The following is a 144,179-nucleotide window of genomic DNA, read 5'->3' as shown; positions in this document are numbered from 1 at the left end:
TGTCAAGAGCTCTGTGCTAGCATCCACCAAACACCCTTGGGATTACTGAAACCACAACCTGGTCATTGCAGTAGATTTAGTTTTCTGGCCTTCCGCCCTCTAGTGGTAAAACTATAATCATGACTGTTGTATATCCGTTTCCACTTATGTGCCATCAGTGCAGGACAATCTTGAACGAGCCAGGCTGATCTGGAAGGAAGCTTGTGCAGCCATGCAGAGAACATCGGAGGAAAATAACAGGCTGGCACACAGACGCCGCATCCCGGCCCCGCAATACGCTCCTGGGCAGTGCATTTGGCTCTCATTCTCAAAACATACCCATCATGACTGACACCTGTAAACGCTCTCCCTGGTGTCTAGGTTCTTTTCCCGTAGAAAAGATGGGCAATCCTTCAGCAGTGAAGCTCAAGTTGCCACCCACCCATACAGATACATCTTATCCTTACCACTTTCTACAGAGGGACCATCGAGAACCTGCTGACCAGCTGCATCTCCGTCTGGTGTGGGAGCTGCAAGGCCTCGGACTGGATGTTACTGCAGAGAGTGGTGAGGACAGCGGAGAAGATCATTGGGACCCCGGCCCCCCATTAAGGACATAGCAAACACCCGCTGCGTATCAAAAGCCCGTCGGATCTACTCTGACCCCATACACCCCCAGCATGGACTGTTTTCTCACCTGGTGTCAGGGGAGAAGGCTCTGCAGCATCCGCTGTAGAACAACCAGGTTTAGAGACAGCTACTTCCCCCTGGCCATCAGACTGCTCAATGCCAAATAAGCCCCTCTACCTGCCCACATGCACAACCAAAACTTTAAATTCATTCATTCATTCATTTTCTACTGCTTATCCTCACGAGGGTCGCGGGGGGGCTGGAGCCTATCCCAGCTGTCTTTGGGCGAGAGGCGGGGTACACCCTGGACTGGTCACCAGCCAATCACAGGGCACATATAGACAAACAACCATTCACACTCACATTCATACCTATGGACAATTTGGAGTCGCTAATTAACCTAGCATGTTTTTGGAATGTGGGAGGAAACCAGAGTACCCGGAGAAAACCCACGCATGCACGGGGAGAACATGCAACTTTAAATTCTTGTTATTTATTCTAAATTATTTACATTATTTGTACAAATTACTGTTTACGGTGTACATTGTTCATATTTGATGTAATCTATTTATTCTCCACATTAATTTATAATTTATAATTTATAATTTATAATTTATAATTTATAATTTATAATTTATAATTTATAATTTATAATTTATAATTTATAATTTATAATTTATAATTTATAATTTCATTCATTCATTTTCTACCGCTTTTTCCTCACGAGGGTCGTGGGGGGTGCTGGAGCCTATCCCAGCTGTCTTCGGGCGAGAGGCGGGGTACACCCTGGACTGATCGCCAGCCAATCACAGGGCACATATAGACAAACAACCATTCACACTCACATTCATACCTATGGACAATTTGGAGTGGCCAATTAACCTAGCATGTTTTTGGAATGTGGAAATGAATGAGGAAACCGGAGTACCCGGAGAAAACCCATGCGTGCACAGGGAGAACATGCAAACTCCACACAGAGATGCCCGAGGGTGGAATTGAACCCTGGTCTCCTAGCTGTGAGGTCTGCGCACTAACCACTAGACCGCCGTGCTGCCCATTATTAGTGTTATTAGTGCCAATTTATAATTTATAATTTATAATTTATAATTTATAATTTATAATTTATAATTTATAATTTATTATTTATTATTTATTATTTATTATTTATTATTTATTATTTATTATTTATTATTTATTATTTATTATTTATTATTTATTATTTATTATTTATTATTTATTATTTATTATTTATTATTTATTATTTATTATTTATTATATGGGAGCCAGGGAACGACATTTCGTTGGCAATTTCACTGCTGTGTTATTGTGCAATGACAATAAAGAAAGTCTATGTCCTCTAGTCTATGTCTATGTATTTCAGAGTGGGTACCAGTGGGTTCCCTGCTCTTTCATTTTCCACCCTGACCCTGTTTGTGACTTCCATCACTCCTATCCAGGCAAGTCTGGTGGGTCACCTTGTTGTACAACACCTTTGATGGCTTTGACGTGGAATCAGCATTGCATCCCTTAAAGGCACATAGAGAGGAGGCATCACCAGATGAAGAACCGCCTTGTGGTAACAACAGCTCTCATCGATGGTCAAATAAAAAAAAAAGTTGTGTATTTACCACTCCTTTTGACCACTTGTTTTTTTCATGCATTTTTACATCTTCTTCCCTGCCTCTGCCCTGCTGCTGCATTTGCTGCCAAGTCATCCTTGCCTGCCCCCCGAGGATTGCCTCCCTTCGCCTATTCATGAACTCAGAGCATCAATAAATTCTCATCTTTCACTCACACTAAGGTGTCTGCATTTTGGGGTTAAACCCACAACCCTGAACTTTTTCTTGACATAAACTCGATAAAGACATTTTACTTTGAAAACCGAACATACCTCAATGAAGCAAAGCCGCCATTGCATAATATGGAAATAATTTCTCGGTGACATTCAGGATAGGACATGCATTAAAACAAATGTGCTAGCTCAATGCTAACTAATACAGGAAATCCCATATACATGCTAGCAATTAGCATTAGCTGTTAACATGGTGATTTCATGCACTGCTGAACATGTATGCTCCCTGAATGCAGAATGCTGTTGCTAGCAGGTGTTCAAATAAGTAAATGTGGGGAGTGGGATGTGTGTGTGTGTGTGGGGGGGGGGGGGGGGGGGGGCATGAAAATAGAGACGCACTCTTCTACATGTATCCTCACATGCATCTGTGTGCAATTTCCAGGTGTGTTTTGTACCGCTATCAATTATTTAGACACATCCTGGTCCTCATTATGCATGGAAATGTTCCCAACCCACTCAGTGAAGCCCCCATCTGTGTGACATGTGTATGTTTATTCCCACACTGCGCGTTATATAGCACCATGTAATCAATACAGCAATTTGTGTGGGTCCACATTCAGGATCATCCCTCAGCTCTACCTCAAAACAAGCAACTAATGCCCCTCAAGAAAATTATGCCACATGCAAGGATTTCAATTCATACATATTGTAAGTGGTTTTACTTAGTGTCATATTAGTATAATCCAATGGTTCTCCATTATTTTCTGTCATGCCCCACCAAGGGACAGAAATGTTTTCACGCCCCCACAATTTGAAAAACTATTTATTAATCTGTACCTTACAGACTGAACTTGAAGCTGAAACTGAAACCTAAAAAATCACATATTGAATTGGTAACTGCTATGGCGTGGAGAAGGGATAGGATTTAATAAGTTTTGCTTCTTCCTGCTCCTTTTCAGACATGTGTAGTAATGAGGTGTTGTGTGTGTGCATGTATGTGTGTATGTATGTATATATATATATATATATGTAGATATGTGTGTATGTATATGTATGTATATATGTGTGTATGTATGTGTATATGTATATATATATATATACGTATATATAGCGCTAGTTAATGTAAGAAGCTATTACTGATAGTGATACTGAAAAAAATTTATGAATTAATAAATGATCAGTGTTTGTGATTGATATTATCCTACTAATAGTTTTTTTAATGTATTTTTAAGATATCATTATACAGGCTCAGGCAAAATGATCTGACACATTTGTAGGTTAAATAAAAGGTAAATAAAGTAAAGAAACAAAAAAGTGTTTTTATTTTTATTTTCGAAAAGGACATATAATGCAATTTTTTTCTCATATAATTTTATCGTTTATCAAAACAAACAAATCTGTAACTGCAACACAACAATCTTGTTTTGGGTTACCAACTTCAGAGCTACTGGATCTGCATTGAAACGAAAATCAACCGGCTGACCTCGCACCACCAGAACTGATTTAATTTTTAAAACATAATGAAACAGAATGGCATGATATGTACTTTTCGAAAATTTTGTTCCTTTACTTTATTTGCCTTTTATTTAACCTACAAATGTGTATATTCTTGGCCTAAATTAAGCATTTTCAAGTATAAACATGTCTAAAGGAACTACAACGTCAACATACTAATACAGTACAGTATCAGGCATTAAGATATTGATGACCTGTAGTATTTACACTGGCCACTCGGTGTCTCTATTAACACAATCACTAGTCTTGATTGGTTATTAACAGGCTATTTCAGGTTTGAATTATGTTACAACAGGCACAATAATACCATAATTATCATAATCACTTTAACACTACTATTGTGGCCCTAATCCAGATAAACTCAAATCTGAATCTCCTGTCCACACGTCCGAAGGACATGTCTTTCAACACATCACAGGCACAAGTCTTACTTTTATATCTCACATGGTGTCACGGTACCGGCTTGTGAGTTTTATGGTTCGACCCCAGGATGTAGAGATGAGGACCCAGATGCAGGTAAAAATATATTTATTTTGGCTATGCAGCAGAATGACGCGCTAGCAAGTCCAACTCAACACAAGACAATGAACCGACAACGAATGGATCGCACACTTGAACTAAATAGGCAACACAAAATAAGAAACAGGTGCGGGAGATAATTGAAAGGAACGGAAAACAGAACAGAGCAACAGAGGAAGTGAATACAAAATAAGGGCACGAACGAGGAACAGAGGATGTCATGAGGGGGTGAAGCCCGATCATGACACATGGTTTATTTTCTCTACTATTTGGGTACTATGAATGGAAAGGTGACTGTAGGGGTATTAGTTAATGTCTCGAGGGCTCTAATGAAAAAAAAAACGTATGTAGAAGGCCGTGAAAACGTTTTCTATGATCTAAGTAGTTGATAATTAGATTTATAAATAGGCAATCCTACTGTGTAGAAATTGGTATCTCTAAAGTCATTGGTTATGATGCAATTTATTAATTTTACACCACAATAGAGCTAATCTGGACTGTAATATGATTGTATTTGCAGACTTATTTGACAGAAAATCAGACTTGCAGAAGCAGAAGAAGCTATTGTTTCCCCTTAGTACCACTTATTGTTTATACTAAATAAGATTGAACTTGGAAAAACCCACAGCCCACTGTCTGCCTTTCGCTGGCGTCCTTTTGTCACTGTCTGTTTGATACTGTCGTGGTTTCTCCTTGTTAAGATTCCAAGCAGGTGCTGGGAAGTGTCAGGGAATGAGGAGTCACTAAATGAACAGCCAGATTGTTAATTTCACTCCTCTGGGAAGAGACTGTGCAGGGTTGAAGTCAAATTCTTTTGGGGAAATGAATGAAATACTGTCACTTGTATTCATCTCTTCGCCACATCAGTCCTTCTTCCTCTTTCTCTTTCTTTTTCTTTCCTTCTTTAAAGTGCTTCTGCATCTCTCTGCTTGTCTCCTGGAAGTTCTGTGTTCTACGAGGGAAATTAAGCTAGATATAAAAACAGTCACAATGTGAATGAATAATATATTGCTTATTCATAAATTCAGGAGTTATTCGAGAAGCCAAAAGTGGCCGACAGGATAAAAATAACCAACAGTACTAAAATCATCTCAAGTTATACATAAAAGTACAAGTGCTATTTTAAGATGCAGTAACCAGGTATCGATCCTGTTCACCAGTCATCCTAAATGGGCAGCCCGTGGTCTACATCTGGCCAGGAAGCTACTTATTTGATGCATGGCCATTGGCGTGTTATTACAAAATGAATTTCATTGGCACATTTGTTAATATTAAATCGCTATACACTATAGTGTATTTTCCTACTATAGTAAGTGATGTGCCACTTTGTGTTGCTTTTTAATATTTAGGCTATTTTTTTACATAATGTTACATATTTTGGAAAGCAGGAAGTGTTTTCTTCTCCATATCACAGCACAGTTGCTTTGTGTTGCTGTGTTTCAGGGGTAACCAAACGTTTCCGCCATGGGCTGCAAATAGAAAAAAGCTGTTGGAGACATTTTTGTATGCTTGGCCACTTGACCTAGCTGCTCTCACCACCAAAAATGCCTAACCTTAATACAACAGAAAAAACACCCATGATTTCCATGTCTAATCCACATAATGCAGCAGAAACAGTACTGTCTTCAGCACCACGGACAGTGACATATGGTCGTTTGGGTATTGTAAAGACACATCTTTTCATCCATCCATCCATTTTCTATTCCACTTATCCTCATTAGGGTGGTGGGGGTAGGCTGGAGCCTATCCCAGCTGACTTCAGGGGGTGAGAGGCGGGGTACACCCTGGACTGGTCGCCAGCCAATCACAGGGCACATATAGACAAACAACCATTCACACTCACATTCATACCTATGGACAATTTAGAGTGGCATGTATGTTTTTGGAATGTGGGAGGAAACCGGAGTACCCGGAGAAAACGCACGGAGATAACATGCAAACTCCGCACAGAGATGCTCAAGCGGAGATTCCAAATGAGGTCTTCCTGATCTAGTGGCCTGTCAGCTTCCATGATTTCCAAATAAAAAAGAGTTAATTTGTATCAAAGCTACACCTTAAATGGTGTAGGATTTAAACAAGTGATAAGATGTGTTTTAAAAACTGGTTGATGTGTAATTTTGTGCGACATGAGACTCATATAGCACCTGAGTGATCGTGTGGCACACTATGTGGCACTATTAACGGCCATTTTCCATGCAGACAATGGAACAAAACCCAACCCCTATGATATAGGACATTAAACACAACAAGGCTGAATTTATGAATGGACTCAAACCACAATATAAACACACTATATCATAGAATAGGATAAGTGAGAACACATACACGCTGAAATATATGAGGAAAAACAGGAACAAAAGACACTTGGAATAAATTAGCTTGATGAGGACAATGAACAATATGATGATGCACACTGTGGGGTTTCCTTCCAAGATGATCACAGCCATGGATGCTGTGGATGGGAGATGAAGCGAGCAGGATGATCACGGAGGCGGTGACAGCTGTTACGTACAGTGGTGTGAAAAACTGATTTCATCAAACAAATTTAAATATTCAAGTTTAACTGTATCAGTTAAACTTCTCAATTATTTTCCGTCTGTGGAAATTATTTTCTGACCCCTCCCCAGGGGACAGAATCCCCCCCATCACCTCATTGTGCCCCCCGCCCAGCCATCTGAGAAGCACTGGTATATGCAGATACATTAACAGTGCCAAAGGCATTCGCTACTTCGATAATATTGATTTTTAATATTCTTGGTTAAATTCCACCCAAGGTGGATATGGGTCACAAGTATTGTGTGAGTAGGCACACATTGAGGATTTCTTTTCCATAACAGCTGGACACAGCCAAGGGCAGATGTCTGGTGAGTTTGTGACCCACATGCCTCTGACGACTGCCTGATAATTGGACTGGAGAATCTGCCACAGTCCAACTAATTATTCCAGTTCATGAAGCATGTCCAACCCCAATACGGGATATGAGCCTAGCAGGGGGCAGAGCTAAATGATCTCCAGGGGAATCATTTGATGGCCAAATATACTGTACATGAATTCAATAGGAGTGTCTGATGAATTTATTAATCTGTTAACCATACTCAAGACACCAAGCCACGTATACATGGACCCAAATATTCCAATTGTATTTGGTTTATTTGCGCAGACGGAAAGAATTTAACCTTTTTTATACACCTCATTCCGCAAGAAAAGTGCCAATCCGAATAACATATAGTCCGATTCACAGGGATGGAATATTCCTTTCCCCAATCCGATTGAGGTATCTTGTACCGATCTTCTTTGTCATGTTTTTCTTCTTCTGTTGTTTATTTGCGGTTGGCAAGCAGTTTTCATGTGCTTTACCGCCATCTGTGGAACAGAATCTAACCATTTCTGTACTTTATTCATAAGTCCAGTTTTTTTTATTAAAAAGGAAAATATATATCCATCTAAAACATGTCCCGAGTTTAATTATAAAATATTAGCAAGATTGAATTTTTTCTTTTCCTGTTTAAATTTATCCCGGGTGCGTTCTTTCATGACGTAACACGCAGCTCAAGACGTTCTTCAGTTTAAAAAATGGAGGCGAACAATCGGCACTTGACTGCTGCGGAAAGTTTGTTTTTGATCTGAACTAAATTTTAAGGCTGGATGGACGAAAAACTCGCAATACGGAGTTATTCCAACAAGTGAAAGGAAAAACTTGGGGAAGCCAGTATCACACGATGTTGATATTTACGTTTTACTGCGCATGCCCCATTGACTATTCTGGTTGATTATAGCTGCACATGTGGACAAGAGATTGGTATATTCCTTTCTATGTATACCATTGTTTTCAGAAAGGTAATCCGGAAAGATTCCATTCGGAAAGAGGAAAAACTCCTCATGTAAACGGGGATACAGTCTATGGCACTGCAGATGCAATTACTGCTTATAAATATAAGGCTGTAGACATGTTATTGGCTGAAAAAGTGTGTGTGTGTGTGTGTAAAATATTTTGGGGATTTTTCTTGCACCTTTATCACTAATGATGCAGCTCCATCCAGATGGCTCCATTACACATGACTTAGAAGGTTTGCGCTTGCTTTCTGAAGCGTTAGCTGAACATTCCGGAACAAATGCTCCATTATCTCATGGTTTGGGAGATTGGGAAATGGAAACGTCCTTTTGTCTGTTTTGACCTCTCTTGTGATTTTAGTCTGCCTCTTGATTCCTTTTGGATGCTGAATCATTCCATGTGCCCGTGATCTCACTCAATGCCTTATTGACATCAAGGTCTCTAGGAAAGTACAGTCAGTACTAGCTCCATACATTCATTCATTCATTCATTCATTCATTTTCTACCGCTTTTCCTCATGAGTGTCGCGGGGGTGCTGGAGCCTATCCCAGCTGTCTTTGGGCGAGAGGCAGGGTACACCCTGGACTGGTCGCCAGCCAATCACAGGGCACATATAGACAAACAACCATTCACACTCACATTCATACCTATGGACAATTTGGAGTCGCCAATTAACCTAGCATGTTTTTGGAATGTGGGAGGAAACCGGAATACCCGGAGAAAACCCACGCATGCACGGGGGAGAACAAACTCCACACAGAGAGGGTGGAATTGAACTCTGGTCTCCTAGCTGTGAGGTCTGCACGCTAACCACTCGACCGCCGTGCCGCCGAACAAAGTACAATGTAATACAATTAATACGGTAAAACCAAAAACAGACTGCGAGGAAAAACAATGACAAAGCTAAAATTACCCAGAAAGTTATTTTTTAAAGACCAGGAAACAAATTGAGGAAGACACCGGAAAAAGAATGAAACAAAAATCTAAACATAAACAAGGACGACAAAAAAAGTACACGTACAAAACTAGGAACAAAAACTGGTAGCACATAAAACGCTACAACTACCACATACTGTATGTATATACAGTACATACATACATTATACATACAGTATATTATACAGTAAAATTATACATACCAGTTGCCAGTGTTACCGGTGTATTGTTCACGCCCCCCCCCCCCCCAACCCCCCACCCCCACATCGCCAACCCACTACCCTTAAGCTAAGTCGCCCAACTCAGGCTCTGGGCTGCTAGGCCAATTATCGGGTGTTAAGTCCTCCCTCCCGTTGGATTAGTGAGCCTGTCAATCACCTTTGGCACTAATCCAGATCAAACTCGCATGGGACTCCAACAGACAGCGACATAGGTTGTTTAAGTCAGTTTGGTAAGCCATTTGACCACACCACTTTAGCTGTCATTTCTGCTCCATTAGACAGCAAATGTTTAAACAGCGAACCGCTTGTTGCCTGTCGTACTTCTCTATCACCTCAGCTCCTTGAGGTACACAACATTGGTCTTTCCTTCAGTACTGAATTGGTCTTTACCAGGTGTTTTTTTCTTAAAGCTGCAATCATTGATTATTCCACTAGGACAGGGCAGGGGTAGGCAAACACTTCAACCTCCTTGTTGCTCCTTTCAGTCATGACAAAAGAAAAACAATATTATTTTACTTTGGTTTATTTTATATCTTGGAGTTTGTACTGAAACTTTTTTTTTTTTACAAATATCGATAAGTAGTTCAGGGTTTTATAGTACTGTATAGCATAGTTTTGCACATATAGTGTGTAAGCATTTACTTTGATGTTATTTTTACTTGTTATTTTTGCCTGCAATGTGAGTGAGGTAGGCGTTTGATTTCATGAACTCCTGTTGGTTCATGTTGACTGAGTAATGGTGCAAACGTCAAGCCATTCATTCATTTTCTACCGCTTTTCTTCATGAGGGTCGCGGGGGGTGCTGGAGCCTATCCCAGCTGTCTTTGGGCGAGAGGCGGGACTGGTCGCCAGCCAATCACAGGGCACATATAGACAAACAACCATTCACACTCACATTCATACCTATGGACAATTTGGAGTCGCCAATTAACCTAGCATGTTTTTGGAATGTGGGAGGAAACCGGAGTACCCGGAGAAAACCCACGCATGCACGGGGAGAACATGCAAACTCCACACAGAGATGGCCGAGGGTGGATTTGAACCCTGGTCTCCTAGCTGTGAGGTCTGCACGATAACCACTAGACCGCCGTGCTGCCCAACGTCAAGCCAATTCCATTCAAATAGAGTACTTCCGTGACTAAAATAATGTTATGTACCGTAGTGCCTAGATGCAACAGCACATTTTTATGGGTGTTTCAATTTCTCTATTGCTAATATCCATACGTGACTCAGGAACAGAACCACCTGATTAGAAAGTGTCTCAAAGATTAAGAAGTTTTAATTGCGTAATTAGAAAGTGTGATTAAAATGTGTGTATGTGTGTTTATTAAGCCGGCTGGTAATTGGGCTGTGTTCAGTAAATCGGTTAACCATGCCCACATTTTATTGTCCATTTGTTGCAATTGTATGGAAATGTTTTTTTTTTTCACAGTTGTCAGCAATCACAGAGCAGAAACACCGGCAAACAAAGATGAGTGGTTCTCCCTGATTGCCACACAAAAAGCAAGTGCAAAACCAAAAACTGTATTCATTATAATGTCACTGTTTGTTCTTGTGTTCTACACTGAACTGCGAAGTGAAGTTACAAATAAATACACATATTCCCAACTCACAAATACAGCACATTGTTATCATGTTGTCCAGAGTTGGATGCAAATGTTGATGAATATTTGTATCTATCAAGTTTTGTGTATAGTATCACAATAATGAGAGTAAAGCCTACAAATGTGGGAGGCCTCTGCAGGGATTAGGGTACGCTATACCATAATAAGCAGCAAATGAGCAAAGAACTGCACTGTAGAATGCTTTTACTTTTTCTGACTGACTTCAGCAAAAGATCCACTCTGCTTATAAAACTATGGCATTGACTCATGAAAGTTTATGAATTTATGTAATTCATGAACCATGCAGGATGCAAATAAAAAGCTCATTTTTGATAGTTTGATACACTTGACGTGACCTTGAACTTTGTCCTATCTTTTCCCTCATACACTGTAAAAACTATGATACCAATAGATGGTGGAAAAACATGATTTGTGCTTATTTGATTGCAAGATTGCAAAGCAATTATTGCAATTATTGGCCTTCTGTTCCAAATGTCAAGGTATGGTCCACCTTATTTTGAACATATCAAGTCCGCTACTGACACAGATGAGTGAATAAGATGAACGCAGTAGAGATGAGAACAACTATTAATACTGAACTTCAGGTAAGGAACTTGACTAAACATGAAATAACCAACATCCTATTCAAACTCTTACTGTTGTACATGCATTTTCCTTAAGTATGCTGGAGCCTATCCCAGCTGTATTCGGGTGACAGGCTGGGTATTATTATAAAAATCCTTCAATAATGATATTAAATAAGCAAGAGAGAATCTTTCAACAAAAATATACCTCTAATAAACACTAAAGCAAACTAAATTGTATTTGGGGAAAATGTTCATTACAATCGTTATAATTGAACGTTATAATTGGGATATCTAGTTTGTGAGGTGATTCGTTTTTTTACTCACGTTTTGTTTTTTTTACGGCGAATGTCATTGGTCAAGATGTGTGTGGCATCTCTGTGTCTACACTGAACAGTGGAAGGGCGGGGTTAAGCACACACAGCACCAGTGTTGCTTAATCTGGCAACATGACAAGAACACTTGGTGACAAAATTTCTCAAATTAAGTAATTTTTACTGCCGTCATTTTCTGGTACTTGGGTATACTTACAAGTGAAAGCACATATTGTCCTGCAGTTTCTGTTCTTGCTCCAAAGCAGTCACAACAGGTCAATGTGCAATTAGCTCCTGCAGCACACAGAGAACATAGTGGAGCTCTACAATCTGAAATGTAAAGGTTTCTTAATCTTTATTAAATTACTACTCATTACAGTCAAGCCTCACTGGGAATCGATCACTTATCTGTCAGTGTCAGAACATGTGATGGAAGAATGTTGTGTGATGAGTTAAATAAGTAGTCCTAACTAAGTTGATTCATTCATTCATTTTCTACCGCTTATCCTCACAAGGGTTGCGTGAGTGCTGGAGCCTATCCCAGCTGTCTTCGGGCGAGAGGCGGGGTACACCCTGGACTGGTCGCCAGCCAATCACAGGGCACATATAGACAAACAACCATTCACACTCACATTCATACCTATGGACAATTTGGAGTCGCCAATTAACCTAGCATGTTTTTGGAATGTGGGAGGAAACCGGAGTACCCGGAGAAAACCCACGTATGCACAGGAAGAACATGCAAACTCCACACAGAGATGGACGAGGGTGGGATTGAACTGTCCACCGTGCAGCCCAAGTTGATTCATATCGAATGAAAAGATTATTCATATTAAGAGCCAACATGTGAGCTATCAATTTTGCTTATATGCTTGTATATTTATTAAACTTGTAGTCTGTGTATTTGAATGGTACTATTGAAGTTCCTGCTTATCCTGCACATACACACACACAGAGACAATAACTATAATATCAATAAAATGATATTGACATGTTGACGGTTTATGTGGAAATGTTTTGTTCCAGTCTGTACTGGAGGTTTTACGACATCACAGTCAAGTGCTTCATACCCAACATCCTGCAGTCCTCCGAGAAGAAGCTGTTATGGGTGGTTGCATCTTGCACCTCAAAGACACGGATGACAGGATGATGAAGGATTTTATCCTCGATGTGTTTGCTCGGTCTCGGCTCAGAGCACATTAAACCTTTTGGCTTTAAAGTTTCAACATTGTATAGGTTCGAGAAATGCTGCTGAGTAATGACTCAAAATTGGGTTGCAGACAAAAAAAAAACATACAAAAATAATAGTGCGCCTCAACGTCTTGTCTGTGCTATTTGCTTGCTACATCACCATGAAAGTGCATGCTATGTTTCTGGCGTTATGGCGGCAAGTTTGAGTGGGAGTGGAAGGACATTGATTGGCTCATCGATTGGTGGGGTGCTGTGAGCAGGAGATAAACACATTGTTCCTAAAATCATCATTAGGCACACTGTTTTTTTTGTTATATATATATATATATATATATATGTGTGTGTGTGTGTATACGTATATATGAATTATAATAGTTACAAATATAAGAAAAATGTAAGATTCTTTGTGGAGTTTGCATGTTCTTTCCTTCTTCTCTTCTCCGAGGACTCCGGTTTCCTCCCACATTCCAAAAACATGCTAGGTTAATTGTCCATAGGTATGAATGTGAGTGTGAATGGTTGTTTGTCTATATGTGCCCTGTGATTGGCTGGCCACCAGTCCAGGGTGTACCCTACTTCTCACCTGAAGACAGCTGGGATAGGCTCCAGCACCCCCCGCGACCCTCGTGAGGAAAAAGCGGTAGAAAATGAATGAATGAATGAGATATTTGAGAAATGTTAGTTAAGAGTTTCTGCACCATGGGTGCAGTTCTTTGTAGGTCCCCATCATTGAGGTTCCCATCATTCTATATTATAGTATTTATGTCACATAATTACATTACATTATAGGCACCTTTTCTGAGAAAAGAGTGAACATTTAGGAGAAGGGAGATACATTACGACAAGGATACAGCAAACTGGAACGTGTGGAAATTGCAGTTGTTTTAAAGCAGGCCAATAACAAAGCCGCCTTCTCTTGAGCAACTGTTTATAATTCAGCAGCTGTTTCCTGTCTGGAGATTAAAAGTTTTGTTCCGCCTGTGTGAACACAGCAGATGGAGAGAGAGCTGTGTCCCATGATTTCGCATGTCTGCCAGCAACTGTAATATGTCCACAAAACAAATGGAATATTTGGAATATTAGAACATAAGAAATATAGTCTTTTTTTTTTTTACACCGAATGCCACAACTGTGGGACTACGGCTGGGCGTTAGCGAGCAAGCTAGCTAGTTAGCCTCAAATTCATTTCTTCTGGACTTAAAGTCGAAAAGTTTCAAAGTGATTGAAGAAGGAGGACAAAGTAAGAATCCACAAACTTACCACTTTCACACAGAATGGGTGGGTGGAGAACCTTTTTTTCCACTCTGCATCCATGGCTGGCTACATCGAGCGCAAGCTAGGCTAACATAATAAGGATGGATGTACTTGGTACTGCATATTACTTGCATTTCTATGTTTTTTCACATGTTTTGACTAATAAGAGACCATGGTCTACCACAATACTTATATCATTAATTAATTTCTGGGAAAAAACACAATATAATGAGGAAGCGCTAATCAAACTGCCACATTGTAAGGAATGTCTCTACATAGTAAGTAAGTAAGTAAAATGTATTTATATAGCATCTTTCACAGACAGGAGGTCACAAAGTGTTTCACAATCAAAATAAAAAATTAATAAAAACAGTATAACAGTAAAAACAGTGCATACACAGTTAAGAGAGCCCAAAAATAAAACAACAGTGTATATATCAGCCCAATCAGAAAGCCTTACCAAATAAAAAACACTTAAGTTGGGTTTTAAAAACATCAGCAGAGTCTAATGAACACAGAGCGAGAGGAAGATCATTCCAAAGCCTAGGAGCAACAACCTGGAAAGATCGGTCCCCTCTGGTCCGGAAACGGGTACGTGGAATTTTGTGTAGGTTCTGGTCCAGAGACCTGAGTGATCGAGTGGGGGTGTAGGGCAGGATGAGGTCACTAATATAACAAGGAGCCTGACCATGCAGTGCTTTAAAAGTGAGGACCAAAATTTTTAAATCTTTCCAATAGGACACCGTAAGAGTTTTTAAAATAGGCGATATATGCGTCCTCCTATATGTGCGAGTGAAAACCCGAGACATATGTGTTCTTACCTAGGCAAAAAAGAAAAGACTATTGGAATAGTCTAATTGTGAAGACACAAAGGCATGAATAATTAGCTCCAAATCATCGTACTTCACCATATTCCTGACTTTGGAGATATTTCATAGTTGAAAAAAACAATTTCTCATCAGTTGTTTGCAATGCTGCTCTAGTGACATGTCCTTGTCAAAGATGAACACCCACATTTCTGAACGATGTCTTGGATGACTCGCCCAAGTCACCCAAGTACTGCTTAATTCTTGGGCTTGAGTCATCAGGAGCAAGAATCAGAGTCTCTGTTTTATTTATATTTAGCTGCAGGGAGTTAGCACTCAAGCAGTTCTTGATGTCCACTAAGCAGCTTTTTAGGGAGTCGAACTTGTAAAACTTGGAGAGCAGTAAAGCTGGATGTCATCGGCATATAAATGATCAGTGAAGAAACATCACGGAACCTTTGAATGATCGTTCCCAAAAGGAAGCAAGTACAGCATAATGAGGGCAGGTCACAGAACAAAACCCTGGGGGACTCCGCACAGCAGTTTTCTTGGTTCACTGTGACGCTAAAACTACGGCCAGATAGATATGAAGCAAACCAATGAAGGACTGACTCCGACCTACTTGGTGTTCCAGCCTTCCCAACAGAATATGATGGTCAACTGATAGCATAGATGCTACGGTTACAATTACGATAAGGTAGGACTCAATAACAAGCAGGTTTTTGCAAAAGGGGTAACAGTCTCCGCTCAGAGCGCCAAACCCCCTCCAAAAAAGCAGCTTCCTCTCTTTTTATTAAGTCGGTTTCAGTTTCACATTCCAGCAAACCATATAAGGAGTTGTCGTATTAGTGTGTGTGTGTGTGTGTGCGTCAGTGAGTTAATGTCTAGAGAAATGTTCAAGGCCATATGTGTGAGGAGCAGATTGTCTTGTCTGCTAGTATTTTTCCACTTGTCTTTATATGCACAAGTGTTTGCTCAATAGATTATACAATAGCTAGAGAATAAATGTGTTTTCATGTGCAAACATATACATTTTTCCATCAGATTAAAGCATAAATAAATATTTCTATTCTCCACAAGTGAATAAAAAAGCAGCACAAATGATGCTGTCTATACCGTGCTTGTATCGGGTGTTACTATCAGTGTCATTCAGTGCAGTGACAACAAAGTCAATCACGGGGGTTGCACTTTTTTCTGAAAAGCTGTGAGAAATACTTTAAAGCGCACAAAGGATGGCAAAAGTAAAAGACGAGGGAGGAAGATGTGCACCATCAGCTGAATGAAAAATGAATCAGACTGTCTCAAGTCAAAGGTCCCTGCTCTACGCCAGAGATGGCGATGTGATTTTACAACATATCAGTCGCACTGACACATTCACACACCCTCTCGCCGAAGCTCATTTGTTATTGCTGCCTCTCCAGGGTCAGCGCTAGTATTTGATTGGCTGCTGCACTATAATTTAGACAAAGTGGAATGTTGCTATGCCAACACCAGTCAAGGCCAGACACACAGACTAGAAAAGAGATTGATGCATGATAAATATTGATTTGTGTGTGTGTGTGTGTGTTTGAGAAAAACTGGAGATTTTTTGGGGGGTCTCATTACTTTTCTGATTAACTGCTGGTTTGAAATAATTACAATATTTTTCACACATTGTTATAACTATTAGAATAAGAACTATTAGAAGTAGTTGCATAACTCTCTCCCTTTTCTCTTTAATATGACCCACTTGATTAAACGGTTTTCAACAATATTTTTATGTTTTTTTATAATTAATAAATGGTGGTTGAATTGGGCAGATTGTATGTATTCTTGGCCCAAATTAAGCATTTTCACTCATGAAAAATGTCTACATGAACAAAAATATAATATTTTATATATTTAATATAAATATAAGGCATTTACGAGATGCTAGCTACTAGGGATGAGCCGAATGCTCGTTATAATCGAGTACCATTCCAGATAATGCCGGATACAAGTATTAAACACATGATCTGTACCCGTGTTTAGAGACCATGCTCATTATCTATTCGCTCTTCATGCTCTGTGATTGGCCAGACTTAAGCAGGTTTTCTATGCTGTAACTACAAAAATATTCCGTTTATAAACAAGGAATTCTATTTTGTGGAAATTCACTTAATCATTTAGCCAGAAATAAACGACAGACGACTGTAATGTATTGATACTCACCAATGATAAATGGTAACGTAAAACGATCAATGAACAGACGTTACGGTGTGGAAGTTTGACGCTTGACAAAAAACATGATCAGTAATGGCATACATCTTGTCTTATATATATGGCTTACACACTCTACATTTTAAATGATTTTACTTGTATTATTATGTATTTCCAAATTTGTGATGAATTAGGGTGAATAAGATGTGCTTTCTAAGGATGTGCTTAGTTTTGGAGGATATTTTTAAGATTAATTCACCTAATTACTTAACACAACATTCCAGAAATTGGAGGGTCATAAATGCTGTATCATAAATATGTGGGGATCCACTGTATTTTTTTAATTTTTGTTGAACTTTTCCCACATTCCTGTTTGGTCTCACCCACAGACTGGAGAGCCCTGCACTACAGTACAATACAGTTGCATGCTTTCATGTATACGCACATCATGCAGATTGAATTTTACTGAGTGCATAATTAACATCACAGTGGTGGGGGCGTTGGCAGAATGCAAGAGTGTGCAAAAAATCAAGCAGGAAGGATAAAAGAGGGAAATGGTCTGTGGCCGCCACTTGCAGATCTGTTCTCTTAAAGGGGTTGTCTTGCTAATTGCCTCTGATTGCCACCTGTTTTGTGTTCCATTTGCGCCACAGCAGGTGGTATTGATTCACAATCAGTGTTGCTTCCTAAATGAACAAGCTGATAGCCCAGACGTGTGATTGACTTGGAATTACATCAGAACCATGATGTGTTATATTTCATGTTTTGTACAGTATATATTGATGTGTGTGCTACTGGAATTAGTGAGGACAATAGATGAGTCCACAGACTGACTCGTCTTCACTGAAACCTCAATAAATCATTCATTCATTCATTTTCAACCGCTTATCCTCATAAGGGTCGCGGGGGTGCTGCTATCCCAGCTGTCTTCGGGCGAGAGGCGGGGTACACCCTGGACTGGTCACCAGCCAATCACAGGGCACATATAGACAAACAACCATTCACACTCACATTCATACCTATGGACAATTTGGAGTCGGAAACCGGAGTACCCGGAGAAAACCCACGCATGCACGAGGAGAACATGCAAACTCCACACAGAGATGGCCGAGGGTGGAATTGAACCCTGGTCTCCTAGCTGTGAGGTCTGCGCGCTAACCACTAGCTCGCTGTGCCGCCTCAATAAATCAATGTAATGCTATTTATTTAGTATGCACAGTAACATCAAATTAAAACCTCGATACATGTACTAGGTGAGATAAGATAAGGTAGTTTGACATGTGTGAGTTTATTAGTAAATATATTATATAATATATTATCATATATTATATATTAAATATATATATTATTGGTTAGTCGCTCTTAAAGCCTTTTCTTCTCTTTGACCTTTTTTTGCAGTTCTTGGGACCGCATTGTTATCAGAAAAGTAGTCAATGATTACACCATTCAAAAGGGTTTGAAAACTGCATTAAAAAATAAGAGCAATATATTTTAAATACAGAACTGGACTCTTATCATCAATGAAGGAGATGGAGGAAAGAACCCAGAATGAAAATGCACGCTTTAAATGGCAGGTGCCACGTCTCCTTAGAAAGTAAACTCAAGCTTGTGTGCCGGGAAAATGAAAGCTAAGAATGTTTGAATGTGAAGGTTGAAATGGTGCCAGTCTGGACATTGTGTGCCTACTAGTCATACGTGCCGGGAAACTCTGATTGTGCTAGGTGAGTGTGTAAACTAAAGATATTGATTTGGTGAATATATGATTTGGCTACAACTAGGGATGCTCCGATGGATTGGCCACCGTTCAGTATTGGCTTCAGTGAAAAATCACATGATCGATAAATGCCTTTCAATGGAATTCAAGTACTGTTATTGCCTGCAGTGATACCTTTATGCAGTGTACTCTTTTCCTTTAACTAACGTCTTGGTTAGTGTTGTTCTCCCACTTTCCTTCACAGTGTGCAAGTGTGCAAAAACCACAACAATCATGTCTGACGTGAGGAAGTAAACTATCTTAGGGGTTAGCATCTTAAGAAGCTTTAATGCGGCATTTGAAAAACAAACACGTGACAGAGTATGGTGAGTTTTCCAGGTTCACAGTGTGATCATCAAATGGCAGCTAATGCAACCATGTGGACAACACTCGCCCGTGTGTGCACGATAATAACATAATAATAATAACTATAACCAGAAAAGTAGTTTAATTGAAGTGTTTTAATATTATTTTACAAATTATAAATATTTACGGGCGACACGGTGGTCTAGTGGTTAGTGCGCAGACCTCACAGCTAGGAGACCAGGGTTCAATTCCACCCTCGGCTGTCTCAGTGTGGAGTTTGCATTCCAAAAACATGCTAGGTTAATTGGCGACTCCAAATTGTCCATAGGTATGAATGTGAGTGTGAATGGTTGTTTGTCTATATGTGTCCTGTGATTGGCTGGCGACCAGTCCAGGGTGTACCCCGCCTCTCCCTGGAAGACAGCTGGGATAGGCTCCTGCACCCCCGCAACCCTTGTGAGGAAAAGCAGTAGAAAATGAATTAATGAATGAATGATTTATTGAGGGGCTGCACGGTTAGCACGCAGACCTCACAGCGAAGAGACCAGGGTTCAATTCCACCCTCAGCCGTCTTTGTGTGGAGTTTGCATGTTCTAACCCGTGCATGTGTGGGTTTTCGGCGGGTACTCCGGTTTCCTCCCACGTTCCAAAAACATGCTAGGTTAATTGGCGACTCCAAATTGTCCATAGGTATGAATGTGAGTGTGAATGGTTGTTTGTCTATATGTGTCCTGTGATTGGCTGGCGACCAGTCCAGGATGTACCCCGCCTCACGCCCGAAGACAGCTGGGATAGGCTCCTGCACCCCCCGCGACCCTTGTGAGGAAAAGCGGTAGAAAATGAATGAATGAATAAATATTTACCTCCAAAACTGATATGCATTCATATTAAATGTGATGCTATTTATAGAACTATTTTTTTTTGTTTTTGTTTTTGTATTTATATAATGGTTGCTTTTGAAAAATTTCCATCCCACTTGTTTGGGTACGCATGCAATCAATCAACAGTCATTGAATTTGAATTTTGACAAAGTTCACTTCCTGTCACTTCATGCTGAACATCACGGGAACTGTTTGGCTTTCAGGTTGTGTGAATGTTTCCTACCTTAAAGCCCCCGAGGAACGATTTTGCCCTTTGCTCTTTTTTTTTCTTCTGTTTTGGTCTTGTCTCCCTCTATCACTCATGAGGAGTGTTCACCAGGTTGAAAACAAGTTTCATCTGTTCTGCCATTCACAACTCTCTCCATCATATACTCGCTACTATTTAAAAAACATGTATTCATGCATCTTTTTACTCCTTACTCCCTCTGTCTGTCGATCAAAATGTGGGTCTGCCCTCCACTTGCCTGCGTATGTGGCCTCTTACTTATTGAAGCCTTCTATACTCACCATTCATCCCTCCTTGGAGTGGGATTGGAGAGCTGCAGGGTCACAAGGGAATGAGGTGAGACTGCCTGCAACACTGGAATGGGGTGAAGGGGTGAACACCCATTGCTCACAGATGATCATGAAATCATTTCCCCTCCCCTCGTTTACAGATTAACACATTTTTACACATCGCATGGACCCTCATTGATAGTAGAAGTAGCTTTGCTTTTTGTTTCTTTTACTCAATAGGGAGTAAATGCAATTTGTTGTATATATTGATGATTATGCAATATGTCCCCACTTACTGGGGGCTGATGGATTGCGCGTCTGTTGCTATGGTAATTGCTTGTTTTCAATAAACACATGACCATTGGGGCAAAAATGAACAGTTCAGAGCCAGCATACAGTATGTCATCAATAAATTCATAAAATAAATGAATAATGTGACATTATTCATTCTTATATATTATTATATCATTCTTAAAACTCACTGAACAATCAGTATTTGTACTGGTACTTACCCAGTAGCAGAGGCAGCTGAATTTTCACATCTACAATATCCATCAAAGTCTCACCTTTTCTTTGATACTGTCCACCAGGGGCGTTAAATTCGTGCCATGGAGGGCCGACCCACTGCAGGTTTTCTCTCCAAACATTCAATCATTCATTCATTTTCTGGATTTTCTGGGTGCTGGAGCCTATCCCAACTGTCTTTGGGCGAGAGACGGGGTACACCCTGGACTGGTCGCCAGCCAATCACCGGGCACATATAGACAAACAACCATTCACACTCACATTCATACCTATGGACAATTTGGAGTCGCCAATTAACCTAGCATGTTTTTGGAATGTGGGAGGAAACCGGAGTACCTGGAGAAAACCCACACATGCACGAGGAGAACATGCAAACTCCACACAGAGATAGCCAAGGGTGGGATTGAACTCGGGTCTCCTAGCTGTGAGGTCTGTGCGCTAACCACTTCATCACCGTGCAGCCTTCTCTCCAAACAGTTTCTCCAAATGATGAGCTCCTTCCCTCAAATTGAAGGTGTTGATTAATAAAATCACCTCCTTTAGTGACTGGCGGGAATTTTTTTTTGCAGTGGCTCACCCTTCACGGCACGAGTTCGACACACGTAATGTACATGTACTTTGGATATGCCTTGTTGGGGTAAAACAACATAATAAGGGTTAATTTGTAGTGATGTTGATAAGGGTTGATTTCACACCATTGTACTTCTACTATCTAAGACAGGGGTGGGCAAACTTTTTGACTCGCGGGCCGCATTGATATGACAAAATTTACGGGGGGGGGGGGGGGGGGGGCAGACTATTTTTCAGGAGCACTTTGTAAACAACAGACCATGTCAAAAAACGAAATTGATAAAACCATCAAAAGGTTGGCTCAGGCCATGATGCCAGGTTGTATGTTGAGTTTAAATGAAATACTTTGGAAAGATTGGGCGGGCCGTATTCAAACACTTGGCGGGCCGGATGTGGCCCCCGGGCCGTAGTTTGCCCACCCCTGATCTAGGATGTTGAGGGTCCTATTCAATGTAGGATTTTTACAGTATATACGTGTAGAATCCCATGGAATGTCACATGAGCCAGAGTTTAAAAAAACAAAAAACAAAAAAAACAATTACTGTTGAAGTTTAAAATCTCCTCGTAGTAAGAGAGAGATTGCCTGTTCTCTGGACCGAAAACTCAGGATGGTTTCACTTGACAGAGGCCTGATAGGTAGAAACGTTATCTCTTTTCATTTTTTAAAAGGCAAAGGCACAAGCTTTGGATTAAAACTTGTGATCTTTGAGCCCCGGGGTGGCACAGCAAAAAGGTACTCACTTAGGTGCTCATGGTTTACTTGGTAAATCGTTTTTAACAATACAGTGTATTCTGTTATTTACAAATGCCTACTAAAAATGAACGTTGTGCTCTGTGAATAAATGCCGTCAACTTCAATCCCTTGGGATGAATCACTAAATCTATTTTTTTGTCAGGCAAAATCTCCATCTTGAGTGTTTTACTGGAGAAAATACTACTATTACTATTCTGGTTATTCCGGAAGAGTTGCAATTAAGCACTTAGAGGTTGCAGGCTAAAATTCTCAGACAGCCGTACAATGGTCTCAATACAGTTGAGACTTTTCATTTTGTGTTGGGACTGCTACTCCTGGTCAACCAATCAGTGTGTACTCCTGCTTTTACTGGTTTTGTACTAATTGTTCATTCGTTCATCTTCGGGCGAGAGGCGGGGTACACCAGCCAATCACAGGGCACATATAGACAAACAACCATTCACACTCACATTCATACCTATGGACAATTTGGAGTCGCCAATTAACCTAGCATGTTTTTGGAATGTGGGAGAAAACCCACGCATTCACAGGGAGAACATGCAAACTCCACACAGAGATGGCCGAGGGTGGAATTGAACCCTGGTCTCCTAGCTGTGAGGTCTGCACACTAACCACACAACCGCCGTGCTGCCTGGTTTTGTAATCGGTCATTCTTTATGTAGTCTCTTCATCATGTTTCTAATGTCCTTCTGAATTCTCAAGCTTTTCTCCATGATTTGTTTGGCAAGTAGCCACCAAATCTTGTGGTATTTACTTTAAACCAGGGGTGCCCATTACGACTGGTCGATTGCAAAGGCAAAAAAAGTTGGCGTCTTATTGTATAGACTGGCAGATGAGGCAAACGCAGTTGCAAATGTTTTTTTTTTTTGATTGGCTGGAGAGTCAGTTCACCGTTCCTTTTGCAGAGCGGGACTATCTGCGTGATTGCCTGTCTTATCCTATCGTCGCACCTCGCTTTGTGGGTGGGTGGGGTTAGCTGACTGAAAGACCGAGACCGAGAGATTGACCGACACTCGTTGGCTATTCGTTGATGACCACTAGTTGTTGCTCTGTTGAGTTGGAACGTGACTTGACGTTGAACGTGAACATGAGTTAAACGGACTGACTCGAAACAGCTGACCGAGTCTATGAACATAGGGCGATCACGGGCTAACGACCAACTGTCCGAAATGAACAAAAGGAATGGATCATTTTACTGAATGAAGCGGAATGATCCGGTTCACTGAAATGAACGGTTTTTCCCACCACTATTTTGCAGTACTTAGCGCAGTACTTAGCGCAGTTGCATATATCAAAGAAATGTATCTTGCATTTTTAGTAGGCGGTAGATCATTTTGACTCGGTCATGTCCTCAGTAGCGCTCAGGCTGAAAAAGTGTACCCCTGCTTTAGACCATAGGATAGGCTCTAGGTTAGACTTGAGTTCAGGACCAGTAGTATAGAAAATGAATGAACAAACTGGGTAAGCTAAGGAGCTCCTTCTTCATGACCAACAATCCTTCGAAAGTTGTAGAATCAAGCTGTCCTTTCCTTCACTAACACATCCAAAACTGCTACCCTTAGTTCCATTCTCGACATAAAAACGAAGCGACTGGAATCCTATCCGATGTAAGACAACAAAGCATATTTAAATCAGCCCTGCCTACCAGGAGACTGCTGTTCAAATGTACACTGAAGGTGCTTTGGGGAATGAGGGCGGAGAACTGGATGAAAGACTGAAACAGGGGTTGTACAAACACGTTTCTTTTCATCCAACCATTACTGCCATCAAATGTCATAGCAGTTCACGCATATATTGTCTAAAATGCTGGAAAAGCTTCAGTCAGGCACCCTGTGCACAGTATCTGTTAGATACAGTAGAACCTTGGTTAGTGTACACCTCAGCATATTGAAAATGTATGTTTGATTAGCATACATTTCTAGTGTAGTGTACAATATGGTGCACATGTCAGGTTTGGAACTTATTTTTATTACAAAACATCCATGTTAGCCCCCCCCCCGCCAATTCCTTAATAACTTTTCCACTTCCAAAGTGCTCAAAGCGCTTTGACACTGTTAGAATATTTACCTACTGATGATGCAGCATCAGGAGCAACTGAGGGTTCAGTCTCAACATTAGAGCACTGTAGACATGAAATAACACCCCTCTAGTCACCTTTACACTCTTATTATTCTTTGTCCACAACACATTGCGAAGACCATAGGATCACCGCAGGAAAAATAAGAGATGTCACATCATTGCTAGCAAATGAGAGGGGAACTTTTTTTACACGCTATCATGACTTCATGCAGCGTGAAGGTAATGTAACATTACATCATCTCTCATCAATGTAACATTACTGACACCTAGGGGCCAGAATACTACATATAATAGCATTCAATACTTTTTGACTAAAAAAAGCCATAGTCAACCATTAAACAGTTTCTCATTGGGAGTGACCAGGATGGATAGGATCAGGAACGAGTACATCATAGGGAAATTACATGTTAGAGACCTTGGAGATAAAGTCAGAGAGGCCAGACTGAGATGGTTGGGACATGTCCAGAGGAGAGATAGTGAATATATTGGTAGAAGGATGCTGCGTTTAGAGCTGCCAGGTAGGAAGCGTAGAGGAAGACCAAAGAGGAGGTTTATGGATGTAGTGAAGGAGGACATGAGGGTAGTTGGTGTGAGAGAGACAGGGTTGGATGGAGGAGATTGATTTGCTGTGGCGACCCCTGAAGGGAAAGAAGAAGAAGAAGTCAAGCACAAAACAATGATCATTTACTAATTATTTAAAATAAAAAAAATAATAATTAATGAAAAGCACAGATAGAGTGGTTGTTGTTCGAACCCTAGTTCCTTGATCACTACTTGCAACACTGTTGCCTTCACACCCCACACTATCTTTTGCGGATGTATTATCATTTGAGATTATCGCCACTGCTGCCTTCTCATGTTTATCTACCACCACACTGTCAGGCTGGTTGGCCATCAGTTTGTCAGTCTGGAAGTCCCACAAGAGCTTTGGCGGTGTCTGACACCGAGATTCAATGTTCTGGTGCACGGGCTGCACGGTAGAAAGTGGTTAGCACACAGGCCACACAGCTAGGAGACCTGAGTTTGATTCCACCCTCAGCCATCTCTGTGTGGAGTTTGTTGTTTGCATGTTCTCCCCGTGCATGTGTGGGTTTTCTCCTCCCACATTCCAATTTAATTGGCATTGACATTTATTTGGTGACTCCAAATTGTCCATAGATATGAATGTGAGTGTGAATGGTTGTTTGTCTATATGTGCCCTGTGATTGGCTGGCGACCAGTCCAGGGTGTACCCCGCCTCTCACCAGAAGACAGCTGGGATAGGCTGCAGCACCCCCGCGATCCTTGTGAGGATAAGCGGTAGAAAATGAATGAATGAATGTTCCGCTGCACTATTCCTGCTACCTGGTTGTGCTGTTCCATGCATTTTCTTCCTGCCAGCATCTTACGCCTTTCAGTAATGTGCTGCACTGTCTCTGAGGCTTCTTCTTTGCACAGCCTGCACCTGGTGCAGGCTGGAGGGACGTTACATACTCTTTAATAGTCAATGTTTTATCGTTCATAATTCATATTGTATATCACACATCTTTTATTCATGTACATTGCGAGTGTCTTATTCAGTAAAAAAAACAAAATAAACATATTATTTGATATGCTCTGATGCTTAAAGTGCTCCCAAAAAAGGGACACAAGCACATATAGCAGATTGTATGACACATTTACAGATAAAATAAAACAAATCATTGCAGGTGGACTGTTAGAATTAGAAGCGTTAAACAATCAACAAATATATATGTCATGTCATGTCTCCCTACTGTGTGTGATTGTGTGTGTGTGTGTGTCTAGTATGGAGGGTGGGAGGGAGGGGTTTTCTTAGAAATTGTTTTTCCTTTTAATTGTGGTAATTTTTTTTTCTGTAAAGCACTTTTTGTTGCATGTCTTTGCAGGAAAAGTACTATACAAATAAAGTTGATTTGATTTGATATAGTCAGGTGTCTTTGCCAATTTTGTTAACTCAATGAAGCCTGTGAATCAAAACATTTGCCTCCCCCGGTATGTATGTATATACACACACAGTAATCTTGAATGAATTGCATTTTACACTGTACCAAAAAACCAGTTACCCAATGAGGATTTGTGTAGTTGGTTGCAGCTCCAGACCTCATCACTACTTTTATTGTCGATACAAGAATTGGCTGACATCCTGAAACATTTCATTCAAACTTTACTAGATCATATAACTAACTCTCCTGGGTCTGCATTCATCTGACCTCATGTTTTCTCATCCTGCTCATTCAAGCCTGTCACCCACATGGATATCATATATTTCAACATTTCCCCACTTTCTTTTTCTTTTGTGTGTTTTTTTTTTTTTTTACTCTCGTGGGCACATCTGCCACTTCACTCTCGCTTCCACGGAATGTTTGCCCTGAGTTGGTCCAATGGCTTCCTTCAGACCTTCCTGCAAGGTTCTAATCCCCCAGTCATGAATCTTGCATGGTCTTCGTCCTTGGCAAAGCTTGCACACAATAACATCTGGTGAGTCCTTATAAGCTGGAAATGCAAGTTTGACAGAATCAGCTGTCAAATCTTTAAATTATTAATGTTAAAGACTGAGGAACGGGGATAAAATAAAACCTGGAAGTTTTGAGCTATGAGGTGCTTCTGCAAAGCCTCTTAGCACTGAGCATTTACAGCTAAAGGAAGGCAGAGGAAGGTCAGTGTGTGTGTGTGTGTGTGTGTGTTGCTGTATAGCTGAGTGCATGCGATTCTAACACATATTAAAAGAAAGGGAACATTGTCAAAGCAATTTGTTTTCTGTGTCATCTCATCCAACTCTCTGGTGACTGGAGGTTGCTGTTTAAACATTATCTTGATGTCTGTTGGCACCATCAACTGATGAAATATGAAACCAGGGAGAGAAGAAGGGTGATAGGTGTTGATATTGAAGGGTAATTGTGGATCTAATCCCAGAGGAAACAGTATTTCAATGCAGGCTGCACCACTGCACTTGTTTTCTTTCATTTTGACTCTTGACGACTCTTGAAGTTGGTACAATGATGGACTGTTGTGAAATAGTGGCTTTCTATTCTTTCTGGGATTTCTAGTAATGGATGTTAATAGTTTATGGTGTTAAATATTCATTCATTCATTTCTACCGCCTATTCTCACCAGGATGCTGGAGCCTATCCCAGCTGTCTTACAACAAGCAGCGGGGTACACCCTGGACTGGTCGCCAGCCAATCACAGGGCACATATAGACAAACAACCATTCACACTCACATTCATACCTATGGACAATTTGGAGTTGCCAATTAACCTAGCATGTTTTTGGAATGTGGGAGGAAACCGGAGTACCCGGAGAAAACCCACGCATGCACGGGGAGAACATGCAAACTCCACACAGAGATGGCCGAGGGTGGAATTGATGCCTTTTGTGTTGTTTATGTTGTTGTATGTATAAAATGTTGTATGTATAAAATTAAATGTAGGAACTAATATTTACCTGAAACCAATGTTCTACTGCTGATTATTAAAGAACACAAAAAGGCAGAAATAAGCTTTTTTTCAGGTTCAGTCTATACAGTAGAAATAAACAAACAGATATTGTCAGTTTCTCAATAGCAGTTCAAATGGGGGACGCAAAAACATTTCTGTCCCCCAGTGGGGGCATGACAGAAATGAATTGAGAACGACTGTTCTACGGGGAGCTAATTGCTGATCCAGAGGAAGGTAAGTGAGGTGGCTTGACTGCTTGATTCAGAGTATCAGCGTGAGAGCTGGAGAGTGAGCAGGATGGGGAGGAGCAGAGAGCAGCATATTTACATAGTTCCGTCTCTCCATTTTTCACACTTCACATGACTGCCAAGTGCCCCTTACTCCCCAGGAAACTACCGTAGTTTGTTTTTCTTTCCCATTGCCCTCCCGTTTAGAAAGTATCCCGTGCATTGTTTGTATTTGAACATTTCATTCATTCATTCATTTTCTACCGCTTTTCCTCATTAGGGTCGCGGGGGTTGCTGGAGCCTATCCCAGCTGTCTTCGGGCGTGAGGCAGGGTACACCCTGGACTGGTTGCCAGCCAATCACAGGGCACATATAGACAAACAACCATTCACACTCACATTCATACCTATGGACAATTTGGAGTCGCCAATTAACCTAGCATGTTTTTGGAATGTGGGAGGAAACCGGAGTACCCGGAGAAAACCCACGCATGCACAGGGAGAACATGCAAACTCCACACAGAGATGGCCGAGGGTGGAATTGAACCCTGGTCTCCTAGCTGTGAGGTCTGCGCACTAACCACTAGACCACCATGCCGCCCTATTTGAACATTTATTAAAAATAAAAAAAGTACTGCTGGTGACAATGGCGACATGAGGCTAGTGATTGGTTTAGTTAAGCATGAGTCGCATGTGAGATCCCTTTGCCAACAGGTATAATGTGAAGTCCCTGTTTACATGCATGATTTTTAATTAGACTAATGCCCAAATGCTGTGTGCCTCCGAAATGCATGAAGGCGACTGTGGTCATTACAGTTTGTGTAGCTATGTGGGTTGAGAAAGAGAACGCTTCCTCATTTATTGTGGTTTCAGACCCTGATGTCAGACCCAACCGTGATAAATGATTAATAGTTTTGAACAATACATAGTTTGGAACAATTCAAAAACTTGTGTATAACAGGGGTCTCCACTCAGCTCGGGACCGTTGAAGGTCAACAAACACCACCAAAAGCTGTCACAAGACTGTGACAGCTTTGCTATGTTGGGCCCAAAAAAAAAATCAATCCATCCATTTTCTTCTGTTCATTCAATTGCAGGGACAACAGTCTCAGTAGTGAGGCCCAGACTTCCTGGTTTTCCCGCCAACTCTTCCAGCACCAAATGGCCTGGGACACTAAAACGTTCCCAGGCCAGCTGTGAGAGAATATGCCCTCCAGTGTGTCCTAGGATTGCCACAGGGCCTCCTCCAGGTTCTATTATTGAGCCGCAAAGCATACTGGGAGCCATCATCACTACTGATGCTGAGAGTGCTTCTAGCTTCCCAGCAATTGTTTTGTAAAACGTTGTTATTAATTCAAGAAACAATACAAGCAGTTGATGTTTACTAAATACAAGGATGAAGAGTCTTGAACCAGTCATGATGTGCTATACATATCACTATATTGACACTTACTATGGTACCCATTATTATGGTACCCAAAAAAACTTAAACTATATTAGGAAAGCAGGAAGTGAACAAATGTAACAGTTACTGATTGTAAAAGTACTAGATAAAGGGGTAGGATTTAATAAGCTTTGCTTCTTACTACTCCTTTTGGACATGTGGAACTGTGAACTGATTATGGGATGCATTCAATTGTAATCTGATGCATGTTCAAATGAAATAAAACCATTACCATAAAACCATATTTGGACTTAATAAATGTTACTATTCCCCATAGTAGAGGTTGCCATTTGAGTGTTTACTTACCTGTTGTATGTTGTGCCAGCACGTTGTACTTGTTACAATGACAATAAAGGACTATTCTATTCAATCTATTCTATGTTGTGCAACACATGTACATAAACCCATTCCCACTTACTGGGAGTTCTGTGTTATTGCTTTTTCTATTTAAAAAAAAAATGCTTTTTTAAGCAAACTGCAGTGTGCACGGGCTGCATGCACTCAATCTCAACGTCAATTAGGGGGCCACAACTACGACACTTTGAACCATTTAAATTGAACCTTTTTTTATTTTACACAACATAACAACACAGTACATGTTGTCTTTTTCTGTACATAAGCTTTCCAGGAGCATGTGACCAACCCAGTAGTATATCAATGCCAGTGAAAAGCTTTTTTTTTTGTTTATTTTTTTTATATTCTTCCCTTTTAAAAATATCAATTTCATAAGAGGTCCATAAAGTCTTTCTGTTCATTTGTCTATTTTTCAAGAAACGCCATTATCCCTCATGTAGGTAAGAAAGGCTATGTGTGAAAACGTTGTCTTCCTCTTGTCTGTCTGCTCTTTGCTAAGCCGTCATCAGTGGAACATGGTGGTGGAGACCTACTTCCAGTGAGAGAGTCTCTTTGTGCAAAAGAAGGCACCTGCTGCGATCTGTTGCCATTGTGTGGTCACACACTTCCTGTCTGGGTGTGACTGTAAAATGGTGTACAGTGTAGTTCTTGGATTTAATTTTTTCTTTTTTTTTTCCTAAACAAAAATTCCCTTTTTTTGTGTTATTTGCAGATACAGTGAGTACGTTTTGGAAAACGATGCAGCGAGCCCATTATCTTGCTTTCTTTTGTGCTATAAAGTGTAACCAACAAGACAAGTTGAGGACGCAACAAGACAAGGCAAGATATCCACTTGCTCAATGATTGACTTTGAAAACAGATAGGAAACTGTCAAAGTGGAAACAAAAGCTCTCTCGGAAATAATGTGAAACATGACATAAAAAAAAAAAATAGATGCTTGAAAAACAAGACGTCTGCTCGCTCTGTCAGCCAGGAAACACACTCTCATCCTTGTTCACGCATACAAACAAAAACAGCACACACAAATATGCAATAGAAACAGCACACACGTCATTTCAAGTCACAGACAACCAAACATATCCAAAATAATCCCAAATAAAAACAATAGATCAAAGTGTATTTTGTTGTATGGTTTCAGTTTAAACCGTGCTTTCCAAAATCCAGTCCGAATCGCAGCATCCTCTACTGGAGTCTCCATCCCCTTCTTTGGAGAGGAGCATCCCACTCATTGATTGACTCCTTTGGTCCCGCACTATACGTCCTAATTTGGGTGCTCCTGCACTCCCTCGATGGGATGACAGCGTCTTTGATCCTCCTTCGCTGAGAGAGTACCTCCTCCTTGCCCTGCTCCTCCCTTCATCCTCCACAGGCAGAGTTTGGTACTTGGAGGAGGAGGCGTGGGTGCGCGGAGCCCGGCGCAGAATGGGGGTTTCTTGATAGCGAACGGAGGAGAGTGAGCTTGGGGTAACAACAGGAGGGGGCGGAGCTTGGCTGAGGGAGGTGGAGTTGTTGCGGTTGGTATTGAGGGTGTCGAGAGGGGTGCAAGAAGAGGGAAGTGTGGACGAAGTAGTGGAAGAAGAAGAAGGACAGCGAGGGGACGATATGGGGAGATTCTCCGGGGCGGCTGACGTGTTTGAAGCAGTTGAACCAGGTTTACTCGGAGCAGGCTTCCGCTTAGGCCTGCTTAGCGAGCTGGTGGCGTTGGATGAGGAGACACTGGAGCAAGCTCTCTCCTCGCCCAACTTCTCCTGCTCCTCAGCAGCAACCGGTGTCCATTGCTGGCTGAGAATAGACATAGCTGTGGAGCAGTCTGGCAGAGAAGAGTTGGATGAAAGTGTTGTCACATCTTTTCCTTCTACTCCTCTGCTCCTCTTCTTTGAGCTTCCTGAAAAGTCTTCTAATCCAATTGAGCCGTGCTTGGAGGTGCTGGGAGTCACACTGCATCTCTGTGACTGCTGCCTGTTGGTCTGAGAGTGAACGTTGGTCATCGACATTGACATGCCTTTAACGCCCTCGCCTGGGTTGCACACCTTGTGGGGAAAACACACAGAAATACAGTGTATTTTTGTCAATATACACTTACATTACATTATATTATATAATATTAATTAATTCATTCATTCATTTTCTACCGCTTTTTCCTCACGAGGGTCGTGGGTGCTGCTGGAGCCTATCCCAGCTGTCTTTGGGCGAGAGGCGGGGTACACCCTGGACTGGTCGCCAGTCATTCATTCATTCATTTTCTACCGCTTTTCCTCACGAGGGTCGCGGGGGGTGCTGGAGCCTATCCCAGCTGTATTTGGGCGAGAGGCGGGTTACACCCTGGACTGGTCGCCAGCCAATTATATAATATTATATTATTAATTAATTCATTCATTCATTTTCTGCCGCTTTTCCTCACGAGGGTCGCGGGGGTGCTGGAGCCTATCCCAGCTGTCTTTGAGCGAGAGGCGGGGTACACCCTGGACTGGTCGCCAGCCATTCATTCATTCATTCATTCATTTTCAACCGCTTTTCCTCACGAGGGTCGCGGGGGGTGCTGGAGCCTATCCCAGCTGTCTTTGGGCGAGAGGCGGGGTACACCCTGGACTGGTCGTCAGCCAATTGTATAATATTATATTATATTATATTACATTATATTATATTATATTATATTATATTATATTATATTATATTATATTATATTATATTATATTATATTATATTATATTATATTATATTATATTATATTATATTATATTATATTATATTATATTAGATTAGATTAGATTAGATTAGATCAAGTGCCTTACCAGCCATGAACCTCACCGGTTATCACTGGACAGAACATACTGTATGTAGTATGCAGCATTTGTTGAAGATTACTTTTAATCAATATTTTACGTCAAAATGTTATGCCAGTTATGTCAATCAATGTCTATATTTCATTCATTCATTCATTTTCTACCGCTTATCCTCACAAGGGGGTGCTGGAGCCTATCCCAGCTGGTGGGGTACACCCTGGACTGGTTGCCAGCCAATCACAGAGCACATATAGACAAACTATGGACAATTTGGATTCGCCAATTGACCTAGCATGTTTTTGGAGGAAACCGGAGTCACCAGAGAAAACCCACGCATGCACGGGAGAACATGCAAACTCCACACACAGATGGCCGAGGGTGGAATTGAACTCGGGTCTCCTAGCTGTGAGGCCTGCGTGCTAACCACTTTGTCAATATTTCATTTTCAGATTTTCACATTCTGTGCATACAGATGTGGACACACGGACACACCCACCTTATACCGTATCATCAAGATGATGATGAAAACGAGCACGGAAGCCACTATAATCCCACCGATGATGATGATCATCGTTCCACCGAGGAACTGGGACTGCATGAAATGACACCTCATATACTCTGACTCAGTGGTGAACTGCACGCAGCCGACCACGCGGGTTGCTGTCAGGGAGGTGATGATGTCGTCGTAGATTGCAAGCACACACAGGTTGTACTGGCTTCCTGCTGCGAGGTTGTTGACGAGGAAGCTCTGGCTTGACGGAGGGATCATTCTGTGACAGCAGAGAAAGGAACGGAATGAACAGTCAGTTAACACAAGATCAGAACAGATTGGTGACAAGTTCAACTTGAACTCGAACACGTGAGAGGCTGACAGTTATTAGTAAGCCAGGCTAACCATATTATTGCTGTGTACGGCGGTTGTCTAGCAACAATGCCAAACGAAAAGCACAATTGAGGCAAGACAGTGTTGCAGTCCCAATCTGTAGTACATATAAGACTAGCTCTAAGAGACCTGGTAAAACAAACTGGCAATGTACGATTGAAGAGCGTCATGAAGAGCTTCTCCGAACTCCATTATGAAATCATAAACATAAGGAGTACTGTGCAAGGATACCAATGAACTAGGGGATGATATCAAATTACTACAAGATGATAATGCTGCATTGTGTGTGCTTGTGTGAGGTTGCAAACCCCATAGAGGAAAACACCCTGGACTGGTCGCCAGCCAATCACAGGGCACATATAGACAAACAACCATTCACACTCACATTCATACCTATGGACAATTTGGAGTCGCCAATTAACCTAGCATGTTTTTGGAATGTGGGAGGAAACTGGAGTACCCGGAGAAACGGTGGAGTTGAAGTCGAGTCTCCTAGCTGTGTGACCTATGCGCTAACCACTGTGCAGCCACACTTTATGGTATTTAGGTAATGGTAATGGTAATGGCTTTATTTCATTTGAACATGCATCAGATTACAATTGAATGCATCACATAATCAGTTCACAGTTCCACATGTCCAAAAGGAGTAGGAAGAAGCAAAGCTTATTAAATCCTACCCCTCCATCTGGTACTTTTACAATCAGTAACTGTTACATTTGTTCACTTCCTGCTTTCCATAATACAGTTTTTTTTTTTAAATAATGCACCTCATACCGAAGTACGAGGTGATATGACCATACAATGACATAATGGTTACCATAGTAACTGTCAATATAGTGATATATATAGCACATCATGACGACGGCATTATGTATTATCCTTACTGACCTTTTTTGCAGTACATTTAGCGAGTGAAGGTTTTATACTTATTACCCCATATTTCCACACAATAAGTAAGATATGGTAGAACCAGAGAGCAATAAAGAGTGTGGAGTGATTTCTGATTGAGAACAAATTTTGCTTTGTTCAATACTGAAATATTATACTCAGTCAATACCTCATGTTGTATATTTGTAATATGAGGTTTCCAGCTCATATATTTATATAATTTATTTTGTATAGTATATTTTTTTAATGTGGGATTTCCAGCCCATTTTGTCGTCTATTATTACATGTACTAGAAATGTATTTTCGTTCACCATGTCTATGCGCATCTGTTTGTATTTGTGCATGAATGTCAATTCTGCTATTACTAAATAGCATGATTTTAGTTTTATTTAGGTTCAGAGTTAATCTGTTTTTTTTTTAATCAAACTATGCTTCATTGATAATGTTTTTTGTCAAGCATAGAGATTTCACATTTTCATCAGCAGTCCTTGAACGCATCATTGTTGCTGTGAGACCCAAAATGAAACAAATTAAAACAAACTTCTCCATGTAGGTTATTGTTATATAGCAGAAGAAAACAAGAAAGAAAGCTTTCAGTTCCTTAATCATTTCAGTTTATGGATCGTATGAAGTACTGTACTTTGCCAAAAATGTAATTATTCTTCATTGGATACTTGTTAATGTCCGAATTTGCCAATTTGCTCTTCAGTTTCTTTAAAAAGGCCTGTCAGCTTCCCTGGATTTCCTCATTAAAATGCTAATGAAATTCCTCATTAAAAGCAGAGAAGGCTAATTCGCAGCTCTTGGCCCTGTGTGCACTGACAGAGTGAAAAAGTGCTTTGGCCAGGTTAAGTATCCGGGTTAGAGTTAAGTGAAGGTGAGAAGACATGTTAAGGTTTAGTGGGTAGTATTAAGACACACGGAATGTACCCGGAGTGCCCTCGGTGAAATAATACCACAGAGCTGTTAAGAGCGTGTGTGTGTGTGTGTGTGTGTCTCTCTGTGACCATCTTCGTGATCCCATGAATACTAAAAGGACCTTCTGAACACTAAGCTGACCATGACTGTTCTCCTCTGTGCTGTTCTTGATGTTTTCATCTATCTCCCAAGATTAATAGCAGCAGTGAATGTCCTCTGCTCTTACAAGCCCACATGCACGCAGATAGCATTGGAATCAGCATCCAGATGTATTAATCCACATCGTATTGCTGCGGTCGTGAGCTTTCATTTGTGTCTATAAATGTGTGGTTGCATGTTTTCTTATACTGACTTAAACACTTCTATACACACAAACTATATTCATAAATTAACAATCGGTGGCATATGAAAACGTGTGTGCACGTAAGTGATTGGAAACCAGATTCTTCTTGGATTACACACTTTGATCGATCGCTACTGAATTTTCATTCAAGTGTACACTTTCATCCAATTATTTTCTGAGTCCCATCCCAAATTGAAATACAGTGGAATTATTTGTGTCATTAATGTGTTCCAGAAGGTCCGACCAAAGCATATAACAATTTTTGATTAATTTTACAATTAATTGAATAAGCAAATAATGCAAATCCAATTAATCAGTTACACACATCCAAAAATGTTACACATAGAACTTGTTATTATAATTTAGTAATTCGGCTTCCGTGCAGAAAACAATTCCAAATGAATATAAATAACAAATGAAAATGAAATCAACATTCAACGTCACTTTTACCTTATTTGAAGACCTAATTGTTGACAAAGATGGCGATGAAGCAGCCATATCCACACAACATCATGTTTAGGTATGAATTATTCTATGAGTTTTTCACCTTTTTTTAAATCAAAATGCTCACACCTGTAACTTCTCTTGGCTCCACTGTGGGTTATTTTGCTTCCGTAATCATTAAATTAGCAAAGCGCTACAGATTAAAATCTTAAATCGCTGATGACATCATACATGGGGATGATGTTGACTTCCGGTTATGATTTCCACTTTTTTCAGTACGCTAATAGACTTCAAACTGCTGATAATGTTGATTTATTTATCTGTACCAGTTTCTAGCACCAGCTTTCTATCAAATAGTCAGAACCCGGATGTGTTAAAGTTGAAATTCAAGTTATTATATGCTTATATTTTTAAAGCACAGAGAGAAAAGTCTTGTTTTGATTGAGGTCTGTGCTCTGTGTATCATTATACAGTAGTAACATGGCTCTATTTCATGCAAATCAAACCTTTTTTTAAATCATATAACAGATCATTCATTGACTAAACTGCTAGAGGGGTGAATTTGTCCACACTGACCCAGTCATTGTGACTAATTTCTTTGTGTCTGAGCTGAATGTTGCAGCCAGCATTTGACGCTCCACAGTGGGCAGATGATTGCCTAGGCCGAGGCTATTACACTAATCTATCTACTCCGGTCTGCCAAGACCTCAAGCACGGGGCGTACGTATGTGTGTCATGTTAGTGTGTATAGTAGTTTCATTCCACTTTCGTTACATGCGGTGTACGAGCAAAGGTTCACGCTGCTATATGACTATGCATTTGTCTATGCATGAATTATATCTCTCGTAAATGCGTATGTGCAAATGTGTGGGAGCTCCGTTAACAGAATTTTGTCGTCGCATGGCAACAACCCTATTCAACTGGATGCCTGATTTTTAATTTTTGCCAACATTCATCACTGGTGAATAAACGTACGCTTTTCTATATGCATGGCTATTGTGTGTGTGTGTTTGTGTGCCTATTTATCAACTTTAGCGTTCCTTACTGCGGCCTGGATGAAGCCAGGAGGGCAGTGTAATCACCATTAGCCACTTTCGGTCTTTTGTCTCAAGATAAACGCCTTTATCCACAGAACGCAAACTGTGATGCTAGACTGCTCTCTTTTAGATTTCATATGACTAAATATTGGACACAGCCTGCAGCATATAGCCATGCATGACTCTTGATGCATTCATGACAATGATTCAACACACAAAAGAAGGGCCTTCGGGTCGTGACGAAGCAATGAGGGCCAGAGTCCCCTAATTTACTCAGCTCTGGTTTTCACTCAGCAGAGCCCAACCAGATCATATGTGACATATTGGGTGATATTTCTGGATATTTCTATGTAAAATACACTGCTTTGGGATAGCTCATTAGTAGTTTTATGCAGCTAGAAACTGATGTGGTTTGTTGCATTTCACAAAGATACAAAACTGAGTTTTGTGAGTGAAAATATTTTTGAAATGTAAATGTCCTTAATGTTCTCTGGACACTCAATTTATACTGTCTTAAGTTAAGTGGAACAAATGTGAAAGTAACTATAATTACTTATTTATTTAAATTAAATAATTTTAATAATAATTAAATAATTAAATTTAGTCTCTCAATGGAATGTAATTATTGAACAATTTATTTCCCATGTATTATTCTAAAACTATAATTAAAAAAATATATAGAATAAAAATATATAATTAAATTCATGTTTTTGTCAAATAGTATAACACATATATAAGAAAAATACATATATACATATTTTTCAGGGCATTGGAAACCCAATAGAGGACAACCCAAATGTAGGTTACAGACAAATTCCAAATCTGTTGTTTTTTTTTATGGTGTTGCCTGAAGTTAAACATACTGTGTCTATGCTGGAATACCCGCAACCTAGCAAGAGCATTAAAGGACAATTTATCTCATCTACAAATGTTAACATCTAATATAATATCCAATGCCTGGCCAAAAAAAAAGACGCCACCTGAATTTAAATAAGCAAATAGGTAAGGGTCTGTCATCTTATAAATCCTGTGATTATTTCTCTACAGTATGGACATAATGGTAGTTCAACAACTACAACGTTGTTGTTGATCTCTAAGCTAAAGTGTATTATGCAGCAGATGGCACAATGCCACGCTAATAGGTTTAAGTCTCACAGGGAGAGGGAAAACACCTCGGAGCCCTGCTTCTTATCCATGTTTCGCCATGCATGATGCCCTAAATGCCAGAGTTCATGCTTAACAAGCACATGCAGCTTGTCGTCAGAGGTGGATCACGGATCTTGAGCCTCAGCCATGTGGGCTTTTTTTAAAACACCAAGGTATATCAAATATTTGCTTACATTTATTTAAAAGCATCAGTAATTTGGGTTGAGGATCAGTCTGCGTCTTCTCAGACAAACCTGTCAGATCCTCAGGCTTTTGTAGGTGAAATTCTTTGGGTCTGCCACTTGCCTTTTTTGTGCCATAACACTCAAGAGCTTTTAAGAAATGTCTAGTGCATCCAACCTCGGGGGCAATGGTGCCTTGCAAAAGGTGACCAGAAGTCCTGTTTTCATGTCGTGCTCTGGCTGTTCTGGTTTTCATTGTTTTTTCTTGGGCCATTCAATTGGGTGACATTAGGGCACTCTGCTGCATGCAACACAATCCCCGAGAGGCTGCCGTGTGGGTGGCTTTTTGAATTACTGTTGCCAAAAGGCTGCTAAAAGCCAAAGAAAAAGAAAGAGTTAATCCACAATGGTAGATCAAAACTTTGACATTTTGAAAGATTTTATGATTAAGGGAGAAAAATAAAATCCAAACCTACATGGCCCGATGTGAAAAAGTGATTGACATTACATGTTAACTAGTTGAGTCACCCTGAGCAGCAACAACTGCAATCAAGCGTTTGCAATCAACTTGCAATGAGTCGCTTACAGCGCTGTGGAGTAATTTTGGCCCACTCATCTTTGCAGAATTATTGTAATTCAACCACATTGGGGACGGGGGGTTACCTTTTTAAGGTAATGCCACAGCATCTCAATATGATTCAGGCGAGGATTCAACCATTCAGAGGTGGACTTGAACCTGGTGTGTTTTGGGTCATTGTCCTGCTGCAGAACCCAAGTTCATTTCAGCTTGAGGTCACAAAAAGATTTTTTTGGTAAACAGCAAGTCTTCCAGGCCCTGAAGCAGCAAGACGGCCACAGGCCATTACACTATCACCACCATATTTTACTGCTGATATAACGTTCCTTTTCTGAAATGCAGCACTACTCCAGCAGGTGAAAAGGGACACACACGTTCTTTTTGCCCAGTTTCTTACTTACGGCAGAGTCATGAACAATGACCTTAACTGAGGCAAGTGAGTCCTCTAGTTGTTTGTGGGATCTTTTGTGACCTCTTGGATGGATTGCCACTCCTGGGAAGGTTCACAATTGTTCCATGTTTTTGCCATTTGTGTATAAAAAGGAGATATTGCAATGCACTTCAGCCCTGCTCTGGCTGCATCAGCAATGGTGAGCTTCTCCAGTGAGTGACTGATGTCAATCACTACTCCGGAATGTGAGCTGGGATTAGGCCGTCGTATCACAGGCATTTTGTATTCTCTTTCAAAATTTTTGTTCTTCTAATTATAATTCTTGTAACTCTTCTTCTACCTGGTCGATCCTGCCAGTAGCATATGCTAGCTCAAAGATTAAGCCGTGTAAGTCCTAGTACACACGGACCTAATAAGAAATCAGTAAAGTGACACACTTTTTCGAACACTTATATATATTTAAGATTTTTTTTATTGTACTTTTCTTAACAGAAATGTTTAAATTATGTCTTGTCTTGTGATTTCTTGTTGTTGTTTATCTTTTTTATCTATACAGAAGAGGCTTAATTTATATGTACTGAAATGATACGGGATCTTTGAGTAAACTTTGAGTATCATTGGAGTATCACGTTGCTGGGCAGAGTGTCCTGTTTTTTTGGTAAATATGGTCAACCGAGTGTTCAACAATCATGCCACGTTGAAAGAAAGAAAGCTTGTTCTTCAGGAGATTAATTGGTCTGACAGGTTTTAGTGCAGATTTTGACTATTTTAATGCTACAGTTTTAATCCTTTGATCAGCCCGTTTGAGTTAAAATGCAGTATTCACTAAATTACCAATTATTATTCTGTTTCTTCTTTGTGCATTGTGAGGACCTACTTACAATCTGGTTTCAATTTGTAACTGAATACAAATTACTGAATATTTCGACTTTTCCCCAACCTTAAAATTGGTAAGAGCTGATATAGACGGATATCAACTGAGAGAAACTGTAGCAACTGATGAAGAAAATGAGGTTGGAAGAGACTCTTTCTCTGCCCTTTAAGACTGAGAGACTGACCTTTTGCTGTCTATACTATAAAAATCCAAAAGCTCCACTAAAGACGGACACACTCAACATCCACTTCTTGTGGTTGCTATGTTGATATGCTGACATAGCCTACCTGTACATGGTAAATGATGGCGGTACAAGTCCACCCTAGCACTTTGTCGCAGGTTCTGAATATTTTATCATCTTATGCTTGTAGACAGCCTACATTTTTTATTCTGTTTTCTGTTTTTTTCATTCTCGAGGGTGGCAACCTTACTGAAAAAAACAATTATTGTGTGACCAAAGTCTGATAACCAGATCATGTTTGTTGGTTTTAAGGGGATTTTTATGTTGAAGTTGTGTTGGTTGGATACACAGAATGGAGACTTTTGGAGAATGGAGACTAGCCATAATGTCTGAGTGGCTGTATTAAAGCTTTTACAGTTTTTAGGGCATACTGTCATCAAGCTACTGTGAGAAATATGCTGTGTCTCATTTACTATGTTCAGGAATCTATAAACCTGCCTATTGGGTTAATGGACTCTCTAGAGGTCTTGTCTTGGAGTCTACTGTTTGCAGGAGGATGATGTATTGGAAATAGTTGCTTTAGAGAGCGGGGGTCCGATATGCAACAGTAGTCACAAATATTTACCATTAGACAAGGTAACTTGCCCATTCATTTCACAGTCCAGTAATTCGACATATCTTGATTGACCTTGTCAGTGAGTGTGAAGCCGAACTGCTCAGATTAGTTTGCCCTTTCATGGGAATACGATGTTCCCCCCTCTACCTCTGCACTCGATCATTTCATTACCTTAAGGATTTTGTTTAACTGGCACAGTTTTCCAAGTTTCCAGATTTCAAGCTGATCTTACAGTTGTGTTTGAGTCATTTAAATGTAGAGTGATTGATATGATCTAACTAATCCATTTACAGTTTGAGGGTGACAGCATCTTAATTATTTTACTGACTATGACACTGAAAGTGACTGCAATGTCAATTCAGAGTAACTCCAGTACAGTGGAAAGACGCCTAAACGCATACTGGCTTTACCTTGCTGATTCAGTTCCTGGCTAACAAAGCCAGTAGAACCCAACAAAGTGAATAGAACAAGATCTGTACCAGATAAAGTAACAATCAAACCTGCACTATTCTTGGTAATGGTGAGTATTGCATATTTACAATTCTCCTCTGGTGGCTGTAATTCGCAGGACAGGAGAAGCGATTGCATCGGTTTTATGACACGTTTTTATAAAGTGCACAAATATACTCGTAAGTGCGCAAGCATGGTGTTGTTCTAAGTGAAGTATTTCTACAATGCCTCATATTAACTCACTAGCAAGATTTCATTGTGTATAGACTGGTCATATATTTCATCTCATTTCATATTATCTGCAAACTATATTTGTATATAACTCTGGGTAAAATTGTTGATTTGTTAATACTTGGTTGTTTATGTTGTTTATTTTTTATATTGTGTATTTTGTACTGCTTAACTGATTCTGTACTCTTGCTGCTGTGCAATGCAAATTTCCCCACTGAGGGACGAATAAAGGCATATCTTATCTTCTCTTCTCTTCTCTTTTTTGTGGTTTATTTTGAGACTTTACCAAAACCCTTGTTTTTTCCCTGAAAAAATGGTATGGCCAATAGAGCTAAAAATGAAAATACATAAATAATGCGGAAATAAAATACTGTATTTTCCAGACTATAAGTTGCACTTTTTTTCCTAGGTTGGCTGTTCCTGCGACTTATACTCCAGAGCGACTTATAAATGAAAAAAATATATATAATTTGACAGACAGCCATAGACTCAGGTCACACTTGACTTATGCACCAATAAGGAGTCCTACTCCTTAACAATTCAGTATTTAAACAGTAGACGTTAGCATCCAAAGATAACTGAGAACTACAGAACACAAAATCATATTCTTCAGACTACAAGCTGCAAGGAGCAGAAAGAAAGTTTGGAGTAAGTGAGAAACTTGTTAGGGACTGGCATAAAGTGGAGGCTACTCTTACCACCATAAAGAAAACAAAACAGTTAGTATACTTAAAACTGTTTTTTATGTTACATAAACACTGGACACCTTTTCTGTTCATGTTTATTTTTTGTGTAGCTGAATAACCATTGTGTTAGCATATCTTACAACCTAGTCAGCCTGTTCTCTATTCTTTTATTGTTAGAACTTGCCTTCCAAGATGACGTAATGTCTGTTTTGGTCAAATAGTTTGTGAAATAAATTACCCGCAAAATATACTTATACTCCAATGCAATGTATGTATGTTTTTCTCTACTTAACTATGCATTTTTTTATAGTCCAGAAAATATGGTATACTTGACTTCTTATCCTTAGATTTGATAATATGTGTAGCCTTATTATACGTTTTTCCTCCAGTATCAGGGTCCTTAATCCTTGAATCTGAGCCATGTCTGAAGCAACTATTGAGGAGATTACTGCCCTGTGCTATCCATGCATTGCTGTTTGAGTGTTCTATTGCTGCACTGCTTGAGCATTTCTGCAAACAGATCTCGAGCCTATTGTCTTTCAATACCAAAACATCTGCAGTATTATATTTTGGGATATCAGTGATCATCAGCCAGCTGTCTTTCTTGTCAATTATCACAATTTTAAAATAAAAAATTCTGTTGATTTTGGTTTATTTCCATAGTACTAGTGTCACATGTCTAAAGTGAAATGCCGCTGAAGTTGTATGGTTAAAAAAATGACTACAATTTGTAGAAAAAATATGCCGCAAATATTTCAGCAAAATGTAGAATTTAATTTTAACTTTGCCGAAATGATCAGTTTTGTGGTTGACTATAGTCCATTATTAGATTATTACATGACCTTAACACTGCATGTAGTCAGTCATGGCATGTCTCACATGATCAAGTGAAAACAAGTTCTCCTCCCAATCTGTGTAGAAGTGGTAAACGTTTGGCTTCTTCCTTTATTGTTCTCCCCCAGTTTGTTTGAAACCCTTTCTTGGCTTAGAGTAAACAGATTGGAGGCTAACTAGTAAGCTCGCTAGAATGCTATGCTTAAAGCTGTGGGTGTCGCTTGTGTCCCTGCAGTGATTACGCAATGTGTTCTGTTTTTGCAATTTATAGTGGCTAACTTGTTACACTTGATTTATTTATGTGAACTGTTTACACTTGAGGTTAGCGCGCAGGCTTCACAGGTAGGAGACCTGAGTTCATTTCCACCCTTGGGCATCTTTGTGTGGAGTTTGCATGTTCTCCCTGTGCATGCGTGGGTTTGCTCCCACATTCCAAAAACATGCTAGGTTAATTTTCAATGGGGCCGAACGGTGTGTGAGTGGTTAGCACGCAGGCCACACATCTAGGACACACACTTTGGCTACTCTGTGTGCATGTTCTCCCCGTGTGTGCGGGTTTTTTCTCCGGTTTCCTCCCACATTCCAAAAACATGCTAGGTTAATTGGCGACTCCAAATTGTCCATAGGTATGAATGTGAGTGTGAATGGTTGTTTGTCTATATGTGCCCTGTGATTGGCTGGCGACCAGTCCAGGGTGTACCCCACCTCACGCCTGAAGACAACCCAGCGACCCTTGTGAGGATAAGCGGTATAAAATGAATGAATGAATGTTGACACTTGAATTAAAAATGTTAAAAATAGCTTAACAGTAAATAAAGGTTTAATGATGAAACAATTGGAAAAAAAATCTATCTCTAATATAATTTCGTATTGGACCTAGAGGTTCAGATGCATAAAAATTATGTCCAACAGCAATGAGACAGGTTTTGTCTTTGTTTTCATTTCATTCAAATCATCAGTTCTTCACAAACTGGCAACCAAGAACTGCGGATCGAGCCAAAGTGCTTAAACTGACAAGTATTATTGTTACAATTTATTGTTTGGCACATCAAATCAGACTCCCTTGCTAAATCCTAATTAAACAGTGCTTTTGCAAGAAAAAAAATCAACCCCCTCTATACTTACGTAGAATCTAAAATCATTCCCAACCACAGACGCTTCAGTTCCCTCTGCAAGAGACCTGTTTTCCAGTCAGGGCTCCTCAGTATTGCTGTCAGTGTTTTGTCTGTCTGTCTCCAATCACCCTCACAGTCTGCGACTCAACCTGCTCCTCTACAGCTCAACATGACTTCTATTATGCATGACCTGTCAGATTTAACCTCCCCAGCAACATGCTGAAATTTGGTCTGCCATTTTATCATGAGCATGACGGCCGACATTTCCTCCTCACCCTCCCCGTTCCCAGCGCACCTCGCCAGCCAGGGCGAGTTGGTTATGTTGCTTTGGTCTGCGATGAGGCACACTTTTTTTTATTACATGCATGAATGTATTGTCAAATGACTGTGCATGCCAATTTTTTACTTGATGGATTATTTTATATTTCTATTAATTTTTATGAAAGTCCCCCTGGAGGCAGAAAGACCCTTGGAAGTTTCTTTAATGTAGAACAAGACATAAAGCAGAATGATTTCTTTAAAACGAAAGCATATGAATGTGTTGTATCTGTGTTGTGTGTGTGCACGTGAAAACTTTTCTGCCGAATCATGCAGCCCTATATTAGTGTGCACTGTGCTGTGTTTATCATGGCAAGACTCACAACTTTGATCTTTATCTGATCATCATTGCGGTTCTATTCGTCAAATACGTGGTTTTACCATCTGTAGCAAGGTTTATCCAGTATCCCTTTGCATCCAACATCCCTCAAGAATCCCATACCATACCCGCTAATCTCAGAAAGAAAACCTTCAGGCGATGTAAGCCTTGTCTCAGGCATGCTATTCAATGGCTCTGTTTATGATAATGCAGTCTGCCAACAGATAATATACTCCTGACGGTGCTCGCCTCACTCTATGCAATCATTCATATTGCTTATCTTATGGTATTTTTCCTCTTCTTTCTAAGGTTTTTCTTGCTTCTTTTCAGAAGCATTTGCATTCTGCAGCTTAGCTTTACATGCCATTCTCTATATCGATGCTAAAATCATCTCTGGCAAAAACGATGTAATTGCTCTCATGTTCTGTGCATTGAATAATGGCATTGAAATGTGCTCGACTCTGAAAAACCTGTCTGTGAGGTTTTGGTGATGAGAATGCACTGTGTGCCTGTCGGACAATTTTACCAGTGCGCTTGGTGCGCTTGGTGCGCTTGGTGTGCTTGGTGCGCTTGGCCTGCACTAAGAATATGTAGACCAGGTCGGAACTGGCGACTGTTTTCTCGTGAAATTGTCACTGCGCCAAGCTGAAATTGTGGTGCGCCGCCACACCCATCTCGGCACAGCCTATTCTAGCAAATTACCAAATTGGCTGCGCACCGTGGTGCGCTGGACCAAATTGCCACTGCATGGTGTGAACACACCTTGCGCTGCGCCACAAAATTAAGAGCCCTACATCGCAGTATTAAAAAGCAACCATGATGAAGGTGCCTTCACATAACTAGACTGGAAAGAAGATCTGCCACCGGAAAAGAAATATAATATATAAGCAGGCGGACTGTATGAGTAAACACCCTGACTCTCCCCACTGGACAAAGTGTAGAATGAGGTTTTCCTGTTTCGATCAATACAATCAAGAATTCAAACGGTTCCATTACAGGTAACATATTGCTGGCCCAGCACAGTCAGCATAATGGGGAGGGCATGCTAATATAAGCTAACCTAGAAATTTCTCTATTCCTCACAGTGTGAATAGCACATAGAAATAGCACACACCCGCAGGCATTGTGTTGGGTACGAAGTAAAAGTACAAAAATGTCAATGTGCAATGTTGCACTAAAAACAAAAAATTGGATCTCTTCTGACAATTAGTCTCTTTTATATTGTTGCTTCATCTCTGTCTATGCAAGCCCTTCTATCTCTTCCTTTGTTTCACTGCATTTTGACCCTTCTTTTTACTTTCTTTTTACCTTACACCCCCATTCCCATTCTTTTTCCACCCTGATGTGTGTGCAATGAAAAGGCAGAATCAATGGTGGTTACCTTTTTTGTGCCAAGCGAGGTGTTGAAAGGAAATCAATCTGCTTACAGAAGAAAAGAGCAAAGAGCAAACTAAAGAGGAGAAACGCAAATGACTTCAGTGTTTCATGTTCGGCAAAAGCAAAAGGGTCGTGGAGGAGAAAAGAGGGTGTAGAAGATTGATGGATTTTGACTGACATTGAGGCTAACATGTATCTTATGTATATATAAGATGCATATTAGGCATGTGAAGAACATGTGAAGGGCTGCACGGTGGTTAGTGATAAGCATGTTGGCGACACAGTTTGGAGATCTGGGTTCAAATCTGAACATTTCTGTGCGGAGTTTGCATGTTGGATGTGGATAGGAAGAATGGATAAGAATATGGATGGATGAATGTGAATGGTTGTCTAAAGATGACCTGCGGTTGACTCGCAGCCCGTCCCCGCCTCCAACCCAAAGTTAGCTGGAATAGACTCCAGCTCATCCAGATTTCAGTAGCTTTCTGCAAAAATGACTTAGTCCTCCCCTTTATTGCTAAGGGAGAGCCTATCCACCCTATGGAAGAAACTCATTTTCGTCTGCTTCTACCTGCTATCTTATTCTTTAAGTGAATGTAAGAACTTAGCTCAACCAGTAAATTAAAAGCATTGTCTTTCGGCTCAACTCCCAGTTCACCACAACGGACCGATACAGAGTCTCCATCACTGTATACGCCGCATCAATACATCTGTTGATCTCACACTCCAGCCTTCTCTTGCTCATGAACAAGACAGTATCTAATCCCCGACCCGGAGATGGCACTTCACCCTCGGGCAAGAATCATGGACTGAAACTTGGAGGTGCTGACTCTATTTAAATATATTATACTAATTATAATCCCTCAAGGGCTAATTTAATTAACACTGTGTTGTACAGTACAGTACTGTACTACACACTGAACAGAACCAGACAACACACACAGGCAAGCAGGTAGTGACCCTGAGCTGAGTTAAGGGCTTCTGTGCCTTGTTGAAGGACACCTTGGGAGTAGACTAGCACCTCACCAACAACTAGTTGTAATTTCTTTTTCTCTCAAACATTGTCGAAGCCCACATCCTTACAGACTGAGCTACTGCCACTGTATATTCACATTTAAAATGAAAAATATAATTGCCAATGACACTGATATATAACCCTAAACACACAACATAATCCGACGTTTTTTCCATTTCATGGTGATCATGTGCACAGATGAAGTATCTATAGGGATTAGTGTTGATATGAAAGCCAGATAATACTGGTAGATCTCCCAACAACTGTTGTTTCTGTGGAATTCCCTCCTCCTATTTCACTAGCGTAATCATTTGTAGAGAACAGGCAAAGAACAAACATTCTATTCGAGCTCAGTTTAATGTCTATAATCCTCAGAAAATGTCAAGAAGCTTCCCGGTAAAAGGCTCTTTCGATGGGTTAAGTTTAGATCGCTATCTGGCTGGGTTTGTCTTTGTTTATTATTTGTCAAATCCTCTCTCCGGTTATGAACTGTCAAGTCAAATGCGGTTCATATCATGGTTGACAATGGAACTGTCGTAAAAATTGTTGTAAACACGCCTGTCCAGTTTTTGATACATGTAATGGCTGGTACCACATGCCATATTTTTATTATGCAGTTATTAAAATGCGTATCTTTGCAGCATATTTACTTGTCTGCAACGCCAGTTTAGCGGTTTACATTTTCAATATTAACTGCTATGTATCATCGTGATGCCCTTGTAACCCCCATGTAGCGCAGCTATCGGTTCCTGTATTGCCTTATTCCAAATCATATCTGATATCATGTGTTCTCTTTCACCCATGGTCATTAAATTTGCATGCACTCCAATGTAATGTAATCTATACAGCTCTGGCATGTAATTCTCAACCTTCCCATATCATTGGCTTGTATTCCATTTCTGTTGTGTAATCTGCCTCTCTTTATTGTCTTGCATTCAATTCTGAAGTAGAATCTCTGTCAGACTTACCGGTACACCAATGAGTCATCTTGGCTCCCGTTGTACTGTATCTGGAACATCCGAATGCCTGGAATATTCCTCTGGAAATTGAATTTGATCAACGCTGTCGACGACGTCGCCTCAGCGGTTACCACCCTCTTTTCAACTGCACCCTTCACATCGCCAGTTACATTGCTTCCGTTGCTTCCGCTACGGGTGGATGTGGAAATGTCAGATGATCCCGGGTCAGACTCCTGCATGTTGTTGGTGTTGTTGGAGATGTGGGGGAGTTTTATAATAACCAAGTCTACAGTTTGGTGGGCTTCGCCAGCAGGGTTGGAGGAGATGCAGGTGAAGGAGCCTGTGTCTTTCACAGTACTAATAAGGATGTCCAAACTTCCATTGGCATAGACCAGTGTCCTGGATGAGTTGGAAACCAGTTTGCCATCAGGAGATATCCAGTGGATGGCTGGTTCTGGGTCACCTCGTGCCTTACACCTTTTGAAGAGTGAAAGTGTAGTCAGTCACACATTTACAATAAAAAAAAACAACAAATCTGCTCAAGGTTATGCGGATTAAATACACTTTCCACATTTACAAAGACAGACTATATTCAGTAGTTAATAGGACAATGACTACCTTTAAATACTACATAAATACTATATATGATATACTTTTATTGTGGTTTATATACTTTTAATTCAGGTATTTAGTATTTTATTGCTGTATTGTATGCCCTTCATGTGTTCTAAGTGTGAGTGACTTAAGATTTCATTTTAGGTATAAGGTCCAAATTAGGTTAGCACATTGGCCACACAGTCAAGAGGTCTGCAAGATCATTGTTTGTATCTGCGTTTGGGCATCTTTGTGGAATTTGCATATTCTTCCTATGTGTGGGTGAGTACTCTGTCTTCCTCCCACAATTCAAAAATATACATTTTAGGTCAATTGGAGACTCTAAATTATCCATAGGTATTAATGTGAGCATCTCTATATTTATTTATGTGCACTGCCATTGGCTGGTGACGGGTTCAGGGTTTACCTCGCCCGTCACTGGGATAGGCTCAAATATACTCCCGCGACCTGAGTGATGATAAGCGGCAAAAAAATAAATAAAGAATGAATCCAACTGACACCAAAACTTGACTCACATTGTTAAGTGAAATATTCAGGAACACCTGAATATTTTAACCTGTCGGGTGTTTACTGAAACAGATGATGCAAATATGACAATTCGGACTAATGTGACTCTTCTTGATATTATACATTCGGAGGTGAGGTCAAGCGATAATTAAGGGTCAAAAAGGAATAAAACCCTGTTAATCTCCTTCTCCTTATGGTTTCATTATATTTTCGCATTACAACAAAACATAACATCTATCACGATTGGAAGTGTGTGACCAATATATATGCAAATTGAGTAATCATCATCTCTTGTCATCTTGATTTAGAGTTGTAGGATAATGAGCAAAATGCTTTTTTTGATTTTGCGTTTACTCTTTAATGCACATACCTAAGTGAAACTCTCTGTCCTTCAAGGACCCTCATCTCATGGGAGTATCTGGTTATAAGTGGGGGTTCACACAGGAACTCCTCCTCCGGAACGGACCAGAAATATCGTCCAGAGAGGTGCTGGGGTGAAGCGCACGTCTCTAAGTCATCTTCTCGATTGAGCCTTCGCAGCCAAAGTAGCTCACAGTTACAATGTAGAGGGTTTCCACCAAATGACAGGGCAAAGGTTGAGGAGGACATGATGCCAGACGTGGCCAGAACCTGTAATGCAGTTTCAAAAATATTTGCAGTTGTATATGCAGGCAGACTTCTATCTGTGTGCTGATATTAATGCAGAAGAGCTTCAACATATACTGTACCTGTGCTCGCTGAAAAAGAGGGTCCGGTGGGAGCTTTTGGAGTTTATTTGATGTGACATCAAGGCGGTTGAGTTTCTGGAGCAAAGAAAATGTCCCCTCTGGAATAAAGTCCAACATGTTGTGGTCCAAACTCATAGTATGGAGGCTTATCATTTTCTGTTGGATTGGAAGGAGACGTACACAATCACTGAATTGTTCTCAAATTATATATACACTACATATGTGTATGTATGAGTGTTTATTACAAAATGCATTAATAAGTCAATATTTCTTGACTTTAAAGGGGACCTATTATGCTTTTTCCACTTTCCTGACCTATAAATGTACTTGGAATGTTGTATTATGTTAAATGATGCAGAGGTTTGCGCATTTGGAAGTGAGCCCTGAACGAAGGTTGGGATGGCTCTGAAAGCAAGTTATGCAAGCTGGAGGCCTGCCACCCCTCCAAGCTCACCGATGCCTGGAGTTGCTAATAACCATTTCCACCACAATGGGTGGATCATTAAAAAAAAAAAAAGTGTAATGACCACATTTCGACTCCCGATGTTGGGTAAAGATTGTCTGCATGCAGTAAGTGCTGACCGACGTTACCACTCTTTTCGTTCCTATGTGGTAAGTCAGGGGTCTCCAGCCAGTAGTTCATGAGCTACTAGTAGTTACGAACCACTTTTCAAGTCGCTCTCAAAAGAGTTTATTCATTTATTATTAACCCCTATACAGATAAATGTGGAAGTTGGGTTTGGCAGTAGTCCAGAAATTGGGAGTGAGACTAATCGCAGCAGAGAAGGTGTGCACGGATGGATGGAATAAATTAAAACACACCATTTTGGAAATCCAAAGAACTACAGCTGGAATAGGTGCAGATTCTGGAAGATCTAGAAAGTTTTCTGTGCGGGTTATTGTGTGTAGCTGCTCTGTAGGAGTCCACAATTCAATACAAAGTGCCAAAAATGAGCAAAATGGGTCCCCTTTAATTGACACATTTAACATTAGGAGATTTTAAGGATGAGTACTTTATTGTATTTTTTAAATTGACACAAAGCTATTATGTTTTGCTGCTTTAAAGAACACAGTCAAATATTACATGATTAGGGAGAACAGAATTTTTTTTGTCTGTTTTTATTCATTAATTCATTCATTTTCTACCGCTTATCTTCACGAGGGTCGTGGGGGTGCTGGAGCCTATCCCAGCTGTCTTCGGACAAGAGGCTGGGTACACCTTGGACTGGTCGCCAGCCAATCACAGGGCACATATAGACAAACAACCATTCACACTCACATTCATACCTATGGACAATTTGGAGTCGCCAATTAACCTAGCATGTTTTTGGAATGTGAGAGAGAACCCACGTATACACGGGGAGAACATGCAAACTCCACACAGAGATGGCCAAGGGTAGGATTGAACTCGGGTCTCCTAGCTGTGAGGTCTGCATGCTAACCACTCGATTGCTGTGCAGCCTATCTGTTTTTAATACTAAATAATAATAGCTGTTAATGCTTTCAGAACACTTCCAAATATGCTCTTATTTCATGTTTTCAACCAAAGAAAAATTGGCAACTGTATTTAAAAGAAGGTTCCAACCTGAATGGCCTCCCATGGAATGGAGTCTAGGTTATTATAACTGAGATCTAATTCTTCAAGTGCCAGCAGGTCATTGAAAGCTCCCTGGTGGATAAGCACCAGCTGGTTGTTGTTCAGAATCAGGTGGTGAAGCTTAGACATCCCACTGAAGGTGTCATTACCGATCCTCGTCAGGCGATTACTGTAATATATTCATAGAGATGCAGCGTTTAGCGACTTTAAAGCCTGCAGCTTTCAAGTAACCACATGAGAATTTGTTTAATTCGACAACCAGTCAATGCTAATCTTTACCTGTTGAGATGCAGGGCTCTGAGGTTCTCAAGATCGGCGAAGGCATGAGGTGTGATGTAAGAGATAGTATTTCTGGATAACGTTAAGTCCACCAGCCGTGTCATATTTGCAAAGTCTTTCCTCTTCACACTGTGAAGAGACATGTTATTATAATTGAGACCACACTTTGTATCCTTATGAGACAGAATCATTAGGGCAACTAATATGTACATTGCATGAAATCAATACTCTATTTTCTGCACTTCAAGATCTTGGAATGATTTCTTTTTCAGGCTCTCTGTAGGTTTTATTTAACTTGTCAAATGGAAGACTTTTTAAAGACCATTATGAATACAATTTTGATTCATTTCACATCCATGTAGGCAAAACTGTACAAAAGATATGGAAATGGTTTCATTTCATTTGAACATGCATAAGATTACAGTCAGTTTACAGTTCCACATGTCCAAAAGGAGTAGGAAGAAGCAAAGCTTATTAAATCCTACTCCTCCATCTGGTACTTTTACAATCAGTAACTGTTACATTTGTTCACTTCCTGCTTTCCATAAATACAGTTTAAGTTTTTTTTTAATATTTATGTATTTATTTTTAATAATGCACCTCGTACCGAAGTACGATGTGATATGACCATACAATGACATAATGTGTGCCATAGTAAGTGTCAATATAGTGATATATATAGCACATCATGACTGGTTCAAGACTCTTCATCCTTGTATTTAGCAGGTCCTTACTCAATCCATTCCATAGTTTGATTCCACTTACTGAAAAGCTATGGCTTTTTAACGTAGTCCTAGCATATAAGTGTTTCAAATGTAGTTCTTCCCTGAGATCATATCTCTCCTCTCTTGTAGAGAAGTATTGAATGACATTTTTAGGTAATTGGTTATTTTTAGCCTTATGCATTATTTTTGCTGTTTGGAAATTAACTATATGAGCAAGTTGAAGTATTTGTGATTTTAGAAATAAGGAGTAAGTATGTTCTCTGCAGGCGGCATTATGAATTATCCTTACTGACCTTTTTTGCAGTACATTTAGCGAGTGGAGATTGCTTTTATAATTATTACCCCATATTTCCATACAATAAGTAAGATATGGTAGAACCAGAGAGCAATAAAGCGTGTGGAGTGATTTCTGATTGAGAACAAGTTTTGCTTTGTTCAATACTGAAATATTTCTGGCCATCTTATGTTGTATATTTGTAATATGAGGTTTCCAGCTCATATTTTCATCTATTGTGATCCCCAGAAATGTATTTTCGTTCACTATGAAGGACAATCAGAAGCCTGGAATGACTACTGCTTCCTGGTTAGGTACAAGCAGGGATTTTATTTATCCCTAGAAGAGGCCACGCTTGTTCCTAAAAAAAAAACAGCGATCCAATGCACATTAATACACAAACATATCCTCGAGCAAGAGTGATATCCGAGTGAGTGGATAGAAAGACAGAAAGCGTCATGAGCAGTTCAGTCCGATGCCTCGAAACGTCATTGTGTTCATGAAGCATACAAACCAATTTGCATATTTGGATTTGTCCCCTCATTGTAGATGACTAATTCAGTTTCATAAATGTATTACACAACAGGATGTTTCCGCACTGTCAAATCTAGGTCTGAACTGTTGTTCAGGAATTAAATCTGGTTTATTTTCTATTTATTTCTGTCTAGTGTGAGTCTTAGTTTTATACTTTCCACTGTCTGTGTCCTGTCGTCTTGTCAGCTTTTACACTGCTGTTTTTTTTTATTGTCTATAGTTCCTACTGTGTGGGCTCTTTATTTACATATTTATTTGTTATTTTACAGAAACGTAATCGTTCCCTCACTTTACAGAGGTTTTTAATTAATTATCTCTCTTCCGTGGTTGACTATAGCCTATTATTAGTTTTAAAATGTTGAAAGACAAGTTATACAGTGAAGAAAATAAGTATTTGAACACCCTGCTATTTTGCTATTTCTCCCACTTAGAAATCATGGAGGGGTCTGAAATTTTCATCGTAGGTGCATGTCCACTGTGAGAGAGATAAACTAAAAAGAAAAATCCAGAAATCACAATGCATGATTTTTTAACAATTTATTTGTGTGATACAGCTGCAAATAAGTATTTGAACACCTGTGTATCATCTAGAATTCTGACCCTGAAAGACCTGTTAGTCTGCCCATTAGAAGTCCACCTGCACTCCATGTATCATCCTGAATCAGATGCACCTGTTTGAGGTCGTTAGCTGCATAAAGACACCTGTCCACCCCATACAATCAGTAAGACTTTAACTTGTAACATGGCGAAGACCAAAGAGCTGTCCAAAGACACCAGAGACAAAATTGTACACCTCCACAAGGCTGGAAAGGGCTACGGAGCAATTACCAAGCAGCTTGGTGAAAAAAGGTCCACTGTTGGAGCTATCATTAGAAAATGGAAGAAGCTAAACATGACGGTCAATCTCAATCGGAGTGGAGCCCCATGCAAGATATCACCTCGTGGGGTCTCAATGATTCTAAGAAAGGTGAGGAATCAGCCCAGAACTACACGACAGGACTTGGTCAATGACCTGAAAAGAGCTGGGACCACCGTTTCCAAGGTTACTGTAGGTAATACACTAAGACGTCATGATGTGAAATCATGCATGGCACGAAAGGTTCCCCTGCTTAAACCAGCACATGTCAAGGCCCGTCTTAAGTTTGCATATGACCATTTGGATGATACAGAGGAGTCATGGGAGAAAGTTTTATGGTCAGATGAGACCAAAATAGAACTTTTTGGTCATAATTCCAATAAGCGTGTTTGGAGGAAGAAGAATGAAGAGTACAATCCGAAGAACACCATCCCTACTGTGAAGCATGGGGGTGGTAGCATCATGCTTTGGGGGTGTTTTTCTGCACATGGGACAGGACGAGTGCACTGCATTAAAGAGAGGATGACTGGGGCCGTGTATTGTGAGATTTTGGGGAACAACCTCCTTCCCTCTGTCAGAGCATTGAAGATGGGTCGTGGCTGGGTCTTCCAACACGACAACGACCCGAAGCACACAGCCAGGAAAACCAAGGAGTGGCTCCGTAAGAAGCATATCAAGGTTCTAGCATGGCCCAGCCAGTCTCCAGACCTGAACCCAATCGAAAATCTTTGGAGGGAGCTCAAACTCCGTGTTTCTCAGCGACAGCCCAGAAACCTGACTGATCTAGAGAAGATCTGTGTGGAGGAGTGGGCCAAGATCCCTCCTGCAGTGTGTGCAAACCTGGTGAAAAACTACAGGAAACGTTTGACCTCTGTAATAGCAAACAAAGGCTACTGTACCAAATATTAACATTCATTTTCTCAGGTGTTCAAATACTTATTTGCAGCTGTATCACACAAATAAATTGTTAAAAAATCATGCATTGTGATTTCTGGATTTTTCTTTTTAGTTTATCTCTCTCACAGTGGACATGCACCTACGATGAAAATTTCAGACCCCTCCATGATTTCTAAGTGGGAGAAATAGCAAAATAGCAGGGTGTTCAAATACTTATTTTCTTCACTGTATGTAGTGTTATGGTCACCAGGCATTAGTAATATTTCATTGAGGAGTCATGATGTCCAATATGATAGAGTATAAAAAGGTTATCCTCCTATATACACGTTCTTAAGTTTAGAATAATTAAAGTGGAGAAGCTAACTAGTTGCTATGCTTGCGGCTGCCGTCTCTTATGTCCCTGTATTGATGCCTTAGCCTGCAAAATTATTTACGAAACAAAAGGGTTTTTCCTTTAAAATGTTTTGATAATCCACATGGTGGTGATGCAATTTCTATTGTCAGATTTTGCCAGCAATGTGAGGTCTGAATGCTCTTGCTCATGTATTGATTATCGTCATGCGGTTACCTGGTGACAAAGTTGTCAGCTAGTCTCAGTTCCACAGTATGCCTATCGATGTTTGGTGGAACAAAAAGTAGACCTTTCCTGGCACAGAGTGTCGCCAGGTTGGGTGACAGGATCTGACACACGCAGCGCTTGGGGCAGATCTGTGCCCGTACTGCCATGGCAACTGCCATCATCACACACAGCAACAACCTCTCCATGGTCACCACCCCACCTGAACTGGACACCTGAAAAATAAAAAGCGACAAACTGAGATACTTTGAGACATTTATGACACAACTTATTACTTTCTTACGGCAGATATTTGTAATGTAATAAGTGGAAAACTTATTGGTAAACTTCATTTACCAATTAAACATAAGGAAATGTTGATATTTTTGCAGAGCGTTGCTGTGTTCACAGCACGTTCACATCCACAGACATAATCATCTGCAATCATCAGTCAGCAACAGTGCTCGTACATAATCAGTAAAGTGTAACAGACACAGGATGGTGAGAGAGAAATACTCATTAATGGCAACCTTGGCTGAAGGACGTGGCTGAACCAGGATTAAAGAGATCACAGTGCAAAGGCTCATTCATGCACACATGTTGGTTGCTCTTCAGTTAGGTTCAAATCTGTTGACTACGATACCATCATTTGTATGGGGGCGTTTGTTCAGTGTTATATTCTTTTCTTTAGGTTTGATATTTCACTAATAAACTTTCTGAAGATCTGTTTAATTTATATCGGATGACTAAGATTAACTAAGTAGACATGTCAAGGAATATTAACAAGTGTCATTAGAACAAAACAAACAAAAAATGCTACCTCAATTTCCGTAAGCCCTACTGACTCCTTCCGTTTTATTCATTCATTTTCAACTGCATATCCTCACAAGGGTCGCAGGCGGTGCTGGAGCCTATCCCAGCTGTCTTCAGGCGAGAGGCGGGGTACACCCTGGACTGGTCGCCAGCCAATCACAGGGCACATATAGACAAACAACCATTCACACTCACATTCACACCTATGGATAATTTGGAGTCGCCAATTGACCTAGCATGTTTTTGGAATGTGGGAGGAAACTGGAGTACCCGGATGCACGGGGAGAACATGCAAACTCCACATGGCTGAGGGTGGGATTGAACTCAGGTCTCCTAGCTGTGAGGTCTGCACGCTAACCACTCGACCGCCGTGCAGCCCCTTTCCGTTTTATATATAATAATAATAATAATAATAATAATAATAATTAATCCTACGTCACGGAAATCCACTCATCGTGGTCGTGTTTGGGACCAATTAACAACGCTAAACGATATTGACAGAATTTATGAGGTCATGTGGTCTGCGATTGCAACAAATGAAAAAGGAGTAAATACGTAGAGTGCACACAGAGAATGAGAGTAGGCCCGAATAACCCTTATGACACAGAAGCAGATACAAGCTCATTAATTAAACCTTTAAAGAGAGTGAATGACTTCGTGAAAAACAAGAAAAACTGAATTATCAGAGCCTGCAAAACTTACATCAGACAGCAAGTTCATTCCAATGAGTGTCAAGGTGTGAAGAGAGGAGAAAGAGAAGGAGAAAGTAGACTGTGCAGTTGATGATGCCAGTATGGCTGTATTTTGCTTACTAGTGATGCACAAACTACTATATCCAACAAAGGGGAACGAAAGACTCCAGACAAAAGCTCAGTTTCACTCTGTCACACACATCACACAAAATACACATTACTGACTCGAGCAAGTAGTGACATGCAGTGTTGCTTGGATCAAACAGAATTGTGAATTAACCAAAGAAATTATGCGTATGGAAGAAAAATGATAGGATGCTTGTAGTAGTGTGTAAAATTATGATTCTGTTTCACAACTGTGCAGGCTGCCTTATCCAGTTCTTTGAAACCCTTCCAGAGTGACATCTCTGTTCTCTGAGGGGCTCCCATCAAGCCATTTTCATTGCTGGCTTGTCTACTGATGGTTGCCTCGGCAGCACAAATGGATTCTCCACACGCTCCATATACTGAAACTGGTCTTAGTCTGCATTTGAATCTCATTGGAATTACTGGCAAAGAGTCCTGGCATCTAATTGTGTTTGGAAGTATTCATAAAATCAGAAATTTCAGAAAATCTCTTATTAAAACTATGACTGAAGATTTGTGTAGACTTTACAAGTTCACCTGCAGCTTTTCCACACTTCATGTATATCCGGTTTATCTACTGGCAACAATTGAGGTCTTGCAGGTTTTTGCGTATGATGTAATTCATCGTGGGGGTGCACCGATACAAAATAAATGCCACACCTTAAAAATCAGGGTTTCTTTTAAAACCGGTAAGTCACAATAAATACATAGTTTACACAATTCATAAGAAAAAAATGTCTTAGTCCACTATTAGCTCTATTTAATTGTATCTTCCAGAAGAGTGCAGGGTAAAGCAGATAAAAGTTAGTACGAAAGAAAATAGACAAGTGTTTATTTCCAGAAAATGGAGGGATGTTACAAAAAAGACACAATGAATAATGAATGATGATCTCCGGATTAATTAATGAAGTCCGGATTAATCCATCACTGAGACAACTAGTATATAAATATACAGGAGGATGTTTTGCAAGCTCGCCGTGGTATAGTGGTTAGCGTTCTTGACTTTGTAGCGGACGCCTCGGATTCGAATCTCCACTAGTATAATCGATATTCGCATATTCAGGGCATCCGGAATATAAAGGGCTCAAGCCAAAAATCAGTATGCAGCTCAAAAAACGACTCCATAATCAGAAAAAAGACGAAAGAAACAAACAGGAGGCTGTTTTGCCAAAGAAAAGTAAAGTGAAAAAGCAAAGCAAAATGACAACATCATAGGTGGCTGCATGCCCGGTACTAGCTCAATCGCTGCGTCCGGGACCACCGAGGACCACTACAATATAATTAGACTCTATATCACATATCTTACATTTCAGATCCTGTGGAAGTTCACTGATATATTGGAATACCATTTAATGATAAATTACATCATCTTTCATATGTACTGTACTAAGCGAAACAAAAGTGCCATTGTTAAATCCTTAAGCTGACTGAAGTCTGTTACCGGTGTTGGGTGCTTGTGCTGAAGTGGATCTAGAAATGTCAAAGTAGGGAAAACACTTCATATATCAAAGTGTTCTCTAACAGTCTCAGAGTGCAATGTTTGTTTGGGAGAGTAGTATTACGTATGACTATACACTTATTCATGTAGTCCAACCACTCATACCATTAACTTCATGTTATCTTAACCCAGCTCTGCTTTTATTATGCCTGCACCACAACTACATAATGTGCAGTTACTCCATACATGTGTTTCATTCATGAAATACTGTTGGAGGAATCAGTACATGGCACAGAAGTCAGCACTAACCACATGTGTACTGCACTGCTCTGATGTACATTATATAGGAATTACAATAATTCCTTGTCTATCGTGACTATTTATGACGGAATAATCAAAACTAGTTGTCTGCACATGGATCATAAACGCTTGTGAATTTCGGCTCCTTGTTGAAGGGTCACAGGGTGTAAGAGGGTTCCTAGGGCACAGGGCCTCGGACAAGTCATTCAGGGGCTTGTAGGGTCAGGATGGTGCAGAGGTGATGGTGTGCTCTGGCTTCATTCTGAGGTCTCGCCTGGAGGCGAGACATGTTGAGCAGTGAATTGTGAATATGTAATGTATTTCAATGTAACATTGTATGCATGTTTGAAATAAATCCAACTATCCATCCCTCCATACCATTCACAGTCGCACTCATGCCAATGTGCAATTAACCTGACAATTAACCTGACATGCATATTTTTGGAATGTGGGAGGAAACCGGAGTACCCGGAGAAAATCAACACACGCACGGAGAACATGGAAACTCTACACAGAGATGCCGAAGATTCAAACCCAGATCTTCCAGATCTCCTGATTTTGTGGCCAACATGGTCCTAGGCAATATTAGAGCCCTCTAGACATGAAATAAGACCCCTATAGTCACCTTTACACTCATATTACCCAATATATTACACATGATAAAAGAAAATAAGCCATTTGAAGGGGACTTATTATGCTTTTTCCACTTTTCTGACCTACAGATGTTGTTAGAATGTTTTATTATCTTATGCCAAAGTTTAAGATTCTGGTGTTTCCACATTTGGAAGTGAGCCCTGAAATAAGCTTGGGATTTCTAACACTGTGATGTCACAGTGAGATGGACTTAGCTGTTAGCTGTACAAGCTGAGTGGGACCAATCACAGCAGAGTGGGCATGCCCAGAGGTGGGCCACGGGGGGGAAAAATTAAAACTGACCATTTTCAAAATCCAAGGAAGTCCAGATTCTGGAAGATGTAGAAAGCTTTCTTTGTGGGTTATTGTGTGGAGCTGCTCTATAGGAGGCCACAAGTCAATACAAAGGGCCAGAAATCAGCATAAAACTTGTGACATCAGGTGTTCTTAGTTGTGTTTTGTGCCTACTGTGAGACCAATTCAACCTGCAATAAAAGTCTGTTGTTCCAGCGATCAAGTCTGATGATTGACGGGATGGTATGATTATCACAGCAGTGACTGAGATTATTAATTATTATTAATTTTTAATGGAAAAATTGATGGTTTGCTCTTCTGCGTGTCAAGCATTGACCGTGGTTTTTTGTATCAGTGTGTAATGTATTACAACATCCTTAGGTCACTTAACCGACCCGCTTCCTTCCTGTGCTTTTATTTCCACTCATTGGTTTGTTTTCCTGTGTCCGCTACAATACACCTTATGGTTAAGCTAATGGCTTTACCCATTGAAACAACAGGGGTCAGCAGCTGCTTAAATGCATCACAATTACTCTTAATTTAATTACTGAGCTTGCATGAGCATATTAAACACATACAACTATATGCTCTTTTTAAAATCAGTTAGGTTATATAAAACATAAATGATACAAAAGTATTGTCCTTGTACCCTTCAGGGAAACTATTTAGTGCACAGTTAACATATCTAAATCCATTTTTCTCACATTGTCTATAGTGAGTCACTTGGCTTCATATATTTTCAATATGTCGAGACTCTTATAATATTTCCGTTCTGAATAGATTGTATTTGAGGGATGGAATGAAATCAATGAACAATATAAATGACCTAGATTTATGATGGTTTCTCCGAGTGCATAAGCTTGACACACATGAGATGATCCTCATCAGGATCAATTGGAGAGCGGTGATATGAGAGAATAAGAGAAGATAGATGTGGGTATACTTAAGCTCCAAAAGACAAATGCCAGTTCAAATGACGCGCACCCGTACGCATAGATACAAAGATACTTAATGCCAAAATGTATGGACCACTCACATATTGATTTCAGAACCACTTTTAACACAATTAAATATATGCATTTTGTCTAAATGGGAAATAAATCGAACCAATAAAACATAATACAGAAAGCAAGAGAAATGCTGGTAATGGAGTATATTGGTGGTGATGTTGTAAACGTGATACTTTAAGTAGTGGAGCTGTATAATGGCCTGCTATGTGGTTTACATGGCGTATCTTGTGGATGATAAATCACAGTTTTTGTCAAAGTTTGGCAGGTCCTGACAACCACGAGAGGTCACTCTAGGCTTGTGACTATATGCTGCTCTTGCCTTTCAGTCATGTATCAAGAGATCGGGAGCTTGATGAACTTGCTTACTGGTAACTATATTAATTTGTCAGCTTTGTCAGCTTCCCAGACATGTTCTTTGTGCTGTTGCGTCACTGAATTGCTGTTAATGTCTTACATTAACAAACCGAACACCTATTTAACCTGTTGTTCTGTGTGCTAGCAGATAGTTGAATAACTTGCCTTTGCAGAATGAATGTCTGTCCTTGTTCTTCAATTTTGTGAAATGAATTTCTAAATTAATTAGAGGTTTAATGATTTGTTTTAATAACAAAACAATATGTATTACGATTAGTGGTTGCCGATACGATTCATTTTGATCGATTTTTAACTAAAAATTCCGCCAATGTGACTGTGAAATAAATACCTGGATACTGGACAGTGCAAATGAAGTTTCCTAGATTCACCTTGTTTTTTTGTGAGGGAATCCAGCATAAATAAAAAAGGGAGGGCAGAGCACGTGTATGCTTCCAGACGTGCCCCTCTGTGACATCACAAAGGGGCAGAGTTACCACGCCTTTTGAAACCAAGCATTTTGAGCCATTCCAAACTTCTTTCAGGGCTCACTTTCAAATGTGAAAACATCATTATCTGAAACTTCGTTTAACACGAGAATACATTTACAGGTCAGACAATTGAAAAAAAAAACATAATAGGTTCTGTTTAAGAATACATTAACAATGAGTATAGAAAATTTGTAAAAAATACAAATCAGCTTGAACAGAAGGTGGTATAGCTTGCCATGATTAATTATTTACTTTAAATTATACGATCTACAACTGCACTTTGCAACCAAAGATGAGGGACATTATACAAATTCCTCAGCAATTTCATACCGGAAAATATTCCCTTTAGTTCCCATTGCTTTAACATTGAGTCATGACAAAAGTGATCGACCCACAGGCTTTGACAAGTACAACTGTACTACAAAATATATGAAGAAAATCAAGTGTCACAATGTTGCAGCAGCACGTTGTATTGGTTTCCACGGCACACTACACATCGCATGTACACTACTGTTAATTCAGACATTCCTGGTGCCGCAATGATTGGTGTGTTTTCTTTAAGTCAACACCAAAGTAGATGTTTTTTTATTAAAAACAAATATAACAACATTTTTACTTGAGTTTGACTTGATCTTAATACGTACAATTCAAACATAAGAAAACATATTGAACACAATACAAGGCTGCTGTCTGCTATAATAGCAGACCTGAATGCACATCACAACAGCATTCTTAATGTACAGCTGGGAAGGAAGTAGGTATTGTTTAATGGCATAAGTCTAGCCTAAGGCAGCACAGACAGCCTTTTGTGTAAACTGTTTTCTGGCTGCTGGGCATCTGTGTTTCAAATGGTTGCACTCAACAGAAACAAAGAAACCGAGACATGCAGTTCGATTGAGATGCGCCTATCTCCTGGTAAATGCTGCTTTAGGCACACTATAAGCTCAAACAGCTACACACAAGCAGTATACAACTGCAGGCCATTGTATATGCCCAATAGTCAATCAGTAAAGACGGCCATGGAGAACAGTTATATGCACAATTAGGCAAAATGCCATTGTATGGATTTTTGGAGTGAACTGATTGTTTTTAGCATCATGCTGAAAACTGTGCTTATTAGGGGTGTCTTAAAGGGGACCTATTATCCATTTTGTTCTTTGATGACCTATAAATGTTGTTCTCATGTTAAATAATGCCAACGTTTCAGATAATGAGGTTTGCACAGTGAGTCATTTGGAAGTTTGGGATGACTCTAAACACTCGGTTTCAGACATTTTTTTTCCAACACAGGCTCTTTGTGACATCACAGTGAGTGCGTACAAGCTGTAGGCCCCGTCCCCCACCAAGTCGGGGGTCTCCAGCCAGTAGCTCATGAGCTATGTTTAGCTCCTAGACACTTTTCAAGTATCTCTACAAAGGGTTTATTCGTGTATCCCTTTATTATCAACTCCTATACTGCCAAAATTAGAAAGTGGGGTTCAGCAGTAGATTGTCCTCGGGAACACTTGGGAGTGTGACCAATCACAAGGTAGTGGCCGTGCCTGGAGGCAGTCCGTGGGTGGAATGAATTGAAACAGACAATTTGGAAATCCAAGTAAATACAGCTGGAATAGGTGCAGATTCTGGAAGATCTAGACAGCTTTCTGTGCGGGTTATGGTGTGTAGCTGCTCTATAGGAGTTCACAACTCAATACAAAGGGTCGAAAATAGGTCAATAGGTCTCCTTTAAAATAATCGGCAACTTCGGAGGAGTGTCATTTGACTATCATCCCATAAATCCCATCAGCCCTAGTGTTTATGTTGTTCAGGGCTACAAAGTCTACTTGAACATGGGTTATGCTGATTTTAATATGAAATATCAATGCAATGGTTTGAAATTCTAAGGTCTAGAACAGCTAATTACCTGCATACTGAGCAACACAAACAGGAGCCTCATGGCTGAAGACAACCCTTGCAAGTAAAGACTTATTTTATGCACACAAATGTACAAACATACAGGGATTACAGGAAGTGTTTTTCCATTTCCATTAAAATGTGGTTCCTCCTTGACACAAATATGCAACAGTTGTCATTGCATTGCAAAAATCAAAGCCTCACATTTGTTTTTATTCTGTTTTGGTTTCTCTAAAGACCTAAAATAAAGAACTCAATTGCACATAACAGTAGCCTTAGTACCCATGAAGCATAATATACTGCCATCATGGTTAATGTATACTTAGTTTTGCTGTGTTAGTGTTTTTTTTTGTGATTGTTGGGGAATTCACACAAATGCATGCATAATTTATAAAACAAACACCACCAAAGGCTCCATTATTGTTTGCTGTCTGCTCTGTCATCCACAAGCGGCAGACATTGTCAGTGTGTTTTACGGTTGAAATGTGTTTGCCGATTGTTCAACCGCTGTTCATGTTCCAACATACTGCACAGAGTTTATAATCACTTTCGTTGATTTCATTGATGAACCATTTAATGTGATCTATTGCTGTGATTTTTGTTGGTATATAAGATATGATGAGAGATTATCATTACGCATCCACATCTTTGTCAGCAAAGTGAGGACATTTGGACAAAGTTGTGAGACAGCACATAATTTGCGGGGATTGGAAGTTGCGTGAATTGACTAGTTAAATAATTAAAGCACAATGTTACTTTTCCCAAGTCCCATGTCTTTAAATCTCGATAGCTATGAACCCAGCCTTTCAAATAAATGGCATTCAAGCCAGTCTTTAATACAGTATGTATAAACTGTATATCATTTTATAGCATTTTCTCAGCAATCAAATACAAGTGCAGGTAAAAAGTGGCGGCGGAGATCCAGGCATGCAAGGCACCTCCGCAAGCCTGAAGAGTGTGCAAAAAAGATTCAAGGATGATTCCTAGAACAAAATGCAATGGAATTGGTGCAGTGATTTCAAACACTTTGAGTACACCACACTGTAAAAACCATAAGTTAACGGGTGATGAGCAGCTAGCTGCAGCAAGGGAGGAATGACACATGATCACCCGGCCGAGCGTTCCATACACGTGTACCAAACCGTGCCACCTATATCAAACCATTCAATACAGATACAGATAGATATAGTGCTCGTGGTAGGCTGTATGCATGTTAATGTACTCAAACTTTAGAGTGACATGCAAAATATTTATTTTGGGGTAAAAAGAGGGCCTTAAACATTAAATGGGAGAGAAAATGTAATTCACACAGTCTAAACAGGGTCGCATGTATTAATTCTAAAACATTTACGACAAAAAGAGTGACAGCAATGGACTGAATCACGTTGGTAGGAAACACTACACTTTTTGAACAACTAAACAATCTGTTACACAGCTTGTGTCAAGTATATAGATCACTACACTAGATCAGTGAAGCATTGTCAGGCATTTCATGAATGCACTGATGGATAAGTAAACAGTTTATGAAGTGTCCGAGGGATTGGCGTCTGTGCTCATATTTCTACTCCCTCATCAGGATCCTGGCAGCACTATTTTCAGTGTTTTAGAATTTTTGAAGGCTCATGCCAGGGATGCAAATGAGACATGTGTTACGATATGTCAGCCCAGAAGAGGCAAAAGCATCTACCAGTTTTTCAGGAAGGCAGTGGAAGAGGAGTGGTGAGGTGGAATGCACAAATGCACGAATGCAGCTGTAAGTAAAGAGGATGAGGAGTAAGGATTAAGTGGTCAGCAGTCACCAGGATGCCATTGATGACTGTGTATTGTGGAAGGGTTCTTTTTAAGATGTGGTCTAATTGTAGATGTTTTTAAAGCCAATGGGGTTTAAGCAGAGAATAATTAATGCTCCACATGATGACGGACTTTATGGCCATTAACAATTTAAACTGGAAGTTGAAACAACCGCAAATACAGTACTCCTCTTTTTCTTCTTTGCAGTCTATAGTTAGTAGTGTGGAAGTGGAACCTCAGTTAGCGTGGTTTTGCCTCCAGTACATTCATAATACAATATGGCGCACCTCATGTTTTTAATTTACCTGTCTGACTGTTGTCAAAGACACAATGCGGCGATGAGATCAACACCTCCCTCTTCAACAAAACCTTCCTCTTGTGCCATGAGTTATTGCTTGAATTCAGTTGTGTTTCTCACCTTGCTGGCTCTTGCAACTTTGTTTGGCTCCACCAACAGGAAGTCGTTGATCATGTCTTTGGCAACAGTCACATCAAGAATCACATCCTTACATTGAATGTTCATTTATCCCTTTCATGCATTTCTTTGTATTTAAATGCATTTCAAATTGTTTTCTGCATGTAAAACTATAATTGTAAAACTGAAATGGATGTATATTATTTCTTATGGGAATACATATATATATATGGTTAGCTGCTGTTTCGGTTAGAGTCTGACTTTGTGGAACAAATTAATGCTGCCAACCTGTACTTGAAGAAAGACTGATGGCAAATGCTTTCAATGATTTGGCAGGTGTAACATCTGACAGGTAGTGACAATGCCTCAGGCATAAGTACAGTGTTTTCTACATGCACTTGACATCAGTAATTAATTTGCTTTCTGTAATGAGGCCACGGCAAGGTTGCCCTTGAAGTGTTCCCACTATGCAACAGGGATTTTCATAGCTGAATGGTGGAATGGGGAGGAGGAGAAAGACACAGAAAGGTGGGAGGATGACAAACTGTTTCCATCATTGTCCTGGAGGCATGAGGAGGCTCGATGCTTACATAAGAATATACACACAAACCCGAGAACACACATGCACATACATGCACACAAACACACATAGCTTTATCTATCAGCAGAATAGTAAATTGTATTAAACAGGTGATGTTATGGAATCTTGTAATGCCACATTTTTTTATGTGTTGTTTGGGTATATTCTGTTTGAAAAAGCTGTAGGGAGTGTGGAAGTATTCATCCCTGCCTCTCTTGTCTATCCACAATCTCATTTTCTGCTGTAATGCGCTAATGCCTCTGACAGCAGACAAAGTAAGAGTGTGTGAGCAGGAAATATATTGTCATCTTTCTTCTTCTACGCAATTACAAAAAAAAAAAAAGATGGCAAGAGGAATATTTGAGCATATTTCCTCATCTCAGTGCTTGCCACTCAGTTTCTCTAGCATTGCAACATCTATGTTGGCACAGCAACATGACAAGAGACTAAAAATAATAGGATTTTTCTGGCATTGTAGCAGCTATTTTGCAATGGCGCTGCAGAATGAGTGGTTGTTTCAATATCAGAGTAGACACTGAAGCAATTATGTTGTGTTTTTCACATTGGCACGGAGCATTTCATCTATTCCATCCCATAGATGTCATAATTTCTTCTCCTCTTCTCAAAAGTCACACACAATGAACGCACCACAGAGTGGGAGTAATAAATACTAAATGCAGATTTCAGAAAAGATATGGCATTAGGTCTTCCAAAGACATGGTAAAAAAAAAATAGTGCAGTCAACAAGTACAACCTTCCAAGATACCGAGTGCTCTATTTTAAGCTGAGATGTGACACTTTGTGACATGTTTTCACCTAATGTCATATGTGTCACTAGAAGAAAACATTGTGTATATGGACTGCCATCTTGAACAGCTGAACACATTTCAACTCAACATTTGTCATCTCTCATTATGTGAATTGCAGTGAGTGTCCTACTGCTGCCTTGCAATCACATGACCTGCAGCCGGTCCGCATCACCGCCGGGTTTGATTTCAGGGGGCAAACATTCAATAGGATTCAATGTGGTTCAGTTACCACAGAAAAATGGTATTATGAAGGTTTAACACCAAATATACAGGCCGGATATCTTCAAAAGTATGTAAACGTGATGGAGTAGATCTATACACTATTAAAAAGAAAGACTTTTCTGAGGATTTAAACGATTGTCCAACATCACCAAAGCTGCTATTTTGAACAATCTTGCTGCTCCCACACTTCCTTCGATACTTACAAGGAGTTATAGAACTATAATGAAGACATAACTTCTTTACATCTGGTTGGGTCCACAAATTAGCCGTTAAGGCTATGAAAGGCAATGACTTCTTTTTTTATTTATTTTTTTATTGACTTTTCCTGACCAATGATCTTGACCACAATTCTAACAAACGAGAATGTGAATATGATCTAATTAATGGAAAATAAGAGCAAAAACAATACAGCTATATAAATAAAGACAACCATTACCATTTATAACAGCACAAAGGCAGTGTTATTTTAACAATTGCATTATTAATGAGCCTGTTTATTTACTGTATCTGACATCGTCTTAACAGGATGATGTCTTTTAGGCCTGCCTGTCTGACTTAACGTCTTTGAGTATTTATAGCACAAGAACACACTTGGAACAACAGAGGACTTAACATATAGATTAAATTGTTGAGTAGTTCTAGAGACCCTTTGACATGGCTTCTTTTGTAGTCCCTACTGTTGTTATTAACGTATAATAAATAGCTTTCATACAATCACCCTATGAGCTCAGGCTGTACTTACATACAAAAACAACAGTTTGAAACAGAAGATGGCAAATGCTGGTCCAGAGCCAGCCCACTGAGATGTTGACTGCCCCAAAAAAAGGTGTCTTAACCTTGTAATATTCCATGCATAAAACCTCAATAAGAAATGAGATACAGCAAGCGAGAGCAAGAGAAGATGACAGGCCAACAGAAACCAACCACAGGTTGTATTGTGGCATGCAAACCGTGTGTCACGGGGATAGTGGATTTGTGCGTGCGGGTTTTCTTGAATTATTTAGACTGATTTGAACATGAGCACGCTTTTCTATTATTTACAGACACCACCTTTTAACAGACACTAACAAACACTCATACCATTTCTAAACTGTGTGGAATCTGAACCTTAGCACAAATCAGTAAGGTCCAATTCATTCATCTTCTATGCAGCCTATTCCGGTGGTACCCCTTGAAATTAAATGCTATTGAAGTTTACTATGAAGTTTACGTATGTGACATGTGAACAACCCAATATATTACATACAGTATATGTTATTGAGCCTTTATGTTCATAAATTTACGTTGCACATGTGCTGTTATAAATATTCCAGAATGAAGGAAGTGATGTAGATCTCGCACATGCGTGGAACTGATTGCATAATGACAAAGATATCCTTGTTTGGTTTGTTCTTGAACAAACACAATCTGTAATTTTTATATATTTCTATATCAGTAATGTGTAATATTGTAGTGTTGCTATGCCCTTTTGTTAACTTTCTCCATGCATTTCAGACTATAACGTGTGTGCAGAATACCTTAGTTTATGAATATGCAACTAAACAAGTCTTAGGCAGCTTCACTGCCTCAAGTAAAATCAGAAAATCAGACGTCAATATGATAAAATGCATTCCAGATGAATGCAACGAATGATGAAATAGCTAAACTGCGGAGACGTGACCACTAGACCGTCAAATGTTTTCTTTTCTTGGAAATAGTCAACAGGAGTACAAGTAACATACAAAAAAGATAAAAACGCTTGAGAAGAAAGAAGCAAGTAAATCTACCAGGTAACCATGATCCAGATGATCCAGAGCAGACAGATTTCTCATAGAATTTATGGACCTCAAATAATGATCCCTTCCTCACCTGATTGAAATCCTATTGAGGATTTGTCAGATTCTAAATCACAAGCATCAGATTTGTGAGGGAAGAGAACACAGCAATGTGAACAGTATTTGGGACACTGCCGTTGCTGCATCAGTGAAAGTTAACTGAACTGACGAAGAAACTCACAAAAAGAAAGAAGGCTCATGGCAATTATTGAAAAGTAGGTTGTGAGATGAGCCGGATATTCGTTATAAACAAGTATCCCTAAGTATCCCTGAGTACATTTCGTCATGATCTGTATTCGTGTTGAAAGAAAATGCTCATTATGTATTCACTCTTCCTGCTCTGTGATTGGCCAGTCACATACAACATTAGGTACACTTGCACAGTAGCACAAGAGTGGCATCAAACATCCTGCATCCTGACATAAGCTTAATATCACACCCCTCTCAATCCGTTGCTGTATGCATCTTTTAATCTTTTAGTACACAGTGCATTTTACAAGACAACAGGAACGGTCGTGCATCAGTCACTGACGATGTTTGTTTCTTTTCATCTGCTTGCTCGCTGCTGATATAAAGTCAGTCGTAAAACTGAATGTAGTAATGAATGCGGTGCTTATGACAAAAAATACAGTCAACAAGACTGATAGATTATTTCCTGTTTGCCATGTTTGCATGAATAACCAACTCCGCACATTCTTTCATTCATTCATTTTCTACCGCTTATCCTCATGAGGGTAGCGGGGGGTGCTGGAGCCTATCCCAGCTGTCTTCGGGCGAGAGGCGGGGTACACCCTAGACTGGTCGCCAGCCAATCACAGGGCACATATAGGCAAACAACCATTCACACTCACATTCATACCTATGGACAATTTGGAGTCGCCAATTAACCTAGCATGTTTTTGGAATGTGGGAGGAAACTGGAGTACCGCATGCACAGGGAGACCAACTCCGCACAGCTCATTAAAAATAATTAAAGAATAAAGTCTCAGGGATCACTTACACACATACAAAGTACACATATAGCTGAATAATAAACAATGTACGTATATACTGTAGCAACTTCTGATCAATCCATGTCAATTGCAGACTTATATAATGCCTGAAGAAGTCTGTGCATCTTTATACAAGCGAGTCAATTTACAGTCAGCCCTCATCTATCGTGGTTACTTGGAGCTAGACATGAAGTATGGATTTTTTAAATTTTCATAAATCAAATGTTTTCAAAGTTAGAACATAGAAAACCTGTTCAGGACCTTCATTTTTTGACATTATAAGAGACCATCAGACATGTAACAATACCCCTATAATCACTTTTACACTCGTATTGTGCAATAGGACAGAAAATAAGCTATTTAAGATAACTTGATAGTTTTTACATTAAAACAACCCGATGAATGATAATCTAGACTATACAATCCTAAAACCTATGTACATACAGTAACACACAATTGCAAAAGTGCTATTGAGTCCACACCCCACGGATATACTTTTTTTTCAACCTGCCATTGCACACACTGATGGTTTTTAAGGCTAAAAACGTACTGAGGATAACAACATTCAATCATTTTCATGTTCACTGAACAAACAAATCAAAATCTAATGGAGTTGGAAAGTTTCCAACTCTGAATGGTTCCAAAATCTTTGAGCCTTTGCAATCGTTCTCTTGAGCAAGTCTATTGAAGAAAAAGTTCCCCCAAAATGTTTAGTTCCCATTAGTTGTATAACAATGTTTGTATCAAGCAGCTCTCCGTGTGTTATTGGCTATGGTAAGGGAGTATAATATGAGCATAATAGCATTTGCATGTGGCATCATACAAGTGTGACACAAAGTAAACTGCCATGCTTGGGCTTTGTTGCTTTTGATGTGTGGAGACTTCAACAGCAACTGGCTAATCACCAGAGTATGTAGGTTAAACACAGATCACTACTGTGCGTGTGTGACTACATGACATCTAGGCTAAATGCAGCTTGTGTTTATATGTTGTCAAGTGTACGTGTGTATCATCAGCGGGGAGTGGGCGGGACATAACCCAACGTTGGTCGTACTTTAACCTGAAATGGGTGGGGCTTAAATCTGTACATTATTTTAAGTCTGAAATTGACATGGATTGATCAGAAGTTGCTGTGTTTATTGTTTGTCTGCAGCCTGCAGAATCTGGGAGGTGCGGTCGCTGTGAGTGACTGGCCAGTAATAGTGTCAAGAGTCAATACGTAAATAATGAGGATTAAAAAAATAATAATAATTCATAACAAGTATAGAGAATAGTATACAAACCCAATGAGGATTTTTCTTCATCATGATTATGGATGGATAGGCATGGCGGTCGAGTGGTTAGCGCGCCGACCTCACAGCTAGGAGACCAGGGTTCAATTCCACCCTCCGCCATCTCTGTGTGGAGTTTGCATGTTCTCCCCGTGCATGCATGGGTTTTCTCCGGGTACTCCGGTTTCCTCCCACATTCTAAAAACATGCTATGTTAATTGACCACTCCAAATTGTCCATAGGTATGAATGTGAGTGTGAATTATTCTAATTAGTTATGGGCTGTTTGGCGGTCGAGTGGTTAGCACACAGACCTCGCAGCTAGGAGACCTGAGTTCAAGCCCACCCTCGGCCATCTCTGTGTGGAGTTTGCATGTTCTCCCTGTGCATGTGTGGGTTTTCTCTCACATTCCAAAAACATGCTAGGTTAATTGGCCACTCCAAATTGTCCATAGGTATGAATGTGAGTGTGAATGGTTGTTTGTCTATACGTATGTGCCCTGTTTAGCAGGGTGTACCCCGCCTCTCGCCCAAAGACAGCTGGGATAGGCTCCAGCACCCCCGCGACCCTCGTGAGGAAAAAGTGGTAGAAAATGAATGAATGAATGAATGATTATGGATAATGATGAGCTCTGCTCTTTTCATGCTCATACTCAGCAAAAATGCATTATCCGGCTCATCCCTACTACAGAGCTGGTGTTATGCTGTATTTGGTGCGATTGCAACTATTGTAATACTACTGTAATTTCTTCATCTCCTTGTTTTTGTTTGTGTGTAGCGGAAGCGGATAGACTCATGTGCATGGATTTTCTTTTTCTATATATTTTGTATCATTATATTAGATATAGAATTGCAGTCGTCTGAATGTCACTATTTGTCAGGAAGAGGCAATGAACAACAAGCTTTTCAAAAGACTTACATAACTGCCACTTTCTATGTCCACACTTTAAACAGATCCAAGGTCATTGTGTCCTGCCAGCTAGAGGTGAAAAAAGCCAATTAGAATGTTAAAATCAAAAAGTTATCTATCTATGACGTTTGGGCTAAGTGGACAATGGTGACGCAGATAGGAGTGCTTGGAAAACTGTGAGGACGCTGCTGTTGCTTCAGGGTGAATACAGGCATTGAAGCAAGGTTATTATCCTTCCTTGTTCCTGGAAGGCACGTATGTCTTTGTGGCTGTCTAGTTCCTAACCAGTTTTAGACCCCTTTGAGAATCCGATAAAAACCAATTCGCTGGAAATATTCACATAAATACAACCTAACACCTGATGTGTATACTGAAGAAAGAATGTGGGATTTTGGGTAAACTTTAAAGTATAGAGCACTCAATTGAGACCACTGCTTACAATATAAAATTAACAATACAATTAATTGTTATCTAATCCTCACAGGCTTCCTGAAACTGATCCATATACCTCATGCGGGTTGAAACCCTATAACGTCGGAACAAGTTTCTCAAAAGAGACAAGGCAGGGAGAAAGAGAATGGTCCTCATCGGTAACTGATCGCAGGATGGGAGACAATGAAAAACGATAGCATCAAGCAGACGGAGAGATAGCAGAAGAGAGTGCTGTGTAAGGGATGCAGTAAAAAAAACAGTCAACTTTAGGTCAGCAATCTGAGGTATGACAAAACGTATTAATATTGAAAAGGATATGAGGCAATGGAGGATAACATTTGCTAAATTGGAAAGCACAAAAAGGAATCATTTGAACACATTAAAACATTATTTGGTTCAGGTGGCATGGGTTTGTCAGATGGACCTTGTAACACAAATGGGTATTGCATCTACAACTGTGCCCTCTGTGCAGTGTTATGCTATTCCTCGGGATCAAGCAGAACGTGGCTGCATCAAGAATAGTTCTTTGCTCAGGGACACAATTACAGGGGTAGGTGGTTGGAGGGCACTCTTATCTCTTATGTTTTAGTGCTACAATTCGTGCTTGTCATAAGGCTATTACTAGTATATCCGGGCTTCATATGATAACAAATAATCCCTGAAAGTTTTGAGAAGGCAACTTGGTTTCTGCTTGGAATAAAAATGAATGACCCCAGGATTTTCTTTGTAGATTGTCCACACACTTAAAAAGCCTAATTTTGCTGAAGTTTTTCCCAAAATGTATGAAAGTTGTACTGTTTTGTAAGTGCTTCTGCAGAGAGACAGTGAGAGTTATAATAAACAATAATTAATTACTAGCTACTTAAAGATGTCAGGAGACAGGATGTAGAATTGGTTCTGCCTGACACACCAGTGAGTGTGAAAATTCAAACAATGGTTGAACGTGTTAAGTCTACAAAGCAACACACTACGTGAGAAACTGCCACTTCTCCGAATCTCTTTCTAACCTTAATAACATGCAAACAGATAACGACACTCCCCTTTAATAACGGTCCTTCAGCATGACTTGATGATGCTCATGGTTATTGATTGTCTTGTTTTACAATTTAAATATTTTGCATTGATTGGCATTTCAAGCCAAGATTGTTATTGTGGAGGGAGCCCAGTACATTGTGGAAATACGTCGAGGCGCTCTAACTTTGTTGCTGGCAGTCTTTGGCAGAGGTTTGGGTATATTTTGTGAGTAGCCCTTTCAGAACAGTAGTTATTGTGCAAATGTGTTTTTGTCCCTCGGATCATTTGTAGAAAAATAATATTAGGCAAAAAGCAGGCCACACAGCTAGGAGATCCGAGTTCGATTCCACCCTTGGGCATCTCTGTGAGTTTGCATGTTCTCCCCGTGCATGCATGGTTTTCTCCGGGTACTCCGGTTTGCTCCCACAATCCAAAAACATGCTAGGTTAATTGGCGACTCCAAATTGTCCATAGGTATGAATGTGAGTGTGAATGGTTGTTTGTTTATATGTGCTCTGTGATTGGCTGGCGACCAGTCCAGGGTGTACCCAACCCGAAAACAGCTGGGAAAGGCTCCAGCACGCCCGCGGCCCTCGTGAGAATAGACATGGCAATATTTTCAAAACCATTGTTTCTTTTTCAGTCTTACCAGCCATGCGAGGTGCCGCTCTTCCGGCTTCACTCACTCGGCTGCAGCAGAGAAACAGTGAAAGAAACTGCATTTTTTTTTTACACCATTGTAAGCTATGACTTTGTAAAACAATATCATACTACACGCTGTAGTCTGTAAGGGTCTGTCAAGGAGAAGATTCTAGTTTTTTTTTTCCATGCATGTTTTAGCGAGTGTGTTAAAGCGTTTTAATGCCGTGTAAGTTGCATCTCTGTGACATAAAGAAAGACAGATGCAACTGTTAATATACGTTTCACCATTCGTATTAAGACTACTATGTAGCGGTTTAAAAATTTGTGAATTATGTAAAGTATGTATTATGAATTATGTAAAAAAATAAATAAATACATGCAACAATTAATCCCTGGGCCGCACGGTGGATGAGTATTTAGCACGTTGTCCATAGGTATGGATGTGAATGGTTGTTTGTCTATATGTGCCCTGTGATTGGCTGGCGTCCAGTCCAGGATGTACCCCGCCTCTCTCCCCCAAAAGACAGCTGGTATAGCAACCCTAGTGAGGATAAGCAGCATAGAAAATGGATGCATGGATGGATGGGTGGATGTTAATCCCCACCATTATGTAATGTAATGCGTTTTAAAGTGAAATAATGATATATACATCGTGTCCCACTTCCCTTCATACTTCCATGCAGGATTTACAGGAACTCTTAGATTCACAGGTTAATGTCTCAATTAGAATAATTTGGAAATTGTTCAAAGTAATGTATTTAGTTGTAATTAGACCAATAAAAATTCAAAACATGGTATTAACTTCCACATCACTACTTCCGAAAGCATCATGGAAAATGTTGATTTTTGGCCATAATTTAGCTGCATCAATGTACAAGCCACATAATTCAACGCAGAACAAAAAATTGCGACTTAAACACAGAAAAAAATGGTTATCAAATACCAAAATAGTTGTGGATTAATTGGATATTTGATGTGTCATTAATTCATCAATTGATTGTTGCAGCTCCAAAGATACATATCAATTTATTGAGTTTAGAAAATTTTGAAAAGCATTTTGAAATGTCAAATCTGTAAAAACCCTGCTCATAGAACGAGGAAGAGGTAGTGAGAAGGAGTGCGCTTGGTGATTTATGTTCAGTCTATAAATATAAAAAATAAAGTGATGGAAAAAGTCCAAGTCAAAGTCAGGTTAAGAGTTTCATGCTGACTTGAAATGTGTCAACCTCTGACTGAACTACAGAGCCATGAAAAGTATAGCGCTTCTTTTTCATTAAAAACATAAAACGCAGTGTGTTTTTTGATCTCTCCTTGTTTGTGTCACAATCTTTCTCACACTTTTCCCTGAAGTAAGACAATTACCCACAAAAAAAGCAAGAGACACAAACAAGCATCGTCTCTTAAGAGTCTGACTGGCAGGTTAGGAAGGATGAAGCAAGTGAACCAAAACATCCGCGCTAGCTGTTCTTGAGTCTTTATCTGTAGATCCGCTTGCGTTCAGTTATTGGATCCAATTCTATTGTGTGCATAAATTAGTTATATTAAAAGGGAAATAATAACAAAATAATATTAATATGTAATTGTATTATATGCTATAGAATAATACTGTGCTAATTGAATCATTATTTAGAATTTTGTGACTTCATATTGGGGGCGGCATGGCAGTCGAGTGGTTAGTGCGCAGACCTCACAGCTAGGAGACCAGGGTTCAATTCCACCCTCTGCCATCTCTGTGTGGAGTTTGCATAGGTTAATTTGTCCATAGGTATGAATGTGAGTGTGAATGGTTGTTTGGCTATATGTGCCCTGTGATTGGCTGGCGACAAGTCCAGGGTGTACCCTGAAGACAGCTGGGATAGGCTGCAGCACCCCCCCCCCATCCAATGGATGGATGGACTTCATATTGCAGATGATACTCAGATCTATGTGTCACGGCAGGTGAACATGGTCCTGCAGATTTACTCTGTCACTGATCACAGATCAGTATGTAGATGCAAAACAATTTTTTCCAGCAAAACTGAGACAAAACTGAAATTGACATCATCAGGTTGGAAATCTGGCGGTCGTAATGGACTCGGACTTAAACGGCCACATTAAATCAACAACATCAGCAGCCTCAAGAACATTGCCAAAATCAAGGGAACGGTGTCTAAGCCAGACTTAGACTAATCCATACCTTTGTCCCCCCGCGGGCTAGACTACAGTCATGGCCTTCTCACTAAATGAGCAGTAAAACAGCCACAGTACATTCAGAATGCTGCTGTTCGAGTCCTGACTACAACCAGGAAATATGACCATATTAGACCGGTCCTGGTCCTTAGGTCTCTGCACTGGCTTCCTGTCCCTCAGAGAATATAATTTAAAACGGCTCTGCTTTGGTAATGTTGAAATCCATTTGAAAACACTTTTATTTATTTACAATCATCACTTTTAATTATTTTTAACTTTTATGTTATATGGAATGATTTCATGGAACTTAATGTAATGAGGTTGGAATTTTTTTAGAAGTTTAGAGTTTAGAAGTTTTAAGGAGTGATTTTATGAAATGATTCTATTCTGCACTTTGAATTTACCTTGTACAAATTCATTCATTATTTCATTTTCTACCGCTTATCCTCACAAGGGTCGCGAAGGGTGCTGGAGCCTATCCTAGGTGACTTCGGGCGAGAGGCGGGGTACACCCTGGACTGGTCGCCAGCCAATCACAGGGCACATATAGACAAACAACCATTCACACTCACATTCATACCTATGAACAATTTTGAGTCGCCAGTTAACCTAGCATGTTTTTGAGAGGAAACTGGAATACCCGGAGAAAATCCATGCATGTACGGGGAGAACATGCAAACTCCATACAGAGATGGAATGAACAGGGTCTCCAAGCTGTGAGGCCTCTGAGCTAACCACTTGATCACCGTGCAGCCCTTGTGTACAAATAGTTCTCTATAAATAAACTTGCCTTGCCTTCAGGTTGCTGGATTATTAAAAAAAACAATCTGTCATCATGACATATTGATATCACATAGATTACAAAGATGAATATGTCAACAGGGTTAACCCGTTTTGCTACTGATTGCTTCAAGGGTCAGAAATAAGGTTAGTTGAACTGTTAGATGCAGCATGAGAGCAGTGGTTAGTGAAGACAAGGGCTGTTATTATTGTGCCAATATTATGCCACATTTTTATGATTTTATAGAAAGCCTGGTATGTCCTCTCCACAGATCTCAAAATACATCAGTGGGTCTGAGGATATAAAGATGGAGGAATGATTAGGCCTGTTTTCTCACATGTTAATTGCTACAAGCATGACGTTATTGGCTTTGAGACCCTACACGTTGCATATGAAGTATATTACTTATGGCCAGAGAGGATATTAGACTGCTTGAGGCATTAATCTACATCCCATACAGCTCACACACTCCCACTTTTTCACAAATGCAAAAAAGTGTGTTTTATCTCTCTTCACTTACATTCAAGAAGTCATTTTCCTTGAGGGTAAATGCTATAAAAGAAAATTACATATGTTTCACAAATGCAGACTCCTTGACTGGCTCCTTTCCCACGCCCAATGTCTTGTCTTCCTCAACCTGCTTTCTGCTTCCTTTTTCAAGCTGAGTTCAGCAGTCTAGAATGTCCCAGAGGGATGTGCCAAGGTTGTATCGCTCAACCAGCTCAAGAGAGAAAAAGGAAAGGGAAATTTGGAAGAAGAAAGCTGAGCAAATCTGTAACACGATTTAAAGGAGAGACCAGGGTTCAATTTCACCCTCGGCCATCTCTGTGTGGAGTTTGCATGTTCTCCCCGTGCATGCGTGGGTTTTCTCCGGGTACTCCGGTTTCCTCCCACATTCCAAAAACATGCTAGGTTAATTGGCGACTCCAAATTGTCCATAGGTATGAATGTGAGTGTGAATGGTTGTTTGTCTATAAGTGCCCTGTGATTGGCTGGCGACCAGTCCAGGGTGTACCCTGCCTCTCGCCCGAAGACAGCCGGAATAGGCTCCAGCACCCCCCGCGACCCTCGTGACGAAAAAGCGGTAGAAAATGAATGAATTTAAAGGAGATAGATTCAGAAAATAATCTATTGTTGATAAGACAATTTAATCCATCTTGGAAAAATAGTACACATACTGAATATGAGATATATTAATTTCAAGAACAAACAAAATATTCATAGACTATATTGATTGAAATTGCCAGAATGGGTCAGCTTCATTTCCATAGCCTAGCCTGATTAAATGGCTGCTACGTTTCAGCGTCAAAGCCAAATTGGGCCACCTCAGTCACAATGGTATATCCCCACTGAGATACAACAGCCAAAAGGGGTCATACTCATTTCCATGCTAATTGAAAGAACATTGCAGGCTTGCCTCCATTCTTCATGAAACTAAAATTGCGGCATATAATATCTCTTTTTAATGTTTGCATGCTGAGGTGCGGTGCATGTTTTTTTTCTTATAAGGATCGCTTGATTGCATGGAGAAAGCATCAGACACCAAGTGTATTTTCATCAGACAGCTGAATTTGCAGTAGCAATCTACGACAGCTGTAAGCTTTAAAGTGCCCCAAAAATGTGTCTTCTGACAATAGCATGATTTTAATAATAACATTTTCAGAAGACTTGAAGTGAACATAGCGGTGCAGGGTATATTTATCTGGGTTTGGACTGAAAATGCGTAAGCATTCATAAAACATGACAGAGTTGAGGAAAGGTGTTGAGAGCTGTAGAGCATCCTTACCTTGAGAGATGTGAAAACTGATGTCAGTCTACTTCAGGATTCACATGTTACCGTAGATTGGTATTGATGAGGGTACTGGTGAAATTCTTCAGTTGTTTCCCTAGTGTAGAAAAAAAGAAAAACTTAGAAGTTTGGAGTACATCTTAATAAAACCATGCAAGGTTTTCTCGTGTTGCTTACAGCTTGATGTCTGATACGTTGTTTTTATACTGAAGAATCAAAACCACACACCAAGATCCCAGAGTGAAAGTACACCGAGTCTATATAACAGTCGATCCGCCCCTCTAAAAAGTTAAAAACTTAAGAGAGAACAGTGCATCAGTTGTTGTCTTCCAGTATTTTTCCATGGGTTGTCTGTGAGTGTTGTGCAACTCTAGTTGTGCAATGTGAGTGCATGTGGCCAGAAGGCCGATATAATTAGGGCTGTTAAATGATGAACAATTTTAATCAGATTTATCAGTTTTTAACTAATTAATCATGACTAATCACGATTAACAACTATGTCTGAAATATGACCATTTCTACTGTATTTAATGAACAGAGTCCGCACGGTGTGGTTAGCATGTTGGCCACATAGTCAGGAGATTGAGAAGACTTGGGTTCGATTCTCAGCTTGGGCATCCCTATGTGGGGTTTGCATGTTCTCCCCGTGCATGTGTGGGTTTTCTCCGGGGACTCCGGTTTTCTCCCCCATTCCAAAAACATGCTAGGTTAATTGGCGACTCTAAATTGTCCATAGGTATGAATGTGAGTATGAATGGTTGTTTGTCTATATGTGTCCTGTGATTGGCCGGCGACCAGTCCAGGGGTGTACCCCGCCTCCCGCCCAAAGTCAGCTGGGATAGGCTCCAGCATACCCCTGTGACCCTAGTGAGGATATGTGGCATAAAAAATGGATGTATTCAAAAACAGAAAGATGAAAGAACATTATATATATTTGTATGTATTAACAGCTACAAATGAACTGAATATGTCAATCAAGCTAAAATATACCCCACCAGTCTAAAAATCTACTTATCTAACATTAGTCTTTTTAATAGCAGTAGAACATTTGAATTACACTTAAAGCATTAATTAGAGCAATAAAGGATTGTGTTCACAGACAAAATTAACAATTTTAATTTTTTTCAGTGTAATTTCCAGCGTACTTACATTACATGGAGCAAATTGTACATCTGAATAAACTCTCTTTTGCACTTTTCAAGAAAATATTCACTTTCGATATTAGTATTTCAAAAGGGTGTAGCTTGAAAATGGTTACAGATAAAGGCATACTGTAAATGAGAAAAAAAAAATCAGTATGACCCAAAGTTTGTGATGGTCGTAATCTTATTAATTTACATCTTATGATGTCACTAGGCTCAGAAATGGTCAGACCCCTGTCTCAACGATACCCAACAGAATCATCAAAATGTCTGATGGACTTGTACTCTACCTCATCTTTCATGCAAACACAGCCATCGTCATCATTCACAGCATGATCTCGAACACCACTGCTGCCTTCTCTGCTGTTCGAATTGTATTCTTTGATTTTTTTTTTTTTTACGTTCTATTGTTGTTGTGGAAAAGCACATCCTTTAATTCCATGATATGAAAATTACAATATACTGTACAGTCAGTTTTACAGTCAGTACAAAATGGAAGAAATATGGGAAGAAATCACAAAGAGAACCACAGAGGAGTGATTGTTCTCCAAAATGGCCTTGGGAAATCAGCAGCTTGACATGAAAAAAAAACAAGAAGGAATGAAAACATGACGGAACAACATGGCTGCAAACTCACCAAATAATGCTAAGATAGAAACAAAGGAAAAATAATATGTGTAATCATAACACGAGCCAACGATATTGTAATATTGTTGACCAGTTTCACTGACACCGTCCTAATTACCTGAAATTACTAATACTTGAAACATTTAAGGCCACTTCAACAATTTCGGTCAACTTAGGAAAAAGCATAATGAATGTATTTCATGTATTTACTGGGTGTCAGCAGCACTCAATCAAAGAGGAGGATGCTGTATTCACTATAACAACCAGTGTCCTCCATAAAAATGAAGCCTTGACACTCAGGATGAGGAGAGTATTTGGAAAAGGGAGTGAACCAAAATACCTCCCTGTTGACCGACGGAGAAACATCTTATGTCTGTGCTTACCAACAAGAAATATATTTATTTACAGATCAAATAATCAAATAAATCTGAATGGATTTGCGTATAACCTCAATTTTATGTTTTTGTCTTGATGCTGCCATTGCTTTTTTGTTTGTGTTGAAGTACTCTTTCCTTTTTGGGGGGGGAGTCACTGGGGCCGAGCCACCTGCTGCACACCTGTTGCCACTTGCTCATCAATACTTGACACACTCGGACACCAGACTGTCTTTTGTTCACTCCTTTTACTTTGTCTTAGCTTAGCTTTGTTAGTTCGACCATTGCTCCTTCATTCTTGTGAATGGTTGTTTGTCTATATGTGCCCTGTGATTGGCTGGCGACCAGTCTAGGGTGCACACCGCCTCTCGCCCGAAGAAAACTGGGATAGGCTCCAGCACCCCCGTGACCCCCATGAGGATAAGCGGTAGAAAATATTGAATGACAAGTTACAGGTATATGTAGTATTGATGTACATTGATGAGGCATTGATGACATTACCTAGATTATCTTCATACTGCATGGAGTCAACCATGGCATGTCAGAGAGTGAAAAATGTTCTCCTCCCATTCCTGTCCTTTTCCCCCACATTGACGCCCCTTCTTAAGTTTAGAATAAATAATAATACATTGTAGGATAACTAATTAACTCAGCAGCAGGCTATGTTTAAAGCGGTGACCGTCTCTTGTGACCCTGCAGTGATCCTGTATCCAGCATGTTACAGTTGAGCAATGTGTTGTAAATAAACCATAATAGGAGTGTAATGGTGACCCTAGGGGTGTTATTTTATGTCTACAGTGCTTTAATAATGGTAAAAATAATGGTCTTTAGAAAGTCACAACAGGATTCGCATGCTCTATGAAACAATGTTATTTATTAATATATTCATTCCTGCTTTGTTGAAATTCACTTATTGTGGTTGGATTTGGAACCAAGTAACCGCAATAAAGGGATAACTGCACTTTCTATTTTTTGGTATGTGGCTTCACTTTGTTGTTACTTGTCCCTTGGAGAAGTCTTCTGTTGTGAACACCTTTTTGTTCTGCTTTTTTACCAATATATATTCACATGTTACATGGTCTTTTTGTTAGGTAAACCTTTATCTTATTTTTTTTGTTGTTGATATTCTGTCATATCTTTGTAAAATGTTAGCATTTTGGTAAAATGCAATTTGTCAAGCGCGGGTATGCTGGAGCCTATCCCAGCTGTCTTCAAGCGGGAGGCGGGGTACACCCTGGACTGATCGCCAGCCAATCACAGGGCACATATAGACAAACAACCATTCACACTCACATTCATACCTATGGACAATTTGGAGTCGCCAATTAACCTAGCATGTTTTTGGAATGTGGGAGGAAACCGGAGTACCCGGAGAAAACCAACGCATGCAAACATGCAAACTCCACACAGAGATGCCAAGTGGACAATCGAACCATTGCGGTTCAAGTCGTCAACATGACTAGCTGGATGTACCAATAAGGAGCAAATGATGACAAGAAAATTAATCAGATTTTTATTTTGTAACTCTTATTTGTGCACCAAAATGTAATGGTTTCTTGTTACACACCACCTATGCACAAAGTTTTATTGAAAGCAGTCTCATAATCGTGAGATGAACAATAACGAGATTTTGCAATGTATGTTGCTTATCCTCATGTAGATCTACATGCCGGTAAAGCATCTAGATACATTGAAATGTGCACAGATGTTGACAGACAGGTGTGTGACATTTATTTAATTACCGGTTCATTAAACTGATTACATAATACCGATTATGCTCAATTAGTATTATTGTTGTTAGTCGCTGACAATATAAGCCAGCAATTTCTCTGAATGATGGTGCAATGACCTTGGAAGAGCAACACAGGGTATTTTGCATTTCTTTTATATGCTGTACTGTTAGTGACTTTTTTTTTTTGTAGTTTTATGACACTTCCCCAGCATAAAAGTTAACTGGTGCAGGCTAATGAGCCTGCATCCCTGATGTGAGGCTTAATTTATTCATGTTTGAGTGTGAACTGAAGAGTTCACATATCCTTTTTATAGGATAAAAAACATGGGGTGAAATGCCAGAACTTATTTTCTGATGACAAAGGGATCCTAAGATGAAAGGCATCATTCTATCAACAAAAAAAAACAAAGTTCAATTATTTAACATCTGGCATCTTATATAACACCATGTGTGTCCAAGTTGCCTAACCTCAGGAAGTCCGCTTAAAGAATCTGAGAACAGCATGAGCATTGTCGACATATCCGTTTCTTTCAAAGAGATGGCGTGTATGCCATCTGAAAAATGTCACTATGATATAATCGGTCATCATACTCCAGTTTGAACAAATCAGAACATTGTGAACAGCGACATTAAATGTATTTTTTCCATCTTCCAATGATTACAACACGGCCTCTTTTCAATACGCTTAAGAAATGCCATGACATTTGTTTCTGTCACGATATGCCTAGTAAACAAGTAGCTGTTCTACCGTATTCCACAGGCTTTCAGTAGGATTTACTGCGATACACACAAGCATGTTTTATTTATGTCTTAAATGGCTTATGTTTTATAATTATATTTGCTATATTGGGTCATATGAGTGTAAAGGAGACTAGATTGGTGTTATCTCCTGTCTAGAGGGCTCTGGAACCAATTAACCATGATGGACCAGAGGTGACTGTACACCTGTCAAGGAGACCAGGGTTCAATTCCACCCTCGGCCATTTCTGTGTGGAGTTTGCATGTTCTCCCCGTGCATGTGTGGGTTTTCTCCTCCCACATTCCAAAAACACGCTAGGTTAATTGGCGACTCCAAATTGTCCATATAGGTATGAATGTGAGTGTGAATGGTTGTTTGTCTATATGTGCCCTGTGATTGGCTGGCGATCAGTCCAGGGTGTACCCCGCCTCTCGCTTGAAGACAGATGGTATAGGCTCCAGCATACCCGCGCTTCACAAATTGCAGTAGACCAAAATGCTAACATTTTACAAAGATATGACAGAATATCAACAACAACAAAAAATACTGATAAGATAAAGGTTTACCTAACAAAAAGACCATGTAACACGTGAATATAAATTGGTAAGGCTCCAGCACCCCCGCGACCCTTGTGAGGAAAAACGGTAGAAAATGAATGATTGAATTAATGAATATTTTCAATTTATGGTTATTTTTTTTAGATGACACAGCCAATACCACCTGATTGTTCAATAGCAGGGGTGTCAAACTCATGCCATGGAGGGCTAAGACTACAGAATTTCTTTTCAGCCAATCACTAAAGCAGGTGATTTTAATGATTAACCCTCCTTTGGTTTGAGGGTAGGAGCTTGTCAATAAAATCACCTGCTGGAGAAACTGGTTGGAAAGAAAACCTGCAGTGCCTCAGCTGTCTGTTGACACATGTGTTCTATAAGGAGTTCTGTTTAACCCTGGTTACTTGTCTATATGTCCCTGTTATTGACCGGCGACCAGTACAGGTTGTACCCCATCCCTTTTATTATACCCCATGTCTGGTGACAGAATGACTCCACAAGCCTGGCCTACTTTTTGGCACATATTATCTATCTTTCTAACATATTTGTTAGGATTTCTAATACAATTACTACAGTAAGTATCATTTAAGCAATTTTAATATGTGCCTTGTCTTCAAAATACTGATAACTTATATGGTGGAAGAAGTGATGGAACATGACTGTGGAATAGAATTATCCACTCCATGGCTGTGGCTTATTTCTTCATGGTGACATATTTGGGCCAAGTAGGGTGTCCCCACCTTATTCACCAAGCTGCTTATCTGATGAAGTGGGCGATTCCTAAACTTCACTACACAGGATATAGGATGAGAAGGGTTCCCTAATCGGTATAAATGATACGTAGCTACCCATCTACAGTGTGTCACATACACATGCACGTACAGATGACACACAAATGAAATCCTGAGGGATTGCAATCTCAGTGGCTTCACTCTTGGATGTCAAACTGCTTAGCGTAGCAAATACTACATGATGTTTATGAGTGTGATCGTGTATGACTGTTGACTGAGCCCATAAATTGAACAGGCTGCCAGGCAAGCTGTAAGTATGTCATCTGAATTATTGAAACAGCTCAGTAAACAGAGAAACGTATGTTTATTTGTGTGTGTGTGTGTTCTAAAATCTTCTATGTAAAAAAAAAAAAGACTGCAGGTTTAAATTTGAAGGGTTCTGGTTAGGGTCAAATACCAACCCACACCTCTGGCCATAATCTAATTAGTAAGTCGTTCAGAGAGAAAAACCCAAAGGGAAAAAAAATGATCCTCATTTATTATAATTTGACTGTTGACTTTTGCCCGCGACCCTCGTGAGGAAAAGCGGCAGAAAATGAATGAATGAATGTTGACTTTTGCTTTGGGTTGGTTGCAAGGGAGCGGGAAACTGTAGTTGCATAATTTTGTGTGCTATGACAATGACCCATATGCATATAAGTGACAGATGGTGCTATATTCTGTTCATCTGTGTCAGTGTCTTATGCAGTTGGTTGGCTAGAGTAAATCCAAGTTACAGCAAAAATAGCAGAATAATCAATAAGTTTATCATAAATAATGAAATACCGTTGTCTTTTTGTGCAGTGTTTTGAGTAAAAAGATATCACGCAATACAGCTGCAACAATTCGATTAAATCTATTAATTTGATTAGAAAAAAATGAAATATCTTATGTTGCTATGATGATTTGTTTATTGGATGTAACTAATAAACAATTATTAAAATTCAGATTGCATGCCTGGAACATAAAAAAGCCTGGCACGGCTGCTGCAATAGAGTGCACATGAGAGCAGAGATGTGGGTGGGGGGTGGGGGTCTGTGTGGTGGGGAACAGTGAAGAGTGGTGATGGAGAGAGATGGCTCAAGAAAAACAGCGACGAAGGGCAAAGAAAAGAAAAGGTCCAAAGGAGAGGATGGAGGATGACTTCACACTTCAAACTACAATTTGTTACAATACGTGCATTGTCAAATAAAGCTGGTATACCACAAAGGTACTCCATTGATGCTGCAGCACAAACCAGAAAGCATTTACAACCAAAAAGTCTATTTTGGCAGCTTACTCACTCACTGACAGTATTATACCAATTCTCATTTTTCCTATACTAAAACCCAAGTATGCACAGCACACTACAAATGCACTTGTAGGGCATGTAGTGCATGTATGTAACAACATTTTTGTTTTCTCATTTGTAATGTATAAAATGACACAATTGAATGTCAATGAGTGGGCTATAAAGCATTATCATACTTATCTACTACTATCTACATACAATCGAAAATACACAAATTCCATGCCACTCAAAACTGTCTAATAATTGTTATTTCAGCTTCAGAGATTATTGTTATTATGCAAGACAATTGCCTAATCTTTTGTTCATTAAAAATTTGTCTATTATACTATACATATCTGTACTGTGATCCACAGACATAGTCAAAAAAACAACCACACATGCCATCTAATAACAATAAAAATACCCACAAGCCAAGGAAACCATTATTCGCACATCGCAAAATAGGTAATAGTGTTCACGATGCAAGGTATGATGTTAATGTGACTGTGATTGGCTGGCGACCAGTCCAGGGTGTACCCCATTCCAGCATACCCGAGACCCTAGTGTGAGGATAAGCGACACAGAAAATAAATAGATGGACTGGTTAATTCATTCATTCATTCATTTTTGTGTTGGAGCCTATCCCAGCTGTCTTCGGGCGAGAGGCGGGGTACACCCTGGACTGGTCGCCAGCCAATCACAGGGCACATATAGACAAGCAACCATTCACACTCACATTCATACCTATGGACAATTTGGAGTCAGCAATGAAACTAATATGTCTTTGGAATGTGGGAGGAAACCGGAGTCCCCGGAGAAAATATACATGGGGAGAACATGCAAACTCCACACAGTGATGCCCGAGGGTGGAATGGAACTCGGGTCTCCTAGCTGTGTGGCGAAATGTCCGGGAAGTGGTGTGCATGCACAACAACATGATATCCCATGCTTGATACTGATACATCTGAAATCATTTTCAGATGACAAAGATTACTTTGGATTACATATTGGTCGGATATATGCAACCTGACCTTTCAAACTGAAGTAGATTGGATAGATATCGGATTTACGTATATCTGCCTGTGCACACACATGCACACACACACACACACACACATACACACACAAGTGTATGACTCAAGATACACTATGTATTTTGGTTTTAGGCTTCAAAACTTCCCAAGTGGTACTGTGAATTCCACAACTTTGGGACTAACTAGACAATTACCATCTCCTGCGTTATTTAAATCAAGTCTCATTTATATTCTGACACATAAAGTACATTTTTATGTCACTTTACCAATGCTTTTTGTCAATGAAGAATGCAAATATTACAATAAAACCATCTGTAATCATCTGTTGTGTTTTAAGTCTTTCCAGTTGGGAGTAATGTTGCCAGCCAAATGTTTTGGAATCAAATACAAAGAACAAAGTGAAGCCAGCTGTAAAGATGTATTGTAGAAAACAGCCCGTTTATTCATGTGTCTGTTATCATAACACATAACAGCCTGTTCAAAAGCAAAAAAATATTTTGATGAAATTATGAATCAACCAAAATCAATTACCAAGGCCCATATTGTAAAAGTTGTGGAAGAATAACCAATTACATTCAAGTAGTTACACAAAGTAATTTGGCTAATAAAGGAAAACCTTTCTTTGATGCAGTGCCGACACATGTACAGTATCAACTAATCCATAGGACATTTTTCAAGAGATAGTCACACCAATCAGTCATAAAGCGGCTGAATCACCACTTGGCATCAACCTCTGGGAATCATTATCATGTGTTCTGTATTTAGGTGTGACACCATGCATTAATCCGAGACTCACCATTATTCACAGGTTATGTCATGCTTCTTAATGCTTTTCTGTGTGTGCGCGTGTGTGTGCGCGTGTGGGCATCTGTGCATCTGCTTCATGCATGCATTATGGGGGTGGTTTCCACATGGTCCATCCCTGCATTTGTCATTATTTCCATCCTCATCCCTCAGTCTCTTTCCCCACTGCTTTTCATCCATTCTATTCCTTCCACTTTATGTATCCCATCCAATCATTTCACTACATTTGGCAACCTTGTTATAGGAAGAGAAGGTTTAATGTTTCCTTCTGTCTGTCATCTTGTGTAGCCTACATAACATCTGATTGCAAAGAAGGACGGGAACAAAAGTGAAGGAAATGGATGTGAAAAACAAATGAGAGGTTATGTAAAACCATCGACTCGTTGGAACGCGTTCCAGACATGTTCTACACATTGACTCTTTTCAAAAACAATTTTTTTGCACCCCCTCAAAGTAACAACAATGTTGAATGTACAGTGGAACCTTGGATAGTGTCATTAATTTGTCCCAGAAGTTCCAAGTCTAACCGAAACGTTTCCTGTAAGAAATAATGTAACTCTAATTACTCTGTTCCAGAAAGCCAAAAATGTTAGCCCATTATAATTTTACAATAATAATTTTCCATGCAGAAAATGCATATATATATATATATATATAAATTATGAATTAAAGGAATAAGTGATCACTTAAGGTTATTTCTACCTTAAGGCTTTCGGGGGGCATGTTGCGGGTCTATGTTTTTTTTTACTCTCATCGTGAGACATTTGGTGCTAGGAGCGCTTGAGATGTGTGAGGAAGTGCGAAGGTCCTACACGATCAGTGTTTATTCACAACATGTGTTTACAGCATGTCACATGTAGGAGAAAAGGAGCACTTGATTTGTTCATCCTAATCAGTCCAATAATTATGTTTTGAGCTTTCTCTGAAAAGTCACCTCAGATGTCATCGGTGGTTGACTCTGCAGTTATATGCTAACTAACACAGTTATGCAACAAGTCTCTTGCTTTTCATATTGATCATGGCTGTAAAATAGGCCACAAAAGAAAGTTGCTAGTGCTGGCACTTTGATAAAGACGCTGAGAAACACAATCGAATTCAGCAAATCAATCATCGGTCAATGATCTTCTCCAGTCCCCCATAAATGTAAAAAGAATGTTCATATACAGTGGTGTGAAAAGTGTGTTTTTTTTGTTTTTGTTTTTTTTTTTATAGTGGCGTTAACATTTTCTGTTAGTTAATTCCAAGAGAAGGCTGGGTAACAGATTTTTCCTAGTCCTCTGCCGGTCTACTGTAAAAGGAATAAAGTGCTGAGCTCCCAGTGCCCCATTAAACTCTGATTACAAGCACAATAATACAAGATGCAAAGCACACTAATGAGACTCAGAATCCTCACAGGCCTGCCTGTTTAGATATGCCCGACTGGACAAACACTGATATCAAGGCAACAAAAGTATGCCTTTATAACTTGAGTGTCATCAAGCTAATAACATAACTACATTTAGTAACTATAATAACTATACTAATGCTTTCTGTTGAAGTTTCAGGAAGCGTGGTGAGTCATAAACTAGGCGAGGTATGAGATTTAGGAATAGACACATGGCCGACCACATGTAGCTTGAACAGGAAAAAAAACAAAATATAATACAGCTGTGGCTCCTCCTCCAGTTTTTCACTTCAAAGACTTGACTCCAAGAGTTGTTTTGTTTGCAAACAACACATCACTGAGTCCTATTGTTGTCTGAAACATAAAAAGCAGCTGTATCCCTTCTCATTAACAGGTAGACTCCCCTAAATGCTGTGCAAATAGGGTTTTACAAGTTGAACTGGTTCATTAGTTTAGATAGCACTTAACCGATGCTTACTTGCATTTTAACTTGACATGCCAAGAACCAATTAACTTCTTGTTAGTGATCATGATTGATGATCTTTTTGGGAGCCGCAAAACCAATGGGGAATTCCAAGGAACTCATTGGGAAAGCCATTTCTAAACAACTGCAGATTCCCTGATCATCAGTTCAAACAACTGACTGTGTTAACACTTCACCAAGGTCTCACATAAGACCCAAACTACCTCTTTCAGGAGCCTATCCCAGCTGTCTTTGGGCAAGAGGCGGGGTACACCCTGGACTGGTCGCCAGCCAATCACAGGGCACATGTAGACAAACAACCATTCACACTCACATTCATACCTATGGAAAATTTGGAGTCGCCAATTAACCTAGCATGTTTTTGGAATGTGGGAGGAAACCGGAGTACCCGGAGAAAACTCATGCATGCACGGGGAGAACATGCAAACTCCACACAGAGATGGCCGAGGGTGGAATTGAACCCTGGTCCTCCTAGCTGTGAGGTCTGCGCGCTAATCACTCGACCGCATTTTCAAGTCATCAGACCAAATTACAACTGAAGTCCAAGTTCAGGTTCATGTTTGATGATATAAATCGAGTCCAAAGTCATCAAAATTGTGACTCGAGTCCAGGTCGCATGACTCAGGTCCACACCTCGACTGCACAATATAAAATTTGTCATCTGGTTCAAGCGATGTGTCATTGTTGAGAAAAATACAGAAATGTTTCCCACATAGCAGAAATATGACAAGTGTGTGGGTGGGAGGCAAATGGCTAATTTGCCTTGTCTAGTTTGATGAACTTATTCTCTCATTCATGCATGCTTTCATTTTTGAAAGAGCTCTAAAAATGTTTTGTAACCCTCACAATATGTGTGGACAATTTGCTTGTGTGCTGATTCTCTGCTGTAGTCTGTAGATGTACACGTGCAAGACGACTTGTCTCATAAGATTCAACATGGCGCCAAAGTGTGCTGACCTAATCAAACATGCAAACAGTAGCCACGTATACATGGGCCCAAATATTCTAATTGCATTTGGTTTATTTGCTCAGACAGAAAGAATTTAACCTTTGTATACACCTCATTCCGAAAGAAAAGTGCAGCTTTAACGCCATCTGTGTAACATAATCTAAACACTTCTATACTTTATTCACAAGTCCAGAAAATATATATCTATATAAAACACGTCCCGAGTTTAATTATAAAATATTAGCAAGATTGAATTTTATCTTTTCCTGTTTAGATTTATCCCGGGTGCATTCGTTCAGTGCATGCTCAGATATGACATAACAAGCAGATCGAGGCGTTTTTCGGTTTTAAAAATGGAGGCGAGCAATCGGCACTGGACTGCTGCGGAAAGTTTGCTTTTGATCCAAGCTAAATTTCAAGACTGGATGAATGAAAAACTCGCAATACAAAGTTATTCCAACTAGTGAATGGAAAACTCGGTGAAGCTGGTATCACGTGATGTTGACGTTTACGCTTTAAACATGGCTGAGTGAGTCAGACGGCATAGCTGTCATTTACTGGTCTTGGTACAAATAACTTTTAGTAAATACATCTGAACCATTTTGATATTTTTTATCACATCTATTCATCTAATTATCTCAGTCTCATTCATCTCATCGCATAGCAATGGAATTATTAAAAATTAGGAAAATAACAGCAGAGAGAGCGACACAGAGAAGTGCTGAATTGTTATTTTAATTACTCTAAACAACAATTGAGCATTAAGTAAGGCTATACCGACTGTTCAGGCTGTTCAGTTCTGCATTCTGCCCAGGCTCGAACCATGGTCCGCAGAATGAGAGTAGAAAGCGCTAGCCATCTAACAAAAAGCCCAAGCTGTCAACTCATTATACAGAATGGTTGTTAAAGGGAAACTGCACTTTTGGAATTTTGCCCATTGCTCACAATCCTTATGTGAAACATGAACACATACAGGATTGATTTACCTTTTCTGTGCATTATAACACCAGAAAACAAGTTAATTTCAGCGATCTTACAATGCTGTCATTGTAAGGTGCCACTACTCCAGTTAATTTATTTGAAGGTCATATTTTGCAAATGATGGATTGTTGATGTTTTTTTCAGAAGGCTTTATAGACGGAATAGTTGCATCACATGTGCATGCTTAGGTGTCTTTTTGTGACTGTTTTTATATGTTTAAAACCCACAGAAAATGTGCAGTGTTTCTTTAAATCAAATCAAACATAATCTATAAAGTGCTTATTCTACATATATGGTGCAACCCAAAATGCTTTACATAGTTAAAACAGAGTTTAATAATGGTCTGATAACCCTCTCCTCCATCCCCCACAACCAAAAAGAAATACACACGCACATTTATCCATACATTTAAATTATTAAAATATGGTTGAGCAAAGAAACACTCACTAGTTGCAAACGTCAGCAAAGCAAAGAGAAAGCACAATTGTCAAAACCTTGTTTGATGCTAATCAAGAATGTGTAATAACCAAAGCCGTCTTCAACAGCTTTGTAGAAGTCATCACATTGCCGTCGCTCCATCTGAACCATGAGGTGAAATCTGCAACAATATCTTTGTCCTCTGAGGAGATACAGAGAAGCGGTCTGACGGTGCAAAAGAACCAATTTCTTCTTTGAAAAAGCGACGCCAGTAATATTTTCATATTTTCCGTCACACTACCCCCTCACCTAGTCAACACAAAATTAATCCGCTGGGGTATAAAATACACATTTTATTTACTTACACTTCACATTAACTTGTTGTATGTACTTTGATCTTAATGCCAACTTTGATTTATGAAACAGGTGGCCTGAACATGTGTAAATGTAATCCACTGAGCATAATACTGTTATTTGTTCCAGACTGTTAAATCCATTCAGCTGCATTTTGGTGATATGTCAAGCTGAATACATGTCACAGGTTTGCTAAGCAGATGGGCTGAACTCCCTCAGAAGACAGTAAATAACAGAAAGCTGAAAAATGGTGTGAGGCACATATGTGGAGCTTTCTTTCCAAGAAGTATACAGATGTTTTCATAAGAAGAGCAGAGATTATGCTTTTGAAACAGAGCTGTCTTTTCAGGTAGAGAATGTTCGTATAAGAGAGAGGGAATCCTTAATACTACTTAATACCTTACATTCAAAACCTTATCTACTGATAGAGTATTTGTCTGTTTGTGTGATATGTCTTGACTAATGCACTTATCATACCTAATTAATCAAACCATCATTTTTGTGATATCATCATTCTGTGATGATTCTGAGTGTAGTGATTGACTCATCTGAATTCCGGCAGTGTGGGCTAGGTTCTCACTGAGTGATGGTGTGAATGTGAATGGTTGTCTGCCTCGGTATGTGCCCCGCGATTTACTGGCGATGAATCCAGTGTGTAGTACTTTTGTGTGAAATGAGCTGGGATAGACTCCAGCTCAGATGCCAAACAGAGTAAGCAGCATCGAAGCAGCTTAAGAGGCATAGAAAATGGATCAGCCCATGGGAGGGTGCATGGATTGAACAATGGCGTGCAAACTATGCACAGAGATGCCCAGGCAGGGATTTGAACCCTCCATCTCTTGACTGTGACACCAACCTGCTAACCACTAGACCACTAGAACAAATGCGTGATTGAATTTACTGTAATTTACAGTGTATACCTGTAAACCGCTATTTTTTTCTCATGCAATTTATGGCTAAAAACTACATTTCCCACAATACAAAAGTAAAGTGGATCAGTGAAATTTAAGCTAATATCACGTTTTGAAGGCTTATGCAGCAATCACTGACACATCTTAAGTAAGTTTCACCAAATGTAGAATTACAACAGCTTCTGTTTGGACTAGTCGGATTGCCAACCATCCGCTATCAGCAACAGGTTTCAAAAAGTTGGACTATTGCGGGATGAAGAGCTTTAGCTCAAGCTAAATGGTTAATGACTAACAAAAGTGACAACAAAAGACAGAAACTGACAAAGTGTGTGACAAAGGAATTGTGAGGCTATTTAATTTTGATGTTGAAAAAAAACAACTTTAGTGGTTTCAGTTTCCAGGCTGCGAAGGAAGAGGACGGCGATGATGGACTTTTTGTGGATTCTACTGTTTAACGAGTCGTTACAGGCTCTTTCAGTTTCAGTTTCAGTTTCAGTTTATTGAATAAAAAGTTAAAAACAATCTTTCTATGTAGCATCATTCTGTGTACTAAATATTTTGACGTGGCGGCTTATAGACAGGCCTATGAGTATATGTACTTAAATAGATGAATACTAACAAGGGTACCTCCCAGTATTGCTGTGCTATGAATAATTTACAATATAGAATTCTGGACACTATATTTTTCGATATGTAGAACTAGAATCATAACTACTTTTAATAGTGGTGGGCAAAACCGTTTCTTTCAGTGAACCGGATAATTCCGGTTCATTCAGTAAAAAGATCCGCTCATTTTGTTCATGTCGTTCATTTCGGTTAATTGGTCGTCAGCCTGTCAGCCGTGTCGAGTCAGTCCGTTCACTCATGTTCACGTTTGTTCCGACTCAACAGCGCAACAAAACGTGATGACTAGTGGTGTGTCGGTCATGAACGAATGTGTCAAAAGAACTTGTTCTTTTTTGTGAACGGAATGAACAAGGTCATCGACAGTGTCGGTCAATCTCTCGGTCTCGGTCTTTCAGTTAGCTAACCCGACCCACACACAGACGAGGTGCAACGATAGGCTAAGACAGGCAAGCATGCAGATAGTCCCACCCTACAAAAGGAACGGTGAACTGACTCTCCAGCCAATAAAAAAAAAAGCATTTGCAACTGAACGGACTGAACAGGTATTTTAGGGGCGGCGACCTCATTCATTCTGTTCACAAAAAAGAAATAGTTCTTTTAACCCGTTCGTTCATGACCAACACACCACTAGCTTTCAACAGCTCTTCAGAACTGCATGTTCACACTGTATATTTATCATGGAGTCATACACACAACACACACACACACATAAAACACATCTAACATAGCCTTCCATAATCATGTATGCAAATATGTAATTCATGTGTGACTAAAATGTTTACTGAAATCACAAATCAATGCCAATGACCTGTTTGCCTGCGCTCAACAGCATATGTGACTCTTGTGTTTGATGTGGAAAGTTGCAATGCTGTACATCAGTTGTATCTCGCACAACTCATTCTCCATTACTGCGTGTGGGCTGTCTATGTCATTACTGAGGTGACTAGGTAATATTATAATACTAAACTCTCTTCGATCTTGATCGCATTGCATTGTGCGTAGCAAATATTCAATATCATCCCTCTAATCTCTCTTTAATCTGCCTTTTACAAAGCACAGTATGATACATGATGTAGAGATTATTATTTAATCCCTGTGCGAATATTGCATAATGATGTTTAACTGATGCGTATTACATCGGAACCACATCCACCATCTGTTTACCAGGATGTACAGTAAGTGAACCTATTCTTAGTCAGAATGTTTTTTCCTACATTACAGCTATGGTGCACTACACCTGCCCCAGGCAGGGGTCAGCAATCTTTGCCATCAAATGAGCCATTTTGCCTCCTATTCAAGTAAAAAAAGAAAAAAAGACAAGTAGCCTGGAGCCGCAAAATATAATACAGCTTATAAACTTTTACAAGTTTTAATGATTTTTAAATGTTAACTGTGCAGAGATTGCAAAGTGCATACCTTTAGGCCTACCTAAAAAAAAAAAAAAAACATAAAACACTGAACTATGTAGGCCTTTTTGAGTGGTTCCCATGCTTGCGTAAAAGTCGAACAAAATGTAGCCAACTTCAACGTAAACTTTAACATAAAAAGACCATTAAGGGACCTATTTTTTATAATAATAATAATAATACATTTTATTTCAAAGCGCCTTTCAGGACACCCAAGGTCGCTGTACAGAAGATATAAAAACACAAATATAAAATACAATATAAAAGAGAACAAACAATAAAGAAGAACAATAAACATAGGTGTAGAGAACATACAATAAATAAGGGGGGGGGGGCATGTGACACAGTTAAAGAGGGTAAGCTAGTTTGAACAGATGAGTTTTGAGTTTTTCTATTCTTATTTTTCGGCCCTTTGTATTGAATTGTGGACTCATATAGAGCAGCTACACACAATAACCCGCACAAATAGCTTTTAAGTTAAGAACATTGTGAGAACCTCCGTGCCATCTACTTGAAAATGAGGACAAAATATGACAAAATAGAAGTTGTCAGGTTTTGGACACAGGTTTTGATACTACAGTATACAGGTCTGGTACACACAGAGGTCCAAGGAATGCTCAAGTCGTTTTTGTGTATTGTTCTCTAATTTTATCATTTTAAGCATTACTGGAACTTCTTTCCGGGGCGCATTTATTTCACATAGCAATACAGTCTATAAACTAAGCTGGAGCCTATCCCAGCTGATTTAAAGTGAAAAGGTACACCCTGTACTAGTCGCCAGTCATTCACAGGAACACATCTTCACACCGCCATGCACACTCACACTCACACCTATGCACAATTGAGAGGCAAAGCACCCAAAGAAAGGGAAAGGGGCAAACGACTTCATCTTATCACACTTCAATACAATTGGAACAACCAGTACTTTCACAAGTAATTACAATGAAGACACAATTTCAATGAAACAAGTCGGTTGGGTTTAATAAACCCATGCTATCCAGATTAGATTGGAATATTAACTGACTGGTACCAATCCAAGCTGTAGAGGGGGGACTGATCAAAATTATATGGGCGCTATTATATGGGAATAAGAAGTAAGAGGATACCAAATACTTAAAATTCAGGTGGGAGAAGGAAGCAAATGTCCTCTCTGAAGAGTGCTGGAAAGAAATGAATGAACAAGAGTGTAAGTCAATTTGCTCTGGAGGGAATATGAACAAAAGAATATGATGAGGTAAATAAAACCTGCACAAAGCAATATGGCAATACAAGTTGCTGGAGACAAGTGGTACATTTCCATATCTTTTTAGGGTTGCCGGCTGATTAGCACATATTAAGTTGAGAAATGTCTTCATGCTGAAAGATTAATTACACCCTGCTTTGTCCTCTCCATGTTTGTGTTGTATGGCGTTGACTATGTGAGCCAGTTAATTGAGGTCCATTAGGAGCACAGAAAAGTGTTTGGCTTGTTTTTAAGAGCGTATGCTGTTATATAAGTGAACAGGGCCACTGTGATGTCTTTCATAGTACTGTAAATGCTTTTGTTTGGTATTTTGGCGCTAACATTACCTTTTTAAGAGGGATAGTCAAAGGGGACTTGGGCATTATTTGAATGTTTTCCTCTTTTTTTATTTGTTTCCCCTCGCTTGGTTCGCATTATAAAGTATATGTTCATCAATATAGTCGATTATTGAGCATACAATGACATGTATAATGGTACCTCCGTTTTTGTACACCGCATAGGACTCAACAAAAATTATTATAAAAAATACTTTTCCGTTTTCCTACACAGTCTCGGTTATCATACGGACAAAAAGTGCGCAAACTAGTCCGATTCTGGCCAGGGAATCCTTTATTGTGGTTTATAAGTATTTCTGTAGGTTTGTTTATAGAACACACACAGACTGAACAAGTCTGTGAAAAAAAAGGTCCTGAGGAGATCCATACATTTGACACTGTGTCACCTAGTGGGGGGATGGCGATTCATCATGCGACACAAAATGCACATAATTTGGCTCCAAAAGGTCACAGCTTATTGCAATAAACATATACTTGCATTGAGTCCTCCTAAAACACAGCTTAGAAGTCATTTGACATTTCATGGTCAAGTCCTTTTCAACTCTCAACTCCTTTTTAATCCCTTCTACTCAATCGTATTGACCGAAGAGCACATTTTTACAGTTTAGTCTCAGTGTGTCGATGAGTCACATGACTGTGCTGGACTTTGTAAATGAACAGCTGCAGATGAAATAGTAATCCCTGGAGCACAAATCTCCGGCAAGTCAAAAACAAACTTTGAAACTCCTAAAATACGGTTTACAACAGTACAATTCAGATCAGGTAAACCCTCTGAAGAAAGGACAAAAATTGGACCTATCAACCAATCAACTGACCCAAACTCTGAACTGCGTCATATATTATAGAACCCTTTATAATTGAAAGAGAACACAATGCGTTCATTGAGGTTATACCTGTTATTACCTGTCAAAAGCAATACATTATATAATATGTATACACTGGTCAGTGTTTATATTTATTTTGTAATGTAACTGGCTCCCTGACACATTAACGCAAGTTTCATGAAGGAATGGCAAAAGAGAATACTAATTATATCATTAGAGTCTCCCTTCCCATGTGACAACATGCCAGCTGTGGAGTTCATGGTTGAGGGATGAATGATAGGAAAACCTGATGTTAATCAGGATGCTTAAAGGCAACATACTGTCGGCCATTTCAATTAATCACACACTTTTCCTCTGCATAATTATTAAATGTGAAATTATTCCACCAGGGACCAATCACACCCGTATTTACATTCCTTCCTTCAACAAATACTGTTTTTAGTAACAGCTGAATAACAAGGTTTTCATATGACATCCTTGTGTTCCTCCTAAAAAATGACTATGATAATCTAGAGTCTGTGTCGGCTTTGGAGATCAGAGATAACTTATGATGGACGAGAGAGCCTGGATCACAATCTCTTCTGTTTGAGTTAAGATGCTTGATGGGGTTGAGGCCAGTTCTCTATGCAGAGCAGGCATGTTATTCCACAATAAACGAAGCATTCAAGGGATACTACCCCCTGACAGTGACGGTTCGGTCTGTCCGATCATGAGATGATGCTTTTTCTTGCCTCCATCGCCAAAGTGCTTGCTCATACAACTGGTGTTATTTAATGTATGAGTATTTCTAGACCTGTCCTGTGTGTAAAATGCCTTCTGATAATCTAAAATAAATTAAACTTGATTTGACCCGTCAGACAGTTGTGTCCCAATTGTAATGTCTGTATAAGTATAAATATGTATCATGGAAACATTGCAACTTGTACAAAAATATTACAGTGAAACCTCAGCGAGCGTCGGTCATATAAATGACGAATGAAACGGTTAAATTAATATTTAAAGTTACTTTTACTTTCGCAAAATGACTGATTCACTGTTACCAAAGACAGCAAGATCAACGACCACCACCTTCCTGTTTTCCCATGAGTTTTTTTTTTTTTTATTCAATTGTGTTTAATTCATTCATTTTCTACTGCTTATCCTCACGGGTCGCTGGCTTGCTGGAGCCTATCCCAGTTGTCTTTGGGCGAGAGGCGGGTGATACCATGAACTGGTCGTCAGCCAATCACAGGGCACATATAGACAAACAACCATTCACACTCACGAGCAATTAACCTAGCATGTTTTTGGAATGTGGGAGGAAACCAGAGTACCTGGAGAAAACCCACGCATGCACGGGGAGAACATGCAAACTCCACACAGAGATGCCTGAGGGTCGAATCGAACTTGTGTCTACTAGCTGTGTTAGCCTGCGCGTTAACCACTCGTCCACCATGCAGTCGAGAAACACCAGAAATACTGTAATTCATGGCAATACAAGAAAGTGGTAGTGGTTGATCTTGCTGCCACATTGTGTCTTTGGGGACATCTTTATTCAAGGTAACGAAATGTTCATTTATCCCCTTCATTTATTTATTCATTATCATTTATCAGTTGCGTTGTCAATGACTAATATTTACATGTTGTTTGGTGACATAGTCAGGAAAGGGGGCATTATCATTTTTGGGTCCCGACCCACCAGTTGAGAAACACCACTCGAGAATGACTTTTAATGTCATTCATCCCAATAAACACAACACCCAATGTGCATGCTATAGTGCTTTAAAAGAAAATATGAGACAGGAGAACAAAGAACCCCCTTGAAGAGCACACATGAATAATTCACTATGTCAGATAAGAGTAGAGAGAGGAAATTAGACAGAGAGGAGAGAGAGATGGTGATGGAGTGTGAGTGATACAAAGTAAGAGGCAGGCAGATGGATTGACAAGAATAATCGCTTATTAGATTGCCTTAGCAGTAAAGTTTGATTAAGACACTTAGAAGCTCCTCAAGAGATTTGACATCAAGGAATGCTAACTGCCATCATGCTCAAAACATCACTGGATACATAAATATAGTATATCCCATTATCAAAATACCTGGGATTATGTGCATGGTTTAAATTTTGTCAGAAATTTAGGGGCGATAATTTCAACTTTTGCACCATGAATATATCGTGTAATTATTATGCAAGAGTGGTTAGACATAGCATTGTATGTATAGAGTGATAGTACTCTTCCTTGTACTTTGCAAACATCAGCTGCTTGGATACTGTTTCATGACATCGCTCATTTTAATTCATTGTTTGGGTTCTTTACTCAGTTCGTTCCATAACTTTCCACATATTAATATGCTCAAGGTTTGCTTTATGCATAATTTTAGTTGTCATATCATAAACAGCAGCAGCCTGTACTCTGGCATTGTGCCATCCATCCATTTTCTACCGCTTATCCTCACAAGGGTCGCAGGCATGCTGGAGCCTATTCCAGCTGTCTTCAGGCGAGAGGCGGGGTACACCCTGGACTGGTCGCCAGCCAATCACAGGGCACATAGAGACAAACAACCATTCACACTCACGTTCATATCTATGGACGATTTGGAGTCGCCAATTAACCTAGCATGTTTTTGGAATGTGGGAGCACACTCGAGCAGGGAATCGAACCCGGGTATCCTAGCTGTGTGGCCTATGCGCTAACCGCTGTGTGGCCTGTACGCTAATCACCGTGCAGCCTGGCATTTTGCCATCTTTTTGTAAAAAGGCTGCTGTTTTCCTAAAAAAAAAAAACAGGTCTTGAACTTCAATTTTATGTACTTATGTAATCAGCATCTCAAAACTACCTTTCATCTCAAAGATTTTAGAAAAAAGCATTCTTGCACAGATGCAGCCTTTTTTTTTAGATGAAAATGGAATTTTAGACACTTTCTAGTCAGGTCACGAGGCCTTTCACAGCACTGGGTCAGCACAAAGGTTTTTAATGACCTATTTTTAATGGCTGATTCTGGTGGTTTAGCCATTTAGTGCCTTTAGACCTACAGCCGCTTTCAACAGAGTGGACCATACTATTCTTATCTCGCTTGGAAAACTGTGATGTCAGGGGGACTGGCCTTAAGCGGTTTAAGTCTTACTTGTCAGTGAGTGGAACTGTGAGACTTGGGGATTCCACCTCGGTCACAGCCCCCTACCCCCTTGACTGTGGAGTTCCCCAGGGATCAATTCTTGGGCCCATTTGCTCTTTATCTGATCCAATTTGCAATTTATTGCAATATTCAAAAACATGGCATCTACTATCCTTTTATGCAGATGCCAAATGCATTGTTGCACACACACAAACAAATCTGTAAATAGTTTAAACACATGCAAAAACCTTGCATATTATTCTGTGTTATGTTGTAAATAAATGAAGTTATTTTGTCATCAAAATCCTTTTTTTTCCTGTGTTGTTCTTGTTGTTTCATAGAAGTAAACAATTGTTGAAATGTTTGAAGTGTCACTAAAACAAAAAATGTGGACATCAGTCACTGTTCTGCTTGGATTGACATACATCTCTACAGAAAAAGATAATTTTCTTAGTTTTTGTTCAAAATCAGGTGTTTTCGCTTAAACCACTGTATGTTTTACTGCAAATTTATGAAGACTCAAAAGGGCTACAACGTTTTTTTCTGATGAAAGAAGAGAGTGTAAAGTTTCTTTAGACAGTTTCAATGTTAATGTAGTCCTAAAACTCAATATTGTGTGGTTCTTCAAGGTTCAAGAAAAAATGGACGAAAACTCTCTTCTCTGAAAATGGCTGGCAGTCAATGAGTTGAAGGTGCACACAAGTTTCAGTTGTTAAACTCTCTGTCACATCTTCTGAATGCCATATATTTGTATTTTTGTTTATTTAGCCACTTGATTGATAATGCTTAATTTAGGTCAATTATATAATTTGCTAAAATATTCAATAACCAGTGATGATTTATTAATTGATTCATTTTTGAAAAATTGCAATAGAGTGAGTGCAACGAACCGCAACATACTGAAGGACAACTGTACAGTGCTTCATGCTTTGGCCAAAGTACCTATGATGCCTTGATATATTGCAGCTAGACCGCATGGTGGTTGAGTGGTTAGCATGTTGGCCACAAAGTCAGGAGATCTGGAAGACCTAGGTTTGATTGCCTGCTTGGGCATCTCTGTGTGGAGTTTGCATGTTCTCCCAGTGCATGCGTGGGTTTTCTCCGGGTACTCCGGTTTCCTCCCACATTCCAAAAACATGCTAGGTTAATTGTCAATCAAAATTGTCCATAGGTATGAATGTAAGTTATTCTTTGTCTATATATGTGCCCTGTGATTGGCTGGCGACCAGTCCAGGGTGTACCCCGCCTCTCGCCGAAGTAATCTGGGATAGGCTCCAGCGGGGTATGCTGGAGCCTAAGAGGATAAGTAGCATTGGAAATGGATGTATGGATATATTGTAATTGTAGTTTGGCACCTTCTCAATCCTGCCTGCAGGCATCCCCTCTTCACTGTACACTCTGAAAGTGGATTGTATGTTTTGGGACGACGGGAGTATATCCAAGCTGATTCTGCAGGGATGCGAAACTATCCTCCCAGGTCTGAGCTGGCTCCCATTTATAATGCAGAGTGTGTACAGTTGACCGGTGTTTTTTTTTACATCATCAAACAAAATAATCTGCAACCATTACATATATTCACCAAGCATACCAGGGGGCCCAGGCAATCATCAAGTGTTTTTGACTGTCACACCAAAGGTTGAGCTAATCTCTGTACTGCTGATTGAAATACCAGCCTCTCTACCAGTATCTGGCCTGGAGGTAAAATGAATATTCATACCAGTTTAGACAATGGTCATGAATATTCATAACGGCTAACACCAAATATGCATATTAGCCAGCCAGCCCAGATGGGCCCACAATCGCAACATAATGATCACATATACACACATACATGCACAAACACACTGGAACACATTTCTGTGTGCAATCAGAAAGTTGTAGTTCCTCTTCCTACAACATACTTTCACTTTTAAACATTTATAGGTAAATTAAAAAAAAAATGTATATATACACCCAAGATAACATCCATCCAACTTCTATTTGGCTTGTCCTCATTTCGGCCAAGGGTGAGCTAGAGCCTATCCCAGCTAAGTTACACCCTGGACTAGTTGCCATCCAATCACAGAACACATACAGACACTCACATTCGCACCTATGGGCAATTTAGAGTCTGCAACCAGCCTAAAATGTACTTTTTGGGAGCTGATACATGCACAAGGAGCGAATACAAGCTCCACTCCAAACACAGGTGGACCTCGGCTCTCCTGACTTTGAGGGAGACCTGCTACAAGAGCAAGGTACATTTTCCCTCCACCAGGTTTGAAGACGAATCAACAGATAAAGAAATTAAAAGTGAAAATGATCTTAATACTTTACATTACCTACCAAAGTGAAGCAAAAGGCCAACTGTAAGAAAATAAAGTTTCGCCAATTAGGTCATATTAAGAAATATGGGTATGTCAACAACATGGTAATTGATAAATCGTACACAGTACTGGCTGTAGAACCAGTGGTTGAGTAGTACATCAGTACACTAGTACACTAGTTGAATTATGTCCACACAAACTGTATGTCCCCGATGTTAAAAAAAAATCACACTGTGGCTTTTTTAAAACAATCTCCATCCAAATGAAAACACAGCTGTCATGCACATGCCAAAATAATGTGGGTGCTAGCTATGGACTGACGGCAATTTTCAGAAAGGTGATGTCATCTCTGCAGGCTGCACAATAACAACAATGGCGAGTCGAGGGAAGAGATATGTGTGGACTTATGGTGAAGTAGAGTTACTTTCAAGTCGTTTATTTCACAAAGACTTATTGAATAAGAATAAGAAAGTCCGAAAATGCACCAATGTTCCTTGTTATAATGTCAAAGGCCGGACGGCCAAAAGAAAAACGGGATTATATTTTTTAAATCTGTGCTTATGTGCACAGTCCTGACACCATATTGGATGTTTTATTCTGTATAATTGTTCGAATTCCATCCATCCATTCATTTTTTATAACGCTTATCCTCACTAGGGTTGCAGGCATGCTGGAGCCTATCCCAGCTGTCTCCGGGCGAGAGGCAGAGTACACTACACTGGACTGGTTGCCAGCCAATCACAGTGGTTCAATTTCGCAATGATTAAATTCTCAATGATCAATTAAGTTGGTAAAACGATAAATCGTGACTATATCATGAAATATAACCTGAAAAAAAAAATTAAATTCATCCACGTATCGACTGAACTTAACTTAAATTAACTTTTTTCTTTTCTATTTGAGCTTATGTTCACGGGACATCCTTCTGCACACCCAGTCTACCTGAGTCCACTGCTACTCTACCATACACAGGAAAGTGCTGCCTCACTATTATTAGCACAATCAGACACTTCCCTGAGCCAAAGCCTTGCTAACAAGCTTACAGTCTCTCAACACGTACTGTGTTTGGTTTTGTGAGAGCTTGTGTCACACATATGACACATCCACTGCAACTGTACACACACACCTACTCTTTCACACACACACACACACACGCACACACACTCAAACGTGTGTTCTAATAAGGATGAAAGCTGACATACAGTAGACATCACCTGAGATCTCTCTGCTCACATAAACGCATATGTATATGTATACATGGTTAAAGAAAGCTGCAGGAGCATTGCATTTGTTTAACTGTTTAGTCAGAATGAGATCATGCGAGTGGCAAAGCTCATATGGGTCACAGGCTGTGACTCATTGTATTGTACAACCTGGAAACAGTAAACCCACCACCTGGCAAAGAGCCTTTAACATAAAGCAAATGGAATACTTTAATAAGCGCAGAGTGATTGAAATAAAATGATAGTAATATTGACTCGAGAAATTGCACAGTAAAAATCCAATGTTGCTTTTTACCATCTGTGATCTCTATGCCGCACGACAATAACACATTTTAAACAAGCTATCTTTTTGGAGTGTATGAGGGTAAATAATGATTTGATCTTCTAATTTTGTGAGTTTATCCCCTTTTAAAAACATGAACAGCCCATCATTATATTTTAACAGAAAGCTTGAATATACACATCAGCCTTACCTCTCAAGTAATATATATATCACCTCCAGACAATGGGGGAAGACACACTTACTTCCTTACAGCTAACATTTCTTTGAAGTGTTGTTTCTTCGAGGAGAAAATGTTTCAAAGATGATAATTTATCTATATACTTTATAAATTAATCCAGTGAGTTAAATCCATCAAAGCTGTATTTTTTAATAATTATAATAATAAATAATAATTCATTCATTTTCTATCGCTTATCCTCACAAGGGTCGCAGGGGTGCTGCATCCTATCGAAGCTGTCTTCGGGCGAGAGGCCGGGTACATACTGGACTGGTCGCCAGCCAATCACAGGGCACATATAGACAAACAACCATTCACACTCACATTCATACCTATGGACAATTTGGAGTCGCCAATTAACCTAGCATGTTTTTTTGGAATGTGAGAGAAAACCCACACATGCACAGGGAGAACATGCAAACTCCACACAGAGATGGCCGAGGGTGGGCTTGAACTCAGGTCTCCTAGCTGCGAGGTCTGTGTGCTAACCACTCGACCGCCATGCAGCCCATAACTAATTAGAATAAAATAGAATAAAACCAGATTTACTTTTTAAATTCAAATGTAATTATAAATTGGCGGTAATAATAACTCAAAATGAAGTTCCATTTGACAAACTAACTGTAGAAATTATCCTAACCAAATATTTTACATCACTACTATTGACAAAACATAAAAAAAATAAAAGCAGCTGCTCCGTGGCTCCAAGGGTTTTACTCGCCAACAAAAGCCAGTATCTTCAAGGATGATAAATGGCCCTCATGTCATTTGTGGCAAATTGTTTTCACTTGTAAACCACTGATAAGAATGACGCCATATTAGTTTACAAGTGAGCTCAGTGGAAGTTATGATAGACGGTTTTCAGCACGTCACAGAAAAGGAGGGCATGGTTTGCTCAGTCTAACCCATCTGTCATGCCCTGTGTGGGTTCCTGTGTGACAGTTTGTCTATGTTCCCTGTCTGGGCTTTTGGTTTCTGTTTTGGACACTTATTTTGTATTGGACTTCCTGTTTTGCCTCGTCTACCTTTGTTGCCATAGCCACCCACACCTGTCCCTAATTTGTCCTCTCTATTTAGTTCAGGTGTGCGCTTCTCCCTTTGTGGGATCATTATCATTTGTCCTTCTGCTACCTGCATTCGGTCCTGCTCTCTGCATCCTGGGGTCGCACCGCAACACAGTCAAGCCGAACCGTGACGCCATCTATGAGTTATCTCACCTCACTGGAAGTTTTTTTTTCTATCCTCCACCAAGTGCATGGGAGAGGTTATGTTTTGGCCAGCATTTATCTATTTGGGTTCGAAATAACTTGAAAATTTCTGAATAGATTTGAAGTTTTCAGGAATTGTCGGGAACGGGATATGGTTGGTCTTGGGGGTGATCCAGGATTCTTTAACATTACGAGATAGGACCATTTTCACAATTTGTGCATTTAATTTCACACACAAAAAAAAAAGCTCAAAGCACTTGGGAGGGGAAAATACATGACAGCTTCCCCATGGGTTCTACAAAATATCAAAGACTCATCCAAAGAGTGTAGGATTATTATTTTGGTGTGAATCACAATATATGGGGGCACTGTGGTGCTTATCAGAGGTCTGCGCTCTATGACAGCTGTTCTTTCATTCGTGGTGATTAGAGCTATTTTTAATCGTATTTACCGGTATGGTGTCATAATTCCTCATATTGGTCCAATAATTATTGCACATCCCTAAAATGATGCCTTTGTTATTGTTACCCTCCATGGAGTGATTAGAAGGTCTTCCTGAAACACACTCACATAGCACAATAAGAGTGTACTGGGAGACACAATAGATCCATTGTTCTCAGTCACACAAGCGTTACTCTCAAACAAACTTGTCATTCCTAGAAAGGCACGGCAATTGCGTTCACGATTCTGTGTACTTTTGCATTGTAACCAAATATATTGTTCTTTTTTTTAATACAATTTGATTTTGATTTTCTAAATTGTGTGGTCGACTACGTATGCAACACAAACTTTGAACAATTTCCAGTGGATTAGAACGTTTGGATACTTCAATGTGCTTTATGTTGGAGTAAATCAGGCTTCAGTCGCATGGTTGCAGTTAGTACAAAATGCTCGTCCTTTAACGCTCAAGAAACATGAAACCTGAGTACTCCATTGCCTCCATTCTAGCTTCCCTCCACTGGCTAACACCCAGTTCATTTTAGAATTTGTATTTTTCATGTTTAAATGAATCAGCAACCTCAATATATTTCAGACGTCTCAAAAACACCCCATCTAGGTCTCTGAGGTCCTGTGATCAAGTCAGCCTTGTCATTCCAAAGACCAGATTAAAATCTAAAGATGCTCCCCAGCTTTTAAAATCTGGTGGCTCCAACACTCTGGAATGCTCTGCCTCTGGAGATTAGGATGTCCCCCGTTGTAATGACATGTCTCAAAAGATATTTTTCTCCTTTGGCTTTTAACCCAGCATAAGCGCTGTGGGATCGCTGTCCCTCATTTTTAATGGCTTTAGATTGTGATTGTGATTGAGAAGAACTGATGCTCGTAACTCTTAAGATGCAATAAACAAATGCTTAACAAATCAGACTTGACACCAAACAAAGGCAAACATATTGTCTCGGGATTCGACAATAGCCTAGCAGCTTTCGTAGAGATAACCCAGAAATGGACCATAGCAACACTTGCTTTGTGTGCTTAACCTGTGTGAACAGATGGTACACACTAACAAGCTAGACTAAATGTAACTACTTTTGGCATAGGCCACCACTGATCTCTGATTTCCTGAATCCTGGCCTCTTAATTAAATGCAACATTTAATCTACTCAGTTTGCAGTCCCTCATCTGGTCCAAAAACAACATCGATAAGCTTCCCGTCCGAGTAATTGGAGTCTTAAACCACTTATAATAACATAACATAGGAATATTTTTTTCTGACTTCACATTTTGTACTCATCACCCACACCTGCCATCCCTGTTAACAAATCTGTCTCAGCCAATTTCTCAGAGGTGCAAAGTAAAATATTGAGACGGCTCCACTTATAGTGATGTAATTAAGTGTATACATGACATTTAAAATTGGCAAAGAGTACATTTGGAATACAGGAAGTGAACAAATGCATCGTAATTGGTGTGAAATAGAGAGGGTCGTACCAGATCACAACAGTTGTGCAGAAAGTGAAGAAATGTAACAGTTACTGATTGTAAAAGTACCAGATGGAGAGGTAGGATTTAATAAGCTTTGCTTCTTCCTACTCCTTTTGGACATGTGGAACTGTGAACTGTCATTCCTGTCCCTACATGGTCATGTGTTTACAATTCTCCTCTGCCCTCTGTATCACACACAGAGGAGCAATTGTATTAATTGAATGACACATCTTTATTACATGCATGAATGTAGTCGCTCTTTCTCGCTCTCAAGAGAGAGAGAGAGAGCGAGAGCGAGAGACAGGCAGACAGAGGGAGTCAGCAAGGGTGCAATGGATTTCAGTGTTCTTTATTATTTTGGACGAAACTGATTTCTATTATTATTTCTACTCCGGTTTCCTCCCACATTCCAAAAACATGCTAGGTTAATTGGCGACTCCAAATTGTCCATAGGTATGAATGTGAGTGTGAATGGTTGTTTGTCTATATGTGCCCTGTGATTGGCTGGCGACCAGTCCAGGGTGTACTCTGCCTCTCGCTCGAAGACAGCTGCGATAGGCTCCAGCACCCCCTGCGACCCTCGTGAGGAAAAAGCGGTAGAAAATGAATGAATGAATGATTTCTATTATGAAAGGTGGCAATTAGCAAATGTCTGTAACTGTCAAGGAATAACCACATACATTTAGGCTCCACACATACATGAGTGCGCCTTGATATTCAGCCTCCTGTGATTGTGCGTGAGATGAAGGTAATAATTAGTGATGGAAGTGTGTGCGGTCTGGAAGTATATATTTATTAAAAAAGGTTTTTCACAAATGTTTCTTTTAGGTTAGTTTTAATTTGAGATATCACTTGTGGCATTTTTAAGACTTTTCTGATCATCTAGAACAGGAGTCTCAGGTTTTAATTGTAAACATTCAATCATTAATTTATTTTCTACCGCTGATCCTCACGAGGGTCGCGAAGGGTGCTGGAGCCTATCCCAGCTGTCTTCGAGTGAGAGGCGGGGTACACCCTGGACTGGTCGCCAGCCAATCACAGGGTACATAAAGACAAACAACCATTCACACTCACATTCATATCTATGGACAATCTGGAGTCGCCAATTAACCAGCATGTTTTTGGAATGTGGGAGGAAAACGGGAGAAAACTGCATGCACGGGGGAGAACATGCAAACTCCACACAGAGATGGCCGAGGGTGGAATTGAATTGCGTGCTAACCACTCGGTTGGCGTGCAGCCAATTGTAAACATATACATACTTATTCCATCTTCTGTAGCTTTAGTTTGTCTTTTTTTAATGTAAACATTGCCCGCTTCCTCTGGCTTTGTCATCTTCTCTTGTAAATTAGAGTAAGAAAGCTGTGGAGATTTGATGAACTATCATCTATGTTTCATAAATGAAGATAGAAAAAAGTGGGGTCCTCTTATTAATCCCCTTTTTCTTTTCTCCTGGCATTGCTGTACAGTTATCCCTTATTTATCACAGTTAATTGGTTCCAGGCTCAACCGTGATAAGTATTTCCACATAGTAGGATTTTTTTTTTTAAATGCAATATTTTTACCGTCACAACTTAGAAAACATGTTCATGACTTTCTTAGTATGGATTTCAATATTATTAGAGACCTCTAAACATGAGATAACACCCCTATGGTCACATTTACACTCGTATTGCCCAATGTAGTAGACATAATAAGAGTAAATAAGCCATTTAAAGGAGAGCTTTTTCCACTTTTCTGACCGAATATTGTTTGAATGTTGTAGGTTTGCACATTTCAAAGTGAGCCTGATTGTTCTGAAAGCGTGGTGCTAATTTCTCACCACATAACAAGATTAAGTAAGCCAGAATCGTGAGCAAAGGCGGAGGAATCTGTCCACGTAGAATTAAACTTTCTATTTTCTTCAGTGGGGGGGGAACAGACACCTCACCAGCAGTTGACAGCATGCAGGCAGGCACACACTGGCTTCCCCTCCCATAACCGTGCTTGTCTAATCACCACCCAGAACTCAACCATTATGCATTCACGGCCTTACAGAAAGCTGGGTATTTGAAATGCATTTCGAATATGGACAGTTCTCTCACTCTGGTGTTAAAATTAAATTAAATAATTAAGAAAATATTCATATTTGAGAGGCTGAAATCAGACGATTTTTACATTTAAAAAATCTGTTAATCATAAACCAAAATAGTTGTTGATTATTTGCCAACCGATTAATTTGTTATTCATCAATTAATTGTGGGGCTCGAAAACAAAATTGTCAGTCAGCTTCCAAGAAGGCTTGTAAGCCGGGTGCTAATAGCGCATTTTTGCAAACATCAACGGTCACCATTTTTCTTGCCCTCTTTCACTCTCCCCCTCTGGTGTACTCTCTCTAGTTCTGTCTGAGCAATGGGATAAATTGAATTAGAGCTCCAACATCCACTTTCCTGCAGTTGCCCCCCCACCCTCCCCGTCAGATAGTTAAAGAGAGAATGAAGGAGACCTGCTGCTGAAAGCTGAGATAAACAGAGGGCAAAAAGAAAGACGCTGCAATAAAAATCCGCCTGCCCTAAAGACAGCCCTAACAGCCTCTACTTCCCTTTACTATAGCCTGATAACAGTTAACACATTTCTCTTACCTGTCTTCCTGTGGGGGTAAATATAGCGGAAAAGGTGAGAAGAAATGAGTTTGACAGACATTAATGTGCGTCTACCTGCTCAGTGCATGCCATTTTGAAGGTTGCGTATATCATGAAAGTAAAAACACAAACACACATTATTGGAGCAGCAATCATGCAGTGGTATAGCTAAACCCAAAAAAAAAATGCAGAGAGGCCTTGAAATACCAGCTGTCCACCCCTGTTCAATTCATCTAGGTCCATTTATCCTGAAGCTAATGTAATAGCAAGCCACTCCCTTTGCATGCAAATTCAACACTTAAACACAACAAAAATGGACTGAAAATCACTAGTTTATCTGCTGTACATGCTCACTCACACTCTCTTAAGTGCCAGAGATGCATTTGCATAATGCATCTATATCTACGGGCCATTAGCACCGACATGAGTGGTTCATGTGCATATAGTTATTGTACAGATCAATCAATGCAAGCGTTTCTATCAGTACAAAAGAGTAAAACGCATCTAAAAATTAAGGCACAATAAAAATGACACACATAGTTGATACAAAGTCACAAAGTGCTCTAATGAATACTATATATAAAACAATACCTATGCTTTCAGTTATTTATATTATGTTCACAAATGTTTACTAATTGACAATTACCAACATTTATAAGTCCTGCATCCACAATCGGAAACCGCCATTATTCCTCATTATTTCTTCTTTTATACGTATACTAGGACACCCATGCCTTTTTTCTGTGTGATATAAGCTAGGTTTTCATTTGTAGTTTTGTATACGTAGTTTTTTTTTTTTTTGTCACACTCGTTGACAGACTTCTCTTCCTGGACTGCCTTGTTGCGCCACCTCATTCCATTGTTTGGTTCCTCGCCTTAAGCCATAGTTTGATGCTGTTTTTGGCACTTTTTAGTTATTTTTTATTATATTTTTGGTAGATTTTTCCACAGCTCTGTTATTTTTCTTAGCATTTTTATACTATTAGCAATACAATCGCCCCGATTGCAGAACCGACCATAATGTGAATTTGCACGAACTAGGATTCCTTAATTATTAATAGTATATTTTCCCGGTTACTGCATAGCAAACCTGTTTACGACTTTCTAAGTGCGGTTTTTAACATTATTAGAGTCCCTTTAAAGAACTCCCCTTAAAAGTAAAAAATACCACCTCTGTTAGGAAGAATAAATTTAATCAAACTGCACAAATGTATGGTTTGTGTTAGGTCGTAACATGGAATTATGTTCTTGTGTCACCATATGCTACTGGCTTGCTTGTCCGCCTCCAAACCCATCTGCATAGCCTGACTTGCATATCGAGTTATATCTAACGTCGTGTAGTGGCAACCATGTAATAATCACCATGCTGATACGAATTTTTTCCCTGTGTGTATACAATTCGTTCAGCGAGCGTACAGTCTTTGCAGACGCTTTTTCGTCTGATTTTGGATCAACATTTGGAATAAAAGTGGCTTTTGTTTCGGTGCATACAATTTTAAATTAATGCTTTGTTATACAATTCACAATTAAAGATGTCCGAAAAGGAGTAGGAGGAAGCAGAAAACACATCGATTAGTTCCAGCTCCGATAACAGTGTCTTTTAGCGAAGAAAGCTAACATTGTAAAAAGTCTTCAAGTGCCATGGTTGCTCACTGAGTTTCCTTTCTGTAAAACACTGCCCCTAGTGGTTTGACAGAGAATTGCATATCCCACACTCAACACAGGTGATGAGTGAGAAAAGAATGAAAACGTGTATTTAGTACATGCTGAGCTCTACCCGTCACTGACATTCACCAATGTAGACCTGCACACATGCACGCGTGCCACACAGGCACACCCCACAGTATGGTTCCGGTTCACTTGTGTGCGTAAGCATAACATTGAAACCCATTAATCTTTTATGCACATATTTTGCTGTGTCGGTGCTGTTACAGTGCGTTCATATATTTTCACTCCACTCTACTGTAATACGTTTTCACACTGCAGACACACACACGCACACACCCTGCACACAAGACACACAAACGCAGCACTTCTTTACACGCCCATATGTCCGCTCCTCTCTGGTTGGAGACAGGTGCGTAAATGTGCAGAATTGTTCAAGTACATGTATGCTTTGAGTGTTATCCGTGTTATCCGTGGAAGTGCGTTGAAGTCTCCCAACTCTAACGTCTAACAATGTGCGCGTGCGCGTAATTACCCTGAGCGCACCTCCTGTACATCCGTCCAAAGGATTGCACCCACACACACACACACACCTGTATAACTTGCACCAGACTCATACTGTGACCTTGGAATGTACTCATTTTCTACAGTAGGCCTTGCACTCCACCCACCGCAATATAATGCACCTGCACCCCGCTCCCCTACCCCACTCCAACCTCGTCCCATGAAAAGCACACCAAAAGGAGCTGATAACTCTGCTTTAATGAGCCACCATCTTCCCATCACTTAAACAAACACAACCCCAACGAGGATGCCATAAATATATGGTGCATGGAATACATATTTGAGTCAAACTTTACCTCTTTTGGATCTTACAGCCTGTATTGGCGTTCTTCGAGCACAGAGTATCAGGGTGTAATTATCTCTCCAAATCCCATCGTTAGCATTCAGTTAGGGTCGTAACTCCACAATAGGTTCCAAATGGCAGGGAAAAGACGCCATGGGTATTTGTGCATAGGTAAATATGTGTAATATCCCTGGATGTTAATTCCGTGTAAGGTTTACACTTTAAGCCTTTCTTCCAGAAGGGGTGCGTCCTTTCTGCATTCTCAAAGCGCCCGATGGCATCCTCCTCCTCGCCCTATTCTCTCTTGCTTTCTCTCGGTTTCTTTATCTCCGTGTTTCATCCCTCCATCCGAATGTTTAGAGAAGAAACCCATCCGAGAGAAAGAGATAGGAAGCCTGCTTCCTTCGAGCGTCACCCTTCTTTTCTCTTCCCTACTTCCGCTGCGTCCCGCCAGTATTTCCTTCTTTTCCCACCAGCCGCTGTCCTCGCGCAGGTGACACGCGAAGAATTCCTTTACAAGATGAACATACTCCGTGTAGGATACATCCCTCAATCACCTCAGCTAATTAAATCAATGGAAGAGTACGTCCCGTGGTAGACCGAAGACTCTGAAATTCCCAATCTTTTTCAACAACACATTTTATTTTACTTTCCAGTCGAAAACCTCTCTCTCTCTTTCTCTGTCTCTCTCTTGCGAGTCTCTCAAGTCAATTCGACACTGCTTCTCCAATTTTGGTAGACAAATGAATAAAACATAACCACGAGTAGTCCGTAGACCAGCTCGGTACCAGGGAAGGTTCGAGTAAAGTTCGAAGGGTTTCTCCGGCCACAGACAGTTTATTAGCAGCAGTCCGGCTGATGATCGGTCCGGGGTGTTCGCCTCTCGAGCGCAGTTAATCCAGACCGCGCATTGGGTATCAATTGTCAAGTGTGAGGCATTGAAGGGAATTCTACTTCCTGTCTATGCATCGTCAAAATAAAACGGAGTGCATGTCCATCGAGCTACTGTATATTGCGACAAGAGAAAGTAGAACTGTAAGATATTGGGGGGGGGGGGGGTCAAAAAATAAATTTGCTAACTCCATGTGCTTTAAATTAATTCTATGATGTTGTTTTTTTTTTGTTTTGTTTTGGGACTGCTTATTCTGTATTGCTTGGGTTCGAAATTACACTTTTTTAACGCAGTGTACATAATACATATTGAAGTGTAAGTGTCCAAATTGAAACATAGCCTGTGTACCTGCATAGTGGAGCCTTGGTGGTTAGTGTAAAATAAATGTTAACTTCCTCCTTTATTTAGTCATGTATGTACATCTGGGATTTTTATGCATATAAAGCAATAATTGCAAAACTATAAAAATGCGGTTTGTGAGATCAATGTGTTTGAGATCGATCTATCTTGATGATATCACAGACGGGCGACGTAGCTGACTTCTGGTTCCTGTTGCCCTGGCAAGCTAATAGTATTCTGAAAAGGGAATTTTGTGATTAAAAATACATAAATGACACAATTCCAATAACAGTCTATTAATAACAGAAGACGGTCCATATTGTATGCTAACTGAGAATGCATGCAAATCGAGGCAAATGGAGCATTATCGCCAATATTTGTATCGGCCAATGAAATACCTGCTAGCATGTTTTCCCCACACATCTAAAAAAAACGTATTTCATATTAGTCATTCCACCAAGATTGCAACTATGTGGGGTACAAGTGTACAGCAAGTATACAAGTGTATATAATAAATACATTTATTCATTCATTTTCTACCGCTTATCCTCACGCGGGGTGCTGGAGCTTATCCCAGCTGTCTTTGGGCGAGAAGGGGTGTACACCCTGGACTGGTTGCCAGCCAATCACAGGGCACATATAGACAAACAACCATTCACACTCATATTTATACCTATGGACAATTTGGAGTCGTCAATTAACCTAGCATGTTTTTGGAATGTGGGAGGAAACTGGAGTACCTGGAGAAAACTCACGCATGCACAGGGAGAACATGCAAACTCCACACAGAGATGGCCAAGGGTGGAATTGAACCCTGGTCTCCTAACTGTGAGGTCTGTGCGCTAACCACATGACCGCCGAGCAGCCAAGTAATATACATCTATACATCTGAAATGACAATTCAATTATCTTGGTAAAAAAAAAAAACCCACCCACCAACCCTTCTATTTGCGGAATGTGACGTCACAATTTAAACCCTTCTCTATCCTTGCAATGCTCTCTTTAGCCATTCATATTGATCACTCTTCCATGTGTAACACTGTTTATTAGGAGTCTCTATTACTCCATTTGTTATTGTTTGTCAATTAGAAAGAAGACATCGTTATGTTGTCCATGAAAGCTCTCTTCATAACGTAACCAAATGACCACATTGATAGGGGGGTCCTGTCATGCTATCAAAGTAGCCGATTGGTATGCAAATGGGTACGTGTTACCGTTTACATGTCTGAGTAATGTTGTAATGAGTGTCAATGTCATAGAAATTGGGAGATACGGGGTTTCTGCAGTGCACCGATAAAAATAAATGATCAAAGTTTTGCTCTGTACTTCTCTTATTTTACGATTAAATAGAATATTTGGTCAAAACAAGGCAGCAAAATCTGACCTTAAAGCTTTTATTATTAGTACCCACGTGTTTATTGATTAGCTCTTAACAGCCGCTCAAGTCATTGAGCCATTCTCAGGTGGCTGATGGGTTAGCCCAGGACAGAAATCACTATTCATTTGTTCATCAAGCGCTCATAAATGTGGGCAATCGACAACTAGTAACCTTTTAGAGCCTAATCAGGTTCATCTATTTTTTTTTTCTTTCAGGTCGTGCCTTCTTTGAACGATTACGTCAATTGTGAAATATCACTCTATTAAGACACTTTATGGGAGCAATAATTGCAATGATTACAGTCTAGCTGACTCAGAGGATAAATCCTCTATAATAAACTACACTCAAAAATATTTTAGTTTGTTCTCCAATGAATGCAAAGATTGAATAATTTTTATTGTACACAAAAGGCTTATATATTTGAGATATTGTTTACAATTAGTGTTATTGTGTGCTCCTCCTTTGCCAAGGTAATCATTCCACATCACAGGTGTGGCACATCAAGAAGCAAGATTGCCAAAATAAAAGTCCACTCCAAAATTAAACAAAAAGTATCTGGTCTTACCACCATAGTACCATATCCTTTGCATAGAATTGCATTTATATTTTTGTTAAGTGTACAGTGATCTAGCTAGAGAAAGATTTTCAACACCTCCGTAAAACATACGTACATTATAGCAATCGCATGGGTCCTATTTATGTATTGTGTAAAAATCTAATTTAAAGTATTACATTAATAAAGAGCCATCAGCCTGCTTTGCTTGGTGGACTTGTTGTTTTTCAGAGAGGTTGTGTACCACAAATACGCACATTGGTACTCAATAAAGTCATCCTATCTTACATTTATGATAGTTTATTTCCAGCAAAACAAAACTAATTGTTTTTCAGCTCAGATACGTACATTACAGATATCATTTATGTTTTTGATTAAAAAAAAACTGAAGACCCAGCACGGAGCCTTGCGGTACCCTACATGTCATATACAAATTTATATAAATGTAGTGTTCCTAATATGCAGAAAGTGAAAAGTCAGTGCTTGACCAGTGTGCACTTAACACCCTAAGCCGCTAAGACTGGAGGCTTCCAGCAGGGGCAATAAGCACATTGATTGTCTAATCGCTTGAGGACCATGTTGTAAACAGCGCTGATACAGACATAATTGTCAAGGCAAACAGCAATCCCTCCAGTGAGACTTGGATAACAAAGCTAGAGCTGCTGAGACCAGTACTGAACTAGGTGTGACGCACCATCTTGTGCTGTTCGGTCATAATGTTTGACCATTTTAAAGGGGAACTGCACCTTTTTTTTTTATTTTGCCCATCATTCACAATCCTTATGTGAAACATGAACATATATTTCTTTTCCATTTCTGTACATTATTATTATACACCTATTTCCACTATAAAGCCCTGTAAAAAAAAACGGAAAAAAAAACGAACAACATTAATGGTCAATGGTTTGATATACATTCTATGGTCATGCATTAACAGTACACCGATGATATGTAAGGGACGAAACAGTAGTTTTAGATCAGTCAGGAAATATCACTAAGCAATGACTTGGATCCTCTTTTATAGTCATCCTTCTCACATGGCCAACCATCTCAGTCTGCCCTCTCTGACCTTGTTTTCCAGACGTCTAACATGGGCTGTTCAAATGAAGCGGTGGTGTGCCTTAGCCTTATTACTCCAGAACAACGCAAGTGTGGCAGAGCTGTCAGAAATGTGGTGCTAATGAACCTCTTTTTTTTTCAAAGCTTTCAAACTGCTACACAAGTATTTTTGTCCTTATGTAGTTGCAGAAAGAAATCATATGTAAAGGCCTATTTTATTTTTAGTGGTTAGGGTGCAGGCCACACAGCTAGGAGACCCGAGTTCGATTCCACCCTCTGTGTGGAGTTTGCATGTTCTCCCCCTGCATGCATGTGTGTTCTCCAGATACTCCGGTTTCCTCCCACATTCCAAAAACATGCTAGGTTAATTGGCGACTCTAAATTGTCCATAGGTATGAATGTGAGTGTGAATGGTTGTTTGTCTATATGTGTCCTGTGATTGGCTGGAGACCAGTCCAGGGTGTACCCCGCCTCTCGACTGAAGACAGCTGGGATAGGCTCAAGCAACCCCGCGACCCTCGTGAGGATAAGCGGTAGAAAATGAATGAATGAATAAATCTATTTCATTCCGTTACCTATACAGTGGAATCTTGGTTTTTGGGATTAATCCCTTCCAAAGGTCTGTCTAAAACCCAGACATTGGAAAAATTAAACATAATTTTCCACAGAGGAAACAATGTAAATCTCGTTAATCTGTTCCAGGTATCCCAAAATGTTAACACAAAACAATGTTAAATGGGTATAAATGAGGAATGAAGTGGATAAACTAACAAATAGTTTAACTTATTTTGATTGAAGACTAACATTAGCAAAGGCTACACAGATTCACACATTGCTATGAGTTATTTCTTGAATTTGATAATTTCCCAGCTTCATTATCAAACTTTTTGAACACAATTGGACAAACGCGGTGTTTCAATAACTCAACAATAGTAAATCACCAATGCGTGAGGTTCTTGCATAACATTATCATTTGAGTTTGAGCTTTACAGGATGCTGCAGGATTGTGAAAACTATAGAGTGATAAGTGAGTTTCCGTGAAGTAGGATTCCATATTAATAAATTGAATATTTTCCTAGTTACGGTATACAAAACCTGTTAACAATCTTCTAAAGACTCATTTAACATTATTAGCGCCCTCTAGGCATGAAATGACACCTACTATATGCTGTACCTAGTCACCTGTACATTTGTATTACCTAATATAATAGATATAATCAGAGAAAATAAGACATATTAAGCATGAATAAGGTAGAATAGACTCACACGTTAGCAGCTCTTTTTCTGGATAACATACTTCCTGTGGTGGATATTGCCTCATTAGTGTAATGTAATGGCACATTTAAATGGTTTTACACTAGTATTACTCAGTATATTAAACATAAGAAGAGTAAATAAGCCATTTAATACGTGAATAAAAACTCCTGCTTTTGTGTACATGTCACAATGAATGGTTTCCCCGGTGGACGGATGTGTGGGGGACAAGAAGTGATGTCAGACATTCAGAGTGTAAATGCGTGTTGTGGGTTATGGCCCCAAAAGTAGCTATTATTATTATTATTATGCATAATTATTGTACATTCTGCTACCTAAACAATGATAGCTGTCACTCGTGATGTATCTCGCAAACTAGATAGAGCTGTCAGTGTCAATCACCGCCCGTCGATTATTCCGTGTGTTATATCACACTCATCACAACACAATATCGGTGCATGTTATTTATTGTGTTATTGTTGTGAATATGTCACTCTTCGCTGCAAGTTCACGTCTGTGTTTGTTTGAATCTGTTTCCCAGAAAGTCTCAACGTGCTGTCACTGCCAAAATAGCCTCAGTTTAGAAAAATTGCCAGGGGGAGAGGGGGTTGAATATCCGAACTTCATTTCATGCAGTAGGTGACACAGCATGATAAAATCATTTTATTTATTGAGTACCTTCATTTTGTTATTGTTTTGTCATTTTTGGCGTCATGAGGTAGACCCTGGACTGGTTACTGGTTACATCCACAAACAACCATTCACACCTAAAATTAAGAATTTCCAGTTAGCTCAACATGCACGGTTTTGGGATACGGGAGTACCAGGAGAAAAACAGATTTTCCAACTTAGATTTGATTACCAGACTGTGAGGGCCGCTTTCACCTGAGACTTTGCTCATTTGCTCTATTCTTCCACCACGAAACGCCTAACAGACATGACATTGAATTTTGGCTTGTTCAGCTGGCAAATCATCACACCACAGCTCAGTGAAGTGTCCTTTTGTTTAACAAACTGACTCAAGGTGTGATCTTCCTCCTCAAAAAAAAATCATTTTATCTAGAAGCTCTGCCATATTTCTTTTATTGTTCATGCATGCTGCCAGGCACTACATGCTGTTACGACCAAATGCTTTGTGTGCTTCAAGTCATAGCATCTGCTCTGTAACCAAGGGAACTGTGCATCTGTGACTGGTTCCCTAAGCAAGATACATTTGCCATTCATGGCAAAAATCAGCTCCTTCCTTTGCACCTCACAGCGTTATCTCCCTGATAAGCTTTCTAAAAGTGTGTAGATGTGTATTTGTGCACAAGAGTGTGTGTGTGTGTGTATGTATTGCCAAACAGATAAGCCTCCCCTGCAAGACTTTCATTCAAGCAACACCTAACAAGACAAGCCAGACCACAATCGCCAATCTCGTTTATGCTCCAGTGTGACCAAACAGAGCTTGTGTGTGAATATGTTTATGAGTGTGCTGACACTAATGTGGCTCAAAAGGTGTGTTACTACAGCTTTGCGTGTGGGCGTGTGTTTGTGGACTATCCTGTAATGATTGTGTTATTCTGTATTGTGTGTGTGTGTGTGTGTGTGTATAGACACTGACAGATAGGTTGGTTCTGCATGGCTTGTATTATTTCAGCGCCAACAGCAACAATGGTTGGAATTATTAATAAACTCAGTGTCCACCACAGTTTGAAATGCGTAATGCATTTGGATGCACTTTTTTTTTGGAGGAGCAGACATTTTCATTGCCAAACAGAAACAAATGTGTGATAGCACAAGAATTTTACACATATGTATTTAAGTAATATTTATGTGCTGCAGAAGCACATTCCGTTTTCCTTCATTGTAAGGCTGATTTTTGGTTCTAATTATAATCCAATTGTCCGATCTGTGCTAGTACTTCCATTGTCTTATTGTTAGTCTTTTTATAGACTCTTTCTCCTGCTGTGGTTCTAACCACCTCTTTGAGTTGTTAATTGGCTGACTGTGCAAGTCTGGCAGAACTGCTCTGACTTCTGTTTCTGCTTTAGGGTCCAAGATTTCTTGATACCAACATGCTAGTACAGTGGTTCTACATTCATATTTTTTTCTGTATATGAAAGGAATTTATTCAAGATATTCATATTTGTCCATTTCAAATGTATGTGCAAGCTAATAGCCGTTTCCCTTCACAATCAGTGGCTATACCCAAGTTTTTTTTTAAACACTGGTATAATAAGTCCACTTTAAAGGTTTTAAAACTGAGTAGAGAAGAAGAAAAAAAGTACAAAGAAAATGTACCACTTCCACATGGAATGGGAGGAGGACTTTTTTCAAGTGACCAGTGTCGAATATTACGTATGACTTGTTTTTCAATGTTCTTTAATTAAAGGACACACTCAGTAAAAGTAAAACTGGTCTATCTTAAGTGTTTTGTGTAACCATTTTTGATGTCCAAGATGAATTAATTGCATTGGCATTATTTCTTATGGAAAAAAAATTGATTCAGTTAGGGTAGATTTTGAGTTGCTTCAGACCTTCTGGAACAGATTAATGATGCTAACTGAGGTTCCACTCCACAGTAGAAGCAATTTGTTCAATACTCTTTGCTTCTAAAATATCAACATCGAGGGAAAAACATACCATTTGAAGACAATATTACACACGCCTCAACATTTGTTGAAGGTTTTCCTAAAAATTTAATGGAGGATGGAGAGCCGCATGCTCTAAAGCTTTCTGTGGTAACAGAGGGTGTTTTTAAAGCAACTCACAGGGGAATTATATATTTCTATTTGTAGCCCAGACGCCAGTAGTAGTGAGACAGAAGCCATATGCATTTTCTGCTATCACTGCCAACACATTTTGGCATGTTCACATCAATGCTTGCACAGCAGGTATCTGAAAGTGGGGATAAATGTTTAATAGGAAAGAGGAGAGATGGTCCCACACGGACTGCACCACATGGCTTGGATGCATGTCATTGTTTTCTACAACACCTCAGCAGGTTCACTCCCCTTTTCTTATTCCACTGCTCCGATTTTCTGGTCACTGCGCAGGCTTTTGGTTCCAGGAATCTTCCTCCAAACATGAGCAGGATTATACAGTCCAGTGAGAACATCATGCTTCAATAATTCTTTCTGAAGAGTGACTTTAAACATACAGTACTCTTTATGCTGCTTTGCTCAGTCAAGGCTGCAATTGATTCTTTCAATGGTGATTCAATCATCTTGATGATATTTGCAAAAATGCAGATGTGCAAAATACATATTATGATACTACTACAGGGGCATGTCTAAGACGTCATGTTTTCTGTCATTATGTCTACTATATTGGGTAATGGAAGTGTAAAACTAATTATTGGGGTTTTATTTCATGTTTAGAGGGCTCTTATAATGCAAAAAAATACATTTAGAAGGTCTTAAATGGGTTTTCTATGCTCTAAGTCAGGGGTCTCAAACTCAATTTACCTGGGTGCCACTGGAGCTAGGGTCTGGGCAAGGCTGGGCCGCATCAGGTTTTCCAAAAAAACCCAAAAAACCGCATTTATTAATAACAGAAAAATATACAAACTTTTTCAGTGCTTTGGTTCCGATTTTCTACAATAAAAGCTCTGATAAAACATTCCACTGTTCTCAAATATCTTAATTTTTATTTTTCTGCAAAAAATACGATGAGAAATAAATAAACAAATCAAGAATAAAGAAAATCAATCAATCAGTAATAAATAAATGTAATAATAATAATAATAGAACGGCAAATAATAAAAACATAAGAAACCACATATAGTTGGTGGGTAGACAAAATTCAGATTAAAATGAACAAAGCATTATTAGAGCCCTGTAGACATGACAAAACACGACTATAGTCACATTTATGCTCTTTTTATTTACAACATATTGCGCAACTGCAGGGTCTTGAGACACATGCTAACTCGCAAACTAGAGAGCTAGCGACCTAAACGGTAGCCTTCAAGTTATTTCCTTTAAACTTAAATAGCCAAAAACTTACCACTTCCACATGGATAGGGAGGATAACTATTAACAGTTATTTAACCTTTAACATGAACATTAATCAAACGTAATAATTTTTTCCGGGTACATGATACCATACAGCATCCATATCAAACTTGCGTGGGCCGCACTAACATTAAATTTTCTTATCAAGGCGGGGGCCTCAAACTAGTGTCCTGCGGGCCACATTTGGCCCGCGGGCTGCGTGTTTGAGACCCCTGCTCTAAGCCAAAAAACATCCAATTTATGAATAAGACCTACTTTGCAGAAATGTACTCATCCCATTTGGAAGCAATTAACCACGATAATCTGCAGCGGACAACTGTATTTAGTTGCTGTTTAACATCATGGTGGAGGGTAGAAGCACAGAATGGAAGTACAGCCGCCCCTAGTAAAGTAGAAGCTGGAGACAAAAAAAAAAAACCAAGAATGAGACTTAGTTTTTACTTTCACTTTCATAGGAGAGAATACTTTAACATAGCAAAACTGCTGACAATATTGTTGGGTGTTTCTCCTTTCTCAGAGCTTTCATGTTCATTTTCATGGTGATTATTTTTCTTTTTCTCTGTGCATTTCCACAAGAAAAGACATAATGAAGTGCAAAAAGTGTCATCCACTCTGTGTGGCTTTGAATACTGATGTGCGATACCACCGAGTGCCATTCCAATCCAATACTCAATGCTCAAATCAAGCAAGTATGGTCTTAAACTTTTAATCATCTAATGATTAGATGAACATACAATTTTTCAACTGGGGTTCAAGTTTTGATAAGGAGTGAATATCTGTGTTGTGCTTGCCTTGCTGTTCATATCGGCACTTTAGGTGAACTCACAGCTAACAAAAGTAAAGATGTTGTCATGTGATAAGTAAAGGAGACAATAATTGAAACTAGGGCAAATTCTCTTTTAATCCCTGTCTGACTTACCAGCTCTTTTATGACAAATGCCTTTGTTTTTTATGGAAATGGCAACCTACTTTTACCTTCACGTCTTTTTGTTCCCCAGTCATAGAGAGATGATTACTTGGCAGTATTGTATGCCTGCTCAGTCAAAAATCATTGTTTAAAATTCTATAAGACAGTCTCACAGGTTCACAGGAGGGCCAGACCACTGTTAATGTTTAAAGAGTTATGGCCATTAGTTCCCAGCGACCCGGGATGGTTCTTGGAAAACTCTAAAATGTTTGACTTAACTTGTGAAATTCCAATCAGGAAGATTTACCTTTGCTTTTTTTTTGAAATTCCTACTTGAATTCTTGGTCACAGTGGTGGTATTAATTAATCTGTCTAATAATCTTATTTGTGGAAAGTAATCATTTTCTCAGTTAGGTTACTTAAATATGTATCTCCCACTAATGCAGGTCACCAATCACATGCTGGATCTTGGAGATATCATCATACAACATGCCTCCTCCCCGCCAAGCCATTCATCAGGATGATTCCTGTGACTCATCCAAGTGGTCTCATCTTTCATTACTAGCTGTCATCAATGTCTGGACCCTGCGGGATTCAACTGACCCCTTATTTTCTTATGGTCTATGCTAATGAGGTTATGTCATTAAATTTGGTGATATAACCTTCAGTCATTAAGGAAGAAATAAGTCGCTAAGTAGGCGGCACGGCGGTCGAGTGGTTAGCGTGCAGACCTCACCGCTAGGAGACCACGGTTCAATTCCACCCTCGGCCATCTCTGTGTGGAGTTTGTGTACCCCCTCTCCTGACTATGTCACCAAACAACATGTATATATTAGTTATTGACAACACGACTGATAAATGATAATGAAGGGGATAAATGAACATTTCGTTACCTTGAATAAAGATGTGATTCTTTATGTGTCTGTCCCCAAAGACACAATGTGGCAGCAAGATCAACCACTACCACTTTCTTGTATTGCCATGAATTACAGTATTTCTGGAATTCAATAGTGTTCCTCGACTGCACGCGCAGGCTAACACAGCTAGGAGACACAAGTTTGATTCCACCCTCATGCATCTCTGTGTGGAGTTTGCATGTTCTCCCCGTGCATGCGTGGGTTTTCTCCGGGTACTCCGGTTTCCTCCCACATTCCAAAAACATGCTAGGTTTAGGATTAGCGACTCCAAGTTGCCTATAGGTATGAATGTGAGTGTGAATGGTTGTTTGTCTATATGTGTCCTGTGATTGGCTGGCGACCAGTCCAGGGTGTACCCCGCCTCTCGCCCGAAGACAGCTGGGATAGGCTCCAGCACCCCCCACGACCCTCGTGAGGAAAAAGCGGTAGAAAATGAATGAAGAAACTATGAGAGCAACGAGTAGGCAATATGTAGGAAACAGGTTTGGGGTGGAAGGTGTGGTCACATGGTCACTGTAGGGGTGTGTGCGGAAGTACGAATATTAATTTTTTTTCTGATGATGAGTCTATTCTCTGTAAAAATGTTTGTATTCTGTGTCTTTTTTTAAAGGCACCCTATTGAGGTAAAGCAATGTTACTTACTTGGCTGTGTTGGCTGTAGAGTCCTACTTCAAGTAGTTCTACCTTGATTCTTCCTCGTGCTGAAACTTTTGAGTGGATGTGAAACATTTTTGTCTTTTGAGCTGCCTCCTGGGTAGTGTTTTTGGACTTGTCCATGTTGGTGTTGTTGCTTGTACAAAGTCGGTATGTCCCAGGCGTGTTGATACTGTATGTGGGTGCCACTCTTGCTTTTAATAGTGTGGGTAAGCAGTGGGAAGATCAAAAAGGGCTTTCGGAGGATGGAGATATTCAACTGGTGCTCGGGAAGCATAGCATGATAGGCGAGTCTGAAACCGGGCTGAGTAGAAAAGCAATTTCAAGTAAAAGTCATGGAGAACATCCAAATTGTTTTCCCCATTGTTGTATCCGATGCTATGGGGAAAGACATTTCAATATAGTCAGCTAAATGTGAGCTTATCGTTGTAATGAGAACAGCATCGGTTCTCAGCAAACTACTTAACTGGTTTAGGGCTTCAATACGATGATTCCCAGCTGCATGAACTATGTACCAGGCAGTAATAGTCTATCACAAACTCTGCATGGGGGACATTTTCAAAACCCTCAGTCCATCATTGTGCCAGCTGCTGATGTTGTGGCTCCCGATCCCGTGTCTCCTCTGTTCACTCTCGGTGGCTTCTCACTCAGTTCCCTTTATATATTTCTTTATTTGAAATCGTATTAACCGTAGCAGATTGTGCTCTGATTGTGTTCTAAATCCATACACCTTCTGGAGGACTTTGGGCTACTATCTACCAAACCAAAAGGGATAATAAAGAAGCAATATTAATAATAAGAAGTATAATAAGCAACTTCCATCCATCCATTTTCTATGCCACTTGCCTTCACCAGGGTTGTGTGTATTCTGGAGCCTATCCCAGAGAGGGTGGTAGGCGGGGTACACCTTGAACTGGTCGCCAGCCAATCACAGGGCACATATAGACAAACAACCATTCACACTCACATTCATACCTATGGACAATTAACTTGCATGTTTTTGGAATGTGGGAGGAAACCGGAGTACCCGGAGAAAACCCACACATGCACGCGGAGAACATGCAAACTCCACACAGATGGCCAATACAATACAAAAAATACTACAACAAGAGAAAATGCATTGTACTCCAAGTATTCCATGGGTAGGTTGAGGTGGGGAGGGTTCTTGAAGCAACATCACTTCGTCCTTCTTCTCCATTTTGTGGAAGGAGACTGGTTTTAGTTACAAAAAGTGTAAAAATGGGTGACTATGTCAACATTCATGACACCACTGAACACGGAAAATATGCCTTTCAATGTGAACAAGATAACGTTCCATTGTTTGTTCACAACAAAGGAAGCTACAAGCTAGAAAATGCAATTGAATGTTATGGTTCCTCATTACCTCACTCTCCAGAAAACGGCAACACAAACCCTGAAGAGATACCTGGTGTTTTCTATGTTTCTAAGTCAAGTAGAGTGTGAAAAGCAGTTATTGTTTATTGAATTTAAAGGCACCCCTGTATATTTGGTGCACTGGGAAACATTGTCAAAAATGACAGATTTCAAATTGAGGCACCACAACAAAACAAATCATAAAGGTAATTAGTATCCAGCCATTATCAGTTAATGCTTTAACTCGTTTTCTCATGTTATAATGCACAGAAAAGGGAAAGAAATATGCGTTCAAGTTTCCATAAGGATTGTGAATGATGGGCAAAAAATTGTACCAAGATTTCACTGAGTAGAAAAAGCATATGATCCAAAATAATGTATGCTCAATTTACAATTTTGAACCAAGCACCTACTTTTGCCTAATCCACCCTTCCAATGCGATATGATGTGAAGAACAAAAGGAGAAGCCATAAATTAGACACCAGATGAATGTGAATGAATCCAGAACGGCAGTTAGATTCAGTGTGCCAGAAACCTAATATTAATAAGCCATAATAGAATTCCTCGAGAGGAGCTGCTACATGTGGAAGATGAAATGGCGACACACTTTTTCCAATCTCAAATCTCCTCTCTCATATTATTTTCAATTTATTACCTAACCTTTTCATGTGTCATTCCTGCCGTTTTTCGTTGTTAACTTCACCCAAAATTGAAGTCTCCTGACATGGATGCAGGAAAGGAATAGAGGGAACATAGCGCTTAATTTGAACGGGGGATAGTGGGGTCATGGCCCCCGCAAAAATCAGATCCAGCCAAAAAGAACAAGAATTTACCTGGGGGCCACTGGAGCTAGGGTCTGGGCGAGGATGGGCCGCATCAGGTTTTCAAAAAAAAAAAAAAAAAACACATTTATTAAAAACAGAAAAATGAATAAACTTTGCTTTGGTTCCAATTATCTACAAGAAAAGCTCTGATAAAAACATTCCACTGTTCTCAAATATCTTAATTTTTTTTTTCTACACAAAATAAGAAATAAAATAAATAAACAAATCAAGAATAAAGAAAATCAATCAATCAGTAATAAATAAATATAATAATATTAATAAAACGGCAAATAATAAAAACTTAAGAAACCACATATAGTTGGTGGGTAGACAAATTATTTTTTTCAGATTAAAATGAACAAAGCATTATTAGAGCCCTGTAGACATGACAAAACACGACTATAGTCACATTGATACTCTTTTTATTTACAACATATTGCGCAACTGCAGGGTCTTGAGACACATGCTAACTCGCAAACTAGAGAGCTAGTGACCTAAACGGTAGCCTCCAAGTTATTTCCTTTAAACTTAAATAGCCAAAAACTTACCACTTCCACACGGGTAGGGAGGATGACTATTAACAGTTATTTAACCTTGAACATGAACATTAATCAAACGTAATAATTTTTTTTCTGGGTACATGATACCATACAGCATCCATATCAAACTTGCATGGGCCACACTAACATTAAACTTTCATATCAAGGCGGGGACCTCAAACTAGTGTCCTGCAGGCCACATTTGGCCCACGGGCCGCGTGTTTGAGACCCCTGATCTAAATTATCTGTATAAACATGAATCGGAAGGGCAGGGTTTCACCGGAAATGGTTGGAGCTTAAAGCTGAGCTTAAAGCTGTACATTATTTTAAATCTGAAATTAATTTGGATTGATCAGAAGTTCCTATATGAATTGTTTATTATTTAGCTATGTGTATGTGACAAGTGATCCTTTAGACTTATTCTTAAATTATTTGTATCTTTTATAATTACTATATATGTAAATACGAGCTGTGCGAAGTGTGATTCATGCAACCATGGCAATAAACATAACAATAATGTGTAAACCTTGACGACATTTAGTATTACAAGCAAATTTCCAATTGACTTTATATCACCAGCCACCACTCGAAACAAACAGACATAAAAAAACAGTCAGTGACTGATGCACGATCGTGTCCGCTGTCTTGAAAGAATGTACCGTGTAGTTAGGAAACAAGTTTAAGATTGCAAGGTGCATACTGCAAAATACTTAAAGCAGAGTAATATTTTGGGGATGACCAGCTCCAGGCACATGCCATATCTTTTATTTAACTAACAAATGTGTCAGATCATTTTGCCTGACGCTGTAGAAAAGCAAAATCTGAAATATTTAAGAGGGTGAATACATTTTATAGACATTGTATGCCCGTTGACATACATTATGTTTTATTTGGATCATAGTGGTAAAGGTTCTCTAATGGGCTCTCAGGACTGCAGGGACAACATTTTTACAGCAACACATATTATCATGAGGCATTTTTACTAAATCCATTTTTTAAATTATATGTTTGGTGGGGGTTTCATTCTCTCACAAGGCTTGTTTCACTATGTATTAAGGCAGCATTGCAGAGCAGGTGGACATAGGCGTCTATATTTTCCAGATGTCTAGCTGTGCGTTGCTGCATATAAAAACTGCCAAGTGAACATTTACATCTCCCTTGGGAGAGCAAGAGCTGCACAGCAGTAACACACACTGTCATTAGGTCGGCAGGCATCCCGTGTTGAACTTGTCTTCCCCTCAGGAACTCGTAATATCTTTATAAGACATACACACAAGCTTTACCCAAAAGACAGCATTGCAACATGGATCTACTCTACATACATTATCATTTAAGGAGAAAATATTATCTTGTTTTTGCTTCATTTCCATTGCTGAGTCCACCTGGAATGAAATACTCTTGCACAGGCACAGCTTTTATAGCCACTGGGCAGACGGAATTCCATCTTAGATTATCAGCTTCATTTTTTGAAGCTCATGAAAGGTGATATACACAGAATAATTCCACTCAAAATGATTCCCCGAGGGCTTTAAATGAAAGGTAGGCATCTGTAGGTGGAGTAATGTTTGTAATGTAATGTATAGTGATCCCTTGTTTATCGCGGTTAATCCAAACCCGACCTAAATGGAAATTACTTGAATATTTTCATAGAGTACAGAAAACCTGTTTACGAAACCTGTTACGTTTATTTTCTTAGAGCCTTGTAAACATGAAATAACACCCCTATAATCACTTTTACACTTGTCTTGATGATTTTTTTTCAAGGTGATAGTCTAAGTCAGGGGTGCTCATACTTTTCTAGCCTGTGAGCTACATTTAAAAAACCAGGATCACCTACTATAAACACCTAGAATGTATATATTTACAGTACTATATTTATAAATATCAGTATTTATGTACAAAATTCCAAAAACATGCTAGGTTAATTGGCGACTACAAATTGTCCATAGGTATGAATGTGAGTGTGAATGGTTGTTTGTCTATATGTGCCCTGTGATTGGCTGGTGACCAGTCCAGGGTGTACCCCGCCTCACGCCCGAAGACAGCTGGGAAACCCGGAGAAAACCCACACATGCACAGGGAGAACATGCAAACTCTGCACAGAGGATGGAATCGAACTCCGGTCTCCTAGCTGTGAGGCCTGCGCTCTAGCCACTCCAACACCATGCAGCCCTTAAAAAAAAAAAAAAAACAACACATATCTTAATTATGCATATTTTCCCAGCATTGTGGCCTTTCATCCACACACAAGCATCGTCATATTGTGACTGACAGAATTAATTATGCTGCAGTACTTCCCTTCCTCAGTCAATGAGCTCATTTACGAGGAACTCTGTATTGAATGTTAGTTCAAACTATGATGGATAAACACTATGCTGCGCAGGATCCTGCTGCTTAGTGCAAAAAGTTGTGAGGGAGGAACGTGGTTGGATCAGACAATGCAATTAAACGCACCCAGAACCTGATGGGTTTCTAATTGGAAGCTGATCACATCGGAGGTGTGCAGGATTATCGTGCCGCTAATGAATGAGGGAGACTGAGCGTGGCAGATTAGTGCTGTTACGCCTCTTCCTCAACTGTCAGTGTACCGCAGATAAATGGTAATCCGTGTATATGTATGTGTGCAATATTAGTATTTTCGTGCATGTGTGTTGATCTTGAAGCACAGAGAGAAAAGGAGAAAATAGAATGGCAAACATAGCAATTGCCTAGAGTCTATGTTATTGTGAGGGATTACTGATGCGTGCATATTGTGTGCATGTTTCAGTGGGTATACTTGTTAAGTGTGGTGTTGACATGTGCACAATAGTAGAAAATAAAAGGGAATACACAGGAACAAAAGGCGTTGACGATAAAGAGAAAGCAAGATGAGAGAGACAATGTGCATTCATCAAAGGATTATAGACAGGAGAGACTCCCATTTTTGATTATGGGAAACACAGCATTTCCAAAGTGATATAAAAAAGTTATGGTTAAAAAACAACAGAAGTTGACTTGGAAGTACAGAATCCACACATTTTGGACAAGATCCATCCATTTTTTTATACCGCTTATCCTCACTAGAGTTGTGCATATGCTGGAACCTATCACAGCTGACTTTTGTGTGGTCGACATGCAAACCACTAAAATTTTTGATTTAAGATGACCGATTATGCTCATTTTTTAGCCATTTGTATTAATTTGTGATCTCCTATAGAGCAGCTACACAATAACCAGTACAGAGCGCTATCTAGTTCTTCCAGAATCTGTACCTATCGGCACTGTATAAATGTCAAATCAGCCGTTGCTCTTGTGAATTTATTAAAATTAAACTACTAGAAAATTCTTAATAAAGTAAGATTTTTTTCTCTTATCATTGAATATTCATCATCATTCATATGATATTCATATTCAGCAGTGGTCATCAACCTATTTGAGGATGTGATTGTTACTGTGTCATTAAGTGCTTGTGATTATGTAGATAGACTCTGTTTTGGTGTTACAAAAGGATCACCATGTCCCTCGAGTACTTACGGTACGTTGTCTGCATTTTGAACATCATGTGCTTGTCATGCATGGTGTACGCCGAGTGAAAGGTCACCTCTGTGATACAGAAATTATTGAAGACATCAAACTAGCAAAACCCATTAAGCTGTAAAAGAGTATTCAGAAAATAACTGTAAAGGACTAAATTAAAATGAGTGAGGGGGTCATCTTTATTGGCTGGGAACAATCTGAAGATGGAGAGAATGTGAGAAAGGATGCAAACTAAATTAGAATACATAGGGGACGGGGCACTGACAGTTTGTGTCCATAAAAATGGAAGGGGAGGGGGGCATTATGAAAGCAAAGATGAGGAAATTTTTAATGGCCCTGCTGTCTTTGTCAGCACACTGGAGCACCCAGAATCAATTATTAAACAAGAGCACAAGTCAAAGTAAGAGAGGAAAAAGGAAGTGCAGTGGAGAGGTGATGAGAGTGAAGGTGATTAGGACAATGACAGTCGGGGCAGTAAGGAAGGAATTTATCAACATGAGTAAATTAGAGTGGTGTGTTATAGTGCAAGTGGAATAAATAGCAACAAACATATGCTGTGTGACTTTAGGGTTTAGCTGTTCATGTCAGTATGTGTTATACTCACATGGAAACTGATATCATTGCTTTGTTGGTGAAAATGTACAAGAACTCGTTGCACTGAAAAGGCTGTGATTGCTAAAGAAGGTGACAAATGTAATTAAAAAAATAGCAGATCAAGAAAGTGATGTCTGTGTGGATCTCCCTGCCCTCATCACATTACCCACATACCCATTTTGTGGGCATTCCGGAACGGATTCATTGGATAATTTAGGATTATTGGGAAAAAAATTATAGGTTTTGAATTGGACCTTCTGGGACGGATTATTGACAAAGGTTTCACTGCATTTGCAATTCTGAAAGCTGGTTTTGGAGTGTGAAAAAAAACAAGCAGTTGGCTCTTAGATGCTACATAATTTCCCACATCACTTAACTGTTTTTTTTTTTTTGTTTCCTTGATTATTGTTGTGCACCTTATGTTGTTTGTACCGCCTGCACATCCCAAGGCAAACATTAGACTGCTACTTTACAAAGTTAAAATAACTCATCTCGTTAGGTTAACTTACCATTCAACCAAACATTTAGCTTTATTTCATGTCTCGCTTGGAAGAATTGTCCAAATAACATAACAAGGTAAATCTATTGTTTTAGAAACCAATCTTGGGAAAAACCCAATAGAAACTGCAGGCACATAAATGGGCTCATTAAATTACTACCCCCGCATAACATCAATCAGGACTTGATAACTTCCTGTTCACCTCCGTTCAACTCCCCTTGGCTCAATCGCAGCATTGACTTGGCTGCCCCGAGCACCCAGACAACAGATTACCGATCTGATCAGGTCTTCCAGGTCCTTCACCTGCCAACTTAATCCCGCCCTAGTAAAGGAATGTTTACCAACACTCTCATCACTCAAACCATTCACACCTCCTTAGCAATTTGCTCTCCTCTCAAAATCACCATAGTTGCACCAGTACTCAAAAAAACCTGTCCTGGACCCCCTTGTTGAGCGTATAGTAGCTGTTCAACTCCAGGACCATCTACTCTACTGCTTCAGCCCTTCTAGTCTGGTGTTTGGCCCAAGTACAGTACTGAAGGAGTGCTCAACCATATCACCAAAACAATGTCAGATTATGGCCTTCTCTCCATTCTCGTCCTCCTCGACCTTAGCCCAGCTAAGGTGGCGTAGTGGTGGCGGACCATGGCGCACCCCACGCAGTGGTAATTGGGTCCAGCGCACCACTGTGCACAGCCAATTTGGTCATTTGGGTAGGTGGTGTCCACATTTTCAGCTTGGCGCAGTGACAATTTTGTGACAAAACAGTGTTCCAAAGGTGCCCTGAAAGATCGACAGCTCCGACCTGGTCTGTTCTTGGTGCAGGTAAAGCACACCCTGCACAGTGGTAAAATGGATGACCGGCGCACAGTGCACACACATCACCAAAACCTCACAGGCCGATTCTTCAGAGGTTTGTCAGGCACATTTCAATGCAACAAGCAACCGCGATTTAGTATAACCGTCTGAACCAGCATGTAGATTTTTGTATTAATTGTCCCGTCCTCAACCTGACGGCAGCTGAAGGTATGATGCCGGCATTACACTGGGGTGTGGGACAACGCTTTAAAGCCAAATCAACATTTTAGAGGTAAAAACTCCGCCAGAAAAAGACAGCTCCACTAATCGCCCATCTGCTGGGTGCTTTTTCACAGCCGACATTGCCCCTCCCCTCAGTAAACATCCAATCACTGTTAGTATGCTAATGAGCCAACACGCAGCGAAAACAGAAAATGACCCATTAGTCAACTAATAATTATTCATTCATTTTCTATCGCTTTTTCCTCACGAGGGTCGCAGGGCTGCTGGAGCCTATCCCAGCTGTCTTTGGGCGAGAGGCGGGGTACACCCTGGACTGGTTGCCAGCCAATCACAGGGCACATATAGACAAACAACCATTCACACTCACATTCATACCTATGGACAACTTGGAGTCGCCAATTAACCTAGCATGTTTTTTTTTTTTAATGTGGGAGGAAACCAAAGTAACTAATAACTAAAAACAACTAAAAACAACAATTAATATAAAGTTGTTTTTTATAATCTGTTTGTAGGATATTTTCTCAACTGTTCATTTTTCCTCAAGAGGAGGCGATACCATGAATATACCATCAACAGGTTGGTGTCAGACCTGACAACAACTGCCAGACATGCAGTGACAAATGTTAAAATAGAATCTAATGAAGCTGTCTCAAGAGAAACTCAATGATGAATCAAGTGCTCTTCCCTTCCCTCAGAAATATTCAGAATTGTGTTTTTCTGGCTGGAGCCGAGGTTTACAACAGGAACTGAAGCATCTCAATTTGAATAAACAGCAAACATTCTGTGTTTTACTGACACCGAAAACAAATGAATTCACTTCATGAAGCCCTGACAAATCCCACATGACAAACTGGACCTTGTCTCAATACCCAAAAGGACATTGTGTAGCTCATAAACTCCTGTTGACTCCTGCATGAACACACATTTTAACTTTCATATGAGCGTTTTACATAAAAGATGCTGAATTAAATATGAAGCATGGGAACATGCTTTTTTTGCTTGTCCTAGCACAGTACCCAGTGTGCACACACACACATAGAAACACAGCACAACTATCAAGAGGGATATTGTGGATTCCAGCACATTTGGATATTATGCTACAAATAAAACAAACCAGAGCAATATTTGAGACTGTAATTATTCAACGTTTTGCATTATCAATCTGAATTTGTATTTTAGAACATTTGAAATTCCTGTTTTTAGTCCGCTTAGTCTGACAAATTACAGGGTGTTCTTGGTTTCCATTCTACTTTTTCCATTAACCTTTGACTGATTTTACAGTGGGCGGCACGGCAAACTAGTGGTTAGCGCGCAGACCTCACAGCTAGGAAACCAGGGTTCAATTCCACCCTCGGGCATCTCTGTGTGGCGTTTGCATGTTCTCCCCGTGCATGCGTGGGTTTTCTCCGGGTACTCCGGTTTCCTCCCACATTCCAAAAACATGCTAGGTTAATTGGCGACTCCATATTGTCCATAGGTGTGAGTGTGAATGGTTGTTTGTCTGATTTTACAGTTGGTAAATTGGTGGTTGACTCACAGCCTGATGGTTGCAGCTTCGATCCTCAGTGTCATGATCTGCACTTGTTTTGGCCTGCTGCCCCCTGTTGACTCTTTTCTGTCCTGCAAAGGACTCCTGCCTTGCTCTCCTGGTCTGCACACCTGTTGCCCATCAGCCATTAGGCCTTCATATATCACTACACTTCCATTGTTCCCCAGTCAGATCGTTTGCCTTGTCAGGCCTCATCCTGCCTCCACATTGCACGCTTTATTTTTGCTCCTGACCTTTTATCGCTCTGCCCTGTAACTCGTATTTTTTCTTCCTACTGTCTGTAAGTAGTTGAACCACTTTGTACTCCTTATTTGCTACTTTGTACTCTTTTGTTTGTACTTTTAGCTTCCCAGTGTCCTTCTGTCACTGATGTATTTTGTTGTGCTTTGTTTTTCCTCCTCTGTGAGCGTCCTTTGTTTATTATTAAATATGTTTTCTACATTTGCATTGGTCTCTGCTCTGGGGTCCTCAACACCTGGCAGAGGTGGCACCAGGGTAACACCGAGTCCTCTGACAAATGTTCAACATGTTATATACATTTCAACAATATTTCTCTGCTGTGTTTTGTCCACTAACCACTCCTCCATTTCTCAACCGCTTCAAACCATTCAAAATGTTCAGCTCGTTTTTTTTTCAGTTCCCATATTTCCCATAATTTATTTTTTTCTGTGACATTTTGTCCATTGAAAGTGAATGCAACAATGTTGCCCCCGCCCACCATGATTAACATTACATTCTGCATATAGAGTGGTCCTCTGCCAACCTGGTGGTTGCTGGTTTGATCCTCAGTCGGTGAACAGATTTCAGCACATTTCTAGACTATTTCAACATTCACACACAATTCCTACTGAAATTGCTTCATTTAGTTTTCACTGGAATCTTTTTCAGTGTCGGTACATCTTTTTCTTCAATGCCAACATTTATTTCCAATGCCAGAACTTAATGGAAATGTTCTTTCTCCATACTAATGGTATCAGTTTATCAGCTGCAAGGTCTATGAAACACCCACCCCCCCAACAAAAAAAAAAAACACATTGTTTTGAAATGTCACGTGAAGTCTTGCATGATAATGTTTTAATGAAGAAAAAGTGTGATAGTATGACCTTTACTATAAATCTTTACGCCTCAGAGAGCCATTTAAATAAGTTATTTCTCCCGTTCCTATAATGCAGTTTGTAAACAGGGAAAATGTTAATAACTTCCACCATCTGCCTTGAACAGACAGATTGGACTGTTTGGTCAGTGGAAGAGTGCAAACTTGAGATTTTCAGTATCTCTTCGATGCAGGCACATAACTTCTTTGTATTTGCTGTTTCTTTGTACCTTTGTGCATGTAATTAAAATATGATAGTATCACACGTGTTCAAGTACTTTATTTTAAGTGCAGTTATACAGATGCAAAAGATCCAACATGTATTTTCAGTGACTGCACCAAGAGAGGATAGCAGGAGGGAAAACATGCAGAATAGATGTTTTGCTTATTGTAGCAATTAGTTTCGTTAAGAGCAAGGTTTGAAAAATAAGCATTTCAAAACTAGTACTATTTAAAAATAAATCTAGAAGCTGTTTTCGTCATCCACCTACACATATTTTTTTTCTCTTCAAAACACATGCATGGGGTCTATTTGAGAATGTACAAAGCAAACGGGTGTACCTAAAAGCATTTGTTACACACGTATGCGCCCTTGTGCTGTTGAAGCTAACATGGGATACATGGAATAAATGCACACACACATTGTAATGAGGTGTTTATGTTACACGATCTCAGGATTTCTGCTTCTTTGCACAAGAACAGCATGGACACTACAGCCAGAGCGAAAACAATACTACTGCATGAAATGAACACAGATTTCAGTTTCTTTTATATTTTGTGCATCAGAGTATAGCTTTTCATCACTCGCCAGCAACCCAGTAATCACTCCGGCCAAACGCAATTAATTATACACCATATCACATCTCTTATCACTTCCCAAAAAACACCAACACCGTCTGATCCGAGTTAGAGGAAATCAAGAAAAGATAACAAACCACACTTGATCGCCAACGACACGCTTTAATTGTTTCATTATTTAACTCTGGCATAATAAATGAAATAATAATAATGATAATAATGCTCATTATCATCGTCATGATGACTCCAGCTAATGCTCAAATGTCACTTCCTGTCCACACGTCCGGAAGACATTGATTGAAACACACATGAGTCTTATTTCACTTATTTTATCTGCTTATACCTACTATATTGGGTGATATGAGTGTAAATGTGACTATAGGGGTGTTATTTCAGGTCTAGAGGGCTCTAACTACAAACATATTCAGCTTATTAACATTGAATTCTGCTTAAATTCACTTATCACAGTCGGGCCCGGAACCAATAAACTGTGATAAACAAGGGACGACTGTATATGGTATTTGAGGTAAACGATGGCCACACAATACAGTTAAAGTACACATTTTTGAGCCGTCTTTTGTTGATAGCCTACCTAAGGCATACCTGTGCAATAATCATGTCATCTAATCCGCATATTGATATGCCGCATCTGTGAAGTGGATAAATTATGAACGCTTACTAACACAGATTTAGACGGATCTGTGAACTATATTTGAGATAGATAAACCTTTTGTGTAGATAGTAAAAGTTTGACATCTTTGAGTTCAGCTCGTGAAAAATGGAAGCAAAAACAAGTCTATTTTGAGAATATATTTTGTTTTGTGTCATAGTACATTTTGTAGCCTATTTAATATATGAAAAGGATGCTCCTCGTACTGTGTGTGTGTGTTCAAAACATATGATTAAAATCTGACTGTGGGAAGGCTACAATTCTTACTTCCACATAGGGCAGAGAGTGTATGACAGCAAAAAATCTTTGTACCTAAAACAAAGCATTAGATTAAAATAGGGTGGGGAAGGCCCTTTATTGCATTCTTAATAAAGACCTGATTTCCATAATGCATGGTGCCTTCAATATCCTCCAGGACAAGAGAGCATGACGAATGTCAATGCTCTGTCTACCTCTAAGAGCTTCAGCAGTTTTAGTAAGCGTATTACAACTTGTTTTAAGAATATAGAGATGGAGATGTCCATTTAATATGGGCCCCCGGTAAGTATAATACACCTCTAAACACGCACCATCATGACTCATGCAATACTGAGTGAACTTCATCAACATAAATGAGAGATGGTGTAATTATGTTGTGAGCATTTAAATGCAAAGAAAATCGGCCAACAAGGAAGAAATATGGATATTCATCGAGATATGCCATCCATCCATTTTCTATAACGCTTATCCTCACTAGCATCGCAAGGGTATGCTGGAGCCTATCCCGGCTGACTTCGGGCGTGAGGCGGGGTACACCCTGGACTGGTTGCTAGCCAATCATAGGGCACATATGGACAATTTGGAGTCGCTAATTAACCTAGCATATTTTTGGAATGTTGGGGGAAATCGGAGTACCCGGAGAAAACCCATACATGCACGGGGAGAACATGCAAACTCCACACAGAGATGGCCAAGGGTGGAATTGAACTTGGGTCTCCTAGATGTGAGGCCTGTGTGCAAACCACTTTTCACCGTGCAGCCCAGACAATAATCATTCATTCATTCATTCATTTTCTACCGCTTTTCCTCATGAGGGTCGCGGAGGTTGCTGGAGCCTATCCCAGCTGTCTTTGGGCTAGAGGCGGGGTACACCCTGGACTGGTCGCCAGCCAATCACAGGGCACATATAGACAAACAACCATTCACACTCACATTCATACCTATGGACAATTTGGAGTCGCCAATTAACCTAGCATGTTTTTGGAATGTGGGAGGAAACCGGAGTACCCGGAGAAAACCCACGCATGCACGGGGAGAACATGCAAACTCCATACAGATATGGCCGAGGGTGGAATTGAACTCGGGTCTCCTAGCTGTGAGGCCTGTGTGCAAACCACTTTTTCACCGTGCAGCCCAGACAATAATCATTGCTACAAAACAAAACTGTTGTGGAAACAGTTTTTTCTCGGGGGCATTATATCAATGCTGTGTGTATAGCATGGACCCACAGAGGGACACTGATTACATATGGGAGGATGCTATTACTTAATCTGCTTCATGTGCGGCAGACATCTGTATACCTTCTCATATACTACCTTCAAATGAAACATGTTTAAAGCCTTCATGATACTGTGACAGTGGTAAATATATATATATAGGTAGCCAATGACCGTCAAGTTTAATCTGCCATACCAGCCAATAATGTGGCTTAAGTTAATAACACAGCCACCCACCCTACACTTGATACCAACTTAGTATGCAAACGCACAGCCGCCCTTCAGCAGACCTTTAAGAGTCAATGGAAAGGTGCCAAAATGACAGTATAATGTGTACTTGTAGGAAAATAGATGAAACGGAATCAATGAATGCTAGCAATTTTCCCTTTTAAAGGAAATTCATTATGCTATTCCACTCAGTTTGTTTCCACTGGTGTGACTGGGCTTTTCATCGAGCCAACGCTGCAGTTCGCAATGCCTGCCTGACAGTGGATGGCCCTCTGTGAAGCCATCCTCACCACACAGAGCAACATTCCCACCAGCTTCCTGGAAACGCTGGCATCAAGTATATGCCCATTTTACTGCTATGAGTGAGTGTCCAGGTTTTTGGTAATCAATATATGGACAACCTATGCACGGTGATCTAGTGGTTAGCATGTCGCCGTCACAATCAGAATATCGACGGTTTGAATTTCAGTTTGGGTATCACTGTGGGAAGTTTTTATGTGGGTTTTCTCCAGGTACTCTGGCTTCCTACCACAGGCCAAAAAAATTTGGTTAATGTGAGACTCTAATTTGTCCACAATGTGACAACATTCTCCTATTTGTCTACAAGCATCAGTTTGCTGTAGCCACTTTATTTACTTTTCTGAGGTATGAAAGTTTAATGTGAATAGACTGACTTTTTTTGACCTCAGAACTGACTCTTTATTGCTTTTCCTATTTCTCTTTATTTCTATGTAATGTTTAAATTCTAAATGATTTGATTTTAAATATACATATTTCTGTATATCTATGGAAAGTGTGAAAAAAACACCTTTCTTTCTGCAATCAAAAAATATGTCAGTGTGATGCACTCAAACCGGGCAATTTGCACTGTGAGCATGCACCTGAAAAAAATAACAATCAACTGATTATTTATTTTTAGCAATAGTACTGTATATGCAAGAAACGGAGGTCTTTCCTACATTCCTACATGGATCTTTTTTCCATAAGTGAAGAGTCTGGAAATGCTGGCAAGCAGAATGTTTTTGTTTTTTTGTTTTTTTTAATCATTTGTTTATGCTGCAGGGGCAACATCGGAAATGCCTTGTCAGTTGTGTTCCTGTGGAATAAACTTTTTTATATTGTCCATCTACCTAAAAAATAATATGACAAAAGGATTGGCAAAGAATTACATATGTTGTTAAATCTCAGCAATGTTTTCTAGAAAATAAGCTTGTGTTGTGCTTATATGGTGTGTGTGTGTGTGCATGGCTGCCCCTTAGTCTTGCTTCCTGCTTGTTCAGCATTAGTGGCTGTCAGGTGCCTGAAGGGAGGCCCCCAAAGCTCGAACCAAAACCAAACCAGCTGCTCCTGCTTCAGATCTCAAATGTTTATTGCCTCAATCTGGTGTGTGTGTGTGTGTGTCAAGGAAAGAGAGAAAAACAAATAATCAAAATTTAATAATACACTGTTGATGTGACCAAATGTTTGAAAAAAGAACAGGAAACTGTCACTGGCAAAGCTGTTTCTGTGTCCTCCCCAGTTTTAGTATGATTCAATGTGCGACAAAAAAAGGCACATTTATTCAGCAAATTCAAATGAGAAGGTTACAAGATGTGCTGTCTTATTGTTTTATTATTACCCTGGGTGAGTCCAACTGCATTCATAGCGTGTCTTTATTATTTTTGCAGAAGCTACAGGTCAAAGTCTTGTGCATTTTGGGTGTGAATTTCAGACTTGTGGGAAATGTATATCTGTCCCAGTAGGGGGCAACAATTCTATTTTGCAACAGCTCGGGTATGCACATACGCACACACAAGTCTATAGTTTACAGATGTAAATAGATGATTATTATGTGTTATGTTCTAAATCTGTGAATAAATGTAGATATTTTGTCATGAAAATCTGTTTTTCCTGTGTTGTTTTTTGTTGTTTCATAGAAGTAAACAACTGTTCCGATCGCAAAATCCAAAAATACAGTCAGTCACCATTCTGTTTTAATTTGTTTCTCTGCAGAAAAAGGTTTTTTTTTAAGCGAGTCCAAAGTTTTGTTACATTGTTTCAACATTTATGTTGTCCTAAAACATAAGAAACATTTAATATTGAACATATTGAACAAAGCAAAACTTGTTCTCAATCAGAAATCAATCCAAACTCTTTATTGCTGTCTGGTTCTACCATATCTAACTTATTGTGTGGAAATATGGGGTAATAACTATAAAAACAATCTTCACTTGCTAAATGTACTGCAAAAAAGGTCAGTAAGGATAATACATAATGGCGCCTATGAGAACATACTAACTCCTTATTTCTAAAATCATAAATACTTAAACTTGCTGATATAATTAATCATATAGTTAAACAGCTAAAATAATGCATGAGGCTAAAAATAACCAATTACCTAAAAATGTCATCCAATACTTCTCTACAAGAGAGGAGAAATAGGATCTCAGGGAAGAACTAAATTTGAAACACTACATTAAAAAGCCATAGCATTTCAGTATGTGGAATCAAACTATGGAATGGATTGAGTAAGACCATCAAACAATGCACAACGATGAGCCAATTCAAGAAACAAGACAAGCAGTTAATGTTTGCTAAATACAAGGATGAGGAGTCTTGAACCAGTCATGATGTGCTATATATATCACTATATTGACATTTACTATGGTACCCATTATGTTATTGTATGGTCATATCACCTTGTACTTCGGTATGTGTAAAAAAAACAACAACAAAATACTACATATAAAAAATAATATCAGAAACGCAAGAAGTGAACAAATGTACCAGTTACTGATTGTAAAAGTACCACATGGAGAAGTAGGATTTAATAAGCTTTGCTTCTTTCTACTCCTTTTGGACATGTGGAACTGTGAACTGATTATGTGATGCACTCAATTGTAACTTTATGCATGTTCAAATGGAATTAAACCATTACCATTACAATTATCCATAATATTCTGTGGGTCTTGTAAGTTCCCAAATGCCCCAAAACTCAGTATTCAGTCAGTATTGGCAGTATGAAACTCTGTTCTCTGAAGATGTTTGGTGTCTGGAAATGATTGTTTGGATTTGCATTATATCTGCAGCACCTTTACTGGTTACCTCTCACTCACTGTCTATTTTGGTAACATAGAAAATGGAAAAGGTCTACTTTTACTTTGTACAGTATATAAATATATATAAAAATGAAAAGTCAAGATAAAAGGAGGTGAAAAGTAGATGTAGTAATGGCAGTGAACAACTTCCCTTTGAAGCACTTTTGATTTTTACTTCAAAACCAAGGGGGTTTGGGAAATCATACTGCAATTATAACAAGAGGGTTGGCACACTTCCTGTCTTTGAACAAACAACCTAGCATGTTATGTCTAATCATTTGGTTTATCATGGCTGATATTTGAAAATCATGTCTTTTTTCCGTCCAGCCATTGCATTACTGCCGGTCTACCTTATGCTCCAACGTACCCTCACTCGTGAAGGAGACCCCTTGAACTCCTCCACCTTGGGGCAGGACCTCATTCCCAACCCAGCAGGTGCAATCAACCCTTTTCCCGACTGAGAACCACAGCCTCAGATTTGGAGGTGTTGAGTCTCATCCCAGAAGCTTCACACTCAGATCATAGAGTGAGGAAATGTCGTAGGCTGATGTAGTAAGCGTGCTCATCTCTACGGCATGTCTACAGGTAACGAAAGTTAACTTTTTATTATCTTT

General features: G+C 39.7%; 1 protein-coding gene across 1 annotated transcript; it reads right to left on the bottom strand.

Annotated features, from left to right (window-relative positions):
* Positions 1-30,375: 30,375 nt before the first annotated feature.
* LOC131140178 (leucine-rich repeat and fibronectin type-III domain-containing protein 5) lies at positions 30,376-115,251 on the bottom strand. The gene is made up of 10 exons (XM_058090364.2): positions 114,351-115,251; positions 79,984-80,083; positions 56,328-56,551; positions 52,474-52,602; positions 52,183-52,363; positions 50,598-50,753; positions 50,240-50,499; positions 48,757-49,224; positions 33,460-33,733; positions 30,376-32,210 (listed from the first exon to the last, which is right to left on the bottom strand). The coding sequence occupies exons 3-10, from the start codon at positions 56,522-56,524 to the stop codon at positions 31,320-31,322; spliced, it is 2,556 nt and encodes an 851-aa protein (XP_057946347.2). The 5' UTR covers positions 56,525-56,551; positions 79,984-80,083; positions 114,351-115,251; the 3' UTR covers positions 30,376-31,319.
* Between the last annotated feature and the right edge of the window lie 28,928 nt (positions 115,252-144,179).

Source organism: Doryrhamphus excisus, linkage group LG14, assembly GCF_037039965.1.
Source record: "Doryrhamphus excisus strain RoL-2023G ecotype Guam linkage group LG14, RoL_Dexc_Guam_v1.1, whole genome shotgun sequence".
NCBI lineage: Eukaryota > Metazoa > Chordata > Actinopteri > Syngnathiformes > Syngnathidae > Doryrhamphus > Doryrhamphus excisus.
The sequence above is the reverse complement of the archived record's forward strand: the minus strand, read 5'-3'. Positions and strand labels throughout refer to the sequence as shown.

What these genes read in the sequence shown, in the direction of transcription:
- LOC131140178 (XM_058090364.2), bottom strand. Translation starts at nt 56,524, where the DNA reads ATGGAGAGGTTGTTGCTGTGTGTGATGATGGCAGTTGCCATGGCAGTA. An exon ending in GATGACTCATTGGTGTACCG is followed by an intron (nt 33,734 to 48,756) that starts GTAAGTCTGACA and finishes CTGCTGTCACAG; the next exon opens with AATGATCCCTCCGTCAAGCC. An exon ending in TCTTGATGATACGGTATAAG is followed by an intron (nt 32,211 to 33,459) that starts GTGGGTGTGTCC and finishes TTTCCCCACAAG; the next exon opens with GTGTGCAACCCAGGCGAGGG.